Raw genomic sequence first — 144,179 nt, 5'->3', positions numbered from 1 at the left:
GGACTCACCTCTGTATCTTTTGGCAATATGTTTTATTTCCATGGCTAAAGTAGAAACTGGACATGCTCTTGAAATGTTACATATACTGTAGCTACATTATCTTTGCCATTACTTAAAGGAGTTATTCTAGAAACTCAATGATGGGAGTAGGAGATTTATGCCCTCTCCCTTCCCCAGTGCAATCAACTTACTGTACCCCACCTGGAAGACTAGATCTGGTAAGCTGATAGGTGCCTTAGGAAAAATTGGTTTTCAGTGGTGACCTTGGCTGATCTCAGAAAGATAAGCATGACAGATATGAGTAGAGTCTCCTGAATATCAGTAGATGTCTTGAATATTGCAGAGCATGAAAGTGTGGTAGTTAAGGAAACATTTACATAAATCAGATGCATTAAACTATCAGTTCAAATTGCTAAAAGCAAAATATCTGTTTAGTCTTTATAAATTCCCTTTGGCTCCTTTACACATGTACAAAGCCTCGTAGTATTCTCTAGTCAGGGAGCATTGGCAGAGTGAAGTAACAGTCACACGAAGGCAGAATGCAGATTTTATATGTAACAAGAAAGTACAGTTTAATAATGCAAGCTAATATTTGCGAAATAAATTCAGACAATGGTTTCAGATCCTGTTTTGCTAGCAAGAATGAATTTTGACAGGAACAGACTTCAACTATATAAACTGGTATTTAGCATTGTGTCTTAATCTGGTCTACATCTGAAGAAATGTAACATTTTTAACAAACAAGGTCTTTGGATGAGCAAAATTGTGAGTGTCTGCAAAACTCTTTAAAAAAAACACCCCCAAAATAAAAAACAAATGTTCTAAGGTTTTGTTTCCATTAACATTTGATGTGTGTGTGTACATATACATACACATATTGCAGATTACATATGCAGTCAACAAACCTCTTTCTTTATTTCTTTTTTAAGCAGTATAGGCAGTCCCAAGAGTGTTCTCTTTTAAGAGGAAGAATTCCGGAATAGTAAAAAAGGATCTTGCTGCCAGCATTTTTAATATATTCCGTATTATATAAGACAGTTTGGCTGACAGCCTTCTGAATTATGTGGTTAACTGGCTACAGGCATGCATCATTATACTATATTAATGAGATGTGAACATTATTTTGCTGGACACAATTCTCTAATATAGCCTTACAGAATACCCTTTTGTCTAATGTTTCTCTGAAGCCCCAGTTGGGCTCATTCCTAGTCATTTAAAATTTGGTACTGATTGGAAGGAAAAAGGGTAGTTTGTTTTTGGATTCTAATTTGTTACAATGAGATGCTTCAATAATCGTGGCTTGTGACCATGTTTAGAACAAGAAGAAACGGCTAAGCTAAATTCTGGGTTGGGGAAAAAAAACTTTTTCGTAAGCTAATATCTGGCTTTACTCATCATGCCAAGCTATTATTTGCCTTAGTCACAGTTTGGTGAACAAACCATAATGACCTGGCTCACCAAAATGCTAAGCCATAAAGTATGACTTTCAAATTATAATGGAGGCTGATGGGAAGGGAATAAATCAGAGGTTATACTGTGTTCAATTGTATATATGATTATATTTATATATCTAAATCTATCTATCTATCTATCTATCTATCTATCTATCTATCTATCTATCTATCTATCTATCTATCTGCATATAGTTATACTGAATATGTCTCTAAATGTAAGATTAGTATCTTTTCTCCAACTGCCAAAGGAAAGTTAGACAGGAAAATATGCTTGCATTTCCATTGCCAGCTAATCTAAGACAATTACATCCTTATTTGGCGCTTGGTAGGAATAGAAGGTCGGCAGTTTGGCAGGTCGAATCCCAAGTGCCGTGTAACAGAGTGAGTGCCTGTTACTCGTCCCAGCTTCTGCCAACCTAGCAGTTCGAAAGCACGTAAAAATGCAAGTAGAAAAATAGGGACCACTACGGTGGGAAGGTAACAGTATTCCATGCGCCTTTGGCGTCTAGTCATGCCGGCCATATGACCACAGAGACATCCTCAGACAAGCACTGGCTCTTCGGCTTTGAAACGGAGATGAGCACTGGCCCCTAGAGTTGGAAACGACTAGCACGCATGTGCGGGGGAACCTTTACCTTTACTTTTTAGGAATAGCCCTTTTTTCAGTTAAACAAAGCAACTACCATTTCCAGATAAAGCCTGCTATATTCTTAGGGATTAGAACAATCAAGAGTCTATTTGTACCAGTATCAAGGGATAATTTCTAGTAAATCTTTATTTACCTATTTTTCTTTCTGTCCCAAGTTGCCCAGTAAAGTTTAACAACCAGTATTTTAGCATTTTGGTGTGTATCTGTTTGTAAATAATATCATCTCTTCCTCAATTGTGCTATTCCAAAGTGGTGTGTAACAGCAACATTTGTAGAATTCTTCAGCTTGAATCCTTTTTAAACCCTTATTTTCTTTCTTTGTTCTTAGTTGAAAAATGTTGAATAGTATATACTCCCTTTTCATTTTATGGAGGATAAAATGGTCCTCCTAGTATATTATGTTGGTGGAACAACTTATGTTTATAAGTTATATTTATAAGTAACTTTTATTTGGGATATGAAAATTATTTGAAAACAGCCAATAAGTGCATACTTTGGAATCAATATTTTAGTAGGTTAGCAATTTAATTTTTTTTATAAATATCTGTTATAATCTAACCTAATGGGTAAAACCCAGTGTTCATTTTCCATTCTTAATGGAGATATGAAGATGCTATTTGTCCTTCCTTACTTTTCTTCAAAATTTACTCTGAAGCATAGAGGAACGATCTACAACATGGGTGTCAAACTCGATCATGTCAGGTGACGTGTCATGAAGTATTGTGACATTTTTTGCCTTTGCGTAGCCATGGTGGACATGTCCTGTGTGTGACGCATCCGGCCCATGGGCCGCCAGTTTGACACTCCTGATCTACAACAAATTTGATGACATAGGAGTAATAGCCACCTTCCATTGCTTGAAGTAATTCCATCAGCTGGAGGCCTATGTTTACTCCCTCTATTGCAATGAAGTTGCTTTCAATATGTTCCATTTCTATTTTAGAATGAAACAGGATTATTCCCTTGGAAGTGGATTACTTTTAATGATAAAATTATTCACATTTCTTTCCATTTCTGTTTTCTGCTGCTCATCCTTTATTTGTTGAAGATTTTTGGAGGTACTTTTTCCATTATAGCTTTTACTTTGGGGGGCTTAGTTACATGGACCCACAGCCAATTAGCAGGCACATTGTCTGCTAATGCTGCCAAAAGGTGCATAATTTAATCTTTTTTAAACTTGGTTTTTAACTTTTGTATTTTTGGTTTTTAATTACCCTGTAAACTGCCCTGAGTCCTCCGGGAAAGGGCGGTATAGAAATGTAATAAAATAAATAAATAAATAAATATGTGCACTATGAGACCTTGGCACTAGCTGACAAAAAAGCACAACCAATAGAAGAGAATATTTGTAGCTCAGGGCTTAATTGTGGAATCCTTGGTTCTCTCTGAGCTTGGTTGATTCATGCAGACATTTTATTACCCAGCTAGGTAATATCTTCAGGGCTAGAAGGGAGTGGGGCTTGCTCTCTGTTTATTTACAATAGGTTGCCTTATCAGACCTGGTGGAAGTGTTGTTTTCTCCTTAATAGTACCTTGATTAGGCTGTTGTTTACTGCTTGGTTGTTTGTCTGAGTGGATAATTCCTGATTAGGGTATTGTTTGATTGTTTCTTGGTTGTTAAACCTGCTGTCAATCCCGTCTTATCTGGTTGTTGATTGCTGGCGATAAGGTGTTCTAGTCTTTTATTTCCTTTTTAGCTTTTTGATTGTTTCTGTTGAGTGGTATTAAATGTTGTTTATATACTTGTAAATTTATATTGTTATATATGTGCCTGTTGATCGCTGATTTGTCTAAGTTTCCAAGCTTCCAGGAATTCCCTAGTCATTTTGGATTTAGTTTGGTTTATTCAGTTTCCCAGCTGAAACTATGGTTAAGTCTGTCCGCATTTTATGAAATTAAAGAGTTTTCATCATGTTTTCTGACTGCTAATGGCTGTTTATGGATACTCTCTGCTAGTCTTCTGTCTGTTTGTCCTGCATAGTGTCTGTTACAGTCCTTAAACTGTATGTAGAGGATTCCTATTTTTTCTTCTGAGTCTCCTGGGTCTTTTGGTTTACTTAGGATGTTTTGGAGGGCTTTAGTTGGCTTTTGTGCTACAGTGATGCACTGTGCTTGTAATAATCTGTTGGTGCTTCTGATGTATGGCAGTGTTATCTTTTTCATAGCTTGTGTTAGTTGTACTGCTGTGGGTTGGATAATCAGGCACTTTTTGATAAAGTTCTGTGGATATTCATTTTGTTGGAAGATGTTGTATAGGTGAACTGTTTCTTTACTGGTTTTCTAGCTTGCTATAGTGTATTTGTGCTCATCTGAATAATGTTTTCACATGCCTCTTCTTGCAGGATGTTGGGTTCTTTCTTTGGTAGTGGAGCACTAGAATGGGTAGCTTTACAATAGACATATGTTTCTAATTTGCTGACATTTCCTATGATAAAGAGAATCTCCAGGAAAAGTAGTGTGTTGTTGTTTTCTTTTTCCCTTGTGAATGTTACAATAAAATACAATAATAAAAAACTAAAAAGGAAACAGAAAGACTACAGTGCCTCATTATCAGCAATCAATAATCAGGTAAACAATGATTAACGCATGACAATCAAGCAGTAAACAAGGAGTTACCAACTCAGACAAGTAAGCAGTAAACCACGGCCTAGTGAAGGAACTATCAAGGAGAAAACAATAAACCCACCAACATTGACTGGCAAGCTACTGTACGTAAACGGAGCAAACCCTATTCCCTTCTAGCACTGAAGATGTTACCTAGTCAGGTAATGAAATGTCTGCAAAAAAACAACCAAGCTCAGAAACGCAGAAACAAAAATAACCAAGCTCCATAAAAAGCAACATGTAACGGACCCCCATTAATTCTGAAATATTTCTTTTATTTAGTGGTTTTTAACATTCTTATCAAAAGGAGCAACCCCATGGTTCTGAAGGCCTTAATAGTTCTGGAGCTAATGTTTACCTGATGCTGCAGATTCTCTAGCTGCAAATTATGACACCCACATTGATGGCAGTGAATCTCCAGCCATCAATTTACCACACACACCATAATTTAGTAAGACCTCCAGTGTGTTACGCCCAAAATGCTGGCACTGAGCCCCCAACTCCTTTCGATTTGTACCATAATCTGCATATTTAACACTTCATTGCAGATCCTAGCCAAGCCGTAAATCCCTTTTGGGAGCAGAAATATGAACGCTTCAATTGGCACACTGCATCAACAGCTTGAAGTACTTCTGTTGACCAGAGTAGTTGCAAACTGCCCCTCCTTATTTCCAGACATGTAGTTGTACAGTGAGTAAAGAGAGAACTGACAGCTCTGCGCCCTACTGTTTTGTCTTCAACATTTAGCAGTTGCACTGAACAATCCTATCTGGGATAAAGCCATCAACCATACAGGGCAATTGCTTCATGGTGTTAGTTTCTCCATTTGTCCAGAAGCTGACCACAACATACTGATACAGAGTTCAGCTGATTAATAATACATAAAAAAGAAGGTGAACTATTTCCAAACCACCAATATTTTCTGGATTGAGGCATAGAAATCCAATTGTTAACAGCTATTCTTGGAATATTTCGGGTTTTGGCCATTAGTTATTGGTTTTATGTCAGTGAGTTTCAGCTGCTCATACTTCACAGTATGTCAGATGCAACATGTTGGGAGCTCAAAAAGCACTGCATTGTTTGAAGCTGTCCTATGTTAACCCATTAGTTCATTTCGTTGTTATTTACTTGCAGACATTTCATTACCTGATTAGGTAATGTCATATGGGTGTGGTTTTCTCCTTGATCATTCCCTGATTAGGATATTGTTTTCTGTTTATTTGTTTGTCTGGTGTTAATCCCTGCTTATCTGGGTGTTGAATGCTGGCAAGGAGGGCTTTTGGTCTTCTTGTTTCCTTTTTAGATTTTTTTTTTAAAATTGTCTTTTTCTAATGGTATGTAAATGTTGTTTATGTGCCTGTGATGGCTGATTGGTCTGAATTCCAAGCTTCCAGGAATTCATGTTTTTTTTTGGAGATAGCTTGATCTAGGATACTTGGTTTCCCAGTTGAAGCTTGGTTGAGTCTGTCCATGTGTTGTGAGATTCAAGGAGTTTCCTTTGTGTTTTCTGACTACTACTGGTGTTTGTGGATGCACTCTGCTGATTTTCTGTTGAAATTTCCTACATAGTGGCTTTTATAGTCCTTACAGTGCATACTGTAAATGATTGCATATTTGTGTGTTTCTTTTGCATTGCCCTGCTTTGGCGCCAAGTTGCCCCATAGATCTTCTGATGGCATGCCCATGAAAGGAAAGACCTGATAAACTTTTGTCCTTGAGATGTTGCAACTGTTTTCTACATGCCAAGGAAATTGCCATCACAATGATAATCCTTCTCAATTTGAGCTTCTTTCAGATAATGTTTGTTATCAACAAGGTGATTTTTTGTATGGGCATTTTCATAATTAATTGCTTATATAAAAGAGCAACTGGTCCAAATGGCTCTTTGAGTGTTTAAGGTTGGTGACCCCTGATCTAGGCCAAAGGTCCCCAACCTTTTAGGGACCCGTTCCTTGGAGAGAGGTTTTTCCATGGACTGGAGGGTGCGTGGTTCTGTGTGCTGCCTGCATCCTGTGGATAGGGCTTTGCTTGTTTGTGTGAACCAATTGCTGGCATGCCGCAGCCCGGTACTGGTCCATGGATTGGGAGTTGGGGACCCCTGATCTAAGCCATAAAAGTTTGTGCCGTAAATGTTTTTTAGACATAAGATATCACAATGCTTTCCAGTTTTTTATAAACTATATCTTTTTATCAGATTCCCTGCAATTGTTTTAGTCTCTCTTCTTGGTTTACTTATCAAAGGTTTCACATGCTTTGTCTTCTTTAGATCACATTTTTATTCTTCCTTTTTTCTTGGATGAATTGCTTTTTCTGGTTCAAAATGAATCTCCCACTCCAGCTTTCTGAAAATGTTCCGAATCAAGCTATTCTTTTTTTCTTTTTTTACAGAATATGAAGCGTTTCTTTCAATCTCCCTCCATCATATTTTAAAGAAAAAGTGGAAAAATGCAGACTTTGCTTCAATTAGTCTTTTTCAGCTGGCAAAAGAATTCAATCAGCTAAACAAAATGTTGCTTGGACCATGACAATAAGGACGGGAATGCAGGGAAATTGATAAATGAGGATGTCATCATATGAAAGATATCCATAATTTATTGCAAAGAGAGTAGGGATTGTACATAATAATATTATTAGCTTCAATTAAGGAAAATAACTTTTTTTAATGAAAACCATTTTTATGATCTCTTTACACTCCACACAGTTTAACATAAATTTGCAACCAGCTGAAGTGAATAGAATATTTCACTTGGGTGGCCTTTAGGAAGCATTGGCACAGATAATATCTATTGTGGTCTCTGATCTCCTCATCCTTGATTATTTTTCAGGTGTTTTGCAAGAAATTTCAACTGTTACCTGCCCTGTTGTTTGGTGCCCCAATGTGGGAGTACCACACTGAAGGTGGTTGATCGTCCAATAGCAGCTCTCACATCCTCCTCCCCCCACATTATTCTCCTTTGCTCCCCATCTTTTGCATCTAGTTATAATTAGTAGATTTTTATTTTTATTTTATTGTGATTTTATACATTTGTATGTACATATGTATGTTTGTATTCTCTCTCTCTCTCTCTCTTTCTCTCTCTCTGTGTGTGTGTATATGTGTGTGTGTGTGTGTGTGTGTGTGTGTGTGTGTGTAAATTTTAAATTGCTAACAAAGAATTAAGGGAGACTGATATGCATTTCAAACTTATTAGTTTTCATCAGTCAGCCATACCCTTCCGAGATTCGAACCTGGGCGAGAGAGATCCTGTGGCCTAGAGGTGAAAACAACTGCCTAATGTGTAATCAGCCCAGGTTCGAATGAAAACTAATAAGTTTGAAAGGCATATCAGTCTCCCTTAATTCTTTGTTAGCAATTTAAAATTTACACAAATATGAGCTGTCATCGGTGTGACTACTATAATAACAATAGCACGTAGACTTACATTCTGCCCCATAGGGCTTCATAGCACTCTTTGGAGGTATACAATGTCAGCATACTGCCCACAATAACCTGGATTCTCACTTTACCACCCTTAGAAGGATGGAAGGCTGAGTTAACCTTGAGTCAGTCAGAATCAAATTCCTTGCTGAGGCAATACTGCATTCTAACTGCTGTGCTACCAGGGCTGTTTAATATTAGAATAAATATCATTTTCCTCTGCCATTCACTGTCCTCTTCATTTCAATATGATAAAGTGGCAATTTTATCGTATGCATTTTAATGTGGAAATAATTGGCTGAAAATTAATTTTCATAGAAAGCCCAAAAGCCAAAGCCAAAAAAAAATGAACAAAGAGATTAAATAACAACAGCAACAACAAAAAATCAGAAAATTAGAGTACGGAACGGAACAGGACCTGAGGTACATCTTTAATGGCTCATCTCCTCTGCTCTGCTGTGTTCCAGTTGTTACTAAGTCTAGTTTTTAACTTCATATATAATTGGAGGAAGCTATGCCAAAATGTCTGGAATATAGTTTATGCGTTTAAAATAAAAGCTACTGAAGCCAAATTGGAGATGGTAGGGAATGATAACAATAGTAATTATTTTTATCCCTAGCCAAAAGAGCACATATCCCATTAAAAAGAATGGAGACTAATTGCAAGTACAGATCTGAAACACTTGTAATTTGTACTTAACTGTATATGTTTCAAAGAAAATATTTTCACATTCAAGGTGGTTCTTGTTATTATATGGAGAGGTAGTAGGTTGAGCAAAATGGCATGATTCCGATTTGTCTAGATGCTTTCTCCTGAGGTCCTGTGGCACTCTGACTCACTCAGGGATTAAAGTGAGATTGATTTTTCATGACTGGTCCCCTCAGTAAACAAGGTTTCTCTGCGTCTACTTTGCATTCAGGAAAGCCTTCTTCTCTCTTAGACCATCCAGTTTTCCGAGGAGAAAGACCATTCACCTTGTCAATATACTTTGAAAGATCATTTGAAAGATCATTTGAAGCTCTGCAAATCTCTCTTATGTAGCAGTTGTACTGACAGTTGTTCATTAGTTGCTGGCCTGTCTATTCCACTATATGGCTAGGTCTGTGTTATTCTGGAAGTGCAGCAACCCATTCTGATCCCTAGAGTTTGCATCTGAAAAAAATTTAGTGCATTCTTCTGTTCTCTAACACAAGGGAAATTTAAGTGCTTAATGGTGCCTTTAGTCATTCCAGCTTTTTTTTTTAACCAAAAGTGGGCACCATTTACCAGGATGATTAAATACTGAGACGATAAAATTTCATAGCAATTGATGCTAAATTGATGTACATTCCTTTAAATTCTGGTTTATTCAAGTAGCATAACTGGTGGTTTTTGTGCTTTTCTCTCAGAACATGAAGAATATTGCAGGACATTATGAGGGGATGATTTATGCCAAGGTTCATGGAATTCAATGGTTTCAAGCAGCATGGCATTTTGGCTGCCACAATCTTATCCTGCGCAGCATTTTTAAAATCAATCAGTAATCTTTTGCTAGCACAATTTGAGTTGTATGTGCAATTCCCACTCTCTGCAATTAGACTATGCATGCATGGACAGACTTACACACATACATATTTTTTTAAACAACAACAACAAGCAAACTAAGGAATTATCTGTGAGAATGATTAATGAACAAGGGAAGTCATGCAAGAAAAAAAGAGTTATGCAATTCCAATTGTTTCTACTCATCCAGGGAGATTAGGCACAAGTTCCAAGTCCCTTTGATTAAATTCTGCCACCTATTAGGACCTAGTAGGTAGGTCTTCTCTGTTGTGATCCCTGTCCTCTGGAACACCATTTCCCATGGTGGGATTCAGCCAGTTTACACCAGTTTGGCAGAACCGGTAGCTAATTTTTTGTTGCCCAGGCCCAGAATGGAGTTCCGGAAGTGGCATCCATGCAGAGAACCGGTTGTTCACATATTTGAATCCCACCACTGCCATTTCCCCAGAGATCTGTAGGGCTCCCACCTTGGTGACATTCTCCCAGGCCTTGCAGAAGGTGGATTGCTGGGCCTCGCTGGGTTTTTTTTTGTTATAGTGCATGTTTTTTTTTCTTTCTGGATATGCATAGTTCCTTTCAGTGTTTACAGACCTCTCTTACTTGTAATTTAGAAGCTGTCCAGAATCATCTGGAATTGAATGGCCTCTAAAGAAACACCAAATAAGTACTCTATCCTCCCCTCCCCAAAACTTGGAACAGAATATATTGCAAAAAGAAGAGAAGGAAGAAAAATAGAAGAAAGAAAGTTAAATAAAGAAACACACTGAAGGAAGATCAAAAAATAAACCAAATATGTTCATCACACACACACACACACAGAGAGAGAGAGAGAGAGAGAGAGAGAGAGAGCGCCTGGGAAGGCATCAATGAGATATGAAGTATTGCACTGAACACAGACTTAGTTCTCCTTTCCTCTGCCTCTTCTGATGTTACCACCCACCCTGTTACAATTGGGGCATCCAGTCACAACTAGCAGTCGGATGATGATGATGATGATGATTGTCAATATAATATCAATATCAATAGCATTTAGACTTATATACTGCTTCACTTAGCTTTACAGCCCTCTCTAAGTGGTTTACAGAGTCAGCATATTGCCCCAACACTCTGGGTCTTCATTTTATCAACCTCAGAAGGATGGAGTCAACTTTGAGCCGGTCAGGATCGAACTCCTGGCTGTGGGCAGAGTTTCCTGTAATGCTGCTTATTAATCTGATATGCCTCTTTCCTGCCCTCCCCACTAAGTTGCTTGCTTCTTTGCTTTCTCTCCTCCCATTAATATTTTCTATACAGAAGTGCCTCTGTTTGGCAACAGCATAGTTATACAATAGGCAAATACACAACATTCCTGGTTCAAACTGATGGCAAAGCTGTTAAGAGAGTATATCCATGTGGTTCCTGAAGCCCCAGCAGCTGGCATTTCAGATTAGCAGGGGTGGCAGGCAATAGTAATTAACACTGGCTTTATCCCTGAAGGAAAAATTCTGTCTCAACTTTTGGATCCAGCATTTCCTATGGTCCTTTAGATGTTTTTACAGAAGCCACACAATTGCAAAACTTGTCTACATCCAGCTGAATAATTACTGAAGATTCTTGCTGAATACATCCTCCAACAAACCTTGGCTTGATGCTATCAAATGATTTGGGACTTGGAAGAAGAAACAATGATGGATGGATTTGCTAGGACGGTTAGACTACTGAGATTAGAACCAAGGACAAGTTTTCTCACTTTTCGCTAGTACTTTAGAAATATCATGGAGGGATGAAAGATGGCTTTCCCTGCAACTATGCCTATAATGGGAGACGAAAGGCAATCCAAAACCATGAGCTACATCAGCACAACTGATTCAGCTGCGGGAGAAAGCCTTGCATTTCAAAGTTTCCACAAGCATCAGTTGCTCTTTAACCAGAGTTGTGCTTGCCAGGCATCATCCCAGTTCCTTTTCCATTGTGGGAACTGAGCCTTTCAAACTATTTTGACTGTAACCAAGGAATTAGGGAGATGGATGAAGGCAGCCGAATGTGTGACAGTTTCCTAAAGAATCACAGATGGAGAGCAGGCTGTAGGACTAGAATCATCCAGGCACATCTTGGGCAGAATTCATCAGGAAAAAAAATGACATGGGAAGAACTCACTTCTCTGCCTGAATCCTGAGAAATAAAATAGCCTTTCCTCTTCCTTTTGCACAAGACTGGGATAAGTTTATACATTTTTTTAAATCTCTCCCCGATTCAACCCATAAATATTTACAGCGTTTCCCCCTAAGCTTGTGCTCTCCAGATGGGAGAACAACTCCCAGAATTCCTGACCACAATTTAGTGCCCCTTTATATTTCTACTTTTAAACACCCCACTTTAAAGAAGCACCCATCCCTGGACTCCAGATTGCGATAGTTCCCACGTGAGTCACTGCCTCAGAAATTGCAAGATGGGGGAGAGCCTTCTTGGTGGTTCCCATCCTTCTTGAATTGATACATGGGAATGTTCCAATCTAGCTGAGCAGAAGGTTTGTAGAAACAGTGTGAAATACAATAATTGCTGCTCTAATGCTCAGGGGCCTCTGCTGGTGGCAAGTGGGTGGGTGGGTGGGTGGCTGCTTCACCACATCTAAAGACCTATGCTTAGCAGTCTCAGTGTACTGAGGAAAAGTTAACAATAATTGTTTGGTATATTTAAAGTATAGAAGTGTAAAGAAAGGAGAGGAGAAAAGAAATTTGTAGGGTGATCCAAGTGAGCTAAACTAAGGTGATGTAGACAAAAAGCAGGCATGGAGGCAGGATTAAGAGAAGAAATTCTGTACAGGAGGGCTCTGGAACACTTCCTTCCTTCTTATAGCATCAAATTTAGTTCACCTCAATGCTTGTAGCAACACAGAAGCATCTGTACTTATGGCCAGCATCAATATCTAAGATAATCAGGTCATTATTAAATTCATTCACTTCAGTTGATAACACCTGTTAAATAACGGGTTCTTTGGCACAGGAATGAAGATGCATAACTGAGTACAGGGTAACTCATAGTTTATTTTGTGCATAACCTGTACTGGGGAAATGGCTGCAACTAGCCACAATATATAGTCTAGCCCCTAGGCAGCAGCCAATAGGTTTGAATCAACCATTGCCACCTGGAGATAGCCAATTGCAGCACAGGAGACTTGTAGTCTGGGTTGCTGGAGAGCCGTTAGCTGCTCCAGCAACCCACATGGTATTCCTCAAGAGCCCAGTACATAACACCCCTCCCCTCTTAGAACAGACTATAACAACACCAATTAGTCTCAACAATTATCAAGACTCATTATCCAAACACACTAAAGTAAAAGTGATAATAATAATAAAAAACAAAAAACAATGTAGGTTACAATGTTATTAAACAACGTCTGAATGAATAGGCTTCAAAGATGGCACTTTTAGACAGTTACATCATAGCACTAGTTTCTGTAGTATAGTGGCAAACAGGAATTACAACAATATATAGCTCTTTATTTTACAATGTAATCTGCAAGATATGAAGGAGGCTTGTGTGCCCTAGAGGAACGTCTCAGAGTTCCCATCACTTTGTGGTCTACCAGCTTACCCAGTGGGCTGGGTAGACTTGTGTCCCTTTGTGCTCCTGAGTCAAGGGGATTCGATGCACTCTGGCTGGCCTCTCCAGGTTGGCCCATCCCAGAGTCAGACTGTTTGGCAGAGTAGGCACAGCGGTTGCTGAAGTTTGGTTGGCTTGCTCCTTCAGGGGATCCATGTTGCATTCCAGGGCTCCCCAGTTCTCCCTCCAGTTCCATTTCAGTTAAGAAGGAAAAGTCCTGATAATCCATGTGAGGACTGGCTTGGCCGCAAGTTTGAGGACCTTGGGAGGGACTTATGATGCAGTCCTCACTTAGTGGCTGTTCTGGAAACCATTTCCTGAGCTGATCAATGTGTTGTCTGACAACTCACCCTCCCTCCAACCCTACTTCATAAGATAGGGGTCTGGGTGCCTTGGTAATTTGACCAGGAACTCACAGATTCCCATGACCATAGTTTCTGGCCCAAACCCAATCGCCCATGTGCAGCCCCCTTGGGGGTTTTGGTCGAGAGGCTTCTGCTGCCACTCTATCTGGATGCAACCTGTCCAGTTTAGTGATCAAACGCCTCCCCCAACGTAGTTCTGCAGGACCTTTGCCTGTAGCAGTGCAGGGCGTAGAATGCTGGCAGAGTAAAAAATCTGCCAATCTGTGATGCCAGTCACCTGTGACAATGCGCTTGAGTGCTTCCTTCCTTGTCCTCACCATGCGTTCAACTTGACCATTAGAAGATGGATGAAAAGGCGCAGATGTTGCATGTCTGATGAGATTAGCTGTAAGAAAGGCCTGAAATTCAGCAGCAGTGAATTGGGCCCCATTGTCTGAAACTAAGACATCTGGCAACCCATGTGTGGCAAAGAGTTTTCTCAGCACCTGGATGGTCCTAGCAGTAGTCATGTTAGGAACTGGAATTACTTCCAGCCATTTGGAGTGGCTATCCACTACTATAAGGAAGAGCTGTCCCTGAAAGGGCCCAACGTAGTCTGTGTGAATCCTAGACCAGGGAGTGTGCATTTCCTCCCCCCTGTGAACTGGAGCTTGCAGCATTTCAGGCCTAGATTACTGGCATGTATAACAACCATGGACTTGAGCCTCAATGTCCTTATCAAGGCCAGGCCACCAGAGGTAGCTTCTAGCTAAAGCTTTCATTCTGACAATGCCTGGATGGCCTTCATGTAATGATTGTAAAACCCTGTCTCTTAGGGAAGTGGGAATTATGACTCTGTTTCCCCATAAAATGCACCCTTTATGGGCAGCACCCTCCATGCCTCCTGACAAAATAGCTCTGAAATTCTGAGCCTGGACTTTTATCCAACCAGCCCATGTATACCCATGACAACACTCTACTAAGTATTTTATCTGTGGCAGTTTCAGCAGCAATGTCCCCTGCATGGAGGGGAAATTCAGGTATGTCCTGTATGGACAATATTCTAGCAGGTAGAACCAGATGTGGATCCATTAGTGGCAGTGGTAGCCCACTGAGGCCATCAGCATGGCCCATTTCCTTGCCCAGTTTGTGAATTAATTTAAAATTGTATGCAGATAGGAAAATAGACCATCTCAACATTCTTGGAGATAGTATGTGGGGGGTTTGTTTGCCTGTTGTGAAAAGTCCCAACAGAGGCTTGTGGTCAGTGTAGACCGTGAAATCCCTGCCATATAAATAGTCATGGATTTTTTTTATTCCAGCAACGATGGCCAGGGCCTCTTTGTCAATCTGAGCATAGTTGCGCTCAGCAGAGGACAATGTCCTTGAGTAAAATGCTATTTCCCTGTTTCCCATTTTTTTCTGTGTGACTTAAAACTTCCCCCACCCCATAGGGAGATGCATCACATGCAAGACATACAGGTTTAGACTCTATGTAATGAGTTACAGTGGACTTTTCTGACAATAGTGCTTTTAAGTCCTGGAACCTTTTTTTCATGTAAGTTAGTCCATTTCCATGGAGCTTTCTTATCTAGAAGCCTGTGGAGGGGCTCTGCTATGGCTGCCTTATGAGGTAGAAATGTGTGATAGAAGTTTAGGAGGCCCAAGAATGCTTGTAGCTCTCCTTTTGATTTGGGCCTAGGAGCCATTTTAATTGCCTTCACTTTAGAATCAGCGGGGTGAATGCCGTTAAGCATCAATTCAGAAACCCAGGAATTCTGTTGAAGAAACCCCAATACTACACTTGTTCTTTTTTAATTCGTGAAGCCTCTGCAAGACAGCCCTGAGCCTACTGGCCAACACTTCTGGGGATTCCCCTGCAATAGGAATATCATCAAAATAAGGGCAGATGCCCTGAATATGCTCCATGATTCCCTGAAAAATACCCGGTGCAACACTGACTCCAAACTGTAAGCGTTTAATTTTGAAAGCCCCCCTGTGAGTCACGATCGTTTGAGCCGCGGTTGTGGCCTCATCAACCGGCAATTGCTGATAGGCCTGTACTAAATCAAGTTTAGCAAAAATAATACCCCCTTGCAAGGAGGTTAAAATATGGTTGACCACTGGGACCGGGTAAGCATGTTGCTTGAGGGGTTTATTTAGAGTGCATTTATAGTCAGCACAAATGCGAATTTCCGCGTTGGCTTTAAGTGGAGTGACTATAGGAGTTTCCCACTCCCCACAATCAACAGGCTATAACACGCTCTGTTCTACAAGCTTATCGATTTTGGAATCAATTTTATGTTTTAAGGCAAAGGGGACCCTACGAGGCTTAACCCTGATTGGAACTACATTGGGATATGCCTTAAATGAGATAGGCGGGTCTGTGTATGTTCCTAGGGTTGAATCAAAAACATCCGCATATTCCTCACATACTGATGCGAGGTCTGCAGTTTGTGTCTGGTTTATGCCAGTAATCTGAATACCTAAGGCATCAAACCAATCGAGTCCAATGAGACTCGTTCTCTGGCCCCCTACTACTATTACATCCAGGTGCCCCAAAAACCCTTTAAACTTTACCAACAAAGTGGCTTCTCCTTTAACTTTAACGTGAGCATTTTGAAAGTCTGTTAGGATTATATCTGAGGGTCTTAGTTTGGCCCAATTGTTACTGCACCTACACACGAAATTAAAAATGTCTTGAGAAATAATTGAGTCTGCAGAGCCAGAGTCCAATTCCATCTTACATGGAACTCCTTGTAGCTCTACTATGAGCTTAAGTTTGGGTTTGAGGGGGCATTGAGCCCTGGTGTGGCATACGCTTCTACGGCTTCTGAAAACCCCCACACTAACGGGACCCTGGGCCCCAGTACCTCTCCTAGTCAGTTCTTCCAACTGGTGTTTGGGTGGCCGGTCTCTCTGGAGGGCTCTGCAAAGCATTGCGATGTGGCCTGTCCATCTGCAAGCTCTGCACATGGCTGATCAAAATCTGCAATTGGCGCAAAAATAGTTGCCGCCGCACCCCTTACATCTCAGTAAGAGAACTGCCTTGTAACTGTCTTCTCGCTGCTGGCTGTTGTGGTGTTGCGCGTTGGGTTGCTTTTGGAGTTGGTTGATTTCAGTTTCTTCTTCCTCAGAAGATTCTTCGGTGCATTTGGCGTCCTCAAGGTAGACTGTTTCTTCAAACTTTGTCGATTTGGTGGGCTGTACTGTTTGAACAGTGCCCCTGGCATCTTCATTGGCCATCACTTCATCTTGTGCTTCAGAAAACATTAAGTTTGGCCCCGGCATCTTCATCGGCCATCACTTCGTCTTGTGCTTCAGAAAACATTAAGTTTGGCCTAGCAAAGAGTCTTTGCTGAAGCGTTCTGTCCCGTAGGCTGCAGATGAGCTGGTTTCGAAGTCACTCTTCTAAATTTGAAAATTTGCATAGGCGTGCGGCCTGCCTTAGGCCCACTATGAATTCCGAAGCTGATTCACTGGGTAGCTACACTCTTTGGTCGAACTTGAACCGCCAAGCCATTTCAGACATCTTGGGATGGAAATGCCCGGTTAGCTTCTTTTTGAGATCTGCATAAGAGACCACTTCAATCGGTGTTGGCGCGAAAAGGTTCTCGGCCAAATCAAAGGTTGCTGGGCCACACACGCAGAGTAGCGTTGCGGCCTTCAATCCTTCTTCCGCGATCTGATTGGCTCTGAGGTAGTTTTCTACTTGTGATAAATATGATGGCCATTCCTCTGGGTGTTTCACATCGAATTCTTGCAGTTTTCCAACCTTCGGCATTCTTTCTTGCTGGTTCCTGCGTTCTTCTGAATCTTACTTCCAGGCTCAGGGAATGAGTCCACTGAGCACGGGGTCACTAGCATAGCTTGCTTGCCAACCTTGAGAGGGGGTGGAAATGCCTTTTCCCTCTGGCGTGCGCTGCCTTTCCCTCGTAGATTTCAACTCTTTATTCAGTGAAGCAGGATTCCACCTTCGTCGCCACTGTTAAATAGTGGGTTCTTTGGTGCAGGAATGAAGATGCGTAACTGAGTACAGGGTAACTCATAGTTTATTTCGTGCAGAAACTGTACTGGGGAAATGGCTGCAACTAGCCGCAATATATAGTCTAGCCCCTAGGTGGCAGCCAATAGGTTTGAATCAACCATTGCCACCTGGAGATAGCCAATTGCAGCACAGGAGACTTGTAGTCTGGGTTGCTGGAGAGCCATTAGCTCTCAGCAACCCACGTTGTATTCCTCAAGAGCCCAGTACATAACAACACCCATAAACAATTTCTTGGTACCTGGTTCTCTCACCTGGACTGAACTCAAATCCCATCAATACCAATATGACCTGTGAACATATTCCCTGATGATCACTAAATTGTTATTCCAGACAGCTAGAAAACATGCAGTCGAATCTGTTGATTCTAGAGCAAAGATTGGCAACCTGCAATCTATGGGCTACAGGTGACTCTGTTTTGCAGTTCTGTGAATTTCTCAAAATTATAGACTGAAATTTGGTGCAAGCCGTTGAATAAGTGTAATACTCTTTCTTAACAGTTTTCAATAGGAAATAAAATAAATGTATCTATCTACAATAGATTCAGATTCTGACCCCAAAATGATCTCCCTCCCTCATGATAATGCACCCTCCAAGGAACTAGTAATAATAGTACAGGAGTAATTGTAACAGTAGTAATGCTATCTGGAGTCCTAAAAAAACTGGCCCCTTTCCCCTTGAGGATTTGTTTGTTTATCAAACTTACACACTGCTCATCTCACTGAAGAATTCTGGATTACAACCAAACTCACCCTCTAGGCGTCTTAAGTCCCTTGATTTTAATAGCTCCACGCCCTTAATTCTGCATTGTATTACAGCTTTTAACAATTATCCATGCAATATTTACAGGGCTTTAACTGGGATTAGGATGATGTTGGCCCTGTTACCCTTTCATAAGACCATAAATACTTAGTTATGTGCCCAGGCCTGGAGGGCCCAAGGCTGCTAAGGCCCTGTTTCTTGACTATATTAACATCTATCACAGTAATACATACTGCTCAAAAAAATAAACAACACAATGTACTGTATTTAACAGTAGGATGTCTTATCTTGTGTTCCCTTTATTTTTTTGAGAGATCCTGTGGCTCAAGAGGTAAAAACAACTGCCTAATGTGCAATCAGCCCAGGTTCGAATCTCAGAAGGGTATGGCTGACTGATGAAAACTAATAAGTTTGAAATGCATATCAGTCTCCCTTAATTCTTTGTTAGTAATTTACATAAATATATGAGCTGTCACCGGTGTGACTACTGCCTGTTCGATGGCCTTCAAGATAGGCTGAAACAGGAAATAAAGATTTGTCCCATGTTTGGGGCCTAGCAAGGTAATCTAAATAGTTAACAAGTATTACACACACACACACACACACACACACACACACACACACACACCCCTATATCACTGAGTCAGAATAGTTCTAGAAAATTAAGTCTTCAAAATTAAGATTTTGAATGGCTTAAGAGGCCAGAACTTAAAGGTTCCAAACTGAGCAAGTAAAAATTTGACTACAGAACATGACAACATCATGTGAGAGCATACGTAATGGTGAAAAACAGAACCATTACTTGATTGGCACATTTCTGCCTTAACATTTCTTCCGTTACATTTGTTCCAAAGAACACTCAGCACAATCTGCCTGAAAAGATAAAATAAACATCAGAAATGAGAAACGTTTGTATTTAAATGTTTGAACGCATTTTAAATTTCCTTGTCTGCTACTATTTGGTTTTATTAGAGTCTGAAACCAGGGCAATTTTCAGATGTTTAAAACAACCTTTCTTTGAAGTTGAGCAGTTCAGCTTGAAATATTTCACCATGCCATGATGCAAGTTCCTTATTTCAGTAAATGCTCTTTTAGCATCAGGACTTTGGTCTTCTGTGCATGGCTAAACATTAAGCAAATGCATATGGTTGGAGGAAAAGTGAAAATATGGAAGCAAAATAAGCTAATATTTTCTCTATAATGCTATGGAACTTGCAGATAGTCTGTTCCTCTCTTTTGTTTTGGGTCTTGCCTTATTGAATCCCTTTTGTTGGGGGGGGTCTTGCCTTACTGAATTCATTTCAGCTGCCATAGCAGGTTTCCAGTGGGCAAGGTGGCTTCTCAAATTTCTTTGCATAGAACCAGAACCAGAGAATATAGAGAGAAGATTATAAATCCTTTATTTTTCCCTTCGGCATGAATTGTGGTAGAGGGTATGATGTTTTTTTAATTGACACAAGACCTGGGGAACTATCTTGCGCCTCATTCTCAATGTTATAAAATCAGCGAGAGAGAAGAAGATAGTAGATGAAACTGTTTCTTTATTTTTATATTTTAAAAATAAAAAGCCACAAGCTAAAAAGATGCAGAATTAAAATACTATAAAATCATAATAAAACAGAAACTTAGAAAGAAACAGAACATTGGGTATGTACACACACATGCAAACACACACACACACACATGTGGTATTATAGATATGTATGTATATATATACATATATTTATTTATTTATTTATTTATTTATTAGTTTTTATAAACCGCCCTTCTCCCGAGGGACTCGGGGCGGTGTACAGAGGAAGGAAGGTATACAGATTGAACAATAAAGATAATAAGAAACACTAATGAACACAAACTGGGACCCCAATTAACGCTATCATGCCAGGCCAGCCTGCTGAAACAGGAAAGTTTTTAAGTCGCGACGGAAGGTACGGAGGTCAGGGGCCATCCGGATTTCTGTTGGTAAGGTGTTCCAGAGGGCTGGCGCACCCACTGAGAATGCCCTCCCCCTGGGGGCCACCAGCCGACATTCCTTGAGCGGTGGCACCCTGAGGAGGCCCTCTCTGTGGGAGCGCACAGGACGGTGGGGTGCTGACATCGGCAGAAGGTGCTCCCGAAGGTAGTCCGGACCCATGCCATGTAGGGCTTTGTAAGTCATCGTTAGCACCTTGAACTTCACACGGAAGGCAGCCGGAAGCCAGTGCAGCGCACGGAGGAGAGGTGTGATATGGGAGTATCGGGAGGCTCCCAAGAGTGTCCGTGCCGCCGCACTTTGCACCAGTTGAAGCTTCTGAGTGGATCTCAAGGGCAGCCCCATGTAGAGAGCGTTACAATAGTCTAGGCGAGATGTCACAAGGGCATGGGTGACTGTACGTAAGGAATCCAGGTCCAGATAAGGCCGTAGTTGGCGAATTAGTCGAACCCGGGAGAAGGCCCCCTTGGTCACAGCTCCAATGTGGTCTTCCAGGGAGAGCTGCGAGTCTAGGAGGACACCCAGGTTGCGGGACCTATCAACAGGGGGAAGTAACTTGTCCCCAATGTTAAGCAGTGGGACGTTCTGGATCTCCTGGCTTCCCGGTACGTACAGCCATTCAGTCTTGTCCGGGTTCAGTTGAAGCCTGTTTCTCCCCATCCATTCCCGGACCGCTTTCAGGCAGCGGGACATCACGTCTAGGGCATCACTGATATTGTTTGGAGTTGAGATAAAAAGCTGGGTGTCATCAGCATACTGATGGTACCCTACTCCAAAACTGCGAATGATCTCACCCAGCGGTTTCATGTAGATGTTGAACAGGAGAGGCGAGAGGACCGACCCCTGAGGGACTCCGCAAGCGAGAGGCCTCGGGGTCGACCTCTGTCCCCCTGTCAGCACCGACTGCGAGCGACCCTGGAGAAAGGAGGAGAACCAACGCAGAACCGTGCCTCCCACTCCCAGTCCCCTGAGGCGTCGCAGCAAGATACCATGGTCGATGGTATCGAAAGCCGCCGAGAGGTCTAATAAGACTAGGACAGAGGAATGGCCCCTGTCCCGGGCTCTCCAGAGATCATTCATCAGAGCGACCAATGCCGTCTCCGTGCTGTAGCCCGGCCTGAAACCCGATTGGTACGGGTCTAGATAAACCGCTTCATCCAGGATCTGAGGAAGTTGGTGCGCCACCACGCTCTCAACAACCTTCGCAAGGAAGCGAAGATTGGAGACTGGACGAAAGTTATTCAAAGAGGATGGGTCCAAGGTGGGCTTCTTGAGGAGAGGTCTCACCACCGCCTCCTTCAAGGCGGTGGGGAAGTGACCCTCACTCAGAGAAGCAGAGATGACTGCTAGGAACCAGCCTCGTGTCGCCTCTCGAGCTGCATAGGCCAGCCAGGAAGGGCACGGGTCCAGTAAGCATGTGGAGGAGCTTAACCTTCTCATAATCCTGTCCACTTCCTTAGGAGTTACAGGATCAAATTCTTCCCAGATGACGTCGACAAGACTGTCCATGTCTTGTTCTTCCATCTCAGCCCAGTTGGAGTCCAGACCAGTTCGAATCCGAGCGATTTTATCCAGCAGATATTGACCAAATTCCTCGGCTCGACCCTGCAAGGGTTCCTCCCTCACCTCTTGGTTTAATAGGGAGCGAGTCACCCTGAACAAGGCAGCTGGGCAATTATCTGCGGACGCGATGAGGGTGGAAAAGTAGTTGGATTTTGCCACCCTTATCGCAGCGAGATAAGACCTGGTGAGGATTCTTAGTCGCAATCGGTCGGATTCGGATCGACTGGACCTCCAACGGCTCTCTAGGCCCCGTCTCCGACGCTTCATCTCCCGGAGCTCCTCGGTGAACCATGGGGCTCGCTGGGATCTGCGCCGGGTCAGAGGCCGCAAGGGCACAACTCGGTCCAGAGCCTCCGTGGCTGCCTTTTCCCAGGCTTCCACTAAGGCTTCCGCCGAGCTGTGAGCAGGGGGTGCATGCGAGTCCCTAAGCGCTGCCTGGAACTTATCAGGGTCCATTAGGCGCCTAGGGCGGTACCATCTGACTGGCACCGTGCACCCACGGTGGGGGGTGGCAAGGGGGAAGTCTAGCCGCAGGAGGTGGTGATCGGTCCATGACAGGGGCGTAACAGTTGTGGCACCCCCACCGACATCATCACGCCACCGTCCAGACAAGAACACCAAGTCTGGGTTGTGGCCTCTCTCATGAGTCGGCCCAGAAATTATTTGCAACAGGTCCATGGCCGTCATGGAAGCCATGAACTCCCGAGCCAGTTCGGACGATCCTCCCAGGGACGGTAGATTAAAGTCGCCCAAGACCATGAGTCTTGGGAATTCAACCACCAACCCTGAGAGGACATCGAGTAGCTCGGGTAGGGCCGCCGCTGCACGATTAGGTGGTAGGTACGCCAGCAGCAGACCCAGCTGCGCCCCTGGGCCGAATCTCAGTAGCAGAGACTCACACCCTAATATATACACAGATGATCAGTGAACTACAGAAAAATATAAATATTTTAATGATTCACATTTCTTATTGTGAATGTTCAGAATGACATTTCAGTTTAATTTGTTACTTTGTCAATATAGATATTAAATGATGAGAACAATTTCCTTCAGCATAAGATTTTTCAAAATCCCTTATTATATTAATTTTTCAGCAAAAGTAGTTTCCTACATGTTGAAATTCTAGGAATCTCATGAAAAATGTATTTTACTTTTCCAATGTTTAACAGTAACACTTCTGGCATATAACACCAAGAAGTGAATCAATATCTTATATAGTAATGCATACCAGCAAACAGAATAAATTATGAAAGTTTGTTAATGTTTCCATTTTTTTTCAGATGTTAAACCAAAATGAGAAATTATGCATCCTCACAAAATATGCATCCTATCTTGCCTACAACTGCATCAATAGAATCTAGAAGGACCAAAATTAATGTAGTACATTTTTAGTGGACTTTCACACCCCCTATAGGTCATCTTTATGATAAATTCCTGATAGCTTGTTAAAATAAGATTTTAAAAGGGCTTGAGTGAGACTTTTATTCAGAACTCAGATCATTCTCTCAAGATTTCCAAGAGGACCTAATGCGATTAATATATGAAACTGCAAAATATGTTTGCTTGAAAATCATAGAAATATGCACAATTCTAGGTCTGTGTCAAACATTGTTTCAACAATAGTTTTGAAACTTTCAGAAGCTGCATCATGAAGCAACATGCCTTCCTGTTTCCAGAATGAAATAAAGCTGTTTTGTTTTTTCAATTCATTTCACACTGAGTGATTGTCTCTTCAAACATTTCTAGTAACCGGAAATTGTCTCCTAGTGCTATGAGGAAATTTCTGGCAACACGACATCACAGTAAATTGCTCTTGCCTTATACAGGCCTACACCATTCTTCAAAGGTGGTCTTTTATAGATGTGACTCCAAACTTGATTCATTTGAAACCTTATTAGTACTTGTGCCTATTTGAGGGTTTGAGTAATAGAAAAAGTGATGTTGTTGAAGGAAAAGTCTTCATCAGGGTCCAGTCCAAGCTGGGAATTAACAAAATGGTGACTGCTTTAGAAAGAAGGTTGTAGTTTATTGAAGGGCAGAGCCAGACAGAAAGATGGCTCTGGAAGAAAAGAGAGAGTACATGTAGTAGGGATTGGTTTTTATACCTTCTTGGGCTTTTGTTTGGAGTTGTTCCTCTGTCATGAACTTTGACCTGATCTGAGTGTGCCTTTCTGCTATTCTGATGGTGGTGGGTTAATCCTATTATGTCCTGTTTTAGAGTTTGGGTGGGGTATGTAGATTTTAAGGGTCTTTATCTTCCTGATCTCTTCAGCTTCTAGCTTGAGGGCTCCAACCTTCCTGAATGGATTATTACATCTGCATTTTTAAAAGCTGGTTTCTGCTGAGTTCTCTCTCTCTCTCTCTCTCTCTCTCTCTCTCTCTCTCTCTCTCTCTCTCTCTGTGTGTGTGTGTGTGTGTGTGTGTTTATGTGTGGAGAAGTTTCTGCCTTTTAAAAGATCTTCTCTATTATTCCTTTGGGAAATACATTCTGCCTTTTTAATATTCCCCAAAACATTTCTTTTCTCTGGATTGTTCCCACAATGCTTTAGAACATGGGTGTCCAACTTTGACAACATTAAGACTTGTGGACTTCAGCTGCAGAATTCTGGGAGTTAAAGTCCACAAGTCTTAAAGTTGCCAAGACTGGACACCCCTGTTTTAGAAGCATTCCTAGAAGTATTCTGGTACTAAGGTATTGCCAAAAATGGTAGCTACAACTGCATGATTGATGCCTTACCATTTTTTACATATAGAACTTTCATCACGTGGTCTGCTGCCATCCTGACTTTTTTGACCATCTCTCTATGGCAGACATGTCAAACTCGCGATGTCACGTGATATTGTGCAACGTTTCGGAGCCTTTTTGCCATTGCCAGTAATGGGGAGTGTAATGTATTGGGCTTACTTGTTAACAGCACTTGGTAACGGCTGGCAGACTGCTGGAGCAGGGAGCTAGCTAACAGCTCCCAGCATCTCAGACAGCCCGTCTCCAGCGCTGCTATTGGTTGCCCCTAGGCGGCAATAGGTTGCTTCAAACCTATTGGCCGCCGCCTAGGGGCCAGGGTATAAATTGCTGCATCTGCAGCCCTGCTCTGTAGTTCAGATCTTGCAAGCAATAAACCATGATCTTTGCTAAACTCACTCATCTCATCTTCATTCCTGCGCAACGAACCCAGTACACAACAGGATGGGCACGGCTTCTGGATGACGTATCTGGCCTGCGGGACACCCCTGCTCTATGGACACTCTCTGCACTCTTAGAGGGAACATTAAAAGGGTTTTGTTCACCATTTGAATCTGGATTCTGTTTATCATCCAGTGAGCAGAGGGTGTGTTCTGTGTGGTCTTTATGTTGCCTGATAGAAATTCTAAACCTAGTGTGTTAGACCAACAGAAAACATGTGCTAAAAGTCATTTGCTGATCCAGCTCAATAAACCTGAGAGTCCCATTTGCAAGGCCAACATTTTCGCCACACCATTCTACTACAAATACCAATCAGTTGTTATAATTCCTTCTGTAATTTTACAAAAAGGATTCATAACCATACTTATATCATCCCATTTCTGTTCGTCACTTGAATTAAGGTCTCAAAATGAATGCAAGGTATGCTTAGGATTGCACAGTTTTTTTTAATAGTATACAGTTTTATTGTAAGTTGGGTTGAAAAAAACACTTACTTAAAAGGCAGGACAAAAAATAGATAGATAAATAAAAAGATAAAGCCAGTTTGGTCCGGTGATTAAATCACCAAGCTAGAAACGGTGAGTTTTAGGCCAGCCTTAGGCATGAAAGTTGACAGGGTCACCTTGGAGCAGCACAACTCACCTCACAATAATAACAATTACAATCTGAGATGGGCTTACAGTTTGGAGTTGATTTCCCAGCTCAATATATATGACACACACACAGAGAGACACACATATAATGTATTTTTATACGTATGCATATATTTGGTGGGTGTATATTGCAACTGATTAGAAGCAGAGCTGTATAAATTGTTGTAAAGGTTATTCTAGTGTTTTCTAATATATTGATGTGTAGACAGTGTAAACTTTGCTTACCCAAATTCCTTATTTTATTAAAGGGGGAACCTAGTTGTTTAAGATAACATTTGAGATTACAGAGTGACACCCAGTGAAATTTGAGCAAATTGCAGCTACTTGTATAATTTGCTATTAAAAAAAACAACACCTCAGCTATACTGTACATAAACTTAAAAGATTTTCAACCCGTCCAAAACAACATAGCAAGAGATAAGGACAGATGTGGAAAATGCAGACTTTATACACGGCGGAATAGCTTGTACTGATAATTATATTTATAGTATTGAAATATTTTAACCATTAACTGGGAAAACATGAAGACCAAAAGAGAACGAAATAGATTGAGAGGGAAAAAAAACCAATTTCTGAGCAGAATTCCAGTAGCCTCTCTTTTACAATTAGATAAGTGCTCTTCACTGAAGAATGAAGCATGTTTTTCTCTAGTTTTTTCCCCTCCATTCGTATGAATGATTATAAATATTTTAACACATGTGAAAGTTAAATTTGACCAGAAGGTGGCATACATTGCTATCTGGAAAACAATTGTGTTATAGCACTGACGAACTTTGAAATATTCCAGTTGTCTACGGGGTGGACAGCAAAACCAAAGGAATCAATCAGATGCTTTAGTTAGCATGAGCAGCACATAAAGATACCTGCAGCATAGGTATTAGTAGGAAGTAAGAACAAATTCCTAGAGGCAAGATAAGGCTTAGGATGGGAAAACAAGAGTGAGCAGATGAGTTCTATCAAAGCCTTCACATTTCAGCACCTTTTTGCTTTGAACAGTAAAAATGATCACAGTTGAAAAACAGGTGTGAACAAAAGGCTTTATGTAAGGAAGAATAAGTGAACCATAACACTTATTGATCTTACTCTACCCTCCCATGATATTATGAGGAGCTAAAAAGTACTAAAGACTTCTACACCTTTCAAGAGACATGCTTCAGTTCCATGTCTTTCTGGATAAACACAGAAAAGCAGATAAAGTCTGCGGTAAAGTCTGCAGTGATTAAAGAAAAAATGAGATTATTTTTCCAGAATGCTCATGAAAGTATTGTAATGATTTTCTGCCATCTGTATGAGCCTAACTCTTTAGTGATTCTAAAATAATTTATGATATTAAAATACCTCTACTGGGAACTTCCTGGGGAGAAAAAAAACAGAACTATCTCAAAAGTACAAGAAAAGGAAGCCCTGGGGCTTTTTAAATCTCTGTCGGAAATATTAATGTAATAGATCATCTGCAGATTTTTATTGAGCATATAGTTGGATGGTTATTAATGTAGTGAGGGGAAATCCAGCACTAAGATTGAAAATATATTTTCCTCCATTATCCAACAAAGAACAAATTTCACAGTGCAATAAATATTAACACTTGTATTACTGCTATTAATTGACAAAGATTTATGTGTATAAGATGTAATTTTCCATCCACTGAAGTCTCATACCTTCATAGAACATAGAATATCAGGATTGGAAGGGCTCTTGAAGGTCTTCAAGTCCAACCCGTTCACACCATCCTGGTCAAATGGTTTTCCACTCTGTTTTTGTAAACTCCAGTGACAGAGCATCCACAACTCTAGGAGGCAAACTATTCCACTGATTAATAGTTCTTACTGTTGGAAAAATTCTCCTTATTTCTAGGTTGGATTAATCTTTAACAAGCGTCCATCTATTACTTCATATCCTGCCCTTTGGTGCTTTGGAGAATAAGTCAATCCACTCTTTTCTGTGACAACCCCTCAAGTACTGGAAGATAGTTATTATGTTTCTCTCCCTCCCTTCTTCTTTTTGATAGTATACTTAGCTCCCTCAACCATTCCTCATATGATTTAGCCTCCAGATCCCATATCATCTGTTGATGCAGCCCAGGACTGCACTGGCTTTTTTTTTTTGGCAGCTGCAGCGTATTGCTGGCTCATACGTATGTGGTGGCCCACTAGGACACTTAGATCTCTCTCACTGTTATTACTGTTCAGCCAGGTACCATCTGTTCTGCACCTACACATTTGGCCTTTCCTGCCTAAGTGCAGAATCTTACTTTTCTCATCAGTGAACTGCATCTTATCAGATAGGGCCCAATGCTCAAGTCTATGAAGATTGTTCTGAATCTTGAATCTATTTTCCAAAGTGTTAGCAATTCCCCCAGCTTGGTGTCATCTGCAAACATGATGAATTTCCCTTTTAGCTCCTCATCTAGAACATTTATGAAGATGTTGAAGAGTTCTGGGCTTAAGACAGAACCTTGAGATACTTCAGTGGATGCTTCCCTCCTCGTAGAGGTAGTTCAGTTGAGGACTATGTGCTAAGTGTGGATGGTCAGCCAATTGTGAATCCATCTGCTGATGATGCTATCTATCCCTCTATCTTACCAAGAAATAAGTTTTGGTCTACTTTTTCAAATGCTTTACTGAAGTCTAAGTAAACTAAGTATAAGAGCCTTGGTGGAGCAGTGGGCTAATGCCTCCTTAAGTAACACCAGCTGCCTGCAATTAGTGCAGGTTCGCATCCCACCAGGCTCAAGGTTGACTCAGCCTTCCATCCTTCCGAGGTAGGTAAAATGAGGACCCAGATTGTTGGGGGCAGTTAAGCTGACTTTGTAATAATGCCGCTTGGGGTGTGTGTGAAAGCCCTAATAAGCAGGCATATACATAGAATGAAGGCTTCTGCTAAGCTTGTAAGCCGCCCTGAGTCTTTGGAGAAGGGCGGGATATAAATGGAATTAAAATAAAAATAAAAAAATAAACTATGTCCACAGGATTTCACTGATTCACTTATTTTAGATATTTTATCAAAGAAGGCAATAGGTTTAGACTGGTATGATCTGTTTTTAACAAACCAACACTGGCATCTAGTAATAATCTTGATTTTTTCTAGGTGCTTCATTTATCTCAGGTCATATTATAATTACAAGATGGATACACCATAGTAACAGATAACTTAAAGATACCAAAAAGTCAACATTATTTTAAATTATGTAAAGAAGAAGACATTCACTGGCAAAGGTTGATGAATATCCAAAGGGAAAAAAAACAACCAAAGATCACAGAAAAACAGAAAAAAATTAAGGAATAGAACCCTGTGTTTGTGAAGCCATAATAAAGGGAAAATGTCTGGCAAGATGGTTTATCAGTCTCATTATAAATATTTTAAATTATTACATCTGCATTATGAATTGCATTATGCATTTTATTTTACAGACTGCAGAGACACCAGACAGTTGAATATAAACTAATATACTATTAATACTTAAGGAAAGTCAGGATCTTACTTTACCAAAAAGCTACAGCCCAATATCATTATTAAATAATGACAATAAGTTATTTATGATCATTTTAGCTGAGAGGATGAAAATAGTATTACAAGAACTTATTGGTGAAATTAGTGTGATTTTTTACTCAAAAGCTAATTGAGAGACAATAGTAGAAATGTATTAGATAGCTTGGAATACCTAGAACAACACAATGGGTAGCAAGTTGCATTTATTTTTTTTTAATGCAAAAAAGGCCATTGACAATTTGAACTGGACACTCTTGTATAAAATTTTGGAAGATATGGACATTGGTTAAAGGTTTTATTAAAACCAATTTATGTCCCACAGATAATTGTAAATGGACAATCAACAAATTTTATGAAATACAGACAGGGACAAGACAAGATGTCCCATTAACACTGTTATTCATATTAGTTTTGGAAGTATTGAACAGAGACATAAATGATGAAAGAATTGTTGAAATGAAGATTAAAAGGGAAACATATAAATTGTTGATGTTTGTCATAATTTTGGAAGATCCTTTGGAAGGAATAGAAATGTTAATGGAAAAACTAAAGGATTATCAGTTTTTATAATTAATAACCAAAATCACTTAATCACTTAAATATGAGCCAGCAGTGTGCTGCAGCTACCAAAAAAGCCAACACAGTGCTAGGCTGCATTAACAGAGGGATAGAATCTAGATCACATGAAGTATTAATACCACTTTACAATGCCTTACCACTTTACAATGGTAAGGCCACACTTGGAATACTGCATCCAGTTTTGGTCACGATGTAAAAAAGATGTTGAGATTCTAGAAAGAGTACAGAGAAGAGCAACAAAGATGATTAAGGGACTAGAGGCTAAAACATATAGGGAACGGTTGCTGGATTTTGGGTATATCTAGTTTAATGAAGAGAAGGACGAGGGGTGGCATGATAGCAGTGTTCCAATATCTCAGGGGATGCCACAAAGAAGAGGGAGTAAAGCTATTTTCTAAAGCACCTGAAGGCAGGACAAGAAGCAACGGATGGAAACTAGTCAAGGAGAGAAGCAACCTAGAACTAAGGAGAAACTTCCTGACAGCTAGAACCATTAACCAGTGGAACAATCTACCTCCAGAAGTGGTGAATGCTCCAACACAGGAAGTTTTTAAGAAGAGACTGGACAGCCATTTGTCTGAAATGGTATAGGGTTTTCTGCCTGAGCAGGGGGTTGGACTAGATGACCTCCAAGATCCCTTCCAACTTTTATTATTATTATTATTGTTTTATTTATTTATTTATTTTATTTTATTACATTTATACACCGCCCTTTCCCGAAGGACTCAGGGCGGTTTACAGGGTAATTAAAAAACCAAGATACAAAAGTTAAAAACAAATTTAAAAAAAAATATATATTTGTCCCTGAATAAATAAAACCCCAGTTAAAATAAGATTAATCCTCAGCCTGGGCCGGAGAGCTCGAAGAGCCAGGTCTTCAGGTCCCGGTGGAATGAACGGAGGTCGGGGGCAGTCCTCAGCTCCACTGGCAGCTGGTTCCAAAGGGCAGGCACCCCCACTGAGAAGGCCCTATCCCTGGGTGTCGTTCGCCGGCAATCTTTTACCAGTGGCACCCTGAGAAGACCCTCCCTGTGGGAGCGCACTGGACGAAGGGAACTTGTTGCCGGCAGCAGGTGTTCCCTCAGATATCCCGGACCCAAGCCATGTAGGGCTTTATAGGTCATCACCAGTACCTTGAATCTCACCCGGAGGGCAACCGGAAGCCAATGCAACTCGCGGAGTAGAGGTGTTACATGGGAGTATCAGGAGACCCCCATCACAACTCGCGCGGCCGCATTCTGCACCAGCTGAAGCCTCCGAGTGGTCCTCAAGGGCAGCCCCATGTAGAGAGCGTTGCAGTAGTCTAAACGGGAGGTCACGAGCGCATGAGTGACTGTGCGTAGGGCATCAGATAGGGTCGCAACTGGCGCACCAGGTGAAGCCCCCTGGTCACGGCTCCTATATGGTCTTTAAAATTGAGTCGTGAATCCAAGAGGATGCCCAAGTTGCGAGCCCTATCAACGGGGGGGTAACACCTCACCCCCCATCGTTAGAGATGGAATAGTCTGGTTGACCCGAGATGCCGATACGCACCGCCACTCAGTCTTGGCGGGATTGAGACGAAGCCTGTTTCTCCCTATCCAGACCTGGACCGCCTCCAGGCACCGGGACATCACGGCGATATTATCAAAGACAAACATGAAAAAACCTTAAAATGAAACTAATACAACCCCCCCTCATTTTTTAAGACTGAGAAAAAAGTAAAACATTTAGGTATTACCATGACAAATATTAATTGCATGTTATTTCAAAATAATTATGTTAAGACGTGGAATGAAATTAAGAAACACTTGTTAAGGTGGGAGAAATTATGTATTCAGTTCTTAGCAGGACCGGCGGTTGAGAAGTAATTAGTAATTTGTTTTCATTTTTAAATTTGGGGTCACACTTTTACACTAAAAATTTAAAAAAGATTTTCAATTCACCGATTTTTTAAAATAAAGAAATTATTTACCTTTCACACATAGTCAATCACTCTACACACACCCACACATATCAGTTGTGTAATGAAACATAATCGTCGGCGCCCGCAGTAAGCACTCAGTGCGTGACCACACAACCGATCACAAGCCGAGCAGTGCCACAAGCCGAGCAGCACCATCACAACCAGCATGGACAAAGTACTTATGCATCGGATTCGACACACAAGCAGCCCCCATTTTAATGATTTTGCTGCCAACCTGCTACGCTCAACAGGGCAATTCAAATCCACATGGACCAAGCATATAATTTTCAAAAGTTACTTTTAAAACTTGGAAAATCCATCAAAAAAAATATGCTGGAACTCTGTTTCAGTGAGTTCTATGACAAAAAGCACTTGCTGTAAGTTATATCTAGATTTGTATGGCAAGAGGAGAAACCAAGGATTAGATATAAAGTCTTTCAAGATGTAAAGGAATAAAAAGTATTGGGATTTCCTGATTTAAATTTAAATGGCTAATAATGAAGCATGTTAGGAGTACAGGCTGGAATGCAGCAAACATTTGGAGTGTCATTGCTAATATAAAACGTTTTCTGGATACTACAGTTTCAGACTGTAAATAAACATTTGACCTGTTAAAGAAAGAGTGAGAAATATTTAGTCAGAACTGGGCTGCATGTATCTAGATGTCGGGTCCTTGGTTTTCTCTGATCTTGGTTGTTTTCCTGCAGACTATTTCATTACCCAACTAGGTAAACTTCTTCAGTGTAGTAGATATCTAGATGTCCATTAGATGGCCCGCAAAGATTTAGAGCAAGCTATTTGATACTACCTACTGGTGCTGTCCATTTTTGCAGCGCATTTAATGTTTGAGGCCTATATTTCAGCAACCACGTATAGATAAAGAAATTGAAACATTTTTTTTTCTTTTCAGTTTTCAAAAATTAGAAATCTATCAGGCAGTCTGCTCTGAATTAAAGAAGTGATGAGAAAAAAACATTGCCTGTTGAGTGCCTGCTGATTGTGCAGCTGTTGAAGGCAAAGGAAGACTGCCAGATGACAGCTGGCAATTCTTGCTTAAACATGCACTTAACGGTAGCACAACCAGCCAGGCACTTGCCTGTTTTTGTAACAACTGAACAGCCTGATTTTGCCTACAAAAGGTGGAATCATCCTTTAAGGGACAATCTGGAGAGGAAGCCTTGTAGGGAAACATAGCCTATTGTAAACAAGGGTCACAAGGAGTCTAGTAGCGCCTTTTCAGGCAAACATTCCTTTTCATTAAAAGGCATTTCTGATATCTTTTTCTTAAAAAGCATCAACTTTTTTTTAAAGGCATCTATTGAAATGAGCTGCAGTTCACAAAAGCAAAGGCCTTTTTAACCAAATTTGGTAGTCTGAGAACTACCTGATTCCTCCTAAATTTTGCAAAACAAGATGGTTGCCAGCAAGCCAATTACAGTACAATAGCCCTTATTGCCTTGATGAAGTAAACTGAATTTTTTTTAAAAAATCAAACTATCAGTTTCTGTAACCCTATTATGTCTCTTGAATTTGCATTTTAGTTGCAAAGTTAAGTCCTCCAAACTGGAGATGATAAATTGACAACTACTATTATTGTCCTGTTGCTAGGAGGCAGATTTTTCAGCAGAAGATAATGTGAAGTTGCTAGCCTCTAGATGAATCACAATTGCTGGACTGACAAATAAAGATTAAGTGTTCAGAATATTGGTCTGCATTGGTTTTGTTTTTTTACTTAAAATAGAAAAGGGCATTTTAGCCTGGGGTTCCCAGATTCCTTCATAGTCTGAATAGCTGTGAACCTGAATGGAAAAAAAAGTTACAACTTTACTTTCTCTAACGTATTACTGAAATTTTGCTTTTCATTCAGTTGAATGTAGATAAACAACCTAATTTATGACCTCCAGATTCCAAAACTGTTAATTTTAATAAACCTAATTTATAATGTTATGTATTCGATCCTATTATAAATTTGAACATTGATTTCCTTTGTAAAGCAATTAAAAACATTTTTCAAAGAAAGGATTCACAGGTTTCACCAGCGCAAAAAGCGCAAAAAGCAAAACTCTGAAACACCCTAATTAGAGACATAGTATATTAATGGAGAAAGTTTGTTCAGTTTAAATCTTTGCATTTTATTTCAATGAAGCCCCCTAGAGCAGACATGTCAAACACAAGGCCCGGGGGCCGGATTCGGCCCGTGAAGTGGTTTCATGTGGCCCGCGAAGCCATCCTGGAAACAGTGAGGGAACGGCCCCCACTGCCTTGGCCCTGGCCCAGAGACACTCCTCCTGCCAGAGACCCTCAGATCTGTCCCACTCCTGCCCAGGCCCCCCTAGGCACCCTTGATGCGAACGATGTAGAGCTGGCCATGCCCACCCAGTAGGCCATACGCACTTTAGCCACGCCCACTCAGTAGGCCACGCCCACCCAGTAGGCCATGCCCACCCGGCCCCTTGAGGGCAACTGCAGTGCTGATGCGGCCCTCAATGAAATTGAGTTTGACACCCCTACCCTAGAGGGACAACACCTTCTCTCAGGTCTGGGGCTTATTCGGAATTTACCATGTCTGGGTTGCACTCTCAAAATGGTTGCCATATTTGTTTGAGTTATATCCAAGATCTCACAGCAGCAAGCATAGCCCTGTCCCAAAGGTGCTTTTCCAAAAGGCAACTGGACTTCTTTTGTTTTTTCCCTTGAAGACGTTTCGCTTCTCATCCAAGAAGCTTTTGAAGAAGCTTCTCGGATGAGAAGCAAAACTTTTTCAAGGAAAAGAACAAAGAAAGTCCAGTTGCCTTTTGGAAAAGCATCTTTGGGACAACCATGACCTAGATGAGAATCTCCACAGACAAGCATAGCCCTGGACTAAAAGAGGAAGTGTGGCTTCAAAACACCTAATGTATTTCCATAACTGAAGATGGACTTGAACGTGAACTTCCATCTCTACAATGCCTGTCCAGCCTCTCAGTCCCTGTGCTACTTTGTGTTATTTGCAGAAAGCATATGAAAGAGATTGTCCCCAATTACAAGCATAACTTCTCCTGGACTAACACCAGAGGTCTGTTTCACCATGTGATCCAGAGCAGCCTTTCTGAATCAAATCCCTCTGAAACTTGGATTTCATGTTGTCTATGGATTCTGAAAACAGAAGACCAACCCATCTGATCAGTACCAAGATGCAGAAGGCTGCTTTGATGTAAGACAGCTGCAGACTTGAAGTAATTGAGACTGTAACCTGAATAGGTTGCCCTTGAGGCCCATAATCTTGATAGCTTTAGAAAACTGATTGTAAATTGTTTTCTGGAAGCCTCCCTCCCTTCTGCCATCTATCTACCTATCTATCTATCTATCTATCTATCTATCTATCTATCTATCTATCCATCCATCCAGCCATCTATCTATCTCCATCCATCGATTCATTCATTTATCCATCCATCCATCCAGTTCACCTCTCTTGCCAGCACTTTCTAAGGTCCAGTTACTGGGAACACAGAAGATGCCTTCTCTTGTATTCTAAGCTATAGAATACTGATTTCAAAACAAAACATTAAAATCCCCATTATTAATCTACCCTTTTCAGTCTGATTAAATTCACAGTTGATTTCAAATGTATATTAATTTTTGGAATCTTAAAGTTGGAAGAAGCCACTTAGGTCCCTTTGTTAAATCTCCATTTGGGCTATACATTTAAAGGAAGGCTATGCAGAAAGATGGCTATCTAACTCTCTGTCAACATCCAGTGAAGGGATCCGACCACCACCCCACTCTCCCTGGATAGTTTGTTCCTCTGTTGACCTGCTCTTTTACCTTTTGGTTGCAATCCCTCTTCCTGTAATATTAACCCATTTTTTACGCTCTCAAACAAGAGAACCTATTTCAACAAACACTTACCGTATAGGGAAACTTAACAATACTTGAATTTGTTTTTCAAACATTTGTGAACAATGATAACACACTCAACCACCCTATGCATTTTTGGGTATATACCATAAAGCCTTTCAGATGAACCTATTTAAGGGGGTAATAAGTAATATACAGTAATAGTGCACTGAAATCACGGCAGAAAGCATAATGTTTGATAATTTACCAATTTTGAGACATGATTGTTCCTTTTTGCTCTACTTCTCTAAATGTCTCACTTTCTTGGAGGCTAACACATGACTTCTCACCAAGGACTGGAGGTCAGAGGTTTCTAAGGGCTGCAAAAATGGGTTGAAAAGGGAAGTTGTTCAAGACAGTAAAAAAATTATATATTGGACAGTAACTGAATAGTGAAAATCAATTGAACAAAAATTATAACACACATTCCATCCTGAAAAGAAGAGGTGTTTTTTTTTAAATACAGTACAATAATTTAAGGAAGGCCAGATTCACCTATTTGGGGAAAGGCATGCCAGCCACAGAGAATTCCCAAAATTTATGTAGCAGTGAAGAATCTTCTCTTCCTGGTTTTCTCTAGTTATTTGGACCAAGGAAAACCCCCAGACTGAAGCTTATAGGGAGAATTAATACTTGGAATTCTCTAAAGTGCCACACCCACCACTTACTCGCAGGTGCAAAACCAACCAACTGGGAGGAAAATAAGATAAGCAACAAGTGGTTGTTTCTATGAATCAGAGCACATGCCCAGCTGTTGGGCACAGTTGGCAATCAAAATACCCACTTGACCCAGAATAGTTTTTTTTTATTTTGGATTTGCCACACATCCTCTCTGATGGCAGCTGCTGGCATATTTGTGACCCAAACCGATATTCGTGAAATATTATGCATAGGCTGGAAGAAAACAAGGCTGCAGCTGCCATGACCTCCAGCTGGCTGCAGAAACACGCCCTACTCATGCATTTTAAAAAACCTCGGGTGGGTCCGTCAGTTTATACTTTTATAACTACAAGATTATGAAGCGGCCGGGAAGGTCCCCCCCCTCCCTCCAAAAAATAAGCAAGATTTAGCAAATGTTGAGCATTCCCAGTGGCGTAGCATGGGTTGTCAGCACCCGGGGCAAGGCAAGTAATTTGCGCCCCCTAACCCGCTGGGTTGCCGCTGCACTGTCCCTCCCCCAGATAGTCCCTCGCTCTCTCTCCGCACCGCACTGCATGCCTGGCACCCCCCCCCCACGGCGACCCAGTGGCTCGGATCGGATTCGCACAGCCAGCACTGCAGTGAGAGAGAGTGAGTGAGCCAGGCAGGGGCAGAGAGCTGCGAGCGCCCCCCTAGATGTTGCACCCGGTGCGGCCGACCCCCCCTGCACCCCCCACGCTACGCCACTGAGCATTCCAGAAAGTTAGACATTCCCATTCCCGTTGAAACATGTAACTCTCCCTCTTTCCCCATCCCGGCGTTGTGTTCCTCAGGGGGGGAGCCAGCACTCCGATTCTCCTCTGGCATGGCCACACTGACAAGCACAGGTTGCGTACGCAAGAAGGCTGTTGCGTGTCCTTGTTGAAGCGACTCGAGTCCTTTTTTTTTTTTTTACTCCGATCCTATCAGGCATTCTGGTGCCCATCCATCCATCCACCTACACTCTGGATGACGTGCAGGCATATCTAACTATGCAAAGGGCATTTCTTAACAGTTTGCGTCTCTGCCTGGAGGGAACTTTCAGGATATTAACCAAAGGTGCATATCTAATCGAGGGACAGGAGGACGCCAGGCTGTGACCTGGATCGCCATGCATTTCGTTCCTTCTGAATGACCGCCTCGATCTGTATAGCTGTTAACTGAAGTCCTGGAATCTTATCTATAAAGATTCTGCTCCATTCCTAAAAAAATATGAAATCAATCCCCAGATCTCAGCGGGTTTGGGCCGTCGTCTAAACCGCAGAAAAGAGTCCTTGACGCCTCCAAGGCTACATAGTGCACCTGCAAGAGACGCTGCCACGTGGTCGAGAAATTTGTATCATTCTTGGTGCCTGAATTCCCCGCACCCCACTGGTCGTAACTCCTGGTTCTCCGAACAGGCGATTTGTCCCTGGTTTCGCTAAAGCCACAGCGTGGCTTACTTGGTTTGACTTCTGGGCGGTGAATCTGGTTCTTAAGCATGGAAATCCGCGAGTGCAGAGGGTCGTCTAGCCATCGTCGTGGTTTATTCTACACGCGCTTAGGTCAGCGCAAGGTGCGAAGGAGGCCCGCGGTGCGTTTAAAGCAGGAGGCTTGCTCCGAAATCTCCACGCGTTTTACAAAGGAGGTCAGACATTTCCGTGTTAAGACGCCTAGCGGGAGAAGCGGGAAAGCGGCTGTTGTCCAATAACTGGAAAAACCCGATTGACAAAAAAAAAAGGAAGAAGGCAAAAGAGCGGGGGCGGACGGGAGGTCCCAGCGGTATTGGTGGCCACCCGCTCAGCAGCCCTTAATTAAAAGTCAACGGGAAATCCTAAGGCGGTGTCGTTCTCCTCCTTCCCTCTGGCCTCCAAGGTTACGAGCGGAGTTGCTGGCTGCCTTTGCTTCCGGGTAAGCAAGGGTTAATCGTGGAAGGCGTCTCTGGGCTGCCCTAGAGGTTGGCCCTGGCTGCAGCCACCTCCTCCGCCCGAGCGGACTGAAAGCAGCTGGGACTGAGAAACCAAGCCAAGCGGAGCCCGAGCCACCTCCGACTCGCGTTATTTTTCCGAGCCCGCGAGGCTAAGCCAGGCGCTTCGATTTGCACGGCGGAGCTTCTGTCTCAGGTAACGCCGGGCGTCGTTGCTGCCCCTGCGAGGAGGGCGATTCTCGGCTGCCCGATTGCGGGACTTCGTGGCTTGGGAGGGAGAGGACGGACGGGGTCCGTGAAGCGGGGGCTTTGCCTGCCCTTGCTGGCGGCTGCTTCCTTGGCCGGTGTGTGTGTGTGTGTGTGTGTGTGTGTGTGTGTTATCTGGACCGAGGGAACGTCTCCCTTTCAGTATCCTCCTGAGGATCTTTCGTCGCTTTTGCCCTTTTTCCTTTACGTCTTCCCTCTGTTAAAAATCCACTCTCCCCCCCCGCAACTATTATTTTCGGCGGGATAGATCTCGTGTCTGAGCATTCTCACATGACGCTGAGGTTTTTGTTTTTTTTCCTGAGCAGAGTCTCTCTCCCCCTCGTCGTTTTTTTTTTTTTTTGCTGCGCGCTGAAGGCAAGATTGTGTATAGGGCAACGATTTATGTTTCGAAGGGACTTGGGAATGAGAGAGGAGGAGGAGGAGGAGGAGGGAGAGGGGCCACGTCTCCGCTTCGGAAAGCCAGCTTGAGAACTGATACAAAAAAATAAAAATAAAAATCCGAAGGCCTCTTCTCGGATCTTTCGGTCTTTTGCCTATTTCCGAGGACCCGAAGCTTGGTCGTTCCTCTTGAAATAATGGGCTGTTTCTTAAGGGAAGGGAGTAGGAGAAAGAGAAAATCCCCCCCACCCCCGAATAGTTTTTGAGACTGTGTTGTTTTGGCTCTGTTCCTTCTGCTTCTGGACAATAGTGACAAGACAAGCAGAAGTTCAGTTGATGAAGACTGTTCCTGGCATCTGGGGGGCATTGCTAGGAAATGGTTCCACTTGAGAAAGGAAGGGACTTTCCAGGTAAACAGCATTTTCCAGGTTTGAAGAAGGGTTGGTGGAAACTTCCTCCCTCCCACGGGCAACTGGTGGATTCCTTTTACACTAATCCTCTCCCTTGACTAGCAAATAGCCTTTGGAAGCTGTCTGGCTGTTATTCAGGGTGTAAGAAGGGAGTGGGTTCAGGGACTGTCAGAAAAGCTCTCCCAGAAAAGCAAGTGTGTGTGCATGCGTACGTGTACACACACACACACACACACACACACACAGCTATTTGAGCATGAAGGCTGAAATCCAGCAAATTGCCAGCCCACAAGTTGCTGAAGCCAAAGTGTTGGCTTGTTGCTTTCTCTGGTGGTGAATGAAAAGCAAGCAAGTCAGTTTTTTGAGGCTGTCATGTTAAATAGCTTTTGTGTTTCTCGCACCCTCCTTCTGAAGGTAAACAGCTGATTGGGAGTGAGAGGCAAATCACTAATAAAGAACAAGGTGTTCCTCCTTACTGCCAGCTGAGAAGGGCAGGGAGCTTCCCTCTGCCCTAGGCTGGAAATTCCCAGGTTTCTTTCTCTACTCCTGGCTGAGCAAGGAGGGAGGCAAACAATAGATAGTTGTGTTTGCTTGCTCACTCTCTGGGGTATCTCAGTATGGAGAATGAGTTTTGCATTCTGTAGACATCTCATTCTGCTTATACCCTCTCTCGGCAGGGCATTTTAGAGGTTAGGTCATCACAGAAGTAGCCATCTGCTCTCTTGGAACTGTGTGCTAAGCTCAAATTGTCCAGCCCACCTTATTATCTCTTGAAAAGGTGAGTCATCAGGTAGAATGTTCAGTTTAACATGGAGGGAGAGTGGGCAAGTAAGCAGTCTATTACTTCTTTCTCTCCATTTTCTGTTAAGCCTCTTGGAAGGACTGAGCATGCAGATATTCCAGTTTTCCCAATGTGGTAACCTGCAGTTATGACAGATACTAATACCCATCATTCAGTATGGATGATGGGAGCTTTAGTGCAGCACACCTGGAAAGCACTGCATTGGGGAAGCTGTGGTTCATGGCAGAGGGGAGAGGGCAGGTGAGGTAAGCAATTGCTGAACAACATTACTATTGCTTCCCCAAGTCCTACTGAGGTCAGAGAATCTCACAAGGACTGATGTGACAGTTCTGTTTTTGAAAGAGCAGCTGTTTTCTCTTGCTCACTGTCCTATCACTTGGAATAATACAGTTGGAAAGATTTAGGCTACTGGGCAGAATCCCTTCTGCTATCTTAGAACACAGGATTTTGAAACCATGGCACTGTAGTTGTCAAAATTCAACCAAAAGTAAGCAATCTCCTTATAGTTCCATACAACATGTGAACCCTGTGGGATGAGATTACCATATTATGATTAAGTTAGTTTAGCTGTTGTTTTTTTTGATGGGTGCATCAGTGTTGTTTGATTTTGGCACTGTGATTGGAACAACCTAGTCATGATGATTGGTAAATCATGGTTTGTGTATAAATGAAGTTATTACTGTATGTTCAACACATTATGGTTATGAAGTCATTACTGTATGTTCAACACAGGATGGATTAATATGAAAATCAGCTGCTATGTGGTGGGAAGCTCTAAGTATTTGGAGTAACAGGTAATACATGAGAAAATGAATGGAAGGCCAAATCTACATGCTACTCTGCCCAGAATAAAGCAAATCAAGAGCACAACAGAGGCTGTTTGCCTCTTGGCTCTACACCAGAGCTGCTATATTGGGCCTGCAACCAACAACTTTGATTCTAGTGATGCTGGAAACTTTTGTCATCTAATGGTCTTCTACATTTTTCCTTTGTTTGCTGGATCACTTCATCTTTTTGTCTTTAGAAAACTGGAGGAGCTTGGAAAACTGGCTGGGCAAAAGAAATTCCAAGGTTTGATGAAAGATCTTGCTCTTTCTTTTTCAACCTCCATATTTTTGGGGGGAGGGGAGGGAAGAGAGAGAAAAGTCACAATTACAATAGATCATTTCCCCAGTTGCCTCTTTTTTCTTTCAGGATAGAACTGAGAAGTACACCCATTTGATTGTTTGCTGTCCTGTATAGTTGGAACTTCAGGAGTGTGTATATGTCTGTGGAGAGAGTTAGTGGGTTATTATGCCATAGAGTTGGTAAATGCAGTCAGTCTTCAAATTGTAAGTAGGCTGATGGTACTGGTAGCAGACTGGAAGCTCATAATTGCCATAATAGTTGGCTGTTGGGAGTCTGGGGATATTTGGAGGGAGTGGAAAATAATCCCAGAAATCATTTTAGATGTAGGGGTAGGGCTGGGGGGATTGTATGTGATCAATTGAAGAGGAAAAATGAACAAAAAGGCCTGGCCTTGAAACTATACTACTAAAAACCCCTTAGGTGTGACACAGAAGTTGTGTGCTGAGGCCTGCATCAGTGAATATCTCCACCTGCCCTATCTTCCAAGCTCCTCTCAGCTAGAGGTGTCTCCTGGTGATGCATTCATATTTTGCTAATGAAATATCCTAATGTGCATGAGCCTCTGAAATAATAGTGGTAATATTTGGCTTAGGTTTGTATGCTATTTGCAACTTGGGAGGTGTGAAGAAACTGAGGATCTTCAAAATCAGGTCTCATATATAGAGATTTTGTTAAGGACTTTTTAGGTCAACTGGAATGCAACAGCAACCCTGTTCTGTGACACTAGGACAGAACTGTGTTGTGTTCATTGTTTGTTACAACAGAAGCAGGAGTGGTTTATAAAGTCCCAACAAAGGCAGCTTCTCAGGTGAAGTTCCTCTTATTCAGAGTTGATAAACCAATTAAGTTAATTGGGCAAATAATTGTGTGAATTAGTACAGTTTGTAGCTAAATATGATTGTTCTCCTGATCCAATTTGAGTCACCTCTAAGATTTTCCTTATCCATCTTGATTAAAGTGTTGGAGATTATGTGCTTAATGAATTGTAGTCCCATGTAACTATAGCTCAGAAAAGGATATTATGTTGATGTACTTGGGGACTATTGTCATGTTGCTTAGTTGAGTGTCTTGTCATGTTTAAAATTTGGGATAAAATTGAAGTGTTTGCTAATAGAAAAATAGGCTAGGAATACTTTAAATCAGGGGTGTCAAACTCAATTTCATTGAGGGCCGCATCAGCATTGTGGTTGCCCTCAGGGGGCCGGGTGGGTATGGTCTGGGTGGGCTTGGCCTACTGGGTGGGTGTGGCTAGAGTGCGTATGGCCTACTGGGTGGGCGTGGCCAGCTCTACCTCATTCGCATCAAGGGTGCCTATGGGGGCCTGGGCAGGAGTGGGACAGATCTGGGGGTCTCTGGCAGAAGGAGGGTCTCTGGGCCAGGGCCAAGGCAGCGGGGGCGTTCCCTCACTGTTTCCAGGATGGCTTCGCGGGCCACATGAAACTACTTTGCGGGCCGGATCTGGCCCCCGGGCCTTGTGTTTGACATGTCTGCTTTAAATATATACATAAATGAATTCTTCTGCAAGGAATAAAAAGAATTGGCAGATGCTATTAAGAAATTATGATTTACTTCCTAAAATATAGCTGTTGTCTTCCTATCTCTAAAATCTATTACTTCCTCTCCTTTCTCATCCTACTGTATGGAACACAAGTCAGCCAATGAGGTATAGTGATTAAGGTATTGCGTTCAGTATTGAACTATAGTTCAAGTTTGCTATCATATATGGAACCTTATTGGGTGATTTTTGCCCTAACATTGTTTCTCTGACCAATTTACCTCACAGGATTGTTGTTGGGATGAAATGCAAAGCCTTTGCAAGCTGCCTTGAAATCCTGGAAAAACATGGGATATAAATCTAATTAATCATAGCAACCTGGATGATATGAATAGTTTAATATGGAGAATTTTGGCTTGAAAGAAGTAAAGCATCCTTGCCTAGAATTTTACATGCTTCAGTAGAAATAATACTGAAGATTTGGATCACCACACATAAATTATTACATGCTTTCATTTGGTAACTCTTGAATGTACTAATCTGTCTCTTCCATTTAATTTTTCACAATGACTTGCTTTCATTTGTGGGTGCATTTACATTTTCTGATCAAAAAACTTCAGCCCTGCTGTCTCAAATCATTGCGACAAGAACTAAATTGTATTCCATGAGTATGAGGTTGGCTTGAGCTTTTTGCCTTTTGTTTTGTTGCTATTGTAGTCTTGGATGCTTCTTGGCTGGGCACACCAATATGCCAAATAGGTATAACACTGAAATGGAAACTTGAAGAATTAATGGCTTGCAGTTTTATGGATGGACTTAGGCCAGCCTTGGAAGGTTCAAAAGATAGCAAGTAATTTTCTGAAACCATACATGCAAAGGGATCATTAATACACAAGGCAGAAACTAGTTTTCTGCAAAAACATAAAAATATAAGCATTCTCAGCTGACCCATTCCAGAGAAATTGGTTTTTAATCCTTCAAATTATCTATAGACTATATAAAGTGGTGAGTCAGAGGCACTTGAAAAACAATTTCTGTAGAAGCATCTCTGCTTCATCAGAAAGAGAAATAAAACTTTGTTTTTCTTGAGCATTTCAGATATGCCATAGGACAATTGTTACCCTGTGGGTCCTTCCAGATATGTTGGGCCTACAACTTCTATAGTAGCATCATCTTGCCAATTAAAATATATGTGGAATTTTAATGTTAATAGGCATGCTGGACACATTTGTGTTATAATCAGATACCTCATTATTGCATATGCATGTACTGTTCTCTGAAGCAGTATGGATATTTCGACTTAGTGAGAAAATGTTGATCTTGTGCAATAAACATTAATGTAGCCGTTACTGAGTGACTCCAGCCATTAGTTTTTGATATTGTTCAAACTGTGACTTGTGTCTAAATAGATGGGGAAAAATCCCTAACACTTCCATGAACTAGTTTGGTGGCTTAAGGCATCAGACTACAAACCAGGAGAGCCTGAGCTCTAGTCTTGCTTTAGGCACAAAGCCGGTTGGGTGACCTTGGGGCAGTTGTGCACTCTCAGCACTAGTGGGGAGACAAAGGCAAACCATTTCCAAAGAACCTTGCCAAGAAAACTGCAGGGACTAATCCACGCCACTGTCAGCAGTGAATACTGGCTGAAAAGTGCCAAGAAACAAAACCAAAGCTACCTTTCACAGGGCTGGATGCTATAAAAGGTAAAGGTTTCCCTGTCAATCATGTCCGAGTCCCTTCCCTTTCCACTGAAGTGGTACCTATTAATCTACTTGCATTTGCGTGCTTTCCGAACTGCTAGGTGGGCAAGATTGCTATTACATTAAGTAAATGTTAATCTCTCCAGTGTTGACCATTACAATAGAATGAAGTTATGCACCTGGACAAATTTACTGTAATAGTCTCCCATCTTTTGTATATTGTTAATAAGACCATCTGTAGCACGCATTGGAAATGACGTATATCAGTGCCTCGTGCGCCTGCATGTTTCATCTACACTTTACATTCAGTTGTAACAAGACCTATGGGGATCTGCATTATTCATGAGGATGTTGTGTTTTCCTTTAATTCATCCTTGTGAATTAAAATCTAAAACCCAAGAGAACAAGCAACGGGTGAATTTAGCAGGTATCTTGATCACAGACAGCATTCATATTGTTAAGATCCTGGCATCCTGCTTGTACCTGTTGCCAAGGCTGCTGTATCTGCCTGTGAGAACTGAGTGGTATTTCAATTCAGATGAGTGAAGGATTGCAGCCAATCCTCCCTGTTCCTCCCAGCACTGAGAAACAAGTTATGGAATTTTATGATCTTTTCATTGTCAGCTTTCATTTTGCCTCTCCTTGCCAATCTTCAGTCTCTGTTTTCTTATCCCCAGCTAAGGATTTTGCTGCTTAGGGATAGTTTTCTAGATATAGTGATTTAGAGTGGAATACTTTGGGAATTGTACTGTAATATTGCATTACTGAGTTTTCCTGAATTGCAATCAAGGATTGAGAAGTAGGCAGGAGCTTGGCAGACCAGTGTTCTGGGTACTGGACACCTAAGGATGCCAAATATATGTTCTTGGTTACCTGAAAACAGTGCTGCTTCAGATCAAAAGACTGGCAAGGTTCAAACAGCATTTATTTGATTTCAGCATAGTGTTGTGGGTGAACTCAGCTGCTGTGGTTATAAATGTGATGTAAAGTGTGAATCCAGATACCTTGTGGCCTATTCAACAAACCATGGTTATGCAAACCGTGAGTTAGGCATGGTATATGAAGTACTGCTTCTTCTCTTCCAGCTGAAATTACATTAAACTTTGCCTCACCTGCATGTTTGAGATTTCTTGAAGTTTAGACACCCTGAGTTTGAAGATTTTGGCTACTTGCCAGTGAGAGTGGGGAAAATCAGTGTTGCATAAAATTTTCAGCCACAGGTTGCTATTTTGGTCTCAAGTAATTTACCTTAATTTTTTATGTTCAACTTGTTTTTCTAGTAGACTAGGTCAAACTGTGTACTATGTATTCTGAAGAGGTCTCTGCTCTTCAGCCAATGCAGTTCCCTCCAGATACATTGAGGTTAGAATTCTCAGGCTGACTGGGACAATGACATTGATTAGCACTGAGTGGGAATTTGTCGCCTCAACACAATTGTTGTCTCAAGGGTTGGAAAGAGCTGGCCTATGGTGTGAACAGTATTTCGCAAAATTTAGGATTTCTGCCAACTGTTTCTTTTTCCTGCCTCTGTTATTACTGTGTTTTTAGGGTTGGTGTGTATCTAACTTCCACTACATGGAAAAGCCATCTAAGGTACAAAAGGAGAGATAATTTCAACTCTTTAGGGTCAGATCTCAAGCTGACTTTGGCTGCTTCTGTGACTATTGTGTATTGTGCCCTCTGAAGACCAGCCAAAGCTATGCCTTGTAACATTCACAAACATTTCCTGTGCACGCGGTTCTCTGACTTCAGTCAGCAACTGAGACCATTGTGGTAAAGGGTATTCATTTTAAGCAATGAGATACGCTCATCCATTTAAAAATCTGGTTTGCATATTTACCCAGCTATGTATAAAGATGCTGGATTCCATAGTGATTCTGAGTAGCAAATAACACTAAAAATGCAAAAATAGTATAAAGAAGAGAGCACAATAACATCCAGAGCAGCAATAAAGAATAAAACCTAACATACGGTAAGTATTCTCAGTGCTTTTTTTGTAAAAGAAAAAGGTGCCAGAACTCACACGTGTCATACAACCGGCCTTGCCTACCCTACAAGGTTCCATCCAAAAAAGGTGCCGGAACTCCGTTCTGAGCGTTCTATGAGAAAAAAAGCCCTGAGTATTCTGATAGCACCTACCCCCCATCCATGTCTGGAGGAAAAACTATTTTTTAAGGACTGTTAGAACATATGCAAGCTAGGGGCCTTAACAGATTTCTGGGAGGATATTGTTCTGTTGTAGAGGGTGGATACTGAAACAGAGAAAATTTATTTCTTGGGTCCCTTTTAACAAAAGATAACAGTAGTTAGATAGGACCTGGAGCATGCCAAGTCTGACTGATTGTACAGGATAGTCTGAAATTATTGGAAATAGATGGAGATAGGTGGAGCTATGCATTAAAATTGTGTCTAAATTCAAAATGCAATGCATTCGTGCTATTTGTATCCCCTTTCTCTTCATAAGTTCTGAACTGCCTTCAAAATGTTTTTGTCATCTCCTTTTTGTATGGACTTCATTTGGCTCTCATGCCCATGTTAAACACCGTGTGCACTGATAGTGTTATGGAAAAGACAGCCTGCTAAACAAAATGGTCAACTTGGCAATCTCTGCTCCTAACGACACACCTCTGCATTCTGTTATAAACACCCTTTAGTTTGGTTTCATAGTTATGCAATTAGGGATGGTTTGATTTAGGCTTAGTAGCAGTTTGAACCTAGTGATTTTAGGTTGTAAAACATGGCTTAGCAAGGTATGTTGGACTCTGCCAATTTTATCACCAAATGATGGATTTACACAATGTGTGAAAGTTGCTTTGGTGTCTGTATACAGATATGAATGTTTAGAAAGAGAAGAAAGAGGAATGTTTTAAGGAAAAAATTCATGCTGTTGAAAAGTCCAAACAGCAGTGTTTTCTGCCAAGTTACAGATGATTCATTTTAGAGAAAAGTGGGTTGTTGTTTTTTTTAAAAAGTGATGGTTACAAATGAGAGCCTGCATAAACTTCAGTTTTTCAATAGTCCCCCCTACTCTAGGAAAAGGTAAAAAAAGTCCAGTCTGTCACTTCTGGAAACGTTTCATCTCTGCTTTTAACCCTTCTCTAAGGTTTTGTTTGAGGCCTTGAGGATAGTTCAGATCAACTGCAGTAAACAATGAGTCAGATATGGTGAATCTTACAAAAAGGTAACAGTCTGGAGAAACTTGTTATTCCACATGACTTCAATCTGCTTATGACAAAAAACCTCTCTGGCCTCTTAGAGGCTAAGAATGAGGGTATCCTTCATGCAGATATTCAGCCTAAATGCAGAGTGCTTCCCCTCTTTGACAGTGTTTTCCAGAATTTTATCCAAGTCTGTTCTTTTTTGAGCTGGAGACACCAAAGATTCAGCCCAATTGCCAATATGTCAGAATGTTTTATGCATATATGCAGCATTCCTAGAGTAGCATAGCATCAAAAAAAAAAAACAACCAACAACTTCTGATTGAAGATCTTTGTAAATGCACAAATGCTATGTTAGCTTTTGCAAGATCAAGGGAAAGATGAGATGTAGGCTAATTGAAACAAGGTAGGGATTGGCAATATGGTGCTGATGACATCTCTAATGTGGGGCTTTCAGAACTGAAATAGTGGCCGACATGATTTGAGATGTTATCTCAGACACATTTTAATTTTGCAATTAATTTGTAATGTTCACATTTAAAAGGAATCTGATGATAGTACAACTTGAAAAGAGAACTGAACAGGACATATTGTAAAAATATGTGGAGCTACTGAGAGAAAAATGATATTCACAAATATTCTGATGCTAAGTATCTCTCAAATATTAGCAGATTTTTAATCTTGCGGGGGGGGAGGGGGTTGAAGAGATTGGAGTCTGCTATCCTGTGCTGACAGGTAATAGATGTTCATACCTTATTTCTTTGTCCTAACCTCCTTATGTGAATTTTCATGGCTGTTTGTATTAGGGGATAAGAAATATCTGCACCTTCACATTTTTTAAAAAAATGCATAATTGCTATGATTTTGCTGTTTTCCAGTTGTAAAATTTGGGGTTTTCCAAGTGGAGCACATAAAGTCTCTAACAGCTGTTATTTCATTTGAGGAAAAATATTGCTTTGTAGTCCAGGACTGTAAATTTTTAAGCATGTATTCAGCAAGTTTTAATATGAGAAATGAGTGGAATAACAAATTCTGTAGATGAGGAGAGAAAGCTTGCAATGTTACTTTACATCCAACTACCATCAATTGGAAAGTATGGACTAACAGTAAAAATGAAATAATATTCTTGAAAGATGCTGAGAAAGCGTGTAGTAAAAGAAAATGAGTTTCATGTGGCAGTTATTAAAAGATGCATATGGAAATTCAATTGACGGAGCAAAATTTTCCTCTTTCCATGCAAGGGAACAGTATGAAACAGTTTTAGCTTCTGCTAATTATTTAATAATTCCCAGATTTTAGCTAGTTTATAAATATTTTCCAAATGAAGAACTGATGAAGGAGCAGTGAGTAGCTACAGCAAGTTGTGAGTTCTTGATTTGCACCAACACTGTGAGACTACTGAAATGCTGAAATACTTGGGATGATAGGATTGCCCCCCTTTTGGCTTTTCAGATGTCTTTAAAGACTAGAGCTAAATCTAAATTCATTTTACCTTACTTAATTTTACAGTTTTTATTTTGAATGTTAACATAGAGCGACTTACTCAGGCAGTGCCCCAGAGTCAATACTGACTCAAAGTCTTACTTAGATGTTTCTTAGCACTATTTTGTAGTTTGCTCCTGATTGACCAAACCAGATATTTTGCACACGCTGACTGACCTGCTTTTCCACATAATAGCAGTAAAACATAGCAGTAAAACATAGCAGTAAAACCATTTGTCTTGTGCTTGGTATGATATAATCTGTCCACACATCGTGGCACTGCATTATGTGTAAACGAGGCCAATCTGAATTTTTCAGCTAACTCTGCTTTTAAACAATAACTTGGCTTAGGATCATGTTATGAGTGGCAGATTTTTATTTTATTTGCTCCTTATTTGTTAGAATAGCTTTCTTAGGATTTACAGAGACTTCCCACTGTTGTCAACATGGTGACAAACTTCTTGTTGAACCTCAGACTCTGCCCCTTTCGAGTGTGCATGTGATACATTAATACAGTCATAAAATGGGCAGAGATTCTGGCACAAGGCTGCCCTCCCAACCTCCCCCTGCAGAAGCTGCCAAAATCTTATTTTATCTCTCTTTACGTTGATGTTTTGAAAACCTGTTGAACCTCTTGAATCAGGGGTGGTAGGGTTTTTTTGCAAGACAATCCCTCTGTATGGAAAGGCCTGGGACTGAAATACTGTCCATACAGTCAAAAAATATTAAATTGGTCTGATACTTTTTGCTTTCAATACATGAACCTGAATATCCTAAGTGCCTTAAACCTGAAATCCAATACTTACTGCATTAAATACCTCCTTCACACTTCTGGCAGAAGAATGCACTCCTCAAATCTAGACCAAACTTGCTTGCTTGGAATCATTCAGCTCTCCAATTATACGATCACCACCAGGCTTGCCAGTTTGACTGCTATTTGCTAGTTTACTTTGAAAGTATTACTCTCTACCGGAGACTTTTATCTGCCCCTTTCAAACCTATTTTTTTCCAAATATTTATGAAATAGACAACATTTCTCTCTCTCTCCTCACTGTTTGCTCCATATTCCTGAACAAAGTGCTGAGGTGTATCAGATGAAACGTCCACCTTGATGGGCTCTTGAAGGGCGCCTCTACAAGAAAAGCCACTCATCGGTAGAGTAAAGTCAGACTGTGCTACTAATTTTGGGGATTTAGTTTGAGCTACTTGAATGAGAAGATAAAAGATAACATAATTTAACTATCCTGCATATGTTTACAAATACCGCAAGATTATTTATGTTATCTAGTATTGGTTTCCCCAGGGTAGGAAGCTTATTACAGTAGTAATAAGATACTTCTTTTAATTTAAGGAAACTAGCTTAATAACTAGAGTCTTGTTTTTGTCATGGTCTGTAATTCCATAGCCAGATGATGAAAAAGCAGCACACTCTTATCTGAGTGGTCACTGGTGCTCTCTAAGCTTGGTTGTTTTTGGGAGACATTTCATTACCAAAATAGGTAACATCATCAGTGCTAGTCATGTCAGTCCTGAACTACAAATAGTCTCCTTTATTGGTCTAAGTCAGGGGTCAGCAACCTGAAACAGTGAAAGAGCCACTCGGAACCGGTTCCCTCACAAAAAACTGGGAGCCGCAAAAAAATGTGTGCACATGCGCGTACATGCGCGCATGCCCAGAACAGGGTTTGACTGAAGAGTGGAGCCAAGGCGAGATATACACCTACCCTGCATATTTGAATTGACTGGTTGAACTTTTTTAGTCCCCCTTTTTTTGTTTTGGACTGCACATGGCAGAGGACTGTGGTGTAAGTTATCTTTATGTCCTTAGAAATCTTCTAAGGACATAAGAATGCATGAAACACTCAAAGATGCAAGATTAAGAGGAAGCAACCTATAGGGATAGCCTCATAAAAAAAATTGGTATTGCCAAGGGAATCCTTGTCAGTGCAAATAGACACAGCTTAATGATTAAGTTTCTCTTAAGGTCATTTCCACTTCTGAAATTTTCTACTAAGTCTTACACAGTATCCAGATCTTTCTGATCAGCACTCTCTTGTTCTATCTTGTTCTAGGAGCATCAGATAACAGTATGGCACCAGATCAGCAATGGTTGCAATATAGATATTCTCTCTCTCTCTCTCTCTCTCTCTCTCTCTCTCTCTCTCTCTCTCTCTCTCTCTCTCTCTCTCTCTCTCTCTCTCTCTCTCTCTCTTGCCATAGCCTGTGAACGTCCTGGGAGCACTGCTTGCATACATTTCTTGGCACTACAAAAGAATCCTTCATTTAATATGCAGCATGTGTGGTGGTCTGCAGTTTCCCCTCCTCCTGGTTTCCTGATTTTACTGTTGCCCTCAGACCCTGAGAACAGAACTTGAATAATGAGCAGGATAATAATGGGAGTCAGCCAATGGCCTGGACCTACACCAGAATTTGTCTTGCGGAGTGAATAAGGAAAAAAAAGAACTTTAATAAAAAGCAAATGGTAAGGCCTGGTAGGCACAGAATAAAGTTCTCTGAACACAAGTTTCTGTTTGTGTTCACAGGCCAACCAAAATATCAGCTTCTACTGCAATGATACAGTCCAAAGTGTAATCTAGAAAGAGAGAGACCTGCATATTTATTGAGCAATTGATCTCAGCTAATTACACATGTTTTTTTGGAAGGGAAAGGAGCTGCAACTTGAGAAATAGGATGAATGAAGAATAACATTGACTTATTCTAAGAATGAGGGTCACATTTTTACAATATTTTTTATTCTAAGTTAATAGGAAGGAAAAAAATTAAGTAATTGTCTTCTTCCGTAACAGATTTAAGTACCTTTGCAGTAAGTTTAGATTGATTGTTTATGCTCTGTATTAAAGAGAAACACATCTCCTGGTTAGGAAATCAAGTCTTGGTGCCTGAAAAATGCTGATGCAAGAAGGTTGATTTTATTTTGCCTGTACTAATCTCCTTCAGTGCTTATACTGCAGTGCATTTTCATCAACCTCTTCCCTTCCTTTAGAATTGTAATGCATACTGCAAACCAAATATTTCAAAAATTATAATAATAGTGTATTTTGAATCTTGTTAAGAATGTTCTCATTCTCTTCATGTACTAACTTAAAGACTTTGACATTATTTAATGTGTACATTAGTATTCTGAATTGGGCCTCTGGTGAGTTAAGTAGTCAGAACTGTTCTCTGGACAAACGACCGAGGTAAAGATGGCCTGGGAATTAAAGCACCATAAATATGTTTCAGTGAATCAGTTGTTCAAGCATTGAGGAGCTTCAGTTCCATTTCTTTCTCTGTCTGATTTAGGGAGAGTAAAGGGTTGTATTTTTAGATTAGGTGAAATCCAAAGAATGACAAGAAAGTGCAACCTTCAAACGTAGGCACGATCAGGCATTCTTGGCAGGAAATGGTTTTCATAGATCCATTGTGTCAAAAGTAAATTGGATTATTTCTTATCTACAGTATATGGTGTTTACGTTTGTGTGTTTACACATATATGTATGTATGCATGTATATATACATACACACACACACACACACACACACATACTTTAAGCCTCCCAGGGAGTGTGCGTATAGGGTTGCTGAAGATGAGGTCCCTGCTGATATATATTAGTGATCTATAGAGGTAAGCATGCTGTTTTTCCTTATGGCCAGCTAACTATCTTTGGGAAGCAAAATATGATGGGGAACTTATAATCTGTTCCTGCCCATTGTCACAGCATTGAAGATGTCTTGTGCCTAGGTTATACATAACTTGTTAAACTATGTTTTAGCATTAGTCTTCTTCCAAGCCTCTTCCCTTCTCTAACCATGAAATACAGTTTCTTATTGTTCAGCCAAAATCTTATGTGTAACATCCAACAGGCTTAAATTTTTAAAAAGTTAATGTTAAACTGCAGCTGCCTAAATTAAAGTAATTGCAAGGAATTCTAAATGGTGTTTCTGAGTGGCACAGAATACGGTAATTGGTTACTATGTGATCAAGAAAACGTAAACCATACAAATAGGAGGAAGGCTCATTTAAGTAGTATTAAGCTGTAGTTTGATTATTTGAATGTGACTACTTTTTCAATTTGATTTCCAGAAGAAAAATGCTATAAACATCACATCCCATATTTTGAACATCCTTTAATACTTTTAGGTACAGATTTAGGCTAATTGATAATATAACCTTTTTTTAAAATTAACCAGTGTAATCCCATATTCTGTGCTGATAAGGCTATTTATTTTGCTTTTGCCATCTAATCTAAAATAGTAAAATAAACTATTTTAAGAAAATATAAGCTATATTCCTGCAATATTATTTTTGTTTATTTAGACTGTTTCCAGGTCTAAACATTGTATTTCACTTGAACTTCTCAGAATGATTTAAAAATTATTATCCAATCATATGAAACTCAAGTACTACATTTTTTTAAAAACAAACAAACCAGTTTTTAAAAGCTTGATGGTGCAGATTTATTGGTGAGTGCCACACTTTTTGTCTCCTATTGTTTATTTTATTTTGATGACTGTCTTTCTAAAAGAAGTAGGGTTGACAGTCTTCAGGGTTGGATTAGATGATTGATTCATGAATAATTGTCTTTCTAAATAAAACCATTCAACTGTAAGTAACATTAAGACCTGCAGTAAGTTAACTAGGCTCCTCTTTTATAATTATATCCTTCCCCCATGAAATGTTACATATCTTCTTCTTAATAGCAGAATTGAATTGTGACCCTCCCACCATTTTACAGCTAGCTCCTTGGGTAACAGTTCTTGAAAGAAGGCCAACAGTTGCCTGTTCGATTTGAGAAAGTGGTTCTACTTCTTCACTCTTCTTACCACCTACACTGTTGTTCTGTTAACCCTATAGGAGACAGTTTTATCATCAGATATGTAGAAGCTGGCCCAGGCCTGAGACCTGTTATTTCAGTAGTACTGCTGGAAAGACAGTGCTCAGTAGACTGTATGTGCAGCTCTCTCCATTCCATTCATAATTTCAACTGAGAATGAAGACATTCCCACAAGCCAGAGTATTTTCTTGAATACTGAGAAAATTGTGCCCTTGATGGTCAGTCCAGTCCCATAATGGCCAGCACTTCTGTGGGCAGAAGAATTGGAATTGCAGGTTAAAACAATTCAGGTTTCTGTCATCCTTTGCAGTGATTTCTCTTAGGCTCACAACAAGGAACTCGCCAAGTATGAATACCCATGGAGTGCATTGTATTTTTAGAGGGAATTAACTTTTTAAAAACCTTTCAAAATAATGCTCTTAGTTATTCTCTCTCCAGCGACTAAGAATTGTGCCACCCAGAATTGCCTTTGGATAACTATATAAATTTGATAAATAAATAAAATTATAATTATAAACAGAACTTTTTTTTTAGATTAAGGCCCACATTTGTTCTTTGAGTACTATGCTGGGGGGGATATGCTCTGAAAAGAAGGCTAGGCCAGGGCATGCATCTAAATTTAAATGTAATGAAATGAATCTAGTGAATATAATTATTCCTGTATTTATTATTTCCCCCCTTCTGCCACTTTAAAAATTATAATTTAATTGCAAGTTAAGAGTTGCTTCCAGTGATTAGGGGAACAGCATGGTGTCTTAGGGACTCAAGTCGTGCTCCTCTGCGTTAGAAGGAAGATGCAGTGTACATACAATAAAGACTGGTCTGTCTTTAAGACTGTACTATGGTGAGTAAGCATGTAGCTTTATTCCCCAATTGCATCATAACACCAGCAATAAGATGCCCAGAAGTTCTTACTCTAGGGCAAATTCTAAATTACATGTTATGCCACATAAAGTGTAATGTAATCAAGCCTTACAAAACATGTGTTCTCTTTGGAATGTAAATAAGCAAATATCAAGAGGCTTGAGATTTAACTCAGTAACATTATAATTAGTTTCTTCTCTCTGCCCAAAACTGTGTTAACCGGGATTATCTTTTGCTCATAGAAATCAAAGAATATTTGGGTTAGTAATGTAACATGTATCATTCAGGTTTCATACACAGGTTCTGAAAAATAGTGATACCAAATTGCCCTGCTCTTATCCATAGGATTATTATATTGTTTTATAATATTTTGAACTTTATGAAATATTACTGCAATAACTATGACTTTTAGTACTTTTTGTGGAACCTCCTACATCATACATTCTTTTTGGTTGACACCTCAGGTTTCATGCATCACTGAATATAACTCAAACAAAGGAATTTTTGAAGTCAATAGAAAATATTCTGTAACTTTTGCATTTTTTTCAGGAAAATTTCATACTTAATGTTATTTAGGAAATTGTACCCTTAGAGGCCCTAGGAATTAGAATTGTGTGAAGACTCATTTTGGAGCAATAATTTAAAAGAGATTCACTCTCAGTTTTTGAAATGATGATTTGATTTGAGGCATTGAATTGAATTAGGTACATTTGAAATGCTTTGGGGAGATTTAAACTAATTCAGTGGACTTTCTGATGCATTGGCAACAGCTTCATGTTGTAGCTTTCTTTGCATTTTTTAGCTAAAGGAGAAGAAACACTGACTAGTGTGCTGGGCTCATTGAAGTTGTCATGAATAGCAAGTCAGTGAACAGTCTCTTCCCATCAGAAGATTTCTTTGTTTATCCCACAGTCCTCTCTTTTCCTTTTTTGTGTGTTACCTACCTATCTATTATCTTATATTGAATAAAACTTGTGCAAATGAATCTTTTGGTTAGCTCATGTGTGCATGCATTAATCTGTTTTCTTTATATCATAAGCACTACATATATAAGAGCTGTGATGGCACAGTGGTTAGACGGCAGTATTTCAGGCTAATTCTGCCAACTGCCAGTTCAATCCTGACCGGCTCAAGGTTAACTTAGCCTTCCATCCTTATGAGGTTGGTAAAATGAGGACCCAGATTGTTGGGCGCAATATGGTGACTCTGTAAACAGCTTAGAGAGGGCTGTAAAGCACTCACTATGAAGCATACAGTGCATTCAAAAATATTCAGACCCTCTTCACTGTTGTCAATTTTGTTATTCTGCAGCCTGATTCTACAGTGGAAATTGAAATTCATTTTTTTCCTCATTAATCTACACTCAGTACCCCATAGTGACAAAGTGAAAACAGAATTTAAATTTATTAAAAAGAAAAAGCTGAAATATCACATTGCCATATGTATTCAAACCCTTCATTCAGCATTTTGTTGAAGCACCTTTGGCAGCAATTACAACTTTGAGTCTTTTGGGTATGATATGACAAGCTTCGCAAACCTGGATTGGGGGATTTTCTGCCATTCTTCTTTGCAAATCTTCTCAGACTCAGTCAAGTTGGATGGTGACCGTTGGACAGCCATTTTCAGGTCCCTCCAGACATGTTTAATAGGGTTCAAGTCAGGGCTCTGGCTGGCCCATTCTAGGACATTCACAGAGTTGTCCCTAAGCCACTCCTGGCTGTGTGCTTAGGATCGTTGTCATGTTGGAAAGTGAACCTGGGACCCAGTCTGAGGTCCTGAGTGCTGTAGAACAGGTTTTCATTGAGGATAGCCCTGTATTTTGCTCCATTCAGCCTTCTCTCAACCCTGACCAGTCTCCCAGTCCCTGCTGTTGAAAAACACTCCCACAGCATGATGTTGCCACTACCATGCTTCACTGTTGGGATGATATTGATATCCTCTGCTCAAGCAGCAGACCCTATACTATTTCAGACAAGTGACTGTCCAGTCTCTTCTTAAAAATCTCCAGTGACAAAGCACCCACAGTTTTTGACAGCAAGGTGTTCCAGTAGTTAATTGTTTTCACTGCTAGGAAGTTTCTCGTTAATTCCAGTTTGCTTATCTTCTTGATTAGTTTCCATCCATTCTTTCTTGTCCTGCCCTCTGATGCTTTGGAAAATAAGTTGATCACTTCTTCTTTGTGGCAAGCTCTCCAATACTGGAATACTGCTATCATGTCATCCCTAGTCCATCTTTTCTCTAGACTAGACAAACCCAAATCCTGCAACCATTCTTCTGTTTTTGTCTCCAGACCTTTAATCATCTTAGTTTTTTTTAAATCCCATTTATATCCCGCCCTTCTCCGAAGACTCAGGGCAGCTTACAATCTAAGCACAAATCAATGTGCTTAGCAATAGTTGCTCTTCTTTGCACTTTTTCCCCCCAAAGTCTCATCTTTTTTGTAAGATTGGAAGTCCCAACTTTTATTTTGTGGCTTTGCATGTGAAATACATGTAAAAAAAGTGGGAAAAGTTTATCATGCTATTGCAGCTACCATGTTTGCTTTTTAACACTCCATGGGCACCTTGAATTCAGAAGCTACCCATTTCTATTATAACTCTGATCAGCTTACAACATTAAAAGCAAGACCCAAAGATGGTATTTTCCCAAGGCAACTGGACTTTTTTGTTTTTCTTTGAAGACATTTCACTTCTCATCCAAGAGCTGAAGAAGCTTCTTGGATGAGAAGTGTCACATCTTCAAAGAAAAACAAGAAAGTCCAGTTGCCTCCTGAAAAAGCACCTTTGGGACAACTATGACCTGGATGACTGGGAATCTCCATAGACATTAAAAGCAGGGGGAAAAATGGGAATGAAGATCTTGTGCCTCTGGAAGAGAGAAGGTAAGTAATTTGATAACATTCTACAGGGGATCAACACCACCCTACCTAAGAGAACTGCCATATGTTTTCAAACCTTTCCAAACATCCTCATACTGAGAGTCCTCTCTAGATCTCAGAGTGGGGGGGTGAGATGAGGTGGGATGCTATTCCAATGAGCAAATACTGTGACAGAAAGGGTGCACTGATGCTGATAGGTTGCATTTTGAGCAAAAGGACCTGGAACACAACCACTCTACTTGATCTTGCAGGACAAGCAGAAGCAATTTGAAGTAGGTGGTCTCTCCTATGAAAGGCTGTGTCCTGAACAGGCCACCTTTAAAGATAGCCTTCCTATTTTAATTGTGGAACTACGTATTTTCCATTTCTGAAATTACATTGTGGTCTACAATGGCAATAAGAGTCTATTTAATGTAAAATCCAGACTGAAGAGAAGTCCTGTCAAGCTTGCTATTGTAAAATCCTAATAAAGACATCCTTTCAATGTTCATTTACATGGTAAAAAATCAACTCAGAGGCTTTACATTTTCTTGGCATTTTGCCCTGTCTAATAACTATCTCCCCAGATTCGCTTTTCATGCAGCATCTAATCTTATTGCCAAATAAATAGGTGCTTTATTCTTTCTTGTACATAATAGAATTTCTTGATTTTTGATGAGTGCATCTTTAAATTAAATTACTAACTCTGGGATTACTATTACAGCCATTTGTACACCCTATTGACATGCCTTTTCCTTCCAAGCTATATATATAGCTAATTCTGGGGTTAGAAGTTCTTCCCTAAACCTCTTGCTCATTGCTGCATCTTCATTCTAACCTAATAAGCATGCTCCATTGTGGAAAAGAATTTGCTGACTCAACCAGTGTAATCGGTTTAAGTAAATTGCATTTGATCTGCAAATTCGTACAGGGAAATAAATGTGTCACATATTTTTACTCCCTTTTTTTTCTTGTGATTAAGTGGTAACATAAGTAGGTGTTCCTGGATCTTTCAGCTGCCTTGCCCTGCCCTGGTTCTTGTTTTATCCAGTTAATTTTTGATAGTCCTTCTGTGTGCCTATGGTTTTGAAACTCTTATCATAAATTTTGAGGCTGTTGATTATGGCCTTGTATAGATATCGTCTTCCAAAACAAAGTCTTTTTAGTGCTTTCTCATTTAAAAATAGTAACATGTTTTAAATGGTTGCATAAAAACTATATAAAATCATTTTGAGCGTTGCAACTAATATTCATATTATGACATGAAACAAGTCAGTGGTGGTTCAAAAACTCCATTTTATTGTTTCAACAAAAAAGCAGTTTAAAAACAAAGTAACTGCCAGCCTACCATAGAAAGGAATGCTTCAAATATCAGACAACCACTGAAAAACCTCTGACAGTTTGTACTAACAGGTGTAGATGCAGGCCTCCATGGCCATGCTTAACCTCTGAATGGATTCAGTTAGACATTGATGGTCTTTCAGTAAATAGTTTCATAGCCATTTATGGGTTCCAAGCTTATTGGCACTTTAATTGAACCTAGAGTCAAACTGATGTTGGTGTAAAAGGTAAAGGTTCCCCCGCACATGCGTGCTAGTTGTTTCCAACTCTAGGGGCCGGTGCCCATCTCCGTTTCAAAGCCGAAGAGCCAGTGCTTGTCCGAGGACGTCTCCGTGGTGATGTGGCCGGCATTTATTTTATTTATTTATTTATTTTAATTCCATTTATATCCCGCCCTTCTCCGAAGACTCAGGCGGCTTACAAGCTTAGCAGTAGCCTTCATTCTATGTATATGCCTGCTTATTAGGGCTTTCACACACACCCCCAAGCGGCATTATTACAAAGTCAGCTTCTTGCCCCCAACAATCTGGGTCCTCATTTTACCTACCTCGGAAGGATGGAAGGCTGAGTAAACCTTGAGCCTGGTGGGATGCGAACCTGCACTAATTGCAGGCAGCTGGTGTTATTTAAGGAGGCATTAGCCCACTGCTCCACCAAGGCTCTTATGACTAGACACCAAAGGCGCACGGAACGTTGTTACCTTCCCACCGTAGTGGTCCCTATTTTTCTACTTGCATTTTTACGTGCTTTTGAACTGCTAGGTTGGCAGAAGCTGGGACGAGTAACAGGCGCTCACTCTGTTATGCGGCATTTGGGATTTGACCCGCCAAACTGCCGACCATCTGATCAACAAGCTCAGTATCCTAACCCACTAAGCCACCTGATGTTGGTGTAGCTGGTATCAAATAAGTGTAGTATTTTTATTTTTTAATTTTTATTTATTTTAATTCCATTTATATCCCGCCCTTCTCCGAAGACTCAGGGCGGCTTACAAGCTTAGCAGTAGCCTTCATTCTATGTATATGCCTGCTTATTAGGGCTTTCACACACACCCCCAAGCGGCATTATTACAAAGTCATCTTAATTGCCCCCAACAATCTGGGTCCTCATTTTACCTACCTGGGAAGGATGGAAGGCTGAGTCAACCTTGAGCCTGGTGGGACTCGAACCTGCACTAATTGCAGGCAGCTGGTGTTACTTAAGGAGGCATTAGCCCACTGCTCCACCAAGGCTCTTATTGGTTTGGTTTGACCCTGCAACTATCCAGATCTCATTCTGTTCTAACGAATGCTTTTAATTCATTTTGAAGGCAGCCTTGCTTAGAACATGTTATACAAACACAAATCTTACTTAGTTCTAGCATCACTAGGTGCTTGGGATACGTTAACTGTGGAGAATAAGAGATCCTGAAGTTCTTGCCATGGTTCTTGTGGTGCTTTTAAGCATTTAGTGCTCTCTGTAGAAGAAAACATTCACCATGCAGATGGGCAACATAGTTCCAGGCAATAAATACTTTTACCAACAGGTAGATAATGCACAGGAAGTCTTCTGGATGCTTTTAGACTAGGCTTTTTTTGGCAATCACAGAGGATCCAAATGAGGCTGCTTTCTATGTGTATTCCTTCCATGTCTTCCACTTTTTATGAGTCTCCTTCAGCTCAGGCTGAATTCCTGTGGATTTCATGGATGCATCCATATTTTTTCTTAGCAATAATAGGGAAGCGATTTGCCATTAGCCTATTTTTGGGATAATTTTCTGATTCCCGGTCAAGCTTACAGCACTGGAATGTTCTGATGGTCTGCTGTTCCCATGATCCAAACTTGTTTAGTTTGCCGAAATCATCTAAGTACCAGTCTGTGTATCTTTTTTTATTTCTAAAAAAAACAAAAACCCCAACCTGTCAAAGGGAAGCTGGAATAGGTGTACAGTGTTTTTTGGTTGTTAGCGCTAAAACCCTGTGAATGCAGAATTTAAGTCTATTCAGATATGGAAAAATGTGGATGTTTCCAGCTGTTTATCGACTAGAGGTAGTAAATACAGTGCTTGATTTGGATACAGACACCAAAAGTTTGTACTAAACATGTTTTTTTGTTTGTTCTCTTATCGCCTCATCCTTCCTTAGAGCTGTCCACTCTTTGGCATTCTTGATGGCATCAATTTCCTCAGTGTGAATTGCCAAAGGCTAAATTAGGAACAAATGCTTGAACATACTTATTTCTTCTTCCTTCCCAGTCTCTCTGCCTTTTATGCTAGGTCAATTACATTTTAGCTCGAGAGCAAGAATATGCCATTAAGTCTAAAAAAACCTCTCTGGTAACCTTTTGGGCTGAAGAGTTATACAAAATGCCTACATTTTTTATATTTTATTTTTTTTGCATACAGTATTCAATTGTAGAAGTTTTTTGCAGCCATTCCAAGCCAACCTTTGTTGTCTCATGGGTCTTTTGTGTTATTCCATTCTTTAGCTACAAGAAACAAAGGTATCCTTGTTACCTAATTTTGAAGAACTTGAGAATCCTAGGTCCTCCTATAGTTTTCTACCAACTTGACTTACTGGCTTATTATTAATTTAGGAGTAATAGAGGGAGCCATAACTTTTTGAGATTACAGTCCTTTAAAAGCCCAGTTTCAAGTTGGAGTTGTGCAAACCTGATTCTATTCAGGCTTGGTGGACACGTGATCTACATGTTACAAATTTAAAGTATAATGCTCTGTGCAATTGGAAGAGGCCACCCAGCCCGCTTTTGTTCTTGGTTAGCCCTTCACCAGACAATCTGGACCAAAACACAGCATCACATATGCCTGTCTGCTTGGATTCCCTCCCTCCCACCCCACCCACCCTGGCTTTCCATATGTACTTTCCTGTATAAATCCAGCCTCTTCTTCAGCTGCCAAATTCCTGTGGTACTTGACACCATATGTATATTCTTCCCCAGCCCCTTTCCTTAGCCAGAGTTCCATCTGCTTAAATTCTTCTGGTCAAAGTGATAAATGCTCTTGTGGCTTTTCGACCATGGTGCAACAAATGGTAGAGGAGACTTAGTATAATGCTGAAAAATCAGTGTTGGGACTTGGTTATGAAACTCACCAGTTCTTTAAATATCTAATGTATTCTTATTGTTCCACTTTAGTGCATTAGGATCACCCAACTACTCAGTAATGGGCTCCATTCTGTTCTCATTCCCAGTCCAGTGAATATAAAAGTCTGTTCGTCAATGTGATGCTGCTAATAAGATTTTCCGTTTCCTTTGTTAAAAAATAAAATCAGAAATTTACCATTTAGCTTGAGATAGCCTGAACAACAACTTCTACTCAACATAGTGACATGACATGTGTTGCTTTAGAGAAAATTGAGTACTGATGTCAGAAGTTTGTTTGAGTTAAGGCAGAGAGATGGAGTAAATGAGGATGGAGGCTATTATTAGGAAAGAATGGAAAGAAGTAATGTGGAAAAATCCAGAAATCTGGCGCTTGCAATGTTTTTAAGCTTTTGATTAATGTTGGATCCTAACAACACGTTTCCCTTTAAATCATGCAAGCTAGAAATATTAAATGTATACAGGCTGCACTTGGATTGAGGTTGACATAGATAGCCTCCTGTGTCTTCTGCTGTATATTGTGACTAAGTTATTTCAGAGATGGGATGCTAAGAAGCACATTTAACCACACAGAATAGCTGATAGGACTGACTTTAGTCCTGGCTCAGGGATATGGTGCTTCTAGGTCAGACATGTCAAACACAAGGCCTGGGGGCCAGATCAGGCCCGCGAAGTGGTTTCATGTGGCCCGCGAAGCCATCCTAGAAACAGTGAGGGAACGGCCCCCACTGCCTTGGCCCTGGCCCAGAGACCCTCCTTTTGCCAGAGACCCTCAGATCTGTCCCACTCCTGCCCAGGCCCCCATAGGCACCCTTGATGCGAACCATGTAGAGCTGGCCATGCCCACCCAGTAGGCCATACGCACTCTAGCCATGCCCACCCAGTAGGCCACGCCCACCCTGGCCATACCCACCCGGCCCCCTGAGGGAAACCATAATGCTGATGCGGTCCTCAATGAAATTGAGTTTGACACCCCTGTTCTAGGTGATGGTATATAATACCTAGGTGATGGTAATACTACCTATCAGTGCTGATATTTGCATTTTTAAGAAAGCATCCTCTAAGGTTTGCCAATGCTGACGTTTAATGTACAACTTCAGTGACTTTTATGGACTTTTTGCTGAAAACATTAAAAAAATGAAGTTGTGATTTGATAATTAGAAAGTGTGGAAAGAGTGGAAAGAAGGAATCCATGATGTAATCTTAGGATAAAATATAAATGCATTTAAATTGATTTAAATTAAGAAGAGACTGGACAGTCATTAATTAATCAGCTTGAAACTTGACAGTGGACAAGTCATGTTGGGATTGATAACAGTAAAACTGGAGGATTAAACATACTATGGGTGTTTCAAGGGTGTGGAATAAGCCTTTTAATTTTACAATAATAGTTAAGGAAATGGGGCAAACAAATTACCTCTTGGTATTAAGCTTTTGTGCATGGGATTAAATCAGTTCACATAGCCAACATACAACATGGTTGTAAACTGTGTAGCACATTCTATAGCAGAGTGTTAAACTGCCGGCCCACCGGCCGGATGTGTCATGCCGAAACCGCGCCCATGTCACATGATGTTGCGAGTTTGATACCCCTGTTCTATAGCATTAATGTCTTCTGACTTCGTTCTGTGTGGCTTACATGCCTTCTTTGAGCAAAACAAATTGCTTAGTGTAGCAATTAGATTAAACTCTTGAGAATATTAATTCTGAAGAATTAAATGAAAAATTTATGAATTATGAACATTAAATTAGGAAATTATAAAGTTTAAAGTACAATTGAAACCAGAAACTTTTTTTTGCAGCTAATGGATAAGCAACTACAAAAAAACCCCCCAAAAACCATGGAACATTTTTATAACTGCAGTGAGATAATTATATGCTCAAAAATGAAAAAGTTCAACACTAACTGCAGTGGAGGAATTATTGGTGAATACGATTGGAGAAGAATTGATACATATCTACATTTATGCTTGACTAGAAACCCAATCTTTTTGCATGAAATGGGAAAAATGTATTTATGATTTGTGGGGTTGATGATGAGAAAAAAAATGCAAAATAGAAAAAAATAGTTTTCTTTTGTAAACACGCAGTAAAAGATAACTTTGCAATTTTATATACATTTGATGGAAAGGAAATTGGAAACTACTTCTATTTCTTTTTAATTCTTTCTCTCTACACTTTCTTTTTTTCTTGTTCCTTTTCTTGTTCCTTTTCCTTTTTCTTAGTTTTGATGTTCTTTGAAGAATTTTCAATAAATAGTCTTATTCAAAAATCCTCCCTCCCTATTAATTAGAATAATCTGAAGAATCTCAGTGAAGTCTACTTTTCTATTTTAATTTATGGATGCTTCAGCTGTGCATTCCCAGGGAACTACAAAACATTTTCCTATGTTTTGTAGCTGTGTCTCTCTCTTCCCATGCTTTGGTCTGGATAACTTCCACCAGCTTTGTATATTGTAATTATGTCAGCATCTCCTTGTTATAATTCAGGAGGCAGGTAGCTAATGCAGATGGTACAAAATTTTCTTCCTGGGTTGACAAACTGAAAAATAATGGTCTTAACCCTGTAAGATTTTTCATATTGACTATTTCTATGTAGCCTACATAGTTTAATCCACAGGAAGAACCCTTTCTCTATTTACATGTGATAAAACCATTCCATATTTGAGATTTGATACTTTAAGATCTCTGTCAGAACCCTTCATTACTTGCATCACACCACGGTATGAAGTATCTTCCAGCTGTGTCCTCTTGATGTTTCAGTCATATGATCTTCAGCCTATGCCTGAGACAGCCTTAAGTCATCCTTAGCTGTATCTCTGTTAAAGTAATGTTTTCCCTTCTCACGCATTTTTTACAATGATTGCAACTTGACATGCTTTGACTGATCCGTCTTTGGCACATTAATAAATAAATAAATTAAGATGAACCCCCAATGGGTAGGATTGGCCCAGATTCTATTAACTACTGAGTCTGATGATGGCATACCCATTCTATACTGAGCCCTGTCCTCTAGGGCAAGTTTGTTTTGCAGAGCAGGAAATCTTTCAAATTGGATTTTCTGTATAACAACTGTGCAGTGGCACAGGAGGGAAACTTTTTCCCACCAATTTAGTGCTGTTGAGAAAGTAGCCCACTTAACAGCTGACAGACCCAGGAGAAAGACTGTAACATGGGGACAATCTCAGTTCATGGTGCAACCCAAGTTATCCTATCAGCTGATAGGTTAAAAGTGAGTGACTTTACATACCGGCATCTCGTTTAGTCCAAGAGGTTCCATCTTTGGTTATGGGAGGAGAGGTGTTACCTCCTGTTGACAGGGCATGCAACTTAGGCATCATCCTGAATACACGACTCAGTTTTGAAGAACATATAGGAGTTGTGGCCAGGGGAGCATTTGCCCAGGTTTGCCTGGTGCGCCAGTTGCGCCCCTATCTGGACTGAGACGCTCTACGTACGGTCACTCATGCACTCGTTACCTCCAGTAGCAGTCCACAGTGGGGGGTTGGGGACCCCTGCTATAGATTATTAAGAATTGAAATATGTTTCTGGAGTGCTATGGACATCATCCTTTAGTGCCTATGGGACTTTTCTTTGTCTTGTAAATGAAGATTATGCTTCTAGCATAAGCTATTAGGTCTGTAGTCAGGGAAAAAAATCCTTATGTTTTGATGCTATGATAAATCTCGTAGCTTTTTTTTAAAAAATGTATTTGTGCTTTTTTTGGCACTATTGACCCTAATTAGGGGAGAAGCCATTCAGAGAGGACATTAATTGTATAAAGGCATTTATGTGAATCCCCCTCCACACTCAGCCTATGACGTTCTGAAAACTATTCTACATGCAATTGAACATCTCAAGCATCTACACTTCAGGTGCTACAAATGGAGAAGACAAGTTATTGCCAAGAAAAAGCAGGAGGAATAATCCAGATATAGGGAATAGAGTAGGCATGGGTGTCAAATTTGCCGTGTCACGTGATGTGTCATGATGTATCATGACTTTTTTTGCATTGCTTGGGTGGGCGTGGCCTCCATGTAATGCAACCAGGCCGCAGTTTGACAGCCCTGGTATAGGGCTACATTTGAGTACGAATGATGTCACGATCTTGGGGAAAAAACTCAACATAGTACATGCAAATGTTCTAAGAATATTTCTGACTTAGGAGACTTCCAGTCCTGTGCAGCAACGCAGCAGTCAAGGAGTTGCCATGCCCTTTGGTTGAGTTTCTTCCTGTTAGGGGACCCTAAATGGGCCAGAAGCTGCCCCCAAGAGACGGCAAAGAAGGAAGGAAGTCCCAGGGACCTTGGAGAGACAGTGGTTGACCCGATCGGTCCAGGAGAAGCCTTCCAGAAACCAACAGGAGAAAGGCTAGCCTAACTTCAGAGTCTAGCCCAAGCTGCAAGCAACTGAAGTCAAAAGCACTATTTTAAGCTGATTGTAAACAGCGCATTTGAATCTGGGTAAGAACATTGATTTTCTCTATCTTACTTATCAGCTTTCCTGAAGAAAAAAAATCCTAAGAAGCAAAAAACCTCTAAAAGTGAAGGAGGGGGATTTTTGCCCCACCCTTTTACTAATAGAAGTGGCAAATTAAACCTTTTATGGAGGACTAAAATGTATTGAAATGAAATGAAATGACTATAAAACCTAAATTTGGATAAGTTTGAAGTTACTGAATGGTTAAGATTCTCATTTTAAAGGCAATTTGTTCATTTTGAAAATTTGAAAAGTAAACCAGTGCTGACATCTAGTGGTAGATGAAGACTATGACAGCTATGGCTTTCATGCAGGACTTGGCAAAATCTGGAAAAAAACAAATCTCTACTTGTGACCTTCAAAGATCTAACAATAGAGAACAGCTGTGACAAAAAATAAAACAATCTGGGCTGCAGATAAAGTGAGACTTACAAACTTCAGGGAACAAAAAAAACTTTTTTGAACTTTCTGGATTACAAGTATCTATTTAATTCTAACCCCAAAGCTATTTGCAGAGAAAAGAAAATTTGGATTCTTGGTCATCATGGAAAATCAGAGATTTATAGAAAGAACCTATCAAGAAAAAATAAATACTTTTTAAGAGGAGACTTATGATATCTTGCAACTAATTCAAATAACAATGATTTCAAACCACAAAGAAATCCAAAATGACTTTGAAAATATAAACCAATTTATCTCCAATTTAACTTTACATCAAAAAAAATCCCAGGAAACAACAACAGAGAAGGAACAGATGAAACAGACAACTGAATATAAATTTGAGGATAGAGACTTAAAGATGGAACCTAACAAAACAAAGAAGTATGATTTAACCCAAGTGGGAAAAAATTACAAGAAATACTGGATTTGGAAAAGACAACTTATACTTTAACACCACAAAACAAATTTGAGGATAAGAAAAAAGATTGGACAAAATGGACTGTAGAGATGCAAGGAAAAACACTAGAACTGGAGAGACAAAAATGATAAGAGAAGCAGAGAGAAAAAGAAAAAGATATTCAACAAAAATGAGTGGGCAAATAAATGCCTCTCACAAAGATATTGTACTTGACTTACCTTTTATATCTACAGTAACACCTACAAGAATATGGAAAGATTCTTTGACTCAGCAGAACATATTGAGTAAGAAGGATACTGGGCAAAAGAAAAAGTCTAAAGTGAAAATTAGGAAAATAGACGATGGGGCCTATCATGAAAATATTTTAAAAAGAAACACCTCTTCGAATATGGTTAAAGAAATAGAAAAATTTGGGATGTGAATTTGACTTTAAGAGGGAAGAGCCCCTCAGGTAACATAGTACTTTCTTTTTTTAATTTTATTTCTTGATATGAGTAATATAGAAGAGTTAGAATGGCTTATATAAAGGAAATGTTTTAGATATCTAAAGGTGATTGACTTTAAGAAAATTACAATGGATTAAAATGTTTTCAATAAGAGTTAAAAGACTAGAGGACTAGATTTATTAAATGGAATATTTAAAGATTAAATATATTTTTAATTATGGTAAAAAAGAACGATTTGTTTGGAAATAAATATGTATTAGCTTATAGGAAATAGGAATTTTAAGTAGCATATTATCTTTTTATTTTTTAAATTCTTATTCTTTTTTCTTTTTTTCGTCTTATTTATTGCTTAAGAAAGGTAAAAGTATTGGATTGGCTTACATGAGAAAAAATAGACTTAAATATTTAAATGTAATTAACTTTAAAAAATCTTAAGCAGTAAGTATGTTTTGAACATTGTGGGAAAAACAAATATAAACAAGAACTGTAAACAGGATCTATGATGAAACAACCAGAATGACTAGATAGATTGATGTGATTATTATCTGTAGAAATATTAGAAAACTTTTATACTCAATCATCATTCATTAAAACAACAATAATTGTATTAAATTAAGGTTGGTAAAAAAGAACATTATGGGAAAAAGGAAATCAAGTAAAGTTATGTGGATTATAGATTATAGACATCAACTGTTAGTGAATGTTTCTTAAATGTAAACTCTGAAAACATACTGTTTACCAAATATTAAGGTGATTATGTTAAAAAAATAAAAAAGTATATTTTAAAAAAAGAATATTTCTCACTTAGTACTGCAAATAAAGGGTTGCAAAAAAAATAAAAAATAAAAAAGGAATAGAAAGTCTCTGGTTGGTTTCAGAAATAGATTGGAAATTGTTCTTTCTGTAAAAGAGACGTTGCAGAGCATTAACTGAAAGAGTATCTGTCTAAGCTCTACACCTGCTATATTCTTATTTCTACTTCTAAACAGCTGAACTCAAGTATACATTCAAATTTGTGATGTTTAACTCTGTTCCTTATACAGATTGTGTCAGCTTCTATTCTTTTAGGGATTCAGTGATGAATACAACTTGACCAGGTGCATAACTTTTTGCATACAATTCTGCAAATTTCTTTTTCCCTCACACAAGAAAGTGGCATGCAGGAACTGGGGTTTAAAATAGCAGTGGAATTAGATAGCTGTTATGATCTCTGTGTGTTCCGCCAGGTGCCACAGTGTTGCAGACATTATGCCTTCTGCATTTAGAATCCAACTTGCAAATATAAAATTCAGCTAATTCAAACTAGAAATCTCTCCAATTTCAAAATTCCTGGATGTTTGGCACAATTCATTTTTGCAGTTAATTTAACAGCTAGGTTTCATTGGTAGATGATGAAACAGTTCTGATGTGGTATATTTTTTAATTACTGGAATTGTCTTTGCATATTTCATTTTGACTATACTTGACAAAGCTAATCTGATTGGTAGCTACAAACTTCCTGGCTGATTGCCCCTAGGGATGTGTTGGCTCCTATTAATAAACAAGGGGATTATTAATTCTGCTACTGCTTATTAGTTTGCTGCAGGTAAAAGGAAAGTATATAGAATGCTTTTTCAAAAGATCATCGTACTTACTTATTTAGTTGCTTTCTTCCCCAACTTAAAAAAAATATAGCTTGATTGCAGAACTTGGAGATAAATTTATGTTTATAAATCTTTTTTTTTTGGAGCCCCAGACAGAGCCAGGTCTTTAGGCTCTTACACAAGGTCAGCAGGATTAATTTATATGTAATACAGAAACAAGAGAACTGCCTTGTGCACAATGGGTAAGACAACACAAGCTCAAACGATCCCTTTATGTAGTAATTTCTTCTTGAGCGTACCTAATGTGCACACACTGTAGAAAACAATGTGCAGTTGTGGAGTTTCAGAGAGCTGTTTCGTTTTTCCCACTGGCCCAGCTGAATAACTTTCCCAAGGGATTACTGGGACAAGCAGATAACATATTTACAGACTTGAAGATTTGAACCACAAAAATAAGTTTTTATTAACACAAGGAACAATCTTTCTGAATGGAAAAGGAATGTGTGTATTTATGTGTATACACACACATATGAACAATTAAAGGTTTCCAAAAATTTAGTGGGCAAGAAATGGTATTTTCCCTCTTGACTGGAATCCAGTTTTCACAGGAAAGGATGTAATTATAAGAAATGTGGTGCTCCTATTATCATAAAAACAATTACTTTGAGAAAGGTAATACTTTTGTGCAGTGGTTTCTCTATTTAGTTTTTTTTTTAAACTATACCTTTAGTGAATGTCTTATTTCTGCATGCAAGTATATGCTATACCTCACGAGTGAAGGCAAATAAGTGCATCCTAGGATAATGTTGCAGGAACATATTCTGGTAGAGAGAAGTTCCCTGAGGACGGGCTTCAGCATGAGTCCGAAGGCTTGGAAGACTAAACCTTTGGTCCCAGTGACCGACCCAGATTGGATCCTGTAGTATACATATGGGACAATAGTTTGTGTATAGAAGAGTAGTTGCATTGTAGGCTTGCCCCAATAACATATATCATGCTATTGTTCATTGGTGAATTGATAATATCACAGATTCTAGGCGAGAAAGAGCAAGCTATTCAAAAAATAGCCAGGACCTGTGCTGCTGTTGTCCTGTCACTTTAAGCCAGTTACCAAGATGATGTGCTGTGCTGAGAGAATGTGATGTGTGTGTGAGAGAGAGAGAGAAGAGGGAAGGAAGTGTTTATGTGTGGAAGTGAAGCAGCCTGAAGCAGCTGAAAAGGGATAATTTTCTCTAGTAAAATTCACAAGGAGTAGGAATAATAGGCTCATGAGAAGTAGTTGAAGTAGCAGCAGTAGTAGTGGGCAAAAGTGGAGTACAGGTAAGTAGTGAAAATAGCTGTGAAAGCTTGTTTGTGTGTGTTGTATTGGTAGGTTGTTGTTGGTATTGTGTGTTGTTGTTGGTTTTTTTGGGTATGGAGCCCAGTAAAGTGAAAGAAAAGAACCTGTGACATTTTGGTGATAGACATTTGTGATGGTTTTTTCCATAACTTAGGGCTAAAGATAATATGGTTTGTTAAATAAACATGAAGATTTAATTATGTTTAGGAAAGATTCAGATTCCAGCTGAGTTCAGTTCAGTCAGTGCTGCAGCTGCCAAAAAAGCCAACACAGTGCTAGGCTGCATTAACAGAGGGATAAAATCAAGATCATGTGAAGTACTAATACCACTTTACAATGCCTTGGTAAGGCCACACCTGGAATACTGCATCCAGTTTTGGTCACCACGATGTAAAAAAGATGTTGAGACTCTAGAAAGAGTACAGAGAAGAGCAACAAAGATGATTAGGGGACTGAGGCTAAAACATATAAGGAACGGTTGCTGGAATTGGGTATGTGTAGTTTAATGAAGAGAAGGGTGAGGGGTGACATGATAGCAGTGTTCCAATATCTCATGGGCTGCCACCAAGAAGAGGGAGTCAAGCTATTCTCCAATGCACCTGAAGGCAGGACAAGAAGCAACAGATGGAAACTAATCAAGGAGAGAAGCAACCTAGAACTAAGGAGAAACTTCCTGACAGTTAGAACAACTAACCAGTGGAACAACCTGCCTCCAGAAGTGGTGAATGTTCCAACACTGGAAGTTTTTAAGAAGAGACTGGCCAGCCATTTGTCTGAAATGGTATAGGGTTTCCTGCCTGAGCAGGGGGTTGGACTAGATGACCTCCAAGGTCCCTTCCAACTTATTATTATTATTTTTATATTATTATTATTATTATTATTATTATTATTATTATTATTATTATTATTATTATTATTATTATTATTATTATTATTATTATACGCTTATACCAATTTTTGTGCATGAAGTCCAAAGTTGGTCTTTTGTACTTGTAATATTGTACATGTTGCAGGATATGATAGGTGGGCATTAACATGATAGGTGGGCATTAACATTAATTTGGACTAATAATGCAGTTCTAATTTAGGTTTGCTGTAGTTTTGTTTAATAGTTTTCCCTGGGGTTCGTGAGTAACTTTTCAACAGAGGCTTTTGAAATTCTTTTATTTTTTCCATTGAAAAAAAGCTGGAAATTTCCTCATACCCTTCTCTTTTTTTCCCACAGTATCTTTTTACACTTCTTTCAGTAGGCTATTTGGAAGTTGAGGCCTTGGAGGAAAAGGGAGGTGGAGCAGCAAAACATGCTATGTGTTTGGTCTTATTGATGTATGCTTTTCTAAAAAGAAGACTAGCTGGGTTTATATTACGAAATTGGAATGAATAGATTGTGAATTTTCTTTCTCTGACCTACTGGAAAAACATCTCTTTTCTGAACAAACCCAAATGAACAAGATGTGCATAATAGTGTGCACTCCACGTATTGAGTTAAATATGTCCAAAAATCCTGCATTTAATGTCATCCTTATCAAAATAACCTGTTACACCATCTTCCATGGGACACCATTTTGATGCCCAACCTTGCATCTTCCAGATGTGTTGGAACTTCAATTCCCAGAATGCCAAGCTGTTGTTCCTGCTGACTAGAAACTCTGGGAGCTTAGGGTTGGTTTTTTTCTGAAGGGTGACTGCTTAGAGGAGTCTAATATGGTGTATTCTCGAATGTGGCCTTTGCAAACTTCACTTGAATTTTGCTCAATCAGTATCTTGAATGGAGGCTGAGCTCCCAACTGAATTCTGTTTACATAAATAGCAGTTATACTTACACTACTAAAATACATGGAACAATTACTTTTTTTACCATGTGCATATAATTTAAACTTAGGAAAATGTTTCCTAAGTTGTCTTCCTCCCTCTCTCCTTATTTATCTTGGAAAGAAGAACAGTTGTTTCTGAAATGCTTAAGATAGAAAATACCAATTTGAGAAAACAGGCTGACCATACACTACCACATCTTATCTGCATTTGAGTGTCACTCAGCTACTCTCGATAACATGTTTCCCTTTGTTTATCCTGTTGAAATATTTTCATCCTTAATATAGAATATAATAATATGTAATGTAGCGTATAAGATAATATGCAAGATAATGTAATGTACTAGTGCCTGGGGAGAAAGATGTTCCAATTCCATTTTGATCTTGGTATTGACCTAAATAACCTAACAGGATTAGATGCAGGTTTTATACAGGAGCATAGTATCTGCCTTTATTCCACTATCCTTTGCTGAATTGTTATCTCACACAAGGAAGCTCTGTGCTGATCTGCCACAGGTTGAAGGGCTAGCTGCTCTTAAGACTGTCATGTTTTATTTCCTGTTGCATTGTTAAGGGAGGTCATTAAGGATGTTGTCAGATTCTAGTTGCTCAATACGGATCACGAGGATTGCCAGCTGATTTCCTATTTTAACAGCTACTGAAAAGTTAAGATTTTGGTGAGTCATAGAAAGTGAAAGTCCCTGATGATTGACTTAAGTGAGGCAAGTACAGATTGTCTCCATTCAGCATTGGTCTCCAGCTTTCACATATCAACACAAACTAAGGCATATTGTACAGCTGTTTCATTTCGGTTTGAGTATGGTTGGAAGGTGTTTGGTGTTTTTTTTAGTTCCAAACAAATTTTGAATGTGAATAGGAACATAAAAACATTTCCTTTTAACAGTTGAAAGCTACATACCTGTATCCAACGCTAAGGAAATCATCTATTGGAAAACAAATACCAAAAAGGAAACACTTTTCAATTTTTCTTTCCTATGTTGTGTTACCTGGCATATCCGGTATGCAGTAGGGGTGGATGACAAAAGGAGAATAATATCAAGGATGACTACTCATTTAGTTCTTTCTACTTCCTAGGTCTGAAGAAGAAAGAAAAAGAAAGATGGCGTCAGGCTGCTTTAAAGTCACAAAATATTTTCTTTTCCTCTTCAACCTCCTTTTCTTTGTAAGTATTTTCATACTCTGGTTTTAAATTTTAGCACAGAGAGGATTTATGCCAGAAGAAGTGAATCAGTGGCCCTCAGTTGTTGCTGAAATACCTCTCGTTCATTCCTCACCATTGATGACACACACAGTGAGTCTTCTGGGAGGCATAGTTCAGCACCATTTGGTGGGCCATACGTTTCTCTTCTCTCTCCTAGCCTAATAGCACAAGTAAGTTATAAGGTTTATTATAGAAACAAGAGTTCCAGCAATCACAAAATCATTGCCATAGGGCACCAACACAAGGATAAAGGCATAAATTGAATGTGATGTTTAATGATCATATGGGGAAAAAACAACATTTATATTCAGTTGAATAGAGGAATATTTAGCAATAATGAAGGTATGGAGGGCTGGATATTAAGGTGTTTTTTTTTAAAAAAAAATTACTTTAAAGAAGAATTAGGCAACATGGTGGTCTCCAAATGTTTAGGAAATAGTAACCATGGCCCCAGCCATTGGGAGAAATAGTTAATGACTTCTGGGACCCCTAAACATTAGGAAGGGTATTAAAATGCTATTTTATTCAGAAATATGGTTAACTGAAGTCAGTATACCATCCTATTGGTAGGATGTTTGTTTTATGATGACCCATATAAAGGGGACATTGCAAATGAAAAAGAATATATAATAGAAACATTTTATGCAATCTAAGCTAATCAACTCCATGAAGATATCTTTAATTGGGTTACAACAATGTAGACTGGATGATTAAACTTCATTAAGAACTTTAGTCTTATTTAGCATTTTGATATTATTGAAATCATCAAAATATTATGTTAATGGTCTTATTTCACAACTCAGTAACTTGTTAATTAGCTGGAATAATGAATGTCTTACATTTTTCCCATGTAAAATAATTCTCAAAGAAAAAAAACAGTGGCTAAAGACATGGTATTGATTGTGTATCATCTGTAAAAGTTTTGGCTTAAATGTTTTGTGAGTTGTACACTCTCTTTGACACACAACCAAATTGGTGGCCAATGCATGTTAATCAAGCCCATTCTAAAACAATTTTTTTGTTTTATGCAGTGGCCAAGATGCAGTGGCCAAGATGAGCAGTAAATCTATTTTTAGGACAAAAAAAGGGGGAGAAGACTAAACATAAAGGTCAACTATTCTTAAAGGTGATGTCTGTGTCAAAGCTTTACGTCACTTTTCAGTAGCAGAGGGCCATAGTATAGTTAACTGGCCTAGTCACAAATATTGATAATTTCCCCTTTCACTCTCTATTTAGATGGGTTCCTTTGACAAAAATGCTAGTACCTTGATTTTTTTTAATTAAGACATAAATTTATGCAAAGGGGCCACGTAGGAAATGCATGGAATCTGGGAGTCTCCAAAAGCTGATGAATTATGGCTCTGCAGCCAGTACCAATATGGGCTGGTATGAAAAGTTTGGAGAAACCTTGATATATTATTATCTGTTCACAAGAATGTGAAGTCATAGCTGCCACTTCTTTAGCTGGTGTTGACCTTCAAAAACACTGAGTTCTTCTCAAGAACCTAGGATGTCATAATACGGACATCGGCATAATACACGTGCAATCCAAGCAGAGTGGCTGTTTGCAATTGACAGATAAAATTTTTGTCAAGGTGCAGATTTTCTAAGGGCCATCAGGATTTTTTTAGTATGGCACCTAACCACCATGACCGGTTTATGCCATAATCTTTCAATATTCAAATCTTGATAGTGTGATCTTCTCTAATTCTTTCTCTTCTATTCTACTATTCCTTGGTATTGCCACATTATTTACCCATCGATTCATCTTTTTTAAACAGTTATATCTTGTGAGCCAAGATTATCAGTCTGTATTTGGAAATCCTACAATATTTTAACCTCCTTGTTTTCTATTACTTTTTTTCAACTCTGTGTTCAGTTTTTCATTGCTGGTGCCCATGATAATTTTTACAGATATTCCAGGGAATAATTTTGGTGACTGTGTTATGTGGTTTTTATAATCAATTTATGTGTATTATTATCATATACCTGCTGCAGAAGACTAGTAGTCAAATATTACCTATGTTGTTGATTTCTAACTTAATATTTCTGCATGATTTTAGCTAATTAAAGGTTGAGTATATTCTGAAGAAGATTTTGTAACCCTTGTTCTCTCTCCTGGCTGTTGATAAGAACAAAATCTTTTAAATGATAATAATGAAATGAAGATGCTTTCAGGCCTATTTGGAACCCCCCAGGTATGGGAAAAATTGTTAGAGGAAGCTATTTTATTTAGTTTAGTTTAGTTTAGTTTTATTGGATTTTTATACCGCCCTTCTCCCGAAGGACTCAGGGCGGTGAACAGGGCATATAATAAAAATACAAAAGTACAAAAGTTAAAAAAGAATTAAATTAATGCCCAAAATAAAACAATAAGAATATACAAATAATTAAAACCCTAAATTGACTCCCCATCAGGCCAGGCCAGCTTGTTCGAATAAGTGGGTCTTTAACCCGCGCTGCACATTTTATTTCTATCTTTACTTTTTATTTTTATTTATTTCATCAAGACTCGGGTGAATTATTTTATCTAGATTATAGAAGGACTGCTCTTTTGCATTTGTCTAATAATAAAATACGGTGAATCACAAAGTAGAAATAAAAATGAGATGTGAAATGTATATTATTTCTGATTTGTTGTCAGATTTGCATAACAGCTAGTTTCAGACCTATATTTTACTAGTTGTTAGGACTACTAAGATATTTTCACTTTTTAAAATCATGGTACGCCATATTAGAAAACACCAACATCAAAATATTTTTATTGAGATGAAATGCATTCCTTATATTTTAGAATGAAGTGGTTTCCCTGCTTGTTTCCTTTCATCTTTTCAGTCACATCCAACTTTCAGAGACTTTATAGATTATTCTTTCCAATATTTTACAACTTTTAATATTTCTTGGTTTAAAGCAGTATTTTGCTTGATGGAACCTCTCAAGGATGTTATTTGCTGTTCTTGTTTTGTAGTTTCTTCAACTGTTCCTAGTATAATCGACTTTTCTAAGGAATTCAAATATATGACATGATCAAAATAAGTCCGTCTTAGCTTGGTAATCTTAGCTTCCACCTGAAAGCAGGACAAGAAGCAACGGATGGAAACTAGTCAAGGAGAGAAGCAACCTAGAACTAAGGAGAAACTTCCTGACAGTTAGAACAATTAACCAGTGGAACAACCTGCCTCCAGAAGCTGTGAATGCTCCAACACTGGAATTTTTTAAGAAAAGACTGGACAGCCATTTGCCTGAAATGGTATAAGGTTTCCTGCCTGAGCAGGGGGTTGGACTAGATGACCTCCAAGGTCCCTTCCAACTTTATTATTATTATTATTATTATTATTATTATTATTATTATTATTATTATTATTATATTTCTGGTTCAGTGTGATCTTATTCATCATTTTTGCTGTCAAAGGGATATAGATATTCATCTCCAAACCCATAATTTGAGGGAGTCTTTTTTTCCCCAATTTACTTTTCTTATTATCCAAACTCTGTTTTGCAACTGTACGTAGTTATAGGAAAAAAGATAGCATTCATTATTCTGCATTTGGTATCAAAACATCGCTTTTTGAAATCATTCCCATGATAGTCATTGCAGTGGTCCCATTATTTAACTTTGAGGTCTTTGTTTATTCAGTTTTGGATCTGAGGAAAATGAAGTCCTGGACTGATTAATTTTCTTACTGACTTTTATCTTCCAGTTACCATCACTGCTAAATTGTTTTTGATGTTCAAAAGCAATCTAGTCTTTTTAATTTCTCCTTTCACTTTTATATCTTATTCAGTTTTACAGTATAGCAATGTCATCTGCATATCTTTGATGCTTTTATTTCAATTTTCAGTTCATCTAAATTAAGGTTTCTCAAAACTGCCTCAGTATATACATTTAATAGAAATAACGATAGAATACAGTAGTAGTAGTGAATCAATACAGTAGTAGTAGTGAATCAGCAGTAGTAGTAAATACAGTAGTAGTAGTGAATCAGTAGTAGTAGTGAATCAGTAGTAGTAGTGAATCACTACAGTGGTAGTAGTGAATGCCCAGTCCTTTTAGGGTTTTCCATAATTTTTCATATTCAGTACAATGAAAAGTTTTATTGTAGTTAATGGATAAATATACTTTTGAAATTTACATGCATGTTCTGTAAAATCTAATTTTATTTTATTTATTTTGGGGGGGCCCTCTTCTAGTTTTATGTTAAGCTTCTCCATTTAGTTGTTTTGCTTCATCTCTATTGCCTGTAATTTTAGATTTCTTTTTGTCTCAACAATTTGACTAGTTTCCTCTGCTCATCATTTATTTCCTTGTTTTCAGTTGTTTTTCATGTTTATATGCAACATGTTTCTGAACTGGTATATTGAGCTGGTTTATTGATGTTTTTCATTTCTTCCTTTCTCCTATCTAGTTGTTCTTCCATAGAATTAAGCAAATTGATATTATTCCTTAAATTCAGCTGCATATAAACTTTTGTTAATATCATATTTCCTGGGTGTTCAAATTTGAATCTGAACCAGACTTTGGCTACAAATAGTTTTGGTCCAAGCCACAGTCTGCAGCAAGTAAAGAAATATGTTTTTTCCCCACTTTTGGCTGTATAATATGTAATTGGTTTGGTTGTAGTATAGTCCTTTTTAAGATGCCATGTATTCAAGTGACATTCATCAATTTTGGTATTGAACTCTTCCATAATGAATACTATATATGTTTTGGCACTCGATGTAGCACTTCATGAATGTCTGCACAGAACTGTTTTATTTCTGCTTCAAATGTATCTGTTGTTCCTGCATAAATTTTGGAAATTGTGACATTTGGCTGTATATCGTGGACAAAACAACCTGTGACCCATTGGGTCATCCTTTTAGAAATATTTCCTTATTTAAACAGATAAACAAAGTGATTGCTGTTGTTTTGGTTTTAAAATTAAAGAAAATGAAACCATCATTTTATTAAAGAAAAAAGATCTATAGCAAGCATCTATATAGATGCTTCTTGTTTAATAAAGGATGCTTTTGATGACAACAATTGTGATTGATCTGCCACATACAGCTGACTATGCTGGAATGCTGGTTTCTCCAAATAAATAATTCTCCATGGTTTGTTCTCGCTCTTTATATATAGTGACAGCAAAGCATGACTGTATTGAGAACTGTGTCCAGTGAAGAGGAACATCTTCACCTTCTGATGAATTGAGTGTAATTCTTGGAATCATGACAGTGTCACTTTTGAATGCATCCAGGTTTATCTTTGCTACAATGATATTATTGTAGAGTTCTTCCACAATCATCCATATTCCATTTCAAACTCTTGGAAGAATTCCCTATTAAAGTTTGCTATTAAAATGACAGGATATTCTATCTTCCATACTGTGGAAAGTGAGTAGTGTTAGCTCCTTCACTGAGAGCATTAAAGGAACAATATTCGTTCATCATTCTGGGGAAGCAATTAGTGCACATGGATGATGTTTATAATCATTTCATTAAGAGAAACCATGGAAGAGTTTTCTGAGAACAATTCTACAGGATTGCCAAAAGTGGTAAATGAAATTTATACATTCTTTCATACTTTTTGCTGGCAGAACCATATTTTCAGATAATTCTGTTTTAACTATTAAGATTTTTCTGAATTTTGTCTTTTCCAACATCCAGTGAGAATATCTTCGTTTTCCCTCATTCTATCACGTTTTCCTTCAATTGAAACTTGACAAAACATCACTATAAGTATGATTTTTAATGCTTGAATTCTCCATATCGGGACCATTTCTTCTTGCTACAACTGGTAAAGGCTGATGAAAACCACAGCAGCAAATGGTTAACATTCTCCCAGAGTCCTTTTTCTTGTTGCATATATTGTGAAGAGAATGGTATGGCTTCAAAGCTCTCCCTCTTAACCATGGAACTCTCATCCTAGGCAAGAAGCCTGACATGTCGAAACAAATTTACAGTATTGGAGTTTTCTTCTCCCAATCCTCCTTCATTCCCATCTCCTATTACTCTAAATGTAGAATTTTGGAATATTCGTATTTGTTGTTATTGTTAGTTGCAAAGTCGTGTCCGACCCATCCAACCCGATGGACAATGTTCCTCCAGGCCTTCCTGTCCTCTACCATCTTCTGGAGTCCATTTAAGCTCACGCCTACTGCTTCAGTGACTACATACATCCACCTCATTTTCTGTCAGCCCCTTCTTCTATTGCCCTCAATCTTTCCCAGCATTAGGCTCTTCTCCAGTGGCCAAAGTATTTGAGTTTCAACTTCAGGATCTGGCCTTCTAAAGAGCAGTCAGGGTTGATCTCTAGGACTGACCTGTTTGATCACCTTGCAATCCAAGGGACTCGCAGGAGTCTTCTCCAGCACCATAGTTCAAAGACCTCAATTTTTTGGCGCTCAGACTTTCTAATGGTCCACCTTTCACAGCCATACATTGCAACTGGGAAGACCATAGCCTTGACTATACGCACTTTTGTTGACAGGGTGATATCTCTGCTTTTTAGTGTGCTGTCTAGATTTGCCATTTTCCTACCCAGGAGCAACTGTCTTTTAATTCTTGGCTACAGTCCCCATCTGCAGTGATCTTGGAGCCCAGGAAAATAAAATCTGTCACTACCCCATCTATTTGCCAGGAATTGAGCGGGCTGGATGCCATGATCTTGGTTTTCTTAATGTTAAGTTTCAACCCAACTTTTGCACTTCTTCTTCACCCGCAACAAGAGGCTCTTTAGTTTTTCTTCACTTTCTGCCATTAGAGTGGTATCATCTGCATATCTTAGGTTGTTGATATTTCTTCCGGCAATCTTAATTCCAACTTTTGATTCATCTAGTCCTGCCTTTCTCATGATGTGCTCTGCATATAGGTTAAATAGGCAGGGTGACAGTATACAGCCTTCCTAGACTCCTTTCCCAATTTTGAACCAATCAGTGGTTCCGTGTCCAGTTGTCACTGTTGCTTCTTGACCCGTATATAGGTTTCTCAAGAGACAAATAATATGGTCTGGTACTCCCATCTTTTTAATAACTTGCCACAGTTTGTTGTGATCCACACAATCAAAGGAGAGCATTCTCTGTGGGCACGCCTGCCCTCTGGAACCACCTTCCTGTTGAGCTCCAGATGGCTCCCGACCTTCGCTCTTTTCACCGTGACCTGAAAACTTGGCTATTTGAACTTGCCGGCCTGGACTGAGAAACTGGGGATTTAGATTTTAAATTTTAAATTTTAAATTTTAGAACGTGTTTTATTGTTTAGGGCTACTTGGTTTAATTTATTTTAATTTTTGTATATTATGTGTTGTATATAGTGTTTTAATTGCCCTGTACACCGCCCTGAGTCCTTCAGGAGAGGGGCGGTATATAAATCCAAATAATAAATAAATCCAAATAATAAATAAAGGCTTTAGCATAGTCAATGAAGCAAAAGTAGATTTTTTCTGGAACTCCCTAGCTTTCTCCATGATCCAGCGTATGTTGGCAATTTGATCTCTAGTTCCTCTGCCTCTTCGAAATCCTGCCTGTACTTCTGGTAGTTCTCGATCCACATACTGCTGGAGTATCACTTGTAGGATTTTAAGCATAAGTTTACTAGCATGTGAAATGAGTGCAATGGTGCGATAGTTTGAACATTCTTTGGCACTGCCTTTCTTTGGAATTGGAATGTAAACTGATCTTTTCCAATCCTGTGGACACTGTTGAGTTTTCCAAATTTGCTGGCAAATTGAGTGTAGCACTTTTATTGCATCATCTTTTAAGATTTTGAATAGCTCAGCTGGAATACTGTCACCTCCACTAGCTTTGTTGTTGCTCAGTTTTCTAAGGCCCACTTCACTTCACATTCTAGGATGTCTGGCTCAAGATCAGTGACCACCTCATCGTGGTTATCAGGGATGTTAAGCTCATTCTTGTATAGATCTTCTGTGTAATTTTGCCACCTTTTCTTAATCTCTTCTGCCTCTGTTAGGTCCCTGCCATTTTGGTCCTTTATCATGCCCATTTTTGCATGAAACATTCCCTTCATCTCTCCAATTTTCTTGAAGAGATCTCTGGTCCTCCCTATCCTATTGTTTTCTTCTGTTTCTTTGCACTGTTCATTTAAGAAGGCATTCTTATCTCTTCTAGCTATTCTCTGGAATATTGCATTCAATTGGGCATATCTTTCTTTTTCTCCCTTGCCTTTTGCTTCCCTCCTTTCCTCAGCTATTTGCAAAGCTTCCTCAGACAGCTATTTTGCTTTCTTGCATTTCTTTTTCTTTGGGACGGTTTTAGTTGCTAACTCTTGTACAGTGTTGTGAACCTCTGTCCATAGTTCTTCAGGCACTCTGTCTATCAGATCTAATTCCTTAAATCTATTTGTCACCTCTACTGTATATTCAACAGGGATATGATTTAATTCATACCTGAGTGACCTAGTGCTTTTCCCTACTTTCTTCAGTTTAAGCCTTTAAGCAACGAGAAGCTCATGGTCTGAGCCACAGTCAGCTCCTGGTCTTGTTTTTACTGACTGTATAGAGCTTCTCCATCTTTGGCTGCAGAGCATATGGTCAATCTGATTTCTGTGTTGACCGTCTGGTAATGTCCATGTGTACAGCCGCCTCTTGGGTTGTTGGAAAAGAGTGTTTGCTATGACCATCGTATTCTTTTGACAAAATTCTATCAGCCTGTGCCCTGCTTCATTTTGTACTCCAAGGCCAAACTTGCCTGTTATTCCAGTTATCTTTTGGCTTCCTACTTTAGCATTCCAATCCCCCATGATGATAAGGACATCATTTTTTGGTGTTAGTTCTATAAGGTGCTGTAGGGCTTCATAGAACTGGTCAATTTCATCCTCTTCAGCACCGGTGGTTGGGGCATAGACTTGGACTACTGTGATATTGAATGGTTTGCCTTGGTTTTGAACTGAGATCATTTTGTCATTTTGGGGATTGTATCCCAGTATTGCTTTTCCTACTCTTTTATTGACTATGAAGGCTACTCCATTTCTTCTGAGGGATTCTTGCCTGCAGTAGTATACCTGATGGTCATCTGAATTAAATTCACCCATTCCTATCCATTTTAGTTTGCTGATTCCTAAGATGTCGATGTTCAGTCTTGTCATCTCTTGTTTGACCACGTCCAGCTTGCCTTGATTCATGGATCTTACATTCCAGGTTCCTATGGAGAAAAAATCTTTACAGCATCGGACTTTCCTTTCACCACCAGATACATCCACAGCTGAGCATCCTTTTGGCTTTGGCCCAGTTGCTTCATTCTTTCTGGCGCTACTAGTACTAGCCCTCGCCTCTTCCCCAGTAGCATATTGGACACCTTCTGACCTGAGGGGCGCATCTTCCAGCGTCATATTGTTTTGCCTTTTGGTACTGTCCTTAGGGTTTTCATGGCAAAGATACATTATTCTGTTGCACAGCTGCATTATCTTGAAAGAATATTGATTCTTTTTTGGAAGGTGCACTTGAAGATGAACAATGGCTTGTTCCCTCTTGTGAATTCCAAATGCAAATATTAATGCAACAGCTTCAGAGGGCCCATTATATCTGCCTATCAAGTACTGTGTGATTTTGTCTTCCCTGTTCAGTGCAAAAATTGCCTGATCTTTCCCCGTGTGGTATACTTGATGACACATTTGATGGATATGACAGATGAGCATATTTTTACATCGAGATGAAAACGGATATGTTCAATAGTTTTACTTTATAGTATGACCCATTGAGAAGGGTAATTGAAGTCTGTCATCCTACTTGATGTCCTTCAAATCCTCCCATTTCTGAAGACTGCTGTAGACAGGATATGAATTATCACCACACCTTATATGCTCATTGAATGCTTTGGGGGTACCTCACTGCATGTACTGTGTTTTCAACATGCTGGGTTTCTCCTACAATATGGACCATGGATCATAATGCTGGATAGAAAAAAGAGAATAAGGATAAATGTTTGCTAGAAGTTCCCAATATATTTGTTAGAGTGAGAGTAGCAAGGTTTAATCTGGCAAGATTCTGTCTATAGTGTAAGCAAACAAAAAACTGAACTCTGGCGGAATTGTTCTATGTCAGGGGTGTGACCTACTATTGGGCTGTAATCTGTTTGGAACTGGCCTGCATGAGCAGCTTGGTTCTCCTTTCTCCCCCCCCCCAAAAAAAAACAGGCCGCCAAGCCACAATGATGTTCTACATCATTCTTGGGCTTAGCCTGACATATGTGATGAGTCAAATTCCCTGCTTCTAGGTGAGGGAGTGAGGGATTGCAAGATTGCCTGGAAAAATTGTCTTGGAATGTTGAAAACAGGTATCATGTGACTGCTGCAGCCGCAGCCCAGTGGCACAGCAGCCAGTAGCACTGAAGCAGCCACAACTTTTCTAAATTTCATTTGCACGAGAGTCATGGATCCTAGGTTTTGAACACATTCTGTAATTTAGCCCATTTGAGGTACCTTGTTTCAAAACATGTTGCCCTATCTTGCACTGTTTGCCCAGGTAAAGGTCATAAGGAGCCTTGGTGGAGCAGTGGGCTAATGCCTCCTTAAGTATCACCAGCTGCCTGAAAATAAGTGCAGGTTCGCATCCCACCAGGCTCAAGGTTGACTCAGCCTTCCATCCTTCCGAGGTAGGTAAAATGAGGACCCAGATTGTTGGGGGCAATTAAGCTGACTTTGTAATAATGCCGCTTGGTGTGTGTGTGTGTGAAAGCCCTAATAAGCAGGCATATACATAGAATGAAGGCTACTGCTAAGCTTGTAAGCCGCCCTGAGTCTTCGGAGAAGGGCGGGATATAAATGGATTTAAAATAAACAAAATAAAAATAAATAATGAAAACTTTAGTAGTATATAGATTCAAAGAGTCATGGATCTACCTTTTGCTGCTCAGAATTGTTCGATTCATTTGACAGTTTTCTTTTTCATTGCCAGTTCCACTCCATTCCTTCTGATGCTGTCATTTCCATAATATCATATTGTAAACTTATCTAATTGAACATAGATATTTTTAGACATTGGTGTTATGAATACCAAAATGTTCCATGTCATTTCTTTCTTGCTAATTCCTACACTTCATGTTTCACATATTCCATGTTCTAGCCCTGATAGTTTTTCCCCCAGCATGATTTCTTTTGCCATAGGCTTTATCCACCATGACACCCAAGCAGAGGTACCTTCTCTGCATTGTTATTCTTTAGCTTACCTGTACATGCTTACTTTGTTCTGGTCTTATTCTTGATTATGTAAATCACATGTGTCAAACTCGCAACATCATGTGACATTTTGCAATGTATCGTGACTCTTTTGGGGTGGGCGTGGGTTCGGTAGGATGAAACCGGCCCGCGGAGCAGCAGTTTGACACTCCTGATGTCGATTAATGGGGGGATGGAAGTAAGTGTCCTTATACCATAAATCTCTACCAGTCTATTCATAGGCCTAGTCATTATCTATTGAAATTCAGCCAGAAAATGTGCTAACATTTCTAGACAGTATAAAACCTTTCTCCATATAATCCCACATGAAATAAGAGCTACCCCACAGTTTTAACAGTCTCTTGGATTTTTCCCACACTTTAAGTAGTACCTGATCTTAACCTCTTTTTTTCAAATGTATGGATGTCCTTTCATCTTTTTTTTCCTTTGTGTCAGTCATTATTTAAGGGGTCTAATTGTTTGACTGCACCTGTCATCTACCCTCATTATCTGTTTTCCCACCAGCAGCATAAATGTTAATACAACAGCATGGCAAGTGCTGTATTTGAGTTATTAAACAACCTTTTGATCTCATTTCTGCAGTATGACTTGCTAAGCTTTTGTTTCTTGCTTTTCCTTAGGTGTTGTTGAATGTAGTCCGGTATGTTTTTAATTTTATACATAACAAAATTCAAGCAAATAAACTCATTTATTAAGAATGCACATTTTCTAACAAGGTTTTTTGTATATCATATTCAAAGGTCTCTAAAAATTAGTATTTCAATAGTATCATTCAGTGTTGGCCAGTATATTCAACTGTTAATTTCTGGGAAGTCGAGAATAACAGTATAATTGTCATAAGTTGCCTTTAAGACATTATTTTGAAGTGCTATGTTTGTGTATTAATTGTATTTAGCATGACTAGTGAGCCATATGTTGCATTTCAAAATAATATGCGATGAAATGTTTGATAGTAGGATCAAAACTCTTGGCAGAATGACCTATTTTCCAATATCTATCTCTTAGTAAAGAAAATGTCAGTTGCCTTTTATGGACATTCTGATTCCTCTTTCTCTTGCAGTGTCTGTCTATTTTTCTAGGTGAAGATTTCTCAAGTTTGGCAACATCTAGATGTTTTGATTTTAACTCCCAGAGTTCTGAGCAATGGTGATGCCAACTGGGAAATTCTAGTCTGGACTTGCCAAGCTTGGGAAATACTACTCTCAGTCAATGTAGTTTCAGATACTTCAAAGTATCTGAAACTTCAAAGGGCAGTAAAAATTCTATATGCCCAGAAATGGAAAGAAGCCTTAACTCCTACAATGGAAGAATGGATCAAAAAGACTATGGGACTGGTAAGGATTTCAAAGTTGACTGCACTAATTAGGGATAAGAATGAAAATAATTGCATGGCTACCTGGAAACCGCTTCTGGGCTTTCTGCATGAAAGAGGGGGGAGAAAATGAAATTCTAACTTTGGGTTTTGACAATTAAGTGGGCTACTTGCTATATAAATGGCTAGTAGATGTTATTTGGTATAAATAAATAGTTGATACTTTATCACGCATCTTACTGCATCAGAAAAAGAATTTTTTTGTTTCATTTCTCCCCCCCTTCCTTCACTCTGTCTCCTCTTCCTTTCCCCTTTTTTTTCCATTGTCTTTATTTCTATTTTATATTTTAAAAAAAGCTTTTAATAAAAATACATTCAAAAAAGGAAAGCTTCAAAGAAGGATTATTACTTAAAATGGATCTTAATGGTAGCTTAACTTATTACAAGAAACAGCTAAAAATAACATAAAATGGTAGAAATAATATTTTTAAAAAATTATATGACACCCCCCCCCCAATTTGCAGTGATGAATAGAGGGACATAGCAAAATGAAAAATAAAGTGAGATTCAAATGCCATTTAGAGCTGGTGCACCTTCATTGGAGAAGATGTTTGTAGTATTTAGATTTCACTTGAAGAATTGCTTTGAGTTTTGAGCCTTTTCATCCATTTAATTGTACATCCCTTTTACAGGCTTGGTCCTGCCCCACAACTCTACTAAATCACTAGCTAAAACGAGACGTTTGCTTTCTCAAGTTGTGGATAGCCTCTCTGTCTGCCACTTTCTAACTCTGTCCTATGTAGATTCTGCCTACAAGAAAACTTGCCCAGATAGTGCATCTGGCACACATCTGGAACTACTTTTCAATTTGCTTTCTGTACTATTTCCCCCTCCCCTCCTTTTGCTGTATGCTTTGTTGTTTTCAACTTCTGAGCAATCAGGATTCCATTTAAGGCTGTCAAGGACCAAAGGTCATTTATACATGGTTTTAGCATACAAAGGAAGACACTCTTTAAAGAGAAACTGTTACAAGGGGATAGGACTGAAGTTGTGTCAATAGGCGGTATAAAATTCATTGGATACCCATTTGAACTTGTCCTCAGACTAATGGACGACACAGTTAATTCCTGTATATAGCAAGCCTGGGTTCAGACACTCTTTAACAGAGTGTCCATTGTCTTTATGTTTGCTTTCAAAGAAGCATAATGCTTAGTTTGGAGAGTGTGTGTAATTACTGAGTCTTTTTTGTTATAGCTCCAGTCTGAGCTTCTCAGGATATGAATACCATTCTTGTATCTTAAAAGTCTTCTAGTGCTATTGGAATCTGTAATACTATAGTAGTAAGCTCTGGTTATGGAAGATATAGGAATTAAAGCAAATCTGCAGGCAAAAACTATATGATTACTGGATATTCTGGATATTAGGTAAGGGGCCACTTGGGTAATGTTAGGTCAAGGAGTAGCCTCCTTGAATAACCTGGGATTAAAAAGTGTGATGCAAAAGGAAATAAGAGAGTAAAATAATCTTTCGTCAAGTCATCTCTGTGTCACAAAAAAACATGCTTATTTCTCCCTAGTTCATCATTATCCACAGGCAGGGAAATGACATACACAGTATTTAAGATATATACCTTAAATTAAATGTTACTGTAGGAAATAGGACATGAAGATTGGGACGACCCACACATTCCCTTGCAGGGTGTGAGGGACAAAACCAGTAAGTTATTTTCAGCACCCTATTTTCAGAACCAGAAGAGCAGGTAATTCGTGTTTACTTGATGCTTTAAAATGCTTTCTATGTTGAGGCTTCAGGTGGCACATAATACCAGTCTCTGTGGCAACTTTTTCATGGCAAACAACCAGTGGTGAAAGGCACTTCAAGGAACTTAAACTGAATGTTGCAGGAGTAGAAGCTGTCTACTATCTACAGTGGTCTGCAGAAGAGCATTGTCTTCTGATAATCCCCCCTCATGGCTGGATCACCACAGCGCTTCAGTGAACTAGATATTTTCAGTCTTTCCTGCCCAGCTATATCCCTTCCCTCTGGCTTTAGGTAGTGAAGCCAAGTACATTCTCGGAGCTCTGTCGTGATGGTTCTGAACTGACAGGAGGTGGATCAAAGCTGTGTGGATGAATAACTTCAGAGCTGAGCAGCAAAATATTTTCCCACAGCACGAACAGAAAGAAGTGGGAAGTCTCTTGAGGGCTGGCTGAAGAAGGAAACGAATAGCAGAGAGGAAGAAGCTGAAGGAGAATAGAGAAATGGATATATATTTTTCCACCGAGACTTTTCTATACTGGTTAGACTACAGGAAGCAGCTGGTTTCTGGAGTCCTTCTCTTTGGCTCCTAGCATGGCCCTACTGTGTGCCTCAGGATTTGGAAATCTGGGCTTTCATCCCATTTTAAGGCATTCAACCCTAGGGGAATTTGAAACAGAATCTTGTGGGTAATGATGAACTAGACAAAGATAGACTTTTATGTGATGTGATACCTTACTTAATAGGACAATGTTGTATTCTCTCAGTAGTTAGATTTTATTGAGTTCACAGGCAAAGTGTGCATAGGATTTATTTTTTCACCCTATGATGTTCAAGGTGTCTTTGTGAACTAATCTTTATCACGGCTGGTACAAACCATTTGGGACAATAGCCCTATCTTGGGATTTGTAATGCTTACGGTATGGCACCTCCTAATAAATTATACATATAACTGCTGCCCATTGGGGGAGGCTTTAACAGGAAATAAGGCAAATGTACTAGATCATCACTAGTGAGTTTTAGTGTTGATTTTCTGGAAGCCACACCTTGTCTACTGGTCATTGTGATGCAGCTAAGCTATGATTCTTTGCTCAGCCCTTTCTTTTTGAGTTGATGTGTCCTCAAGGGCTACCCAAGACATAGTTATAATAAAAACTTGTTTTACATAATCTGGTATAATGAATATTATCTATCCCTAGTTCTGGAGGTACGTGGTTTTTAAGTCACTAGTTGTTGTTGTTAGTTGCGAAGTCGTGTCTGACCCATCGCAATCCCATGGAAAACGTTCCTCCAGGCCTTCCTGTCCTCTACCATCTTCTGGAGTCCATTTAAGTTCATGCCTACTGCTTCAGTGACTCCATCCAGCAACCTCATTCTCTATCATCCCTTTCTTCTCTTGCCCTCAATCTTTCCCAGCATTAGGCTCTTCTCCAGTGAGTCCTTCCTTCTCATTAGGTGGCCAAAGTATTTGAGTTTCAAAAGTCACTAGTAATTACATTTATAAAAAGCCTCTTGACCATTTAGCTTCTCAACTGAAGGCTGCAGGGCTGGCTAGCAGTTTCAGCTGCACACATGAAGCATTCTGCACACGTTCCAAAGTACAGTTTATATTATCTGGAGTGCATATGGGCACAAGGAACAGACTCTGGAGGACTTGCCAGAATGTTATTTATGAATGTGTAACTTATTTCATTCAACAATACTGCAAGTGGTGTACAAACACAATCTTGGCAACCAAAGCAATAACAGCATCCAAGTCATTTCAGAACCACGGGTGGAAAGATCTCAGTCTCTGCATTTTAAAATGTTGTTGGCACACTGCAACATTAAAAGAAGATTGCTGTTCATATTTCATATAGTGTTTATAGGATAACTATATCTGGGCTGCAAAAATTCTTACAGTCAGTAGATCTGACAAAAAAAATAAAGAAAACTCTCTTTTTGCTGTCATGTAATAGTCATCCAGATTTTTGCAATCTAGTTCATAAGCTTTTCCTGAACACGATATTGTGTTTCATTAAAGGAACAATACTTCTCATAATTAGTCTGCTCATTGCAAAATTAAAGCTGTTCTATTTCTCTCAATTCATTACGAGTAGCTGTGGGGGGGGGGGGTTTAGGTTTTTTTTTTTTAAGTCATGAATTTGTCCCACTACATCAGACATGTCAAACACAAGGCCTAGGGGCCCGATCCGGCCCACAAAGTTTCATGTGGCCCGCGAAGCCATCCTGGAAACAGTGAGGGAACGGCCCCCACTGCCTTGGCCCTGGCCCAGAGACCCTCCTTCCGCCAGAGACCCTCAGATCTGTCCCACTCCTGCCCAGGCCCCCATAGGCACCCTTGATGCGAACGATGTAGAGCTGGCCATGCCCACCCAGTAGGCCATACGCACTCTAGCCACGCCCACCCAGTAGGCCACGCCCACCCTGGCAATACCCACCTGGCCCCTTAAGGGCAACCACAATGCTAATGCGGCCCTCAATGAAATTGAGTTTGACACCCCTGCACTACGTATATCATTATAAGCATGTTTGCAGATTTAATGCTGGTACAGCTTTTCTTATGCTACATTTTTTTTTGCTTATAAGAAATTCGTTGTTGTTTCCAGAAAGGAAACATTCCCACCAGCTGTAAACAAAATATAATCCTATAATGCTATAATTTAACTAGTTACTTATTTTCCTTTTTGTAAAATACATTAGTCATGTATTTTTCTCAAATCCTGAATAATTGCCATGACATGGGCAAAATTGTATGCTAAAGGCACAAGTGACAACATAGTCAGAGATACCTCAAATTTTGCATTAACATTCTTTATGGGGGGAAAAATGGGGTGGGTGGACAGTAAGAGGGCTAGGAGAGGTAAATAGAAAAACTGGATGGACCAAAATAGAAAAGCTTTTAACAGGACTATTACAACATTGTGCTGACGATCCAATTTATTCAGGTAATCCTCAACTTACGACCGCAACTGAGCCCAGAATTTATGTTGCCAAGTGAGAAATTTGTTTAAGTGAGTTTTGTCCCATTTCTTGCCTGCAATTGTTAAATTAGTAACATGGTTGTTAAGTGAGTCTGGCTTCCCCATTGACTTTGCTTGTCAGAAGGTCGCAAAAAGATGGCCACATGACCCTGGGGGACACTGCAACCTTCATAAATATGAAGCAGTTGTCAAATCACATGACCATGGGGAGGCTGCAATGGTCATAAGTGTAAAAAAAACGGTCATAAGTTACTTAATTGTCAGTGCTGTTGTAACTTCAAATGGTCATTAAATGAACTGTTGTAAGTTAAGGACTACCTGTACTGCCAAATATAAGTTGCTGCAGGAGGAGGATGACATTGTGCATTTGGTTTTGTTTCTTTTGCGTGGCAACAATCAGCCCTCTAGGAATGTAATGCAGCAGGGGTTCTCCCTTGTGCCTAAAACAATTAACTTAGTTATTGCTCCAGGATTGTACCTCAAATGACCATAGCAGTACCATGTCTTTTCCAACAGTGAAAAATTCCTCATTTGGAATTTTACAGTTCCCAGAGCGGGGTCTCCTAGTCATGGGAATAAGGAAGGAGATCAAGATTTGGGAATCCAGGTTGGAGGGAGTAAAAAGGATCAGGGTACGCTTTTCTCTTGGTTTCTGTTGAGATGGATCTTTTCTGATGTCTCATGGAATGCAACAGCACTCTTGTGCCATTAGTTTTTGTCAAGCCTATTAAAGACAAGATATGTCTTATTTTTCTTTACTATTCCTTCTAAGAATCCATTTTCAAAATCCCGATGCTCCTATTTAATCATGAAATAAACCCTGCGATACAATTGAACAGTTGTCAGTTTTGATATTATTCATCCCTTACACAGAGGAGGCATAATACAAAGAGATTCTGACTTTTATCGTCTGGTGAAAGAATTGGGACTCCTCCCATCTTGAGGTCTCTCTTGTCTTGCAGCCGAACTCTGTTTTGACATGGAAGTCTATAGAATTGCACAGATTTATTTATCCATCCCCCATCCTGAGCAAAGATGGATTATAGCAGCATAATAATTGCTGCCCTGTTCTCAACTGTGTTGATGGAACTTCTGAGGTTGGGTGGAGATTGCCAGCTGGTAGCCATTTACAGGATACTGCTGCACTGCAGTGTGTTTGCAATCTGCTTGCCAAGACATGGCACTGTGCCGTGGGATTTACTGCTGGTATGACTGTTGTATGATTTGTAGCCTCGTTGAATTTAGTTGGTAGGCAAATATTTAGTGTATGTATCCTTTGTAAGCGACTGCAGAGCTGCTTCCTGTTTCTATACAATTATACATGGAGGGCCTTATTTAGTCCTCCTTTAGCTGTTTCCTTGTATTCTTATCATTCATACAAAGGCTGTAACCCTATTGTGTACTTTATTATAAGCATAGTAATTGGTCTGAGATTTAATGACATACTAGAAAGGATGGCCTGATAAACTTATTTAACAGGCATGCATTTGAGAACCTGTGGAGTGTGGTTACGCCCATGCACAAAGCTGTCATCTAATTCTTCTGTCTTAAAAGTAGAGGGGCATAGCAAATTATAAACTTGAATCTCTGTGGAGATTCTCAGTCATCCAGGACATGGTTGTCCCAAAAGTGCTTCTTCAAGAGGCAACTGGACTTCCTTGTTTTTCTTTGAAAAAGTTTCGCTTCTCATCCAAGAAGCTTCTTCAGCTCTGACTGGATGGTGGGGAATAGAAGGATTTATATTCCTTGCAGACAGCTGGTCATTAGCATTCCTTTAAACTTGAATCTGGTTCTCACTGAACATATCAGTTTGTACCTGTGTGACCTTGTATGCTGTTAACAGGGAAGCTTCACTGGCTAGAAAGACTGAATGGAATGGTAACTCACAGAAATATTCTACCTTTGTTGAATTGCACATCATAAATAGGGATTTTCCTGAGTGCCCGGAGACATTTGTATGACTCTGGAAGTGAGGAAGAGAGAAGAACTGTGATGTGAAAATAGAAAAATGGCAGGGAGCAATTGTTTCTTTTCCCAATTTTTAATTTTATGTTAAAAAGAATGCTTGGCCTGATCTGGTGAGAAAATTGGAAGGGTTCTGGCAAAGTTGTAAGTTTGACTGGTTGATTAAGTGCCAAGTCAGTGATGATTCCTATTTTTAATTATGTCTCTGCATCACAGTTCTGCTATGCAAGACATGACTGAGTTCAATATATTTGTCACATGTATTGGAAAGGCCAAATAGATTTTTTTTCCCCTCCTGACAAAACAGCACATTTTCATAGTCACCATCTGTCTTTTACTACTGGAAATGCTTCACCCTGACCTTTCATGGAAATAATTTTGATAAAGGCATGAAACCAAAAAAGCTATGACTTTTTGTACTTTGTAACCTTATTTCCATTTTTTTCCATGGTTCAAATTTTAGGTTTTGTTTCTGTGAGCTGTTTTGGAGACTCTTCTCATTAAAACTGTTATACGAATTCATGAAACAAAATTTAAGATTAGTATGATCTTTTTAAGTAACTGATTTTTCTTTTGCAGATCTTGGGTGCTGTCATCCTAGGTTTTGGAATATGGATTTTGGTTGACAAAACAAGCTTCATTTCAGTTCTACGTAAGACAATGTTTAAGTTTCCTATTGATTCATGTATATTTTTCTTGCTTTTTAAAGTAAATTCTAAAAGTAAGTACTGCTCATCTAAAGAGCAGTCCATCTTTAGATCTTAGTCCAAAGCAGGGATGGCTTCCTGCTAGATTTAGAAAAGCTTTCTCAAGCTAATCAGCTTTTTTGTGTGAGGCCACATCAGGTCAGACAAAGGGCATTATCTCATGAGAATTTTCACCCTTTTTAGCAGAAATGTGAGGGTAGTTTTGAGAAGCTGGCAGTTTTCATAATAATTTTAAAAGAAGCTGTTTTCCTGTTAACTCTATGTGCTATTTCTGCTTTCTATATTTGCATAGCTAACTATTCTTAGCTGGGTCACTTCTGCAGTGTAATCTATAAGGAAGAATTAGCCAGAAACTAAAGTTGAATTAAGCTGTGTCCCTTTCCCCTCTCGCTTTAATACTCGTATACGTTTTTAAAAAGTTAAAAAAAAGAGTTGGAATATGATCTGGTTTTCTCTGATCAAAGTAATGCAGTTACTGCTACTGTGTTCTTGGAGCCTTTAATATGTGAGCACTCTTTTTTTCTTTTTAAAAAAGTTTTCTTCTTCTATCTTGTAATCAGACTGTACATGCAGTGTTTCCTGTTTCCTTCCCAGAGATTTCCAGATGGACTCCTTTTTTTGCAACTCTCTTGTTTCTTCCTCCCCATTTTTTCCCCCTGGTAAACTTAACAGAGAGTTTGGGAAGGAACTTGACACAGCAGGGCATTCCATTTTGTTGCCAAAAAGACCTCCCTCTTGTGTTAGTCTGGAATTTTTCCCAGAAAAAAAAGTAGGGGAAAATGGTACAAGAGGGAATAGAAATTAGTAGCCGTATGCCAGCAAAGTCTGGGAAATTTTTCTCGACAAACCAAGAAGTACTACAGATCAAGAGCCTAGCTGAGGCACTGCTTTTCTGCAAGGGTGGTCTTGAAGTTTCTGCTTAGGCTGCTCTGTTGAAAAGGCAGCAACATTTGGTGGGACAAACTTTTCAAAGTGTGTAGAATTTCCAACTGGGTACTGTTCTAAAGCTGAAGATCTTAAAAACAGAACATTACTGAATATTTCACGTGTGTTTTAAGTCAAAGGTGCATTATGTAGTAGTACTCCTACCACATTTTGAACTGGATATTATATCAACCCCAACCAGCATGGCCAATATTTGGGTTAAGGTTTTAATTTTTAATTATTTTGGGGTTATTTAATTTAATTTAATTTTAACCTGTATATATATTGTATTGTTTTAATTTGCCCTGTAAACTGCCCTGAGTCCCTCGGGGAAAAAGGCGGTATATAAATATAAATATAAATATAAATATAAATATAAGAATGATTGATTGATTGATTCAATAAGAATTTATCACTATGTAAGATCTGGAAAAGATATGCAACTTCCAACCATGGCTAATAATCCTTTCCTGCTTTATTAAAGTCTAAGAAGCACTAACCAGCATTCCCAAGTCAGCAAACCTACCAATTGGGGCCTATGTTTTCACTTCCTGGAAAACAAAAATGCATTTTCATCCTCTTCCCATTTTTTGGGTCAAATCCTTCCCTCTCTCTGGGCCATATTTTTAAAATACAGCTTTGTGTTCATCTCCTCACTATCACATGACCAATAAGTGAGCGCTCAGTTCCCAACACAATATGTCCATGTAACAGGATTTAATTGTTTGTTGTCCAGTGTTTTGATTTCTTGGCTACAGAAATTAAAGTAGAGTGCTTTATCTCTCTTGAACAATTAATCTTACTCTGCTGGAACATAATAAGTGTGCATAACATATGTAGTTTTTTCCCTTGGTTTTCCACAGAGACCTCATCAACAACTTCAAAAGTTGGAGCATACATTCTTACTGGAGTAGGAGCTCTTACCATGTTAATGGGGTTCCTGGGCTGTGTTGGAGCAGTCAATGAGATTCGCTGCCTCTTGGGACTGGTAAGCAGTACATGTAGATGCTGGTAAAGTCTTTCTGTGACAGAGAAGCATGTAGAAAGCACAGAAGATATGCACGTATTGCCACATTTGTGGCATTTCAGTATACAGTATGTCTTTGGAAGTTATTACACAAGGAGCCCGTTTTCTGATTGCAACCTGACGGTGGAATACTTTCCCAAGAAGAGCTTTCTTCATACCCTCTCTTACAGTTCTTTTGATGTCCAATTTTCAAACTCCTTGCTGATTTTGATGTTGCTGTTTCGTTTCTTAATGAGTTCTTGTGTATTGTTAAGTTTTGCATATTTGCACTTGCCATCTTTATTTTTAAAGAAGGTGAAAAAAATAGCGTGTTTCTTATAGTCATTCCAAGATTGCCAGAATTGCCCTGTCTTTAACTGTGGGGAGGGATCTTCTAGTAGAGGCAGAAGATTGCAATCCCACCCCACACAATGTCTTCCAGGGTTAGACTGAGACTTTCTCTAGAGAAAGACTGAAAGTCTGGGATGTTCAGGGAGGATGGAAAAGATCAGTAGAGACTCTTGCACTATTTTAGACCTGTTCAGCTTCCCTGTCTAAACCTGTGCCAGGTTTCCATTAAAACACCTCATGGAAGCAAGCTTAGCAAATTCTGTTGCCTTATTGTGCTCAGACAGGCAGAAAATGGAAATAAATCTCCTTCAGATACATCAGCAGATACTCACTGGGCTCCTGGCAAGAAAGCATTCTGGCTTTGGAGCTGAAGCTTCCTATTTACATCTGGTTGTACTGTATTCTGTAAGACACCCCCCCCCACTTTGAAAAACTCCACCTCTGAGGTAATACAGATAGTCCTTAATTTACGACCACAAACCCAAACTTTCTGTTGCTAAGTGAGACAGTTAATTGAGTTTTGCTCCATTTTACGACCTTTCTTGTCACAGTTGTTAAGTGAATCACTGCATTTGTTAAGTTAGTAACACAATTGATAAATGAATCTGGCTTCCACATTGACTTTGCTTGTGAGAAGGTCACAAAAGGTGATCACATGACCCTGGGACACTGCAACTGTCATAAGTATGAGTCAGTTGCCAAGCATCTGAATTTTATTCATGTAACTGTGGGGATCCTACAATAGTTGTAAGTGTGGAAAATGGTCATCAGTCACTTTTTTCAGTGCTGTTGTAACTTTGAATGGTCACTAAACGAACTGTTGTAAGTTGAGGACCAAGTATTAGTGTGCCAAATGTGAGAAAAGCTCTCTGTTTTGCAGTATTTTACTTGCCTGTTGCTGATCCTCATAGCCCAAATAGCCGCCGGCCTGCTGATCTATTTCCAGAGGAATGCAGTAAGTGACACTCTTCTTTCCCAATTTCATTTCCCTCTTTCCTTGCTAAGGTTGAGTTGTTGTTGTTCTGATTCTTACCCTTTTCCAAGTAATGTCTTAAAAACAAAATTTAAACATGCAGTTTTTCAGCAAATATCACTATGAGGTCATTGCTCTTTTTTTAAAAAACACTCTTCTCTAACTTCAATCTGACATACTTTATTTGGGTTGGGATTGCTGCCGTTCTTTGTTTTTGCATGAAGTAATAAAAATAAAACCGGTGTTTTAATGTTAATATCTGATTTGTTCCTGTTAGATGGAAAAATGTTGCATGACTGATAATCTGGTACTTTCTGTCACAACCATTTACAATGGGAAAAATCACAGACCTATAAATATTAGCTGCGACTTAACCAAAACTGACTTTTCTGGTTTATTCTTTTTACATTTCTGAATTTCTTAATATGTACTTCGGAAAATATTTAAGCAAAAAAAGAAAAAGAAAACTTGTAATTTTATGTAGGAGTAGTTAAATTCCTGTTTTCAAAACAGCTTACCATCATTCTTAAAATAGGAACTAACATCAATAATTAAATAGCAAATAATAGAAAGAAAAGAGAAAAGAAAAAACAGAGTATAGACACCAACTAAATACTTTATAGAATTTAAGGAAGTTTTTCCAATAACTATTTTTTGTTAATCACCTAGAGTTTAATAATGATTAATTGCTTAAAGCCCCGTTTGCTTAATAGATATACTAATAAGCTGGGAAATAATGAATAACCAGTTTCTTGTTTGTTATATACAGTTGCATTGGACAAGGAATCTGGATAAACATTAGTAGAAATACTGGACCTACTTTTCACTATTTAAGTGTTTTCCATTAAAAGTAATACAAGTTCAATTCAACAAGAGGTGAAATTGTACAAAATTCAAATTTAAAATGCAAACTGTACAACAGTTCAGAAGTTAAAACCACTATAGTAAATGAGACCCTGAGAACTTGAGGTAAGAAACTGATTAAATAAAGTTTAGTTTGGGCAAAAAGGTACGGTAGGTTTCTAGATGAAGTATAAATGGACAAAATTCACTGCAGGAAAGAACAAATAAAAGAATAGAATCTGCAGGCTTGAAATATGTGAATAAAGTATTCAAACCACTTTTCTTTCTTATAATATGCTGCTTTCCACTATCCCGATTCTTAGGAAGAACCTCTAATTTTTGGTTTATAATCTTAGTAATCTCTGTACCCATATTTTCTATTTTGAGATGTTATATAAGGCTTGTGTAGAATTTAAATTTCCAAACAAGAAAGGAATTGAATTTTGCCTTTAATGTCCAGAGACAACAAAAGACCAGGAAAAATGGATTGCCATTTTCACTTATTCGGCTGCAAAACTGTCTTTCAGATTCTTGAATGTTGAGTTTACCTTTTAATTTTAATGTAACCTTAATTAATTTGCACTTTGCAAACTATGAAAGGAAATAAAAGTATACTTCAGTAGTTATACTTTTATGAATGTTGTCTAATGAAGAAAGAAATGCTAATGTTAATCTGAAAAGCATACTGAAATCTGAGTAAAACTGTTTTGGTGTAAAATTACATATAGAATACATAGCAATTTTTGTTCAAAAATGTACTAATTTTCCAACCTTTTTTGCAAGTTAACGTACAATGGAGATAAAGTAAATATCTGGTAACAACATTAGAACCTAAGGAGTAATCAAACTTAAACTTTAGTTTAAATGAAAGACAATTGTACATTTTTAGACTTTTAAAGACAATTGTACATTTTTAGACCCCCTTCCCCCAATATCTTGACTTGCAGAACAAAACAATGTGGCAATGCAGAGTAATGAATTCAAGTATGTGTGTAGCCTACTCAGGAGAACTTTCAATAATGCGTAATGTTGGAAAACGTTAGCAGTCATTGGGAAATTCTACTTGTGGAATCTGGAAGGTTTTGTACGGGTTCTTCCTGGCAGTAGATTTAAATTGCCTCTATCACTCATTTCTTTTCTTTTTTTCTTCCATCGTCAAGGTTTTGGTTTTAGCATCTGTGCAGTAAAGATGGAAGGCTACATGTGGCAGTGTTTCTTCAGGCTTGCTTTAGTAACAGGGATTGATGAAGTCTCATTTTTCTTCTTGTTTTGCCTACTGTGGGGAAACGTTTGAGGCAACTTAATGGGGATTCTGTTGGCAGGAGACATTCAGAATGCCCAGACTGTGTGCTCCTTCCCAATCTTCCGGATTATGAAAGTGGGCTGAGTTTCAACTACAATGTGATTGCTGGGTGGGAAAGCAGCCATCTGTCCCTTCTTCCATTGGGGTTGACTCATATTCCACATTTTTGCATTTTTGCTGGAGAAATTAACTAAATTCCATATATTGTTTCTTTATTTTCATCCAGAGAGATAGAGACCTTAGATTTTTTTTCTCCCTCTACAATGCTTGCTTTAAAACTTCATGAGTGTGTTTAGTGCTTAGATCAAATGAATTATAACGTTCATGGGAGATTCCCTATAAAATTTTGAACTATATTTGAATTAAGTTTTATCCAAGTTACTTAAAGCCCCATTTGTAGAGTTTATACCATTCAGTAATATATGTTACTCTGCTCTTTGAACCCAGATTCAGTCAGTTCAATTCATCAGCCAGTACCCAATTTGTGCAGATTACTTCCATTTGTTAAAATAGTTGATGGAAAATTCATTTAATGTAGGATGAACATGTCACAAATTGTCCAATGCTTCCTGCATATTCATCCATCTGCCCCTGCTCTGATGGGCCAGCATTAGAAGTAAAGATTAATCTCTGGGTAGCTCTCCATGTTCCTCAGAAAATACTTTACAGGTTTAATTTATGTAAGATTTTCATAGGTTGCCTTAATGATGTTACTGGACAGTAGAAAACCAATATTTGTAAGTCATCCTGAAGCTGAGAATTGTGACGTCGAACACTTCATTGTGAAAGAAAAATAAAAACACTGCACTAAATGAAAAAAAAAAAGAAATTTTCTCATTTGGTGCCAATAGTGTCTAATGTTAATGCATTTCCAAAAATCAAATAGTCCTGAGTTTGTGTTAATGTTAATTAATTTTTCCTGATCGTAGTAGGTCTCTGCTGGACAGGAACATTTGCATTTCTTATCATGTTCATTATTATAGCAAAGTGGAAAAGGACAAATTCCACCCTGATCAATTAGAATATGCCCTTCTATGTTTAACATGGTGCAATTTATTTATTTATTTTTTTTAAAAAAAACCTTTGCATGATATTCAAGTAACTATAAATTGTGTTCTTTTTACATTCTTCTGTGGAGCATCCGGTATACCTCAGTTTTTGACACTAGTAGATGAAGTTAAAACTGAAAGCGTGGGCTGTGTTTGACTTGAACCCGAGAAAGTTAATTTTAAATAGAAAACTTTTTGACCTTTGTGATAATTTCCAGTTTCACTAAGAGGAAATTGTGAAACAGTTTGCTATTCTTGTCTGACATGGTTTTTGCAGTTGGCACATAGAAATCCAGACATTTGTGCCATTCATCGCTCAAGAAATGAGTTTGCATTTTGCTGACTTGACACTTGCTGGGCTGACACAGCAGGAGGTTTCTGCCGTTTGTTCAGACGTGTGTCCTGAAAACAAAAAGGCAGATGGCCGCCTTCTTTCCAAATCTGTAGCAGTTGGCAGTATTTTGCAGCAACTCTTCTTTTGCAAGAAGAACTTGTTTGTTGTTGCTTGTGTTTCTTTTTTTTTTTACTCTGTGGCTGCCATATTGTCTAAATGCCACAATATGAACCCTGCAAGTTTAGTACTCAACACCAACAGGCATTCATACTTGTTCTTAAAATACCAATAGAATAGCAGCAGTTATTTCACCACATCTTAGACGTAGGTTGTAGCCATTTTTGCCTTTTCCTTGTGCAACTTGCTGTAAGTCCTACCTTAGCCATGAAAGCCAGCTGGATGACTCTGGGCCAGACAATTGTTGTTGTGTGGAAAAGAGGAGGAAGAAGGTGTGTTGGATATGTATACTGCCTTGTGTTATTTATTCAATAACAAAGGTGGGATACATACAAATAGGCCTATTTGCTGTATTTGAATTCCAAGAGAGCTATGTCACTATGATTTCTTCAAAGCCGTGTAAACTCATCCAGTGTTTCAGAAAAAAAATATCCCTAAGGCATCCTAAGGGTGACGTTCTTTGCTTTACCATTTTTCCACAAAAAGTGACATCTTTCTGAAGTCCTGAAAAATGTGGTAATCCAGCAGATTCGAAGAACAGCCAGCATGATATCAGACTGTAGGTCTCTGAGGCTGTTCGTATGTGCATGTGTGTGGGGAGGTGGCGGGGGGGGGGTGTAAGAAAGAGCTGCCATGAGAGGAGATGAAAGGAATTCTCTGGATGGATTACAACCTTTGTTCTTTGGAAAAACAGGTTCATTTAAAATAAAACATAATTCTTCAGTGTTGAATGAAATGTTCTGACCTGTCCCTTTCTCTTTTTTCATTGATTGAGAAAAATGTTGCTGTTGTTGTTCCTCCTCTTTCCCTCTCTCCAGTTCTTACTTGCAGGACATGCTGGAAGACACATCTGGGTCTACATGAAAAAAGGAAAAGGATTCCCTTATTGTGGAATAAAGTTGAAATAATTTATGTATCTTCAAATGTAAGGTGCAATCAATAATTACAAGACCGGTGCTTAATTAGTTTTCTGCATTATTTTTACTAGCTTGAAGCGGAAATGTCTGGGATTGTCAGTGAACTTGTCCAGAATTACAATCCTTATGATGACAACAATAGGACTCTTGAAAATGCTTGGGACTATGTCCAGTTACAAGTAAGTTGCTATGCAAGAGTTAATGAGACAGTGGTATTGCCAATAATACATATGGTAAGCTTTTTCTTGAATGAGAACATCTTATTCAGCAGTGGTCTTCATCTAATTTCATCATAAATTAATATTGATGTTTGAAGATTCGCTACAGGCAGAAGTAAGTGGGTAGAGAACCTTACCAGCCAAGCACACGTTCTATATATGAGGAACAAGTTGCTTTCATATAGTGGGGTCATGTCATCAATATACTGTCTTTTTGATTTCTTCTGGTATTGCTCTTCAGATGTACCATTGAGGTACTTATTTGTTAAAAATTTCTTTTCACCAAACACTGCTTAGAATATGGAGTTCTATATCTGAGGAAGTTATAATCAGTCAGTGCACTTACAACCTGTCTTTTCTCTAGAGCAGTGTTTTTCAAACTTGGTCTCTTTAAGATATATGGACTTTAACTTGGGGAAATTAAGATGCGTGGAATTGAAACCTACACATCTTAACTGCTTTAGAAGCTCAAGGCAGTACACATGGATTTCTCTTTGTGACTTAGATTAGACTGAGAGATGAGATCACTGAGTTTCTTACTTGAGCAGAGACTTGAACCTGAATCTCTCCAGTCTTAGTCCAATTCAAATTGAACATGTGCAGAGAATATGGATCCATTGGCATGTGTGAATAATTATGCAATATTTAGTTTGCCAGATGTAAAGTTTGGCATGTCGTGTACATGAGATCTACTTTGGGCGCTACCACAGAAAAATGAAGCATGCCGGAATTGTCCACGTGTTCAATTACTACAGGGTGCAAAGCTGCATCGTGGCAGTGTATTTATATATACATTTTCAACACTGTGACCGCATTTACTAGTGAGTTCCATATGTGAAAACTTGTTGCCTTTCGAGGTCTACAGACAGTTTTTTTATAAATTCAGGCACAGTTCATTTCATATTTTTAATTGTAGGCTTCACATAAACCAGGACTCTTGAATTATTCAGTGACAAAGTTAGTATACATTGTTGAGGTCGGTACTGGTGGCCACCATAATCTGTCTACTAATGGCTCTTGACAGCAACCATCTCTGTACTCCTATCATTCTCACCCAAGGGCCTAAACATCAGTTCTTTTTTTTTTATTGAAAAGTTTTAACATACAGTTTATCTTTAACAATCCCCCCTCCCCCTCCCCTCTCCCTCCCCCCTCCCTCTCCCCCCTCCCCCCCCCCGACTTCCCAGAGCTAAATACAAGGTATATATATATAAAAAAACAATCATAAACAACCATATACTAAAAACCATAAACTCTAAAATCCATCACTCTCTAGCTTATATAGGATAAAACAAACCTTAGTAATATTAAGTATATATAGAAAAACTAAAATAGAAAAAGAAAAAAAAAAGAAAGAAGACTTATTCAAATGCTACATAAAACTTCTTGACCCTATACTTGTTCTGGATAAACTCAATCCATTTTCTCCATTCCATAATATAACGTTCTTGCGAGTGATCTTTCAAATAAGCCGAAATCTTCGCCATCTCTGCCAGGTCGGAGACCTTTAAAGTCCACTCTTCTATGGTCGGCAGTTCCTCTTTCTTCCAATACTGACCTATCAGAAGTCTTGCTGCCGTAATTAAATTTAACATCAATTTAGTGTCCACAACCGTAGCATCCATAATTATTCCCAACAAGAAAAGTTGCGGACAAAACTTTATCCTTTGCTTGAAGATCTTCTGCATATTCCACCAAATTTTTATCCAGAAGGCCTTGACCTTTTTACAAGTCCACCATACATGAAAATATGTTGCATCTTCATCACCACATCTCCAGCATTTTGGCTGATAATTCGGATACATACTTGCAAGCTTTTTAGGATCTAGATGCCATCTATAAAACATTTTATAAAAGTTCTCTCTTAAATTTTGAGCTTGTGTAAATTTTACGTTCCTCACCCAAATCTTTTCCCACGTGTCCATTGTGATAACTTCCTGAATATTTTGGGCCCATTTAATCATACAATCCTTAACAAGTTCTGTTTCTGAATCAATCTCTATCAATGCAAGATATATCCGTTTAATATGTGCTGGTCCCTGATTTCTAATTTGCTTCATCAGATTTTCATCAGTCATTGTAAAACCATTTTTCTGATCTTCTTTCCACCTGGCCCGTAGCTGAGTATATTGAAACCGATTTTGAACAATCTTCTTGTCTCGCAAGAGACTATATGGCTTCAAACACCAAACATTTCTTTCCAAGCTTAGAATCTCCTTGTACGTAGTCACATCATGTTTGAAACCAGCATGTATATTTTCTGTTGCGTGTTTTGGAATTGCCCACAATGGTATCTTACAATCTAACTTATGTCTGTACTTCTTCCAAACTCTCAGCAATGCCTGTCTTAAAATATGCACTCTAAACACATTATCTACCTTCTTATCATACAACAAATATGCATGCCAGCCAAACAGCAAGTCGTGGCCCTCAAGATTTAATAATCTCTCTTGTGTCAAATTAATCCAATCACTTATACCTGCTAACGCAGCAGCTTCATAATATAATTTAAAATTAGGCATTTTAAGACCACCTCTTTCACGAGTATCCTGCATAATCTTAAGTTTAACTCGTGGCCTTTTCCCTGCCCAAACAAATTTGTTGATACCTCTCTGCCATTCCTCCAAATTAGAATCTTTCTTAAGAACCGGTATCATTTGAAATAAAAATAAAAATTTAGGCAGGACATTCATTTTTACTGCTGCGAATCAGTTCTTCTGTATGTAGCCTGTAGTGCCATCTAATATAGTTTCAGCTTATCGCGGCATCTGGTTGGTAAGAAGCCAACAAAAAAATAAGACTGGGGCTAGTTAGCTCTAAGAGGTTACCAGTTATATTGACTTGGTCCAGATATTTGTGGGATATTAAATAAAGAGCTAGATTATGTGCCATCAAGTTGATGTTGTCTTTTAATAATCATATTTGGTCTGACCCCAATCTGGTCCGTCAGATTCTCTAATGGTGCACCCATCACTGCTGAGTGCAGCCACCTTGTTATTGGCCATTCTCTTTTTCACTATCCTTGCTTTCCCAGCATTATAGGTTTTTCAAAAGGACTATAGTCTTTTGCATAAAGTATTCAGCATATGATAATTTGACCCAGATCATTTGAGCTCTGAATGAAAGTTCTAGATTAATTTACTCTATGATGCATTTTTGGGGGGGGGGGGTTTCCCTTTGCTATGGTATTCTCAGGAGTCTTCTCCAAAACCTAAATTCAAATGCATTAATTATCTTTCTACTCTATCCTGCTTTTTCAAAGTCCAAGGAGATGTTGGCTTTTAAGGCTTTATGTAATCTTTACACTGGAATTAAGGATGAATTTCCCTCAGGAATTACCTTTTTCTGCTGATCAGAATTGCCTTCTAATAGGAAAACTGTTTTGTATATCTGTTCCATTCCTTCATCTGAGAATTAAAAAGCATATATATTATTTCTCTTTAGTCAAATAAAGCTGTATTAAAATGTGGTGCAGAACTTGCTTGGACTTTTTAACAAACCTAAGCATAGCTGAAGACTTGTATTAAATGTAGTCAGCGTTTTTCCTTGGGTAAGAGAAGTTGCTTACTCTACATCAGAAATGAACTCCAAATTGATAGTATCATTCTTTACAGACTATATGATTTGATTTTCTGCAAATTTGTAGTCTTTTTCCAGGCCTGATGCCTCTTCTAGTAGACATGGCAGGGGTTTGAGGTAGAGACAGCATGTTACCAGGATTGTAGCTTAAAATCTCTTTTGACACCAATACAGTCAGGTTAATTGGACATTGGTGTTTAATAGGTTCTCTATCCACTCAGATTCTTATCGCTTTGTCGTAGAGATTATATTGCATTCATTCAACATGAGAGAAACTTGAATTTGTTTTTCCTTCCTAAACTTAATTGAGGATATTTTAATTGAAGCTATTAGTTCTCAGGCTCCATTTTTAAGATGTGTTTTATTATAAAGAATAAACCTGTAGACTATCTCCAAGTCAGAATAGAACATCCGTTATGGTCTTTGTAAATCAGAAATGAAATAAGCTTGAAATTCATTTTAGCTATCTCAGTTGGTTCAAAAGTTGTAATTTCTTCTCACCATTTTGTAGCTATTGCGTAGCTTACTATTACCATTTTCATCAGGTTTCTATTTATATCGTAGTAGCAGCAGGAAACAGGATCTTATTTACATATAGTACATTATATTATATAATTAAGCTCTACTTAGTCTTTCTTCACAAATGAAAAGTCTTACCATGTTTTTATATAATCCTATTTCAACCACAGGCTAAGAAGAGATAATAGTAGAAGAGCTCCATCTTTTGGTGACTGGATATGCTTAACAATTGGCCCTTTTCATGCTAAAGAAATAACCAACTCCCTCAAGCTGCTCTTTATGAGCGAGGCTGGGAAGTACGGTACCTCTATAACAGGGGTCTTCAAACTTGGCCCTTTTATGACTTGTGGACTTCAACTCCCAGAATTCCTCAGCCAGCATGCCTGGCTGAGAAATTCTGGGAGTTGAAGTCCACAAGTCATAAGACCCCTGCTCTATAACATACTTCTTCAATCACTTTCAAAGAACTAGCAATTCAGGGCATTACATTGGATCTGGAGATCTTCAAGCAGAATGAAATCTAACTGCCTGTTTTTTCCAGAATACCATTGAGTGGGAACTAACAGACGACACTGTGCAGTCTTATGGAAGAATATGTAACTTTATGAAAGCATCTATTATTTGGTGGCTTTGTTGAGCTTTATAATTTCTACCTTCCATTTGAAACTGGGTAGGAAACTCACAAGCAAACAGTGTGCTGGAAAACTTGCGTCCAGCTTTATTGTTCTATAATGCCATTTTGGTTATGGAATCCTTAATAGACTTTATATGGAGGCAAATTCACAGCAGCCTTATCAGCTAATCTGAAAGCCATTTCCATACAAGCCCTTGGGGTGTCCATATAGTTCAGGGGTCTTCAAACTTGGTGCTTTTATGACTTGTGGACTTTAACTCCCAGAATTCCTCAGCCAGCATGCCTGGCTGAGGAATTCTGGGAGTTGAAGTCCACAAGTCATAAAAGGGCTAAGTGTGGAGAGCTCTGATATAGTTCTTATTAAGAGCACCTTTGCTGAAGCTAGCCTGACACAGTTCTATCGCAGTGAACTTCTTTGACTTCCAAACACGTGAAGTAGTTTCATATACAGGGATGCGCTTTCACATGAAATACCTATTCTGCGTGTAATAATAAAACTTGCAATAATGGCTACAAAATATTATATTCATCTCACATCTTAACAGTGAAAATTATAAGATTTATTTATTAAATAAATGTATACGGTTGCCCAAACCATGACTCCCAAAGTTACTTAAAGGAAAAGAAAAAAAACACCAAACCAATCCTACTTATTTTTCTAGTATGGCAAGAAAAATCATTTTAAATCTCTAAAAGAGGGACCATTTTGTTAATTGTGCAGACTGAAACAAAGTCTCTAGAATTAGTACCAAATGCAAAGGTGCTTTTGGCATGGCAGCTGTAAATGTAGGGATCCTGCAGATACTGCCTCAATAACAGTTTTTGATATATTTTGCCTTCAAAAGAGCCTTGGTGGAGCAGTGGGCTAATGCCTCCTTAAGTAACACCAGCTGCCTGCAATTAGTGCAGGTTCGAGTCCCACCAGGCTAAAGGTTGACTCAGCCTTCCATCCTTCCGAGGTAGGTAAAATGAGGACCCAGATTGTTGGGGGCAATTAAGCTGACTTTGTAATAATGCCGCTGGGGTGTGTGTGAAAGCCCTAATAAGCAGGCATATACATAGAATGAAGGCTACTGCTAAGTTTGTAAGCCGCCCTGAGTCTTCGGAGAAGGGCGGGATATAAATGGAATTAAAATAAAATAAAAATAAAAATGTGACTAAGAGAAGGGAATGTAATGGGTTGGTGAGGATGATTCTGCTTTTATGACACTTGCTATTATTTTTTTTCTTCATCAAATTTATTCCAAACTCACAAAATAGCTAACTTCATCTTATTTACTGAATCGGTTAACAAGGCATTTGCTGTTTGAGTTTTACCGCCTTAAGATTGTAAAAGGAAGTGAATTTTGCTATATTGTGGTGAAGGTGTGTTTTTTGTTTATTTTGTTTGTCAGTTTTTACTCTTGGCAACCACATGGGCAGGTCCCTGCAACTTTTGCTGTTGTTGTTGTTGTTTTTTTTAATTGTAAGCTGCTCACAGAATTTTATTAAGCAAGGTAGTTCTACTAAAGAAAACATAAAAGAGAGAAGCAGAAGAATCCTCTCAGACAAAATGGCCCTGTGACACTGAATAGGAACTAATGAGGTGATATTTTCCTTTAAACATAGCTGCAATGCTGTGGTTGGACTGGGCCAGAAACTTGGAAAAACAACACCGTTCTTCAGGAAAAGAATCAGACTTTCTATCCTTGCTCTTGCTCCAATGACTCCTTCACCTCACCGGCCGAAGTGGGTTTCTGCCCCCTGGATATTATTTCCAACTCCACAACAGTGGATGACTGGCCAGTTAAAAAGCAGGTGAGTGTCTCATTTGGGAAAGCTCTGTCCAAAATCTCTTGATTTTAAAAGAACAGAGAAAATGCCATCAGCTTTTATTTACCTGCTTTCTCTTCCTCCACTTTCATTTTGTTTGGCATTTGGTCTGAAAGGTTTTTGGGAGCAGAATGTAAAATCTTGCATTCTTTTTAATGACTTTTGAGTTGATCTCAGTTGTCCTCCTGGTTGAAGGGAAAGTGTTGAAAGAGGTATGTGAATGTAACCAAGGACAACATATAAGGAAACAGTTGCTGGAATTGGGTATGTCTAGTTTAACGAAGAGAAAGGCGAGGGGTGACATGATAGCAGTGTTCCAATATCTCAGGGGCTGCCACAAAGAGTCAATCTATTCTCCAAAGCACCTGAAGGCAGGACAAGAAGCAATGGATGGAAACTGTCCAAAGAGAGAAGCAACCTAGAACTAAGGAGAAATTTTCTGACAGTTAGAACAATTAATCAGTGGAACAACTTACCTCCAGAAGTTGTGAATGCTCCAACACTGGATGTTTTTAAGAAAAGACAACCATTTGTCTAAAATGGTATAGGGTTTCCTGCTGAGCAGGGGGTTGGACTAGATGACTTCCAAGGCACCTCACATATTATTATTATTATTATTATTATTATTATTATTATTATTATTATTATTATTATTAATCTCCTTGACATGATTACAGACTGCTCATTCCCCCCCCCCCGTCCCCATCATTCTGAGAGTACATCTTGACTGCCTTTTTATCTTTCATTTTAATTCTTGGAGGCACTTTTGAAGTCCACTTTATTTGCCTCAATCTCTCCTGTCTGTCGGTCATGTATGTAGCTAACTATTTGTTCTTACACAGTTCTGATTTTAAAAAATGCATCCATTAGAATAAATGGCTATGTTGACAGACATAGTGTATACTCCAAGACAAAAGTCTTGGCATTGCTGTTATATTGGCAGTATACTTTGTGAGTTTCCAAGACAGATCCTGATAATAGCTTTTGGTGACAAAATCCTGGAATAGATTTTTACAATATGCGGTTCTTAAGTTTACTTTATTGGCTCCAAAATTTAGTTTTTAACTTGGAATATATAAGTGCTACTGATTCCCCTAGTGCAGAAGTATTTCTGATGGGTATGGTTCAAATTCAGTGTCCAACACCCCTTAGGACTGTAATTGGGCCACAAGCCAGCAATAAGGAAATAAGATATCCTGGAAAAATCCTTGTTTGTCAGAGACAGAGAATCCCTGGACTAAAGAGTAAATAATAACTTTCTAATTTCTTTTGGCCTCATCCAAAATAGCCATTATAAGTAGAAAAGATTTCAAAAGTACTCATGTTCTAACTCGATAATGTCATCCTGCTTTATTATCCTAATAAATAATATTGTCCTAAGTATTATCCATAATCTTACAAGCTTGGTAAATCAGATGTGGTACTTATCCTCCAGGGATGCATGAAAGGTGTGCAGAATTGGTTGCAAGACAATCTTGGCATCATCCTGGGAGTGTGCACGGGGGTTGCAGTCATTGAGGTAGGTGTTCATTTTCCTGCATTTTGTAAAAAGCTATTTTGTTCATGGCTGTTTGTAATTACAAACAAAACAAAATATTCTCCAGATGTATAGTATTTTGGCTCCTTGGCCTTATGAATACATGGTACTTGGTGGAAATTAATCAGTTTTCCAAAAAAAATATGAGTCACCCTTTCTATTCTTTATTTTTTATTATGTCTTGGCTAAAAATAAATTTAATTTAATTTTTAAAAATCTAGATGGTATCTGATGATTGGAGCCTTTTAAAGAGGATAGCTTTGATTAAACGTTTCCCCCCTGGCTTCAATTTATTCACTAGCAATATTGTTTATGATTTAAAGTAAAGATGCAAAAGAGGAAATTAAGAGAGAAGGTGAACCAGATGTAAATGGATCCAAACCAATGGACAAAAATATCCAAGAAGGTCTGGTTATTTGTTCCATCTACATCTTTTCTGTAGTAGTCTTTCAATTAGAATGATCGTTCTATCTCCTGTGGCTGATTGAGGTTTATTTCATCTCAGCAGGTTTCTGATTTCCATTTTTATTACGTATGAATCCCTATCTGCTGATGCTGCTGTTTTGTCCAGACATATTCCAACGTGATGACAAATTGAGTATATTGGTCACGGCAGGCTGAATATGGTTCATTAGCCGCTTCTCACATTTTTATTTGGAACATTTTATTAAACATATGAAAAACTAAATACAGCAGTCCACTCATTCGGTGCCTGTTCAAAGTTAACAATGATGCTGAACAAAGGGTACTTAGGAGGGGTCCTTATACTTGTGTTCATTGCAGCATCCGACAATCATGTGGTCACTGGGTGCTCAGCAACCTGCACGCAATTACAAAGTGCAATATTTCCTGTGGTCATGTGATCACTATTTGTGCCACCTTCCAACAAGCAAAGTCAGTGGAGAATCTGGCAGGAGATTGCAGATGGCAATTAATTATGTGACTGTGGAGTGCTGCAACATCATAGGATTCGCTTAACGATTCGCAGCTATTACTGCGACTACTGGAACTATCATCATGAATTGGTGCAGTCCTATTATGCCCCACGTTATGAATGCATTGCTTAGCAATTAGAGGTTCCCAGTCCCAGTGACCGTCAGTAAGCAAAAACTAACTGTAGCAAAACTCATCCAAGAACAGAAGTGTTTCTCACAGTAACGCTAGCAAAATCTAGCTCCCTCTCTGGAGGAGCTTATAGTTGCAGTTTTGACAGGAGGAGGAGAACCAAGAAGACTGAGAAGGCAAAGGGTGTTGAGATAAAACCGAAAATGCACTTACTGTAGACTCTATCTTAAGTAAAGATAAAGGTTCCCCTGCTCATGCGTGCTAGTCATTTCCAACTCTAGGGGCCAGTGCTCATCTCTGTTTCAAAGCCGAAGAGCCAGCGCTTGTCCGAAGACGTCTCCGTGGTCATGTGGCCGGCATGACTAGACACCAAAGGCGCACGGAACGCTGTTACCTTCCCACCGTAGTGGTCCCTATTTTTCTACTTGCATTTTTACCTGCTTTCGAACTGCTAGGTTGGCAGAAGCTGGGACGAATAACGCGCTCACTCTGTTACGTGGCACTCGGGATTCGACCCACCAAACTGCCGACCTTCTGATCGACAAGCTCAGCGTCCTAACCCACTGAGCCACCGCATCCCTGTGACTCTGTCTTAGGTTCCCTTATACAATGCATTTGGTCTAAATCTGAACAATTGTTGAAAAGCTAAATTCTGTCCAGGGGAATCCCTGTTTCTTTATAAGTGCAAGAGACCAGCCTTTTCATCCTTCCTCCTTTTTCTCTTGCAGTTGCTGGGAATGGTGCTCTCTATCTGCCTGTGCAAGAACATTCACACTGAAGACTACACCAAAGTGCCCAAGTACTGAGAGACTGCTGGTCTTGAGAGCTGCCCCAGAACACATGGAACGTCCCTTTCTTAAACCCAGACTTTCTTCATCCCTCTGGTGACAACTTTGCAGTGTTGCTGCAGTTCAATTAGGTTGTGCTGCATTGACGAATTATTTGAGGGACCAGGGGCTTGGGCAGCCTCCTTTTATCTCTTGACTGTTCTTTTATGAAACAGGCCACTTAAATCATCTTCTCCTTGTGAGATACCCTGCACCTTTATTGTCAGCATCTCTTCCTTCCCTTCCTTTTAGCCACATTTGTCAATTGTGACTAAGCTTAGACTATTCCCATATTCCAGTTGTTGCAGCTGTTCACTATATGTATATAATCTCCTTATATTGTTCATTGAGGAAGAGTTGGAGGGGGGTGGGGAAGCTTTAGCTGTTGTGGTTTGATATTTTTTTAATCACGTGCTTTTAGAAATACACGCTGTAGAGAGGAACGTTCCCTCCTCTAAAATGAACCTGATGCCTCTTATCTTTTTTAGCTTCAGTTCCTCTGATCTATTGAATTGACACCAGCCAGATCAAGAATTGGACTGTAAGGCACCAAGCTTAAAATACCACCATTTACCTTTTCAACAGGGATGTATAGTATAGAAAATCTGATGTCATTTTTATCATTTCTGCCATACTCCTCCCTTTGGGAGTCCATTACAATGGAGGCATTTTAGTGACTGCATCTCCAAGGATGAATCTGTCCTGGCTCTCTGTCATTTACTCCTGGTTTGCCAACTTCATTTGTGGTGGTGATGGAGACCATATATATTTCCACTCACATTAGCATGAATCTTCTGTAATTTTGTCTTCTCTTGGTTATGGTGAACTTATACAGAATTGATTATTCTTCATGCCAATAGTGGCAGGGAACACTTTTTTCTGCCCTTTGGTTTATATGTACCAAGGAAAGTACATAGCTCTTCTTGCCTCCCTGGGTGGGGATCTTTTGACCTTGGAGTCACTGTAGTTGCCACCAGAACCCATGTTGCAGGAGTCACTGTGAAGAACTTACTGTTGGTATTTTTACTGGGAGATGCTTCTCTATTCAAAAGCCCTCCGAGCATCTATTCTGAGGTGAATGCAAGGAAACAACCTGGTTTTGTATGGGAAATCTCTCCATCCAGATTAAGGAAAGGCTGCTAGTACGTAAAACTGTGAAAAAGAAAGTCAAAATTGTAGTCACAGCATGGTTAGCATTCTCTCTTGACACCATGGCTCTGATTTTGCATGGAGAGCTTCCATTTGAAGTGTGCCAAAGAAGGCAACCGGGAAAAGTTACATGTCCAAAACTACAAGTTCCTTACATTAACAATTATTAATGTATAGATCAAACCATGAATGCTACGTTCCATCATCTCACAGCACAGAAGATAGTTTTTGCAAATAGGAAACTTGATCTTTGTCTATCGAGGGAGAATGAAATGGGTTTGAGATAATCTAGAGACCAAATCTAGTTAAGAGCACATGCATTCCCATGCTTCCCTACCTTTCAAATATTACAATTTCCTAACTATAACAAGAGGTGATTGTTGTCATTTTGCTAGATTGTGTGCAATAAGACAGTTGGGTGATTCGTGAAGGATGTTCCAGGGTCCATCACTTGAATCATTTCACATTAACATTCTAGCAAACATTGGTCATTTTATTGGAAATAGTGGTCCAGGTTGGCTCTTGTCCTACTGTCACCATCCAGCAGTCTTTGTTTCATTTTTGAATAGATTGTAACGCTAGGGCTGTATAGGCATCACTTTGTGCTTCATTTGATAAATTTCACTGATAAGGTGTTTATATGATGGTTCTTGTTCTCTTGGCTTCAGCTCTGAACAGAAGAACACAGGAGTCATTTTGGATTTTTTTTATTTTTAGAAACCACTTCCAAATGAATGAAATGCATGTACAGATTTAACAAATAATGGGTGGGTATTTCAGTAATAAAACATTTGCTTAAAAAATAGCAAAACACTTCTACCTTTATTCTTGCTGTGACGTCCACCTATCTTTGTTTAGGATGCTAATGATGCAAATGGGGATCTCCTGCCCTCAGCAGAAGTACTTGTGTTGATGAGTATTTGTTGGGCAATAGAACTGGATTGGCCACAATAGGTTGTAGCAGCATATTTCAAACAAATGACTCTTTCCTGATGTTTTCTTATGTGTGGGACCTCCCTGCTCTAGTCCTAACCTACTTATGCTAAATGAGAAGAAGCAAAAGAGACTTCTATTGATCTAAATAAGTCCAGGGATATCTGCCCAAAGAAAACGTGATAATAGTATATCTCATAGGATAGAATCTCAATTAAAAGGAAAGAAAAAAGTTTTGATAACTATTTAACATTTTCTTTATTATTATTTTTTGCCAAGCTTCTAAAACTGAAGTCCACTAGAGGGTGCTGATGCTATAGGTAATGTTTTGGACAACTTTATGTATTGCCTGGAGAATACATACAATTCTTGTCTTTAAATTATTCATGTTTAGCTTTGATTTTTTTTTTGGTGTTCATAATTCCTTGTTTAATTCTTTACAACAAGTTACTTCTCCCAAATCAAGAAATAAATTGCCACAGAATTCAGACTAATACTGTTTTTATTTTAGAGTTTAAGTGCCACAAGGAATTATCTAAACAGTTTTCTTTTAAATAAAAAGAATGAGTTAAATTATAGAATGAGTAAAAATATAGAATTTACATTTACATTTAAGTTAGGAAAGTTTAAAAATACATAAAGGTACAAATTTAGACAACTGAGGTATACCTTACATAGAGGGCAGGACTGGATTAAGGTCACTGTCAAGTCCAAGTCAACCTGGATTCAACATACAACTTTGTAAGAGGGTGAGGGAAGCTGTCTGGGTCAAGGATAGATGGAAAGTAAAAATTGCTTTGGATTTCAGTTGGTGAGGTGAACGCTGCTCGACATGGTTTATAGAAGTGAAAGCAAATAGTATAGGACTTTCCTGGATTGGTCAGTCCTCAAGACAACCATTAACATCCTTGTCTACTCACTGCCTTACATAGAGCACTAAAACATGTACTCTATGTAAGGCTGCCCTTGAAGACCACTCGGAAACTTCAGCTGGTCCAGAATGCAGCAACCTATCAATGATGGCCTTACCTCATTATGCCCATGTGACACCTCTGCTCTACAAGATCCATTAGTTAGTGTGTTTTGAGAAGCAATTCAATAAGCTGCTTATTACCCATAAAGCCCTTCATGGTATAGTATAGGGCCAAGTTATTTGAATGACTGTCTATCTCCTATGGTTTCTGTTTGGTATAATCTGGCACAGTGTTTATGCCACCTTTCAGGATTCAGGATGTTTACCTCCTGTGTAGCACACCTACCCTTTGGAATGAGGTTTCCCTCTTGAGATCCATCAAGCTTCCACCCTAATGATGCTCCAGAAGGTGTTGAAAACCTGCTAATTCTCCCAGGCTTTGAGGAAGAGTAGAAGGGACTCTCTGATTGTTACGTTTTATGTTTTGATATCTTGCCTGGAGTGCCGTATTGTGATTATTTTGTAGTTATTTCAGTATATTCGGTAAACAAGTGACTTTGTCACATTTTGTTTTTATGTTGCTCTATATTTTTGGTGAGCCACTCAGTTAAATTCAATCACAATGAAAATAAAATTAATATATAAAAGATCAGGTAGACCCAGGTTGCTTTACTGGTAGGGAAGCTTTTTTCCTCCTCTTCTGCCAAGAGGACTGCATCGCTCTTGAGTGAAAGGGGAAGGAGATGCAATTTTTTTAAAAATCCCATTTATATCCCGCCCTTCTCCGAAGACTCAGGGCGGCTTACAATCTAAGAAGCACAAATCAATGTGCTTAGCAATAGCCTTCATTCTATGTATATGCCTGCTTATTAGGGCTTTCGCCCCCCCCAAGTGGCATTTTTACAAAGTCAGCTTATTGCCCCCAACAATCTGGGTCCTCATTTTACCTCCCTCGGAAGGATGGAAGGCTGAGTCAACCTTGAGCCTGGTGGGATGCGAACCTGCACTAATTGCAGGCAGCTGGTGTTAGTTAAGGAGGCATTAGCCCAATCAATATAAAGCTTCCTAACAGCCGAGGTTGCCTACCCCTGGACTAGATTCAAGAATTAGTGGTTACATTTCCCTGCCTACCCATTCCTTTGGAAAGTGAGAGGAGCCATATGACTCATAACAGAATGATAATGTTGACTTTGAGGATTACAGTTTAACCAAGAATTGTAGGTTTCTCATCTTGCTGCAAGAATTGAGAAGTTTTTGTCCCCCATTACTCATTTTGTATGCCATCTCCAACAGCAGCTCACCTAAGACTACTCCATCCCAATGCAGCTGAACTGGTTGGATTGGCACTTTTGCTTCACTGCAATGACTGACAGTGAAATCCTACCAGCAAAGTAGCAGGAAACTCTTGTGTTGAAATGAGCAAAGTCCTGGAGGTCTTGCATTGTCTTTAAAACCCCTCCTTTCCTTTTCTTACTCCTGAATCTCTCAGTCCATGTTTACACTATTTTGGTGTGCTCAGGGGAAGGAATTTAAAGTAAAGAATACTTACCTAGTCTCCATTTTGTCCTTTGCATACAGTGACCATATTTTCTTGGGGACAAACCTGAAAAGGGGGCAAATCTGAAAGAGCTTCATGGGGATAGTTTTTGAATTGTTTATAATTGGCTTTTTTTAAAAAAAAATCAATACCAATAAATAAAGGACAACATTCTGAAATACTGTCCATTATAATATAAGATGTATGATCACTGTAATTTTGTTCCAAATTAATGTCAGTTTGCTTAATTTTTGAGCTGGGTTCTACATTTTCATGTAGAATATTATCTTTTCAATTTAGCAATTTGCACATATGATATTGTTGCCATTATGGATACTTGGTGGGATGAAACCTACAAATGGAGCATACAGCTAGAGGGATTTAAATTATTTAAAAGAAACAAACCAAATAAAAGAGGAGGAGTTGTACTATATATATAAAAAATAACTACATCTTTAGTAATAGAGCACAACAATGATGAAAACTGTCTTGAATGCATTCAGGTCAATATAAAAGGGGGAAAAATGACATTGCCATAGGTGTAAACTATAGGCCACCCAACCAAATAGAGGAAATAGATGGACTTTTTGCTAGTCAGTTAATTAAGGTATGTAGGAAGCACATCATAATAATAATGAGGGACTTTAAATACCCTGACATCACCTGGGAGATAAACTCCACATTAAGTGGAAGATCAAACAGGTTCCTGACAAACCAAGCAGACAACTTTGTCTCCCAAAAAGTAGAGAAGGGAACTAGGGGATCAGCCATATTGAACTTAATTTTCAGTAACAGAGATGAAATGATAGAAAGTGTTGAAGCTACAAGAACCTTGGTGGGGGTAGTGATCATGCAATATTGGAATTCAACATTATGCAATTACAAGCAATGGAACATGGTCAAACTAAAGTCTTGGACTTTAAGAGAGCTAATTTCAATAAACTTAGAGCTTGGGAATGATTCCATGGATGAGAATACTTCAGGGGAAAACAACTCAAGAAGCTTGGGAAATTTTGAAAAGTGAGATTCTAAAAAACCAGTTTAGCACAATATTAACTAAGAAGAAAAATAACAGCTCTCAAAAGACACCAGCATGGCTTCATAAAGAACTCTGAGAAATTGAAAGACAAAAAGGACAAGTATAAAAAGTGGAAAGAGGGGCACATAACTAACTCAGAATATCAGCAAATAGCCTGAGCCTGCAAAGATGAAGTAAGGAAAGCTAAGGCTCAAAATCAACTAAGACGTGTGACAAAAGTCAAAAATAAAAAAAAGATTTTTTCAACATGTAAAAAACAAAAAAGTCAAGGAAAGTAGGAGAAAGTGGCAAGAAGATGACAAGCAACAGGGAGAACACCTTAACTCATTTTTTGTATCCATCTTTACACAAAGAGAAAAAACAGTCCAACCTATCATAAACAGTACTGTAAAAAACAGATTAGAAACACAAGTTCAAATAGGCAAGAAAATGCTAAGTTAGCACCTGTCCAGCCTAGACGAGTTCAAATCACCAGGACCAGATGGATTACACCCAATGGTTCTGAAGGAACTTGCAGATATGATCTCAGAACCACTGAACTATATCTTTTAAAAGATCCTGGAGCACTGGGGAACTACCAGAGAACTGGAAAAGAGCTGATGTAGTTCCCATCTTCCAAAAAGGGGAAAAAAATAGATCCAGGAAATTACAGATCTATCAGCCTGACATCAATTTCTGGGAAGATTCTGGAAAAGATAATCAAACAATGAATCAGCGAACACCTAGAGCAGACATGTTAAACTCGTTGACATCACATGATGTCGCATGACGTATCAGAGCTTTTTCTCCATTGCCGGAAATGGGGTGGGTGCGGTTTCTTGGTGAAGCATCCATCCTGCGGGCTGGCAGTTTGACACCCCAGACCTAGAGGCAAACAAGGCCATTACCAAAAGCCAACATGGATTTCTCAAAAATAGATCATGCCAGACAAATCTTATTGCATCCTTTGACAAGGTGACAAAATTAGTTGACGAGGAATGCTGTGGATATAATTTACTTGGATTTCAGTAAGGCATCTGATAAAGCAGACCACAACCTACTACTTAACAAGATATAAAAATGTGGGTTAGACAACATCACCACCAGATGGATTCATAACTGGCTGACTGACTGCACTCAATGTGTAGTCCTCAATGGAACTGCATCTACATGGATGGAAATATGCAGTAGGGTACCCCAAGCTCTTTTTTAAGTCCAGTACTCTTCAACATCTTCATCAATAATTTGGATGAGGGGATAGATGGGGAACTCATTAAATTTGCAAATGACACCAAGCTGGCAGGAATAGCCAACACTCCAGAAGATAGGTTTAAGATACAGAAGGATCTTGACTGACTTGAACATTGGGCACTATCTAACAAAATGAAATTTAATGGTGAAAAAAGTAAGGTTCTACATGTAGGCAGGAAAAACCAAATGCACAGGTGGTATAGGTGGTACCTTGTTCAATATTAGTGACTGTCAGAGGGATCTTGGAGTCCTAGTGGACAATCACTTAGATATGAGCCAGCAGTGTGCTGCAGCTGCCAAAAAAGCCAACACAGTGCTAGGCTGCATTAACAGAGGGATAGAATCAAGATCACGTGAAGGGTTAATACCACTTTACATTGCCTTGGTAAGGCCACATTTGGAATACTGCATCCAGTTTTGGTCACCACAATATAAAAAAAGATGTTGAGACTCTAGAAAGAGTGCAGAGAAGAGCAACAAAGATGAATAGGGAATTGGAGGTTACAACAGAAAAAGAACAGTTGGGTATGTCTAGTTTAATGAAAAGGACTAGGGGCTGACATGATAGCAGTGTTCCAATATGTTCTTCAAAGCACGTGAGGGTAGGTCAAGAAGCAATGGATGGAAACTAATCAAGAAACAACCTAGAACTAAGAAGAAATTTCCTAACAGAACAATTAACCCAGGGGAAGAACTTGCCTCCAGAAGTTGTGAATGCTCCAACACTGGAAGTTTTAAAGAAGAGATTGGACAACCATTTGTCTGAAATGGCATAGAGTTTCCTGTCTGAGCAGTAGGTTGGACTAGAAGACCTCCAAGGTCCCTTCCAATTCATTCCATTTTATTCTATACTCTACTCTACTCTACTCTACTCTACTCTACTCTACTCTACTCTACTCTACTCTATTCTATTCTATTCTATTCTATTCTATTCTATTCTATTCTATTTGAAAAGCTGTAGCAAACAACTGGGTGCCATTTCATTTTCCCGCCTTTCATAAGAATCTTATAATTATATGAAAATGATACCAAAACTACACATACAGTACCATGTAAGTTTCAGCTGCATTAAATCCAATCCAGTTAACAGTACGAAACTGAGCTCTAGATATGCACTAATCTCTTAAAAATTAGACACATAGGAATTAGTGCTGATTTAGCAGTTATAATATGTGCCAAAATCGCATATCTTCCCAATATTATCCCTCTCTAGTGCAACATTAACACCACATTGCACAAATAATATGTTTCTTGGACTAGACATTAGTAAATTCTTCCATTTCAACAACTTCCAAAACTAGTGGTGGTAGCAATCATTATTCTGTGGAGGGAAATGTTTATGTACAAACTTTACTACAGCTTTTCTTTCTGTTTCATTTTGGCTGAAGAATAGGATCTATTTTAACTGTCTACCTTTTGGTGGGCTTTGGAATGATTTCTCCTTTGCCTCTAATTATAACATAAGCCTAAATTCCTTAAACATGAACTTGAGCAGGAAGAAAAAAAGAAAGGAAAACGACTAACATTCATTCACTCAGCAATAAACAAGGTGAACATATTGAAAGTTTCCATGAAATCATACAGCAATGGAGCAGAAAGACAGTAATTTAGCCAAATATCTGGCATTATTGTCTTCTCTTTAAAAGGGCATCTGCTTGCCTCATAGTTGCTTTTCCTAGTTGTTTTCTCATGCAATTAAGAGAAAGTGTTGACATAATATTATACCCCTAATTTTCTCAACTGAGTTTTCTTTGTTCACATGAGACACTAAACCAGGAGTCTTCAAACTTGGCCCTTTTGTAACTTGTGGACTTCAACTCCCAGAATTCCTCAGCCAGGCATGCTGGCTGAGGAATTCTGGGAGTTAAAGTCCACAAGTCATAAAAGCGCCAAGTTTGAAGACCCCTATATGGACACCCCAAGGGCTTGTATGGAAATGGCTTTCAGATTAGTTGACAAGGCTGCTGTGAATTTGCCTCCACAAGTCCACAAGTCATAGAAGGGCCAAGTTTGAAGACCCCTGCATTAAACTATGAACTAAACACATTGCCTGAGATTTGTTAACAGACTTTAGTTAAAATGATGCTGGTCAATAACTGTAAAGTAGGATTGTTCTGCAGTGCTGCTTAACATTGGGTTGAAGGTGTGACGGAAATCCTATTAGTACCTTATTTGCAAAAGCAAGGTGCTTGTGTCTGCCTCCCCTCCCCCTAGATCAAGTACTGATATTGGGAGCTTGGTCAGGGGAAATAGCTTCTGTGTATATGTCCATGTGCATGGAGGATGGTTATATGCTCAGGTAAGCAGTGGTCCACAGAACAACTCTAAGGAAAGCTTAGAGGAATAGCCAATACTCTAGAAGATAGGCTTAAAATACAGGAGGATCTGGACAGACTTGAACACTGGGCACTATCTAACAAAATGAAATTCAATGGTGAAAAAAGTAAGGTTCTACATTTAGGCAGGAAAAATCAAATGCACAGGTATAGTACAGGTGGTACCTTGCTCAATAGTAGTAACTGTGAGAGGGACCTCAGAATCCTAGTAGACAATCACTTCAATATGAGCCAGCAGTGTGCTGCAGGTGCCAAAAAAGCCAACACAGTGCGAGGCTGCATTAACAGAGGGATAGAATCAAGATCAAGTGAAGTACTAATACCACTTTACAATGCTTTGGTGAGGCCACACCTGGAATACTGCATCCAGTTTTGGTCACCACGATGTAAAAAAGATGTCCAGACTCTAAGAGTACAGAGAAGAGCAACAAAGATGATTGGGAGACTGGAGGCTAAAACATATCGGCAACGGTTGCTGGAATTGGGTATGTGTAGTTTAATGAAGAGAAGGGTGAGGGGTGACATGATAGCAGTGTTACAATATCTCAGGGGCTGCCACAAAGAAGAGGGAGTCAAGCTATTCTCCAAAGCACCTGAAAGCAGGACAAGAAGCAATGGATGGAAACTAAGGAGAAACTTCCTGGCAGTTAGACCAATTAACCAGTGGAACAACCTGCTTTCAGACCCCGTCCGACGAATCACCCAAGGATTGAAACCGGAACGGGAGCTGGTTCTTCTAAGCCGTGTTTATTATCCGCATAAACGTTCGCTCAAAGACAAATGAAGTCAGCGTTGACTTTACAGCACAGTCAACGCTGGTTAAATAGCCGGCAAGGCTAACTCCCACCACCACACCCTAATTTACACCACCACGCCCCCACCCTACTTAAACCCCACCTCCCATGGTTCCCTCCTTTTGGCTCCCGTCCCACCACCAACGCAGCCGGTAAGTTACCCCCCAGCCTAAGCCCCCCTCTTTTCCCCCAGAGTTCTGCCTTGACTCTTCTTTCCCCTCACCACCCCAGACCGCTGTGAGCTGCTCGCTAAACCCCTTCCCGGCCCACCGGTTGTCTCTGTCACCCCCTGACCCACCCAGGCACCCATTCCTCCCCTGCGGCTCGGGTGCTGGGCAGCCACCGCCCAGTCCTTCGCACGGCCCCTTCCCGGCCTGTAAGCAGCTCCTGTAGCCCGACTGGCTGGTCCGCGGCCTCCCCAGCTGACAGGCGGCTCGCCGCTGCGCCGTTCTTCCTGCTGGCCCATTCCCCGATCCGTCTGAATGGCGTGGGCATGGCCAACCGTCTCTGGAACCCGGCAGCATGGCGAAGAGGCGAGGATGCCTGCGAACGACTTCGCGGCCTGGTAAGTTGCTCCGTGCGGTTACCGGGTCGCTGGGGAGGGCCGCGTGCTGACCCGGCCCTCCGGGAGACGACGGGCGACGGCGGGAAGCTTTGGGGCCCGGTGGGTTGCCGCGGGTCGACGGGCGACGGCGGGAAGTTTTGGGGCCTGGTGGGTTGCCGCGGTCGCCAGAGTGCTGGGGAGGGCCGAATGCCGTCCTGGCCCTCCGGGAGATGACGGGCGCCGGCGGGAGGCTTTGGGGCCTGACGGAGCGCTCTGCGGGAGCCTGGCGACGTGAGTCACCCCGCGGCCCGTCCAAATGTTGGGCGTGCTCGGCCCGACATGCCGCCCCCCCTACCAAGGGTCCTCCTGCAGATGTAGAAAACAGGGTTATAGCATCATTCACTGTGCACACACCCCCAGGACCCCCACCCCCCGGCCTGCCAGGGTGGGCTCGGTGGAACGCCCGGATCAAACGTGGAGCATGGACATCCTCCCGCGACACCCACGTTGCCTCCTCCACCGGGTACCCCTTCCACCGAAGGAGATATTGTAGGGCGCCCCTCCGCACTCTGGAGTCCAAGACCTCCTGCACCTCATATTGGTCGGCGTGAACCGGTCCGGGACCCCCCTCCCCTGCTGCCGGGGTAGCCGCTGGAGCAGGTTTCAGCAGGCTACTATGGAACACCGGGTGGACCTTACCCAGAAACTTAGGCAACCGCAGCCGCACCGTTACCGGGTTTACCACCTGCACCACCCGGAACGGCCCGAGGTATTTGGGTCCTAGCTTACGGCACGGGACCTGTAACCGTATATACTTGGTGGACAAGTAAACCAGGTCCCCCACCCGCGGTGTAGCAAAGGGTTTTCGTTTTTTGTCCGCCTGTGCTTTGGTCGCCACGGCGGACCGCTCCAACGCTTCCTTCGCCGCCCCCCAGGCAGCCGTGATTTGACGCATCCAGTCAAGCGGTGAGCACGGAGACGCCTCTTCCTGAGGGCATTCACTGAAAGGAACGAACTCGTGACCAGTGACCACCCGATATGGAGAGAAGCCAGTACTGCTGTGAACTGCGTTATTGTATGCGACTTCAGCAAGCGCTATCAGGTCTACCCAGTCCGTCTGCCGGAAAGAAACATAGCTCCGTAAATAGCGTTCAACAGCAGCATTGGCTCGTTCTGCAGCCCCGTTGGTACTGGGATGATAGGCGGTACTCAATCCCTGGGACGAGCCGATATGACGCAGGAACTCTCTCCAAAACCGGGCTGTGAATTGCACCCCTCTATCCGAAATCACACGCCGCGGCACTCCATGCAGTCGGTATACTTGCGTAAGGAACATCCAAGCTAAGCGACGGGCTGATGGTAACCCCTTACACGGGACAAAGTGTGCCTGTTTAGAAAACAGGTCAACTACTGTCCAGATAACGGTGTGACCCTTACTCTCTGGGAGGTCCACAACGAAGTCCATGGCGATGTCCTGCCAAGGCCGGGTTGGGTCAGCTACCTGTTGCAACAACCCCAAAGGCTTCCCAACTTGGGGCTTTGTAGTGGCACAAATATGGCAACGCCGTACGTACTGCTCGATGTCACTCTTCATGCGAGGCCACCAGAATTGACGACGTGCCAGATGTAAGGTTTTCACAAACCCGAAAAGTCCCGCCTGTTTGGCGTCGTGACACCCATGCAGAACGCGTGGCCGCACGGTTTCGGGCACGTACAGTCGTGTTCCATGCCACGCTAAACCATCCCGCATAGTCAATAGTCCCGGATTACTCCGCAACCAGGCGTCCTCCTGCAAGGTCCTTTGGATGGCCTGGTTCAAATTCTCCTCCGATACCTGTCCAGCACTCTCCGATCCAATCCCCTCGGTTGCCAGTGTCGGGATGAGTGCCTGCACGACCTCCTCCCTCTTGCTGTCATACTGAGGCATGCGTGACAAGGCATCTGCCAGAAAGTTCCGACCCCCCGGCACATACTTCAGCACAAAACGGAAACGACGGAAGTATAAGGCCCATCGGACATGTTTAGGTGACAAGCGACGAGGGGTTTGTAGGGCTTCCAGGTTTTTATGGTCCGTCCACAGTTCGAACGGACGGGAGGCCCCCTCCAGAAGATGTCGCCAGGTTTCCAAAGCCCAACGGACCGCATAAGCCTCCTTCTCCCACACCGCCCAAGCCCGTTCGGTGGGAGTCAGTTTCTTAGAGGCATAAGCACACGGCTGCAGGACCCCGGCACTGTTCCGCTGTAGGAGGACAGCCCCAAGAGCAACATCGCTCGCATCCGCCTGTACGACATAAGCCAGCTTGGGGTCGGGATGTCTCAAAACGGGCTCTTTAGCAAAGAGGGACTTCAGTTCCTCGAACGCCCGCTGACACACGGTGGACCACTCCAATCTCAACCCCGGACGCGGGCGTGTCTTCAACTGTCGTGTGCGCAGTAGATCTGTTAACGGCAGGGCGATAGCTGCAAAACGTGGGATGAATTGTCTATAAAAGTTGGCAAAGCCAAGGAAACTTTGCAACTGTCGCCGAGTCTGCGGAGCCTGCCACTGTTGAATGGCTTGTACCTTTTTAGGGTCCATCTCCACCCCCGCCGCCGATATACGATACCCAAGGTAGTCCAGCTGGGCCTTATGGAACTCACACTTGGACAATTTAACATAGAGTTGCGCTTCCAGCAGTCTTGACAACACCTGCCGCACAAGAAGCACGTGCTCCTCCAATGTGTCCGAGTAAATCAGGATGTTGTCCAAGTATACCAAAACACCCCGATACAGGAACTCATGCAGGACCTGATTGATCAATTGCATGAACACAGCGGGAGCTCCCTGTAGGCCAAACGGCATCACTCGGAACTGAAAACTGCCAAGAGGACAATTAAATGCGGTCTTCCATTCATCCCCAGCTTTGATCCTCACCCGGTAATAGGCTTCCCTGAGGTCCAACTTAGTGAATACCCGGCCTGTTGCCAACTGGGCCAGCATGTCCTTCATCAAAGGAAGGGGATAGAGGTGCTCCACGCACACCGCATTAACCCCCCGGTAGTCCACACATAAGCGCAAGCCCCCATCCTTCTTTTCACGAAAAAGAACTGGCGCCGCCACCCGGGATCGTGCTGGTTGAATAAATCCTCTTTCCAAGTTCTTATCTATGTACCGCCGTAACTCCTGCATCTCTTTTGGAGACATGGCGTACATACGGGGCTTAGGTAGTCTGGCCCCAGGTTCGAACTCAATAGCACAATCCGTCGGCCGATGGGGTGGTAACGAATCGCACTCCCGCTCATCGAAGACGTCCATTAAATCCGAGTAGTCCCGGGGTACATGCACCTTTGAATCATCCGTGACCCCACAAACCTTCTCCCGCGTCCCCGTGTCCTCCGGCCCCAGAAAGGAATGGTGGAGAGGGGGCTCGGGGCCCAGACCCACCCGAAGATGGCGACTACCCCCCTCCCACCAAATCGTGGGGCCCCATTTATCAAGCCACGTAAGGCCCAGAATGAGAGCTTCAGTCATAGAGGGCACCACAACAAACCGCAAAACTTCCCAGTGGGCCCCCAATTCCAGCCGGACAGGTTCGGTGACGTGGGTGATAGGAGCCCCCCCAAGGAGCGACCCATCCACTTGTTGGAAACGCAGAGGGGTTACCAGTCGTTGCAACCGGATACCCACTGCAGCCACTGTTTTTCGGTTGATAAGTCACCGGGTGCTCCCCGAATCGACCAAAGCCCTAACCGCCCGCCTTTGCCCGGACACGGGGCTCACCAACACCACGGGAAACACAAAAGGGCACAATGGAGCGCTTACCATCGGATCATCCTCCAGCTCCAGCTCCTCAAGGTCTTCCGTCGGCACGGTCTGGGTAGTTACGGGCCCGGTTGCCAAAGGAGGTGTCGTGTCCCGACGGCTGTCGTCAGCGGCTTGGTATGCAGTTCGGGACCGCTCCGAGGTCTTCCTAGCAGGCAAAGCCCGTGTCGAAGTTGCTGGAGGAACCATCCGGGCTGGCGGGAGCGGGCATTCAGCCGCCCGGTGACCCGGCTGGTCACATCGGAAACACCTAATACCAGGACGTGGTGGTGGTACAGGGTTGGCCTTGGCCACCGGCAAGCCGGGCCGCTCCTCCACTTTCACCCTTTCGGCCGGCCGCCGGGCCCCGGTCACCCCCTCTGACCTTCCTCGATTATCCTGCAAGCCAATGTCCAGCTCAATGGCCACCCGGAACCAGTCCTGCAGACGGGCCGGAACCCCTCTTACCACACAAGCTCGTCGTAAAGCACTATCCAGTCCAGCCTTAAAGTGGTGCACAAGAAGGCGTTCAGGCCATGACCGTAGCCTCCCGGCCACCTTCCGAAACTCCCCAACGTAGCGTACTGCCGGTCTTCCTTGTTGGCGCAGATCCAACACTTCGGCCTCGGCACGGAGCACCCGTGAGATATCCTCAAAACGGGCCCGTAAAGCCTCCAGGAAAAGACCAAGGTCCCCGAGCTCACGGGCATGGTCGCCGTATAGATCAGCCGCCCAGGCCGCAGCCTCTCCTTGTAGACACGCTGTGACAGCCACTACCATCGCCCACTGGGACGTATAGGCCGGGCCGTATTGGTCCATGTGATTAATCACCTGCCCCAAAAACATTGCCAGGCGGTCTGGATGGCCATCATAGACCACGGCCAGGGGCGGAGGACCCCACGCCAGCCCTTGACCCCAAGGACCCAGCGGCATCCCCTGGGCTGGAACCCCCCCATCTGGTCGTAACGGCTGCTGTCTTGGTCTTCCGGTTACGCTGTCCCAGGGAGTCGTGCCGCTTGGTACCGCCGTAGTGGGAGCCGAAACCCCGGGACCTCTGGGAACCTCAGGCTGGCGAGCTGATCCCTGGTACCTTGGGCTGTCCATACGAAAGCGGGGTGGGCTAGGCCGCCGAGCAAGGCCAGCTGAGAGGGACCACTGCCCCTGGTCAGACTCATCTGGAACAGACCAAAGCCCAGGCTCCCGACCCCTCACTTCCCCGAACCGCTCTCTGAGAACCTCCATAGTACGGTTGCCCGGAACGGTGGAGTAACTCCATTCTTCACCGCTGTCCTCCATGAAACACCGCTCCCTCCACTCAGTAGACGCACCTTTAGGCCGGGTCACCAAGCCTTGGTCGGGTCCTCGCTGATCCCCATCGGAATACGTCCACCGATCGCTGCTGCGACCCCGCACTGCAGCCTCCTGAGGCCTCGGACCAGGGCCTTCGAGTGGAGGGGGTTTTTCCTTCCGCCGCACCGAGGGCAACGCCTCCTCCCCCACCTCCACCGACTCCAAGAGCCCAGCCGCTGCTCCAGCCTCCTCCTGCTGCTCCTCGGCCAGTGGTGCAGCATCCTCCGTGCCTTCTGCCATAGCAAACTTCTGAGGAAAGAGCTCCCCGCAAAGAAAGAAAAAGGAACGCTGACTTACTTTCAGACCCCGTCCGACGAATCACCCAAGGATTGAAACCGGAACGGGAGCTGGTTCTTCTAAGCCGTGTTTATTATCCGCATAAACGTTCGCTCAAAGACAAATGAAGTCAGCGTTGACTTTACAGCACAGTCAACGCTGGTTAAATAGCCGGCAAGGCTAACTCCCACCACCACACCCTAATTTACACCACCACGCCCCCACCCTACTTAAACCCCACCTCCCATGGTTCCCTCCTTTTGGCTCCCGTCCCACCACCAACGCAGCCGGTAAGTTACCCCCCAGCCTAAGCCCCCCTCTTTTCCCCCAGAGTTCTGCCTTGACTCTTCTTTCCCCTCACCACCCCAGACCGCCGTGAGCTGCTCGCTAAACCCCTTCCCGGCCCACCGGTTGTCTCTGTCACCCCCTGACCCACCCAGGCACCCATTCCTCCCCTGCGGCTCGGGCGCTGGGCAGCCACCGCCCAGTCCTTCGCACGGCCCCTTCCCGGCCTGTAAGCAGCTCCTGTAGCCCGACTGGCTGGTCCGCGGCCTCCCCAGCTGACAGGCGGCTCGCCGCTGCGCCGTTCTTCCTGCTGGCCCATTCCCCGATCCGTCGGAATGGCGTGGGCGTGGCCAACCGTCTCTGGAACCCGGCAGCATGGCGAAGAGGCGAGGATGCCTGCGAACGACTTCGCGGCCTGGTAAGTTGCTCCGTGCGGTTACCGGGTCGCTGGGGAGGGCCGCGTGCTGACCCGGCCCTCCGGGAGACGACGGGCGACGGCAGGAAGCTTTGGGGCCCGGTGGGTTGCCGCGGGTCGACGGGCGACGGCGGGAAGTTTTGGGGCCTGGTGGGTTGCCGCGGTCGCCAGAGTGCTGGGGAGGGCCGAATGGCGTCCTGGCCCTCCGGGAGATGACGGGCGCCGGCGGGAGGCTTCGGGGCCTGACGGAGCGCTCTGCGGGAGCCTGGCGACGTGGTGAGTCACCCCGCGGCCCGACACCTGCCTCCAGAGGTGGTGAATGCTCCAACACTGGAGGTTTTTAAGAAGAGACTGGACAGCCATTTGCCTGAAATGGTATAGGGTTTCCTGCCTGAGCAGGGGGTTGGACTAGATGACCTCCAAGGTCCCTTCCAACTTATTATTATTAAGGTTTTGGCTTATTGAAAGTTAATTCTTCTTTCTCTGGTTGTTTGTTATTTGCTCTCCAAAATGTGGTTTGGAGTACACAAACTTACCTTAATATCCAAGTACAATTGCCACCTTTCCTGGGATCATAGAACACAATAATAGAGTTTGAAGGGACCTTGGAGGTCTTCTAGTCCAGACATGTCAAACAAAAGGCCTGGGGCTGGATCTGGCCTGCGAAGTGGTTTCATGTGGCCCGTGAAGCCATCCTGGAAACAGTGAGGGAACGGCCAATGTTCAATTGTGTGGTGTCATCTATGCTGAAATACATTCAGTCTTAGCTCCACAAGGCCACCTGGAAACAGTAAGGGACCGGCCCCTGCCACATCGGCACTGCCCCCTGGGTGCATGCTGGGGAGCCCTATCCACGGGGGGTAAAAGCTCACCCCCCCCATAGAAAGAGATGGAACATTTTGAATGTCCCGGGATGCCGGAATGTACAGCCACTCAGTCTTGTCAGGGTTGAGTTGAAGTCTGTTCCTCCCCATCCAGACCCGAACCGCCTCCAGGCAATGAGACATCACAGCGAGGGCATCACTGGGGTGGTTTGGGGTAGAAAAGAAAAGTTGGGTATCATCGGCGTATTGATGATACCCAACTCCAAAACCACGAATGATCTCACCCAGCGGTTTCATGTAGATGTTGAACAGGAGAGGCGAGAGAACCGACCCCTGAGGAACTCCACAAACGAGAGACCTAGGGGCCGATCTCTGCCCCCCTGCCAACACCAACAGGAGGTATCACTCTTTGTGAGGAATGAAGAAATGCACCATCACCTGGAAGTGGCCAGCACATGGCCCTGCCTACTTCGGGCAGGCTAGGGGCTGGGCAGCATCGCGCTTCTCTTCAGATTCGTGCCACCTGGCTCAGCTTCTCAGTGGTGTGAGAGAGCGCCCACTGCCTGCTGAAACCAGGCAGGCTGGGGGCCGGGCGGCATTGAGCTTTGCACTGCCTGGCTCAGCCTCTCAGTGCTGTGAGGGGAGCGCCCCACTGCCTGCCAAAACTGGGCAGGCTGGGGGCTGGGCAGCATCATACTTCTCTTCAGATTCACGCTGCCTGACTCAGCCTTTTGGCGCTGTGAGGAGAGCACCTTGCTGCCTTCTGAAACCAGGTAGGCTGGGTGCTGGGCAGCATTGCGCAGGTAACATCAACTTTCATGCTGCTCATGGCATCCCCTCCCCCAAAGCCCACCAAGCCAGATATGTGAAGTAGGCAAGGGCCATTTGCTGACCACTTCCAGGCAATGGTGCATTTCTTCATTCCTCATGAAGGGTGACACCTCCCCAGCTGCATTTCTTGCCTGTTTTTCTCCCTCCCTCATCTCAAATATTTTCCCACCACTCTGTTCGAAGGAAGGAAGGAAGGAAGGAAGGAAGGAAGGAAGGAAGGAAGGAAGGAAGGAAGGAAGGAAGGAAGGGGTCTGAGGGAAGTCCTGCCTTAGTCCTGTCCTGCTGCCCTTTCACCATCCCCTTGCCCCCTTCTCCTAGCCTATCCTGGGGGGTCTGCCATCCTATTGCTAAGGAAGCTTTGGATACAAAGACAGGTCTCCTCACATGCAGAGGGAGTGGGCCTCCCTCTTGACTTTGCCCTCGTACCCATCATGAGCAACCTAGCTAAGGAGAGCAAGCACAGCAGCTGGGCACCCCGTTGGGGAAGTGGTGCTGGGCTTAGTGCCACAGGTGCTTGAGGGCTGGGCTGGGCATTTGACCTACGCACCACCATCCAGCCCCCCCCGGCATGGCCTGAGAGGAACAGTGAGGCTCCTCCAGTGGACCATGCCTTGGCACTTGCCCTGGTCCCATCTCCTTCTGCCAGAGACCCTCAGATCTTCCCCACTCCTGCCCAGGCCCCCATAGGCACCCTTGACTCAAACAATGTAGAGATGGCCATGCCCACCCAGTAGGCCACATGCACTCCAGCCATGCCCAACCAGTAGGCCATGCCCACCCTGGCCACACCTACCCGCCCCCCCCCAGGGCAACCACAATGCTGATGCAGCCCTCAATGAAATTGAGTTTGACACCCCTGTTCTAGCCCTAAATGGCATGGGTCCGGGTTACTTATGGGAGCACCTGCTGCCGGCATCAACTTCCCTTCGTCCAGTGCACTCCCACAGAAAGGGCCTCCTTAGGGTGCCATCGGTCAAAGAGTGTCGACTGGCGGCCCCCAGGGGGAGGGCGTTCTCTGTGGGCGCGCCAGACCTTTGGAACCGTTTACCGGTTGAGCTCCGGACGGCTCCCGACCTTCGCTCCTTCCGACGTGACCTAAAAACATATTTATTTGAACAAGCCGGCCTGGTCTGATGGTTTTAGGGGTATTTTAATGCTTTGTATTAATCTATTGAATTGGGCTGTTGTATTTAGTTTAGTTTTATTGGATTTAATATTTCTTTTAATTTTTATATATTGTATTTTATTGTATTGCCCTGTACATCGCCCTGAGTCCTTCGGGAGAAGGGTGGTATAAAAATTAAATTAAATTAAATAAATAAATAAATAAATAGTCCAACACCCTACTTAAGCAGGAGACCCCTATACTTACATGTACAACACTTACATGATGTCAGGAAAGAAGTTGTAGTTGCTTTCAGATTTTACAAATGAGAGTGCTGGGAGTGCTTGTATATTCTGAAGTCCCTCATAGGGGCAAAAAAAGAAAAAAGAAAACAAATATATTTTAATTGGCTACAAACTCTTTACACAATTAAGAATCAAAGATGTCAGCAGTTGGAACTGCTGGAAGTTGGACTTGAAATAAAAGAAAAGCAGGGTATATGCTCAGCTCAATACAATATTATTTATTTAACAAGTGATTGAATAGGATCCACCACTTTGAGTGATTGATCATGGCTACTGATACACAAGAAAGAACATTAAACCTCTTTGTTACTGATCCAGCATGTCTTAGAAAGCATTCATTCCCTATTTATTTGTAAGATTTATAAAGGCTCAAAAGGCTCCAGCTGGTACACAAAATAAATCAAGCACAATACAGAAAAATAATATTGCTGTCAACAGTAACCAAACAATGTTTGGCAGAACTCCTGATTGTTTGATGAGTAGCAATATTCACAGAAAATGTAAAGTTATCTTGGCCTACAGGTGAGTTCAAAGTAATAAGGTAAAAATTCCTCTAGTGGTATCAGCAGGCTTGAAATACCATTAATAACTCTTCTATTCCCACAGCTTTAGCCTGTGTGAGACAATAGGATGGAAAGGGTTTTTTTTAAAGCACGCTTCAGAACTCTCTTGAATAATTTCCATTAACCAAATCAGAGCAAGTTCAGATTGGAAATATAAAGGTATGAAGAAGAATGCTACGTCCAATGTATAGGCTTTTGGCAAGGGCTGCCTTTAAATGAGGTTATATCCTGGAGCACCTCTCTATGTTCTCTTTTAGGAACCCATGTGCATCCTGGGGAAGGAAACAGCTGTGGTACAAAGGCCAGAGAACAGACAAAACAGGAAAAGGACAAATGTTGAGGACCACAGCAAACAACTGTGGCCTTCAGTCAAGGGCCCCATTACTTGGAGCCCTGGTTTTCTCATCCCCCCTCTTCTTCCTGTTGATCCTATTGCATTTTCTACTTTTTGTCAGCAGGGGTCATCCCCAGACTCTGTAAATGAAAGGAAGGCCACTAATCTTGGTCTAAAGATTAACTTTGAAAATAAGAGGGATCTTCATAGATTTTGCAGGAATATATTGAAAGAAGCGGATTAGTTTTTCTTCTCTCTCCTTCCTTTGGCAGGGACATTCATCTCAAATTCAGGCTTATCTTTTTGAGCAGATGTGCTACATGATTTTCCATTCATTTCATGAAAAATGCAATGTGAGAACTGGCAAAGCCTCACCATGAAACTTGGGAAAAACGATACTATACTATTTAGGATTTTAATCGTTCTTTCTTTTGAAATGGAAAGAAAAGAAATACGGTATGCAAATCCCATAAACTGCAGATGCTGTAAAGATCAAAGCTGTGTCCAGTGCTAACAGCATTTCATCATCAGCCTGTTCTGTGTGATGCAAGGACAGTAATTTGGTGCCTGAAAGCCAAATTTAATGGTTTTAGGAAGGTGATGGGAGCTGCAGTAGATGTGGCAATGAAGGCAAATAGGAGGGATTTAAAATTGATTTACCTGGATGTCCTGTATGCTAAAATTATTTGGGAATTACTTTCTAGGGAGGTGGGGTTTTTTTTCTTTTTAAATATACTCCCTGTATTAAAATAGTGGGAAACTCAAGCTGATAGGAGTAGTAGTTAGAAAGGATGAAGGGACTTAAAGAGTGCTTGACAATCACAATTGCCAAGATAAAAAAATCATAAAAGCTACAGTGAATATTTTGCTCATAAAAAACTGACTCGTCCAAAAAGTATATCTAAGTTTAAACCAAAAGACTACTAAGAATAGAATAAGAATAATTGCAACATCTGATAGTTCAGATGTTTTTTTTTATTTAAAAAGTTTTACAATACATTTTGACTTTAATCCCCCCCTCCCCCACCCCTATCCAACCCTCCCTATCCCTCTCCCCCATTCCCTCCTCCCCCCCCGACTTCCCAGAGCTAAATACAGGGTATAAAATCGAAAAACAAACGTAAACACCCCTATGTTATCAACAATAAACTATAAATTCTATCTCCCTCTAGCTCACATAAAATGAATACAAACAATATTAATATTACAAATAAAGTACAAAAGAAAAAGAGGAAAACAGAAAAAGAACTTTACTCAAAATAAATTTTCTTAATCCCAGTCCTTATTCATATTAATTTCAAAAAAAAAGAAAAGAAAAAAAAAACTTTCACCTGCTATTTGCATTCTCCCACCTTTCTCTAATTTCCAAACAAATTCTCAGTTACGCGCCAAAAGCGCCTATCTCTGTTAACCTTAATAATCTCCGGCCAAACTAAACTATGATCAAAAATAGTTCTTGCATGTATCACGCCAAATGTCTCGCAGTTCCAAATCATCCTTGAGTTCAAATAAAAAGAGTATAAAAAGAAGGTTTAGGCAGTCTCTAAGACAACTTGTTGTTAATTAAGAGCTTGCGTACCCATTCTTAGTTCAACACATACTTTAAGTCCATAACCCTAATATACTTTTCTAGCAAGCAAATAACATCAATCTTAAATTGTGTAAAATATTTAAAAAAAACTTTTTTTTCTCCTCTATAATAATTTTACTCCATTGACATTCTAACTTAAAAATTTAATCAGCAATCTTAACGCCCCAAAACTTTTGGAGCACATCTGTCATGACCCCCAAAACTTCTTTAGACCGCTCCCCTCCCCCATCTTTACTGTAAGCACACTTTGGAGATTCCATAACTTTCTGCTGGTCTTGCTCTTGCTCTCGTCTCGCTCTTCTTAGGGCGGCACGCCTTCATCTTCTGGCCAATGCAGCAACCGATGAAACTGTGACTTGATCCCCTCCAACACCATTGTCCTCTGTCTGTCTATCTGCAACATCTTGAAGCTTTCCCACACCGTATCCTTTTGCAGCTTCCAAAAATGATAGGGGGGTTGCTTTTAACACATTACTATAAAAATCACGTGCCTGAGCCACAGTAACCAAACGATGTCTTTTACCTTCGTGCGTCGCCACCAATCCATCTGGAATCTCCCATCTAAACTTAATATCACGTTTCTTAAGTTCCTGTACTAGAAATGCAAAATCTTTCCTTCTCCTTAGGATCTTCGGAGGGATCTCTTTTAAAACCAAAACTTCTTGCTCAGCCACTATCAATTTAGTATCATAAGCAGCTTGAATGACTTCATCTCTAATTACTCTCTTTGTAAAGTAGACCACCACATCTCTGGGTAACTTCCTCTGTCTTGCAATCCATGAATTTACACGAAAAACTTTGTCCATATTTCCCTCAATTTCAGATGCTGGCTGGCCCAGTACCCCTTCCAGAGCCTCAGAAATCAGCTGCTTTAAATCTTCTTTACCATTCTCCTTTAAACCCCTGATTCTAATAGCATACTGCATCTGATGATACTGAACAAGGCTCAATTCTCCGTCCATTTTATCCCTTATATTTTCATTTTCTAATACCCTTGCTTCTAATATAGAGTTCTTTTGACTGAGATCCTCCACTTTTACATCCAGCTGTTGCACACATTCAGCTACGGATTCAACCATAGACAAGATGTCCACCCTCAATTGCTCTCAACTTCTCTTCCATCTTCTTCTCCAATTTCTCCATTTTCTCCTCCATTTTCTCCTCCAGCTTTTTCAACTTTTCATCCATCATATCAGACATCAATTGTGCATGCTTTCCAAGAGCATCCTTTAGCGTCAATACGGGGGGAGATGCAGGAGGAAGCAAAGCTTGCAATGAGGTCTCTTGCACCAGGGAAGACCCCACATTCCGAAGAGCTTTAGAAGTTTTAGCCGCCATCTTCCCCCACTTTCACTTATTGCGCACTTTCACTTTAAAGCTATAAAATCCATTGAGCTAGAGAGTAAAAATAAAGAGTCCACTTCACCTTGACCTCCTGTACCGCTCTGCCTGCATCTTGATAATCAAAAGTATTTCCTTTTGGCAGGGGTGGTTGCTAACGCCTGGCTCTGCTCCAAAAATCCTGGAGCAAAGGCGCTGCGCAGCTCGGAGCAACCCAGGCTTCGGGGGGGGCCTCATCCTTCAGCCGCCCAAGCTCTCAGCTCAGGCGGCCCCGGAGAGCTCAACCCCTACCTGGGGCCTCACCCCTCCTCTTCTCCCGAGGAGGGGGCTTCAAATCCATCTAAACAGCTGATCGGCGCTGTTTACGATGGAAAAACACAGCTGCGGAACGGGCAGCCCGAAAACGGCTGTCTTCGGCGTCGCGTCACCACCGGAAGCTGATAGTTCAGATGTTAAGTGATAGGCAGAGGCTTTTACTGCTCTCTCTATGAACTGAAGATTCTCAGTCATCCAGGTCATGGTTGCTGAAAGGTGCTTTTTCAAACTGGAGTTTGTTTTTCTTTGAAGACTTCTTGCTTCTCATCCAAGAAGCTTCTTCAGTTCTGAAGAAGGAAAAAACAAAGAAAGTCCAGTTGCCATTTGAAAAAGCACCTTTGGGACAATGGGAGGGACAGTGTATGGATTAGAATGGGGAAGAGGGAAAACCTTTGGGTGAAAAGAAAAAAAATCATCCCTTTGCTATTGGACTGAGTTGCTTAAGACTGTATTTCAGCAACATCTGAGAAGCCTCAGATGGTGAGAGGTTGTAATCTCCCCAGGTTAGAATAAAATAGAGCTGGAAGGGTCCTTGGAGGTCTTCTAGTCCAGCCCCCTGCTCAAGCAAGAGGACCTATACCATCTCAGACAAGTGATTGTCTAGCCTCTTCTTAAAAATCTCACCCATGATTTCTGAAGGCAAGCTGTTCCACTGGTTAATTGTCCTCACTTTCAGGAAGTTTCTCCTTAATTCCAGGTTGCTTCACTCTTGGATCAGTTTCCAACCATTGTTTCTTGTTCTGCCCTCTGGTGCTTTGGTGAATACCATGACCTCCTCTTCTTGGTGGCAGCTCCTCAAGTACTGGAATACTGCTATCACGTCTAGATCAGCATGTCCCAAAGTCTCTCGTTTGGCTCAAACCCAGTTCTTCTTGTGAGACCTCCATCTGCCCATCAACTACCATTTTTGGAGACATTGTTTTACTACTGCAGTGCTAGAAGGGAATCCCCAGTCTTCACACAATGTGCCTTGTTAATGTAACCTACTACTTTCAGAATGCTGATTTTCTATCAAAAGCTCCAAGTCTTGGTCACTTCGTGTATTAGCCCATCCAAGTCATTTTGGAGTCAAGCAATGCCTAAGTCAATTTCGATTAATGGTTTTCAAACTTGTCAGCTTTAAGATGTGTGGACTTAGGAATTCTGGAAGTTAAAAGTCCACTCATCTTAAAGTTATCAAGTTTGAAACAACACTCATTTAGATAATAAATATTAATAAATATTAAATATTTATAAATAAATAAATATTCAAATTCTTACATCTTACATTTGTTGTTTTTTTTAAAAATATATTTGTAAAAAGAGACCAAAGAAAAAAGGAAAAAGCACAACAAATAAAAACAGAAAAAGACAAAAAGCTTATAATTATGAAAAATCTAGGAAGCAAACCAACAAAATACTGCATCCTTATTGGATCCTGACTCATAATGTGGCCAACTCCTGCATTCTCAGCCCCACTTCCTTTTTCTTCCAAGTCATGTGATCTAGAGCTAAGGTTAGCTAAAATTACTGAAAAAGTAATGTGTTTTACATGCTTTCCCTACCTGGTTTTTCTAAACCAATTATGAGAGAAGGTTAGGTCCCAGGGTTTAATATATTCATCTATTGGGGAGGGGGCTGTTTTAATTTGTGTTGATTTTAAGACCATTTTAGTCTGGCTTGTCTTGCGATTTTATGTTTTATTTTGTATTGAGGGGTTGTGTTTGGGTTTGGGGTTTGGGGGAGGGTGTTATATGCTGCCCAGAATCCATTGAGTTTGGGCAGCTCTAAAAAGTTTGAATAAACAAAAATAAATAAAACTTCTCTAGGAAAACATTGAGGTCAAACAATACTTGTTCATGTTATGCGTGATTATTTTATGCTATGGATATGAATTGATTATCATTTGTTTCAAACCTAGTGAACCAGTGATTTAATCCAGAAATTACCACTGACACAGTTGCTGCTTTTTTTTTAAACTTTTTTGTGGCAGCCCTAAGAAAGCCTCACTCACACACACACACACACACACACACACACACACACACAAACAAACAAACAATACAAACGCAAAACTGCAGGGACTTGTTAGAAGACTGTCTATGTCTCTCATAAGTGTCTATGTAGATACTTGGTCAACCAGGACATGCTTGTCTCAAAAGTGCTTTTTTCAAAATGCAGCTGGGTTTATTTGTTTGTTTGCCTTTTGAAAAAGCATCTTTGAGATGTGGCTATCATAGTTAATCACTTCAGAATCAGAGGAAAACTGCAATGTCTACGTGTGTGTTTTTCCTGTACAGTGCCTGCTTAATCACAGGAGCTAGCCCTTGGAAAAGACACATAATGGCAAGTTTCCCTTCTCTTTTTTCCTGTCACAGCATGGATTCCACCCCCCCCCCAAAAAAAACGGTAGTGAAACAGGCAGCAACAGAAAAAAGAGGAAGAGTTGAACCACCACAGGATCAATGATTTGCCTACTGCTGAGTGATGGACCTTTGCCGACATCTAGCTGTATCAGTCCCCTGCTCTATGCCTATTAGCAGCAAGATAGAATGCAAACGTTAAGGGAATAATTAAAAAAGCTTAATATTACTAAAGTTAATGATAGTCAAGGTTGTGAATCTAATACTGTGATAAAAGACAAAGAAGAGTCACTTACTAGATTCACCAGTCACACAATTACGAGAGCCATCTTCTCTCAAAGATGGTAATGCCTTTCTGTTCCTTGAAACTTTGTTTTCGAAGAGCTGCTGGAAAGTGCTGACTATTTCCTATCCTTTTTCTCTGGGTAGACATTTTGGTGAATTCAGCAAGTTTTTCAGGGTTCGCAAAACATTGCATGCATCTAAAATGAGGGTGGTTCCTCATCACAGGAAGTAACACAGTAACTGTATAAAGCTGTCCGGTGACCTTCTCATTATAGAGAGATTTGGCCATTTCTGAAATGTAATTTCTTTTTTTATCTTTTGTTATGTCCACCTTTATTGAGTGTTAATAAATTATCTTTCCACTTCCTATTCCCTGGGATATTCGTGCAGTTTTCTGGCTTTAACTCTGCTATGTTAGCAGGCCTAGAAGACTTAATGAAAATTCTGTTGTTGGAAGAAACTTTGGTGCAACCAGAAGCAAATATCCTCAGCTTGGTCATACAAAGCACTTTTAAGTCAGTCATGACCAACTTTCACTAAATCAATAATTTAGATGAGGGAATCTAAAGGGAACTCATCCAATTTGCAGATGACACCAAGCTGGCAGGAGTAGCCACACCCCAGAAGATAGGCTCAAGATACAGATGGATCTGGACAGACTTGAACACTGGGCACTACCTAACAAAATGAAATTCAGTGGTGAAAAAAGTAAGGTTCTACATTTATGCGAGAAAACCTAAATATACAGGTATAGAATAGGTGGTATCTGGCTCAATAGTATTAACAGTGAGAAGAATCTTAGAATCTTAGTTGACAATGACTTAAATATGAGCCAGCAGTGTGCTGCAGCTGCCAAAAAAGCTAACACAATTCTAGGCTGCATTAACAGAGAGATAAAATCAAGATCACGTGTAGTGTTAATAACGCTTTATAATGCCTTGGTAAGGCCACACTTGGAAAACTGAATCCAGTTTTGGTCACCACAATATAAAAAAAGATGTTGAGACTCTAGATAGAATGCAGAGAGGTGCAACAAAGATGATCAGGGGATTGGAGGCTAAAACATATGAAGAATGGTTTCAGGAATTGGGTATATCTAATTTAATAAAAAGAAGGACTAGGGGCAACATGATAGTAATGTTCCAATATCTAAGTGAAGAAGAGGGCAGGGTCAAAGCACTCAAAGGCAGGACCAGAAGCAATGATGGAAAATAATCAAGGAGAGAAGCAACCTAGAACTAAGGAGAAATTTTATAACAGTTATGCCAATCAGTGGAAGGATTTGCCTCCAGAAGTTGTGGGTGCTCCAACATCCACAATTCTAATACTCTCTAAGAAGAGATTGGACAACCATTTGTCTGAAGTTGTATAGGGTTTCCTGCCTGAGCAGAGGGTTAGACTAGAACACCTTCAGGGTCCCTTCCAATTCTGTTATTCTATTAAAATAAACAAAAGGATATATTCTTATCCATCAGTCATATATCATGCTCCCTCCATCCCAATGTTTAGAACAGCCCCCAACAGCAATCCCTATAATTTGTTTTCAGATCTATGGCTTCTTATAAATAACAAGCTCAGTTGATCAAGAGAAAATGTGTACATGGAAATGGGGATCCATCCATCCATCCATCACTCGGCAGGACTGCACTCAATATTTTCCAAATGCTTGGTGGAACTCTATGATTACAAGCTGTGTACCTTGGCTCTTTACTAAAGAAGACATAGTTCCCTAAATTACAAGATTAACATCATTCAAAGAGTTTACTTGTTCTGCAACTCTAATTAAAAAAAATCAAAAGATGGAAAGACCTGTTCTCATTGAAGGTTGCCATCCAGAAACTTCATTAACCTACATGTTTGAATTACTAATAATCTATTTGGATGCCTGAGCATCACTGGGCTGGGTATGGAGAGTGATATTAACTCTTTGGCTCCTATTTTTATGAGCTCAGTCTCATCTTTGGGAAAGATAGAAGCTTTCAGAGTAGTAATTTTCATCAAGAAAATTATGGAAAGTCAAACAATTCCAAGTTTGCTTTCTGCTACTTATATGTTACAGGTTTTGCTATGAATCTTAAGAATGGTGATTCCCATGGGTGTTCCTCTGATTAGATTAGATGTTCAGTAAAACTCAACTTTCACTTAAAAATAAAAATGAATGCTTTGGCCAGTACTATAAAAGGAAGAGCCTGGGAACCAGACTTCTGTTGTCAAACTATTTTCCAGAATTATACTTTACTTCCTGAATGTGTGTGGCTTCTAATTCCCTGATTGATTTTTGACAACTATACATGGCTCTAATTCCTGGATTTGTCTAGATGGAACCTTGGTGATTGGTTTGTTTTTCCTTAGCTCTTGCATTCCTGCTCCATGGTGAGATTTATAGTTACAGTAAACATCTTTGATCTACATATGCACTTGTAATTGGTAGCATAGGATGTGGAGTTATGGGAACTATCTGCAGATCTGCAGGTAAAGTAGCCAGAAGACTAGAGAAAAAGGCAATTAGCAGAAGGGATGAGTAATGGTGGTGGGGTGGAGGAAGATTTCCCTCACATTTTAACTGCTGATAATTATGTACATAGTAATAATTACATACTATGTGGAATTACAATTTTATCTGACCAGGCTGCAAAAGTTTAAGGCCAACAAAACTAAAGGGCTCTTCTTATACACAATGGACTGTTTATCAGGTGGAATAACAGAACCATGAAAGCCTGGCAGAGTATCTCTTTGCCCCGTCTTATACCAAGCAGAATCAAAGTGGAGTTATCCTGAGCTTCTTTCTCACCCCAGGCCTAAATTGACAATTATTTAATGGTTCTTGCATTAATTCTTCAAAGCTTATCTTCATACTCTAGTAGTTAGTATGTATCCTGAAGAATTTAACTATTGTCCACTGTGGACAATTCAAAAGTCAGCCTATAGGCATGCCTTTTCCTTGAGAGATTTTATTCCAAAATCAATCACAGGCTTAAAAATTAACTCCTTCCTTCCTGTTTGCTTAAATTCAGTGCAACAAAATGTTGCCTTTTCTCTCAAGTTTCTTTTGTATGGAACCTCTGTTTGTAGAAGGGTTAAGGCAAAGAAATGGTAGGGCTAAGAAAAATAGCAGGCAAGTTTGATTTCAAGTCACCAGAGAAAGTTCTTTAGTAGCCAGCCAGCTTGCCTCCCATGCAGCTAATACTAATTGCAAATGGCAGGCAGCTGTCTTATGATCTTGAGCTGCACTGCTGATCTGTGCTATTCAGATGAGCCCTGGCAGATGATGGCAGTTCACGCTTGACTGTCATTGCTCACTCGCTGATTAGTTCTGGAGGTTTCTCCTCTACCCTGAGTCTGCATTTGATTGTTCTCCCCCAGACATTAGTGTTTTGCTAGAGCATCATCTTTTCTATGGGCAGTATCCTGCTTTGGTTCTCATTTAATCTAAATGGAGGCTCATTATCCTCCCAATATGTTTCTTTTCAATCTTTACAATTAGCCTTCTTTTCTAGGTGTAGGCTTGGAATTGCAACTGCTCGAAGCAAAGACATTGTTGAAACTTGGCAAGCAAGCTTGTTTGCCAAGGTGCGGATACAGAAATTGCTGTGATTTTACATGTGCTTTACACATATATGCACGTACACAATAGCTTGTGTAGCTGGGCTAAAAATAAATACAGAAAATATAGAACTTATCTAGAAACATACATGAAAAACATAACTTTCCTAACCATTGTTTTCTTAGGGAGATTGATATTGATGGACTTTTGGCAGACGTGTTCCTCTAACAGTAGATTGGCTTCCTTTTCTTGTCTTGACTAAAATTTCTATGATAGACTGCTGCTTAAATATCATGGGCCGAACTAATTCTACTACTGAGGAACATAACTTGGACCAAAGATGCTGGCCTTCTGAAAATTGGGTATAACTCTCTGTTTCTCCCAGAACACTTAAATTGGTTGGGAGAACTGTAATTAACCTGGGACTGAAACAAGAACAGCTTGATAAGTTAAACCCAAAATTTTCAATTGCACTTCTAAATGAATAGAAGCTAATCCAAGGCCTGTAATATGGATCCTACTGACTGTCAGTGCGCATTTGGGCTTTGATATCACTTGAAGGTTCCTAATGGTCTTTAAATGTAGCACCATGTAGAGTGCAAGACAGTAATCTAAGTGAAAAATGATGGTGGCATGTACCACAAAAGCAAGTTCCTCATGTCGAGGGCAGTAACTAGTACACCAGGCAGAGATGGACAAAAGCCACCCTGTGTATAGCTTCCATTGGCTGATCCATTAGGAACCAGGAATTCAGGAATACCCCCAAGTCATAGACTGACTCCAAGCATAGTGCAACTCCATGCAGAGTTGCTGCTGGACCAGTAAGGGAAATGCAATATATAGGCAGTCAATGTTGCTAAGGTTCAGTGTTGACTTCTTATCCACCCAGAGACTCCACCTTCCAGGTACTGGGACAAGACTTCGACAGCATCTCCAGTGAGACCTGGAATAATGGTGTAAAGCTGGGTACCATCAGCATGCTGATGACACTTAAGCCTAAACTGCTGGATAATCTCTCCCAGTGCCTCCAAGCAGACATAAAATAACAGAAGGGAGTTAACGACCCTTGTGGAAATCTACAAGAATTCTACTGATGTATTTTCCCTTCCCATTCTTGTATTTTTCACTGCTTAGAAAACTTTGGAATGGAGCAATTTCTAACTCTTATGTAGTCGATACAAATTTTAAAATAATAGTTATTCTTGATGCATAAAGTATTTTCAAACATAGAGATTTGCTTCATACTTTTTTAATAAAAGCTTATACTTGTTCTTTAATATTTACAAATAATGAAAGAACAGACCTGTGTATCATGAGACCTTAAAGATGTTTCATAATAAGAAAGGCTTAGTACATACAACCTCACATCTTGTAAACCATGACCTGTAAATGCGGTAAGATTTTTTTTTTACACCTGACTGGGAAGTGGATGAAACTGAGCTTTTTGATGTTTCTTACAGTATTTGAACCAAGTTAAATAAGATCAAGCACTTTTCTAATATGGGGGGTAGCAATGCTTGAGGTATAACACCAATGAAATTTATAAGAGCTGTTTTGCAAAAAAAAGAGCTTATTTTCTCAGGGACTAGGGAAATGGCAGGAAACCATAAGTATCGCAAAATGTGATGAATTAATTTGTTTGTCTGTGTAGCATGGCAAGAATTGCCCAAGGACTATCTCATGAACAGAGGTAGAATCCTATATGTGCTGCCAAGGTAAAATAAGGATAATGTCACTTGGATTGCAACAAGCATTTGTGAAGCTGAACACATAAAACATCATACAAGTTGATAGAATCTGTTAATCCTCCTATATAGTTTTTTTCCTTCACGTCTGTACAAACTCTGTGAAGTAGTTTGTCTATCATCCAAAAAGAAGAGCTTCTAAGAGCTGATTTGAGATGAGATGCAGTGTGTGTGTTGGTGTGTGTGTGTGTATGGCTCAGTGGGTTAGGACGCTGAGCTTGTCGATCAGAAGGTTGGCAGTTTGGTGGGTCAAATCCCGAGTGCCGCGTAACAGAATGAGCGCCTGTTACTCATCCCAGCTTCTGCCAACCTAGCAGTTCGAAAGCACATAAAAATGCAAGTAGAAAAATAGGGACCACTACGGTGGGAAGGTAACAGCGTTCCGTGCGCCTTTGGCATCTAGTCATGCCGGCCACATGACCACGGAGACGACCTTGGACAAGCGCTGGCTCTTTGGCTTTGAAACGGAGATAAGCACCGGACCCTAGAGTTGGAAACGACCTTTACCTTTACCTAATAACTATAAAAATATGAATCCCGGGCATATCTGTACAGTAGTATAAAATCCTCAAACTCTGGGATGAAAACAAAACAGCTGTTTATTGTTAAAATAATAAAAGAGCCTTGGAAGAGCCTTGGTGGAGCAGTGGGCTAATGCCTCCTTAAGTAACACCAGCTGCCTGCAATTAGTGCAGGTTCGCATCCCACC

At 40.5% G+C, this 144,179-nt stretch overlaps 1 protein-coding gene across 1 annotated transcript; it reads left to right on the top strand.

Moving 5' to 3' along the window:
- Nucleotides 1–38,310: 38,310 nt before the first annotated feature.
- On the top strand, nt 38,311–114,489 carry CD82 (CD82 molecule). The gene is made up of 9 exons (XM_083371107.1): nt 38,311–38,442; nt 73,674–73,761; nt 93,568–93,640; nt 95,483–95,607; nt 96,857–96,931; nt 101,644–101,751; nt 108,131–108,319; nt 109,770–109,853; nt 111,665–114,489. The coding sequence occupies exons 2-9, from the start codon at nt 73,699–73,701 to the stop codon at nt 111,740–111,742; spliced, it is 795 nt and encodes a 264-aa protein (XP_083227233.1). The 5' UTR covers nt 38,311–38,442; nt 73,674–73,698; the 3' UTR covers nt 111,743–114,489.
- The last annotated feature ends 29,690 nt before the right edge of the window (nt 114,490–144,179 follow it).

This window comes from Vipera ursinii (genome assembly GCF_947247035.1).
Source record: "Vipera ursinii genome assembly, chromosome: 1".
In the NCBI taxonomy this organism is placed as follows: domain Eukaryota; kingdom Metazoa; phylum Chordata; class Lepidosauria; order Squamata; family Viperidae; genus Vipera; species Vipera ursinii.
This window is presented reverse-complemented; position numbering and strand designations above follow the sequence as displayed.

Coding starts and splice junctions, on each gene's coding strand:
- CD82 (XM_083371107.1), top strand. CDS start 73,699: ATGGCGTCAGGCTGCTTTAAAGTCACAAAATATTTTCTTTTCCTCTTC. Junction 73,762..93,567: donor TCTTCAACCTCCTTTTCTTT/GTAAGTATTTTC, acceptor TTTCTTTTGCAG/ATCTTGGGTGCTGTCATCCT. Junction 109,854..111,664: donor CGGGGGTTGCAGTCATTGAG/GTAGGTGTTCAT, acceptor TTTCTCTTGCAG/TTGCTGGGAATGGTGCTCTC.